Source organism: Sorex araneus, chromosome 6, assembly GCF_027595985.1.
Source record: "Sorex araneus isolate mSorAra2 chromosome 6, mSorAra2.pri, whole genome shotgun sequence".
Classification (NCBI taxonomy): Eukaryota; Metazoa; Chordata; class Mammalia; order Eulipotyphla; family Soricidae; genus Sorex; species Sorex araneus.
In genome coordinates this window covers 95,804,371-95,944,866 of record NC_073307.1, presented here as the reverse complement: position 1 = coordinate 95,944,866, position 140,496 = coordinate 95,804,371, and the positions used below count along the sequence as shown (strand labels likewise).

The 140,496-nt window shown below is 55.1% G+C and overlaps 2 protein-coding genes across 3 annotated transcripts in view; both read right to left on the bottom strand.

Moving 5' to 3' along the window:
* The window catches only part of FAM83F (family with sequence similarity 83 member F), a 25,231-nt gene extending 1,643 nt beyond the window's left edge, over positions 1 to 23,588 (bottom strand). The window contains exons 1-4 of the mRNA XM_004610716.2: positions 23,115 to 23,588; positions 5,777 to 5,944; positions 5,292 to 5,413; positions 3,302 to 3,969 (exon numbers count right to left, since the gene is read on the bottom strand). Of these exons, the coding sequence (XP_004610773.2) occupies positions 3,302 to 3,969; positions 5,292 to 5,413; positions 5,777 to 5,944; positions 23,115 to 23,588 (1,432 nt within the window). The remainder of the gene's footprint in view (positions 1 to 3,301; positions 3,970 to 5,291; positions 5,414 to 5,776; positions 5,945 to 23,114) is intronic.
* Positions 23,589 to 40,613: 17,025 nt separating this feature from the next.
* On the bottom strand, positions 40,614 to 112,847 carry GRAP2 (GRB2 related adaptor protein 2). 2 transcript variants are annotated; one of them, XM_004610523.2, is made up of 8 exons: positions 112,680 to 112,847; positions 66,198 to 66,289; positions 57,627 to 57,718; positions 54,996 to 55,115; positions 47,944 to 48,112; positions 45,744 to 45,932; positions 43,920 to 44,042; positions 40,614 to 43,236 (listed from the first exon to the last, which is right to left on the bottom strand). In XM_004610523.2, exons 2-8 carry the CDS (start codon positions 66,273 to 66,275, stop codon positions 43,057 to 43,059), a joined length of 951 nt encoding a protein of 316 aa, XP_004610580.1. In that variant the 5' UTR covers positions 66,276 to 66,289; positions 112,680 to 112,847; the 3' UTR covers positions 40,614 to 43,056. The 2 variants fall into 2 exon arrangements, with proteins under 2 accessions (XP_004610580.1, XP_054998238.1); XM_055142263.1 differs by lacking the exons at positions 66,198 to 66,289; positions 112,680 to 112,847 and adding an exon at positions 61,502 to 61,516.
* Between the last annotated feature and the right edge of the window lie 27,649 nt (positions 112,848 to 140,496).

The window sequence follows — 140,496 nt, the reverse complement described above, 5'->3', positions numbered from 1 at the left end:
CAAGACATTTTTGATCAAACACATGAGGCAGCTCCTGACTGCCTCACCCTGGAACTGGGGGGCCCTTATCGGAGCCTGGGGCCCAGAAGCACTCGCCCATGGCACCCCCATGGGGGGCACTGCCCCCAGGACCTCACGAGGAAAGGGGGCGGCACGGGAGTCTCGAGCAACCGAAGCAGGGCCCAGCAGCCACAGCACCCAGACCCCACCATGCCCTCGAGGGTGCTGTACACATGCGTGTGCATGTGTATGCTCACATGTATGTGTGTGAGCATGTGTGTATACATGTGCATGCTCGTGTGCATGCCCACATGTATGTGTGTACACGTGCATGCTCATGTGTATATGGGTATGCATGTGCTCACACATATGTACATGTGTGTGCTCACATGTACACGTGTATGTGCATGCATGTGTGCAGGTATGTGTGCACCTATGCATGTGTGTGCTCATGTGTATGTGCGCATGCATATGAGTGAGTGTGCATGTATGTGTGTGCCTGTGCTTAAATGTGTGTGTGCATGTGTGTGCTTAAATGTGTATGTGTGTGCATGTGTGGTTCTTAAATGTGTGCATGTGTGTGCTCAAATGTGTGTGCATGTGTGTGCTTAAATGTGCATGTGTGTGCTCAAATGTGTATGTGTGTGCATGTGTGTGCTTAAATGTGTGTGTGCATGTGTGTGCTTAAATGTGCATGTGTGCATATGTGTGCTTAAATGTGCATGTGTGCATATGTGTGCTCAAATGTGTATGTGTGTGCATGTGTGTGCTTAAATGTGTGTGCATGTGTATGCTTAAATGTGTGAGTGTGCACTTGTGTTTCCTGGAAGCACTCTGAGGCATAAGTGACCCTTTTCCTCTCCCTGGAAGGATGGGGGTGTATCAGATGCCAGGTCGGGGTCCCTAACCTGCAGAGGCCCCCAGAGCACCGCCCTCCTGACACTGGCACAGGTGGCACAGGTGTCACAGGTGGCACAGGTGGCTGGCACCTCTGGGCCTCCACATGACCCACCAGGCAGCGGGTGTGAGGACCCCGGGGCCCTGCGCTGGCCTCTCCTTCTCTCAGCTGCGGCTGTTTCCCACCCATCAACCTGCGGGGGGGGGGGTGTTCAGGTCTCCCGGAACCCGCTCCCCACACACAAGGGGCCACCCCCTGGGACCACAGCCAGCTGCCCTGGGGGAGACGGTCAGGACACTTGTTCCGCTCAGGCTTTTGGCTGCATTTAATTTACCCGGGCTTGGGGGCTACAGCGCTGGCAGAGCTCAGGGGAGCCTTCAGTGCCAGGGTTCGAGCAGGCCTCCTGCTTGCAAGGCTCTCTGAGCTGCCCCGGGCACGCCAGCGCCCTTGTCCTGAGATGGGGGGGTCCCTGCCTCCGGGGTGGGGGTCCAGGAGACCAAATTCCGGGACGCGCAGCCACACAGAGGAAGAGCGGCAGGCGCAGGTGCCCGGTCCCGCCAGTAGGGGGCGCCGCGAGCCTTCAAACCGCCAGGCCGCCCCCGCTGGGCCTGAGAGGGAGGAAGCGATTGCGGGTGCTCTGCTGGGGGCCACACGCAGGAAGGCAGAAATGTGCATGCCCCTTTGACAACCCAACACTCCCGGCGCGGCCCCGCTGTCAGCTGTCTCTCTCCTGCCGCGTGGGCAGCCCCCGCCAGGCCTGAGCTCGGCGGCTCCCCTGGGAGCTGGACCCGAGCTGGACAGGATGTGTTGGGAGCCAAATCCGGGCCACGGGGCTTCACTAAGCCGGACCTGCTGGTCCCCAGCACCACGTGTGGGGAAAGGGTGGGGGGGGGACAGCGAGCCGCCCCCTCCCCACTGGATCCCAGCTCACCTCTTCCACCTGGGGGGCCCTTAGTGATCAGGAGGCCTGACCCCCTAGAACGCAGAGTTCCCCGGGTAGAGCTCCGGGGAGGTGCAGGGGCGGGGGGCACCAGGCCCAACCGTAGCTGGGACAGTGCCCGCCTGAATCATCCCCGCCAGGCGGGCCTGCCTGATGCCCAGGGACAGGGGAAGGGCGCGCTGGGGAGGGACGAGGCTGTGTCCTCTCGTTTCCATGGAAACAGCACCTGGGGTGAGGGGGCCGGCTCCATCTCCCCGTGCCTTCCCTCCCTCTCCCCTCCCTCTCCCCTCCAGGTGTTTGCCATGGCAACCCTTCTCCTAACCAGGGGCACAGAGCAGGCAGCATCCGGCGCTGGGGAGCCAGGAGCAGGGGGGTCGGGCAGGGGGACAGGCAGGGGGACGGGCAGGGGGCAAAACAAATAATCAGGGCCGAGGGGGGGGCCCACCCCGGGGTACAGCAGGCCTGGGAGCAACAGGAGAGATTCAGACAACAAGCCCCTCTGACCCAGCAGCTTCCGGGGACCTCCGGGTGCCCGGAACTTAGGGCACAGCAAACAGGCGTACCGGCACCGCAGGGGGCCGTGAGCACAGTGCAGGGGGGAGCAGGTGGCCCTGAAACAGGGGGCAACACTACGCTCGGCCCTCCGACCCTCAGCTTCCCTGTGCCTCAGTTTCTCCATTTACAGACACTTCCCAGAGTCACTTTACTTACTGGGATGCCTTTTGGGTTTGCTTTTTCTTTTTTTTTTTTTTTTGCTTTTTGGGTCACATCCGGCGATGCTCAGGGGTTCCTCCTGGCTCTGCACTCAGGAATTACTACTGGCGGTGCTCAGGAGACCATATGGGATGCTGGGAATCGAACCCGGGTCAGCCGCGTGCAAGGCAAACGCCCTACCCGCTGTGCTATCGCTCCAGCCCCTGGGTTTGCTTTTTGGGTCACTCCTGGCTCTGCACTCGGGCATCACTCCTGGCGGTGCTCGGGGACCATATGGGACGCTGGGATCGAACTGGGTGGGTCACGTGAAGGCAGACGCCCTCCCCGCTGTGCTAGCGCTCCGGCCCCTGGGGTGCTTTTTTGCATCAGGAGCCAGAATGGCTCCTAGGGGTGCCCAGCCAGCACGGAGCTCAGAGCTGTGTGTGCGTGTGTGTGTGTGTGTCTGCGTGTGTGTGTGTCTGTGTGTGTGTGTATCTGTGTGTGTGTGTGTGTGGGCGCGTGCGCGTGTCTGCGTGTGTGTGTGTGTCTGCGTGTGTGTCTGTGTGTGTGTGTATCTGTGTGTGTGCACAGTCTGGTATGGGGGGGGCATGGCCACCCCCAACCAGGCTCAGGGGCTGCTCCTGGCTCTGTGCTCTGAGGTCAGGGATATGCAGAACCCGACAGTGACCCCGACCTCCCCACTTCCTACCCCTCAAGCCTGGGGGCGGGGGGGCTGGCCCGAGGCCCCGGGCGTGCCCTCGGGGTCTCACCTGAGACGTCGGCGCTGGAGCCCTCGGTGGGCCTCCTCCCCGAGGCGAGCTGCTCGGTGGAGACAGAGCCGGCGCTGCCGTTGGCGGTGGCGGGCCTCTTGGCGCGACGGCTGAAGAGCCGGCTGATGCGCCTGCCCCCCTGGGCCAGCGCAGCCTCGCCGTTGGCTGCCGCCTCGCCCTTGCCGTTGGGGGCCAGCAGCGCCCCCCGGGGCTTGGGCTTCAGGTCCACGTGCAGCTGCGAGACCACCCGGCCGTCCTTCGCGGGGGCCCGCACGGTGCTGGGCAGCGGCTCCACGGGCGGCAGCACCTGCTCCAGCGTCATGAGGTCGTGGAGGAAGTTCTCCAGGCGCTGGGCCGACTCCCCGCCGCCGGCGCCCTCCCCGGGCCCCGGGGCCTCCTCGGCCGCGCGCTGCTGCTGGGCCCAGCGCATCAGCTCCCCGGGGGGTGGCCGGCTGCCGGCCACCAGCGCGTACTTGGGGTTGATGAGCTTTCGGGCCACGGTGGACGAGTAGCTGAGGCCCGGGCGGCCCAGGCCCAGCTGCTGGAACAAGTCCACCTCCTCGGAGATGGCGTAGAGCTCCCGGAACTCCACGTCGAAGGGCTCCACGTTCTGGCCGGTCAGCACAAGCAGGAGGTTCCTGTCCACGTAGGATGAGCTCCAGGTGAACCTGAGGCGGGCGGACACAGGTATCGGGCGGGCCTGTGGCCTCCTCTGCCCGCAGTCCCTGGGAACCCCCCAGGTCCTCTCCATATTTGGGGGTCTTGGCCTCAGACGTAGGCAGCAGGCAGCAGGAGTGGGAACGTGACCAGGGGCCCGGAGGATCAGGCCCGGCTTCACACCTGGGCACTTAGCCGGCGGGCCGTAGTTCACACTGACCACAAGGCCACAGAAGCACAGACCACGGGTGAGATGTTCCACTCCACGGTCTCCTGGCCCATGTACCCGCACACCTGCGCATGCACCCATATATGCACACACATGTGCCCACACACCTGCACACACATACACACATGCCCACACCTGCCCACACGTGCCCATGCATACATGCACACGTGCCCACATATGCATACACGTGCTCACATACCTGCACATGCACACATGTGCCCATACATGCATGCACATGTGCCCACACACTGCACACACGTGCCCACACACGCACACACACATGCCCATATGAACACACATGTCCACACCTACACACATGTGCCCACACATGCATACACACATGTTCATACACCTGCACATGTACACATGTGCCCATAAATGCATGCACACCTGCACACACCCACACATGCATGCACATGTGCCCACACACCTGCACATGCACACACGCAAGCCCATACACCTGCATTTGCACACAGGTGCCCACACACGCATGCACATGTGACCACATACCTGCACACATACCTCCACATGCAGGCACACATGTCATACATGCACACACATGAGCCCACACACCTGCACACTCACACACATGCTTACATGCCCACACATGTATCCACACATATGTATTCGCACACACACCCATACCCACATGTGCGCCCGTCCCACACGCACGCACACGCAGAATGAGAAACACCTGCAGTCCCCCTCCCCCTCCTCCCCAGGCCTCTGAGTGCTCCTCTCTGAGTGCTCACAACCGCCCCGTCTGCAGACACCCCGACCCCAGCTCCACGCCCGAGTCGCTCTCCTGGGTCAGGAATCCCTCTCTCTCGGGGGCTGCTCGGCCCCCATCACTCAGGCACCCAGAGAGTCACTCAGGGTTCGTGTCACACCCTCACCTCCCTCCCAGCTCAGCGCCCCCTGACCAGCCTCAGGGCCCGGCCCTGGCCCCTGCACTTCGGGGGAACCACAGAGCGGCTCTCGGCATTCGGAGCAGAGGGCCCAGGGGGCTGCTGAGCCAGGACGCTCCAGTCCTGTCAGCCCCTGGTCACGGACGTAGCTCTCCCGGGACCCCCCACCCCCACCCCCAGCCCCAGCCCAGCTCACCTGTAAGAGCCCGTGGCCACTTTCTCTCCGTCCACCATCAGAAACCTGGACGACAGGGCGCCCTTGATCTTCCCCATGGGCATGTAGAAGCCCACGCCCGTCACCGAGCGGACGCGGATGTTCTGTGGGGCAGGAAGGGGGCCTGTCACCTGGGGGGGCTGGGGTCTTCCTACCTACAAGCACCCCCACCTGCCCTAGGGGAGACGGGGCAGCTCAGCAAATCTCACTGAGGGTGTGGGCAAGCCCAGGTGGTCTCTGCCTGTGTCCACAGCTCCCCAGCCTCACACGGCCCCCGACTGAGCCAGCACCTAGCACCCAGCACCCAGTACTCAGCACATAGCACCAACTCCTGGTGGAGCACCCTCCGGAGCCTCCCACAATGGGAGGCTTCTGGGGCACGAGGCAGAGGCTGAAGACCTGTCATGGGCCTGCCCCTCCCCCAGCCGGGGAGGAGGTGGTCCCCACTGCCGCCCCTGAGCCCCCACCCGGATCCGGAAGTCAGTGAGCTCCAGGCTCTGGCACATCTCCAGGAAGCACGGCACGCCCGCCTCATCCAGGATGATGTAGACGGGGACCCGGCGCTTGTAGGCAGCGTCCACGATGTCCTGGAAGATGTCGCCGTCGGTGAAGAGGTCCATGACCACGGCAACCACCTGAGTGGGGGACAGGGCAGTCGGGGAGGTGGGCCGGGCGCCCAGAGACGCTCGCAGGGCCGGGGAGGCGCCCCACCCCCACGCCCCTCAGAGCCCCAGAGAGGAGCTCGGCCCTCCGGGAACACCGAGAGGTGGGCGTGAGCCCCCCGCAGCCCCCTCTGCCCCCGGACTCTGGAGAAGCTTCTCCCGAGCAGTGGGGGGGCCCAGGGAGGAACTGGACCCCCTGCAGCCGGGCCTTTCCCGCCAGACTCGGCACCCCTTGTGTGGTCCGAAGCCCGGTGCTGCCCCTGGCCGCTGGGTGGGTCCCACAGGGTCCCCCAGGGTCCGACCCCCAGGCGGCAGCTGGCCAACGACCCTCGGTTCCCAAGGTCAGTGCTGCCGGCCACGCTGCCTGGCTCTGGCCTGTGGGGGCGGCTCCGTCCAGACCCCCACCCCGCACACCGCGACCCCCGCCCAGGGACAGGGCCAGGAAGAGATGCTGCTCCGGGGTGGGGCTGGAGGTGAGGGGCACGGGCCTGGGGGTCCCAAGTCCTCCAGACTTGGTCATGCAAGGTGCAGGAGAAGGTTCGCTGGGGTGTGTGGACCGGCACACGGGTGCCATGCTCCACATGTGTGCGTCCCAGCACGTAGCTGCCATGTTCCATGTGTGTGCATCCTGACATGCGGGTGCCAGGCTCCACGTGTGTGCATCTCGGCATGCGGATTCCATGCTCCATGTGTGTGTGTCCCGGCATGTTGGCACCATGCTCCATGTGTGTGCGTCCCAGCATGCAGGCGCCATGCTCCACATGTGTGTGTCCCGGAATGTGAATGCCACCCACGTTCCACGTGTATGCATCTTGGCGTGTGGGTGTTATGCTCCACATGTGTGTGTCCCGGCCTGTGAATGCTGCCACATTCCACATGTGTGCATCCTGGCATGCGGGCGCCATGCTCACATGTATGCAGCCCAGCACGCGGGCACCATGCTCCACGTGTGTGCATCTTGGCATGCAGACACCATGCTCCACATGTTTGTGTCCTGGCATGAAGGGCACCATGCTCCAAGTGTGTGTATCTCGCATGCAGATACCATGCTCCACATGTGTGCATCCTGGCATGTGCATGCCGCCATGTTCCACGTGTGGTGAGGCACACTGCAGCCACGCCCCACCGCCCACCTCCACACAGCAGCCCCTCCGTGTGTGGTGGTGAATGGTGAGCCCCACACGGGGATGCTTGTCCCCAGCCCTGCCACCTTCCAGCATGTGCCCTGCCAGCAGCCCTCCCTGCAGGCCCTCCCGGATCTACACGCTCCCATGAAGGGATGTTGATATTCCAACATCCAGACAGGGACGGGTTCTGAGGAAGGTGGGCCGAGGGACACATAAGCTGTAGCCCCTGGTCAGTGGTTCCGATTGGCCCAGAGACAGGGCTGGATAGGGGCACGAGGTTCCAAGCTCGAGTTCCCTCCTTCAGTGTTCTCTGGGCACCCCTGGGGGTGGCTCTGGTGGTCCCTGGGCAATGTCAGGCCCGAGATGGACTGGGAGGCGCCCCCAAACCCTTGAGCCCCATTGAAGGTGCCCCTCCCCAAAAATATTTCTTAAAACCTGCAAAATAGGGGCTGGAGCAATAGCACAGCGGGTAGGGCATTAGCCTTGCCAACAGCCGACCCGGGTTCGATTCCCAGCATCCCATATGGTCCCCTGAGCACCACCAGGGGTAATTCCTGAGTGCAGAGACAGGAATAACCCCTGTGCATCGCCAGGTGTGACCCAAAAAGAAAAAAAAAACCTGCAAAATAACTCACAGAGTTGAGGTGGAATGAGCCCCTGAGAGACGTGTAGACAGGGGAGAACTCAAACGGGGACACAGAGAGAAGGGGACGGAGAAGAATCAGTTTCTTCAGCCAGCGGCGAATAAGGGACATTCCAGCAAGGGGGCGAAAACCTGGGGTCGGGCGCATGTGGGTGTGGACACCGTGGCCCTGAGGACCAGTAGGCGTAACTGGTGGCACCTGGCAATACTGGGCCACAGAGCAGAACAGAACCAGCCACGGCCCTGGGCCAGGGCGTGATCAAAAGGAATGTCAGGGCACTGGAGCGACAGCACAGCGGGGAGGGCGTTTGCTTGCACGCGGCCAACCCGGGTTCGATTCCCAGCATCTCATAGGGTCCCCCGAGCATCGCCAGGAGTCATTCCTGAGTGCAGAGCCAGGAGGAACTGCTGAGCATCGCCGGGTGCGACCCAAAAAAACAAAATAATAAATAAATAAAATCAGATAGACAAACTGTTGGCAAGACTGACGGAAAACAGAAGCAACGAAGAGAAAACACTGAATGAGGAAAGCAGCGGACCCCCACGTGGGCCGTGCGTGGCGGGTCCAGCTGCAGAAATCTTGGCACCTGAGGACAACAGTCAGCACACACAGGACATCAAGGCCGGCGACATGCAGGCGAACTTAAGAAGAAAATGGCCTGAACCCATCATGCAAAGTCAATCAGGGTCAGAGAGATGGTGCAGCAGGCACGGCGCTGGCTTTGCATGCAGAAGACCCTGGTTCGATCCCTGGCACCCAATACGGCCCCCCAGGCACTGCCAGGAGTGACCCCTGGGTGCAGAGCCAGGAGTTGGCCCCGAGCACCACCAGGCACGGCCCAAGAGCCAAGAAAGAAAAAAACAAACTGTCAATTAAACATAATACGGCCCAATCAAGAAGAGCTTATCTCGGGACTGGAAGAGCCGTTCGGCCTCCGAATATGTATCGTTTCAAAGATTAAGTTCACGGGGATAAGGAGGGAGAAAATAATATACTACCTAAATCAGCTTTATAAACCTCTCCGATAAGCTGACCCTTCCAGCCGGTGATTAAAATCCCCAAACCACCGGGAACGGAAAGGAACTTTGTGAGCTAACAAGACACACAATGGGTTTCCTTTAATCCCGGGCAAGAATGCGCCAGGCCAGTCGCGGTCACCGTCACCACCGCTCCCCACCGCTCCCCGAGGAGCCAGCGCTGGGACCAACGTAAGAATCAGAGAGGAGAAGAAACACGGGGCAGGGAATCGTCTGAGACGAAACCACCAGCACGTGTAGAGCGCCCAGCAAAACGCCGAGGCGGGCGGGTAGGATGAAGAGAACTCGGCAAGGTCACCAGGGAGAAGGAACCATTCCGCCGCCCCTGACGGTCCTGGGGACTGGAGCAGGGTTAGCCTTTGTTCCCTCTCTCCTGCCCCAAGATTATTTTTTAAAAAGAAAGAACTGTATATAATAGATGTAATAATATACATATATATATATAATTAGCACTTTTTGTATTATAGCAATAGTCAAGTAACAACAAGCCAGGAAATAAGATCCATTCAAATTGTACCTCACAAATACAGCGGCTGGATAAACAGCACAGCAGGGAGGGCGCTGGCCCAACATGCGCTGACCCGGGTTCAATCCCCGGCACCCCGTACAGGGTCCCTGAGCTTCGCCTGGAGTGAGCCCGGCATGCAGAGCCTGGAGTATGGCCTAAATGTACATGGGTGTAGTCCCAAGGCAAAACAAAACAAATACACAGTGTTAAAACTTAATACTACATATATAAAACTTAAATAAATATTTTATTTATTTTATTGTAGGCACACCTGGCAGTGCTCAGGGCCTACCCTCAGGCTCTGCGCTCAGGGATCCCTCAGGAGACCATAGACGGTGCCAGAGATCGAACCCAGGTTGGCCACGTGCAAGGCAATGCCCGGCCCGCTGTACTCTCTCTGGCTTTTCTTGGTAATAATATATATATATATATATATATATATATATATATATATTTTTTTTTTTTTTTAAGGAGAGATTATCTGTAGTAGCTAAGTTGATTTTTGGAAAAGCTGCAACGGATCATTTACCCTTCTAGACAGCAAGACACACTATGGAGTTACAGTAATATGGATTATGACGCCGAGAGGGACAGGCACTGGCAGAGAGATCGATGGGACAGAATGAAGGGCAGAAAGACGCCTGCGCCCACGCAGAGACGGAAAGCTTGGAGCTGAGAGGGCAGAGTCACAATTCAGCGGAGAAAGGAGGCTCGTGAAATTGCGGTTGTTGGGGAAATTGTTTCCCCCAGAGCCTCGTGCGGCCCCCTGCCCTCACGCCATACAGAAGGGTGAGCGTCAGGCTGTGCGTGACACAGCCAACCAACTCATGGGTGTGTGACACAGGAAAATGTCTGCAAAGGATTTCTGAAAATACAAAGCAGAAATCATAAAGCCCATAAAAAAGGTGCACTTGACAAATTAGGGACTTCCTCGGTAGAAAGATGCCAGAGACAAAGGTAACTTTTATCTGCGCTATCTGTAACTAAGAGGAATTAATAACAGACGTGCGGTCCCTGCAAACCAGCAAAAAGGGAAGAAAAAAAAAAAAGACGAAGGACAGAGGACACTAATTAGAAAAAATGGGAAAGAATATGAATCGGCCAATTCCGAGAGGAGATATCTGAGCAGCTAATAAGAATATAAGGAGACACGGGCTTCATTAGTCACCCGGAGGGAAAAAAAAAAAGAAAGAAAAAAAGATTCCAATGAAAGCAGAGAGATAAGAGAAGGGACCTCATTACCACCTCAGGAAAGATTAATGGATGATGCGGGGGGGGGGGGAGGGGGGGGGCTGGGCGTCTGAAGCAGGTCCCCGAGGTCTGGGGCCCCCAGGACCCCTGCGCCTCTGCAGGGCTGTGTCGGGCACAAGGACATAAGGTCACGGAGGGCCGGGATTGGGCACTGGGAGTGGGGACGGCGCGGCCAGGGGCAATGAGCGAGGCCCAACCAACGCGGCAACAGAGACTGGCTCAAGGGCAAACATCAGGATGGGGGGTAGGTGGGTGGGCTGGAGCTGGACCCCCTTTCTTGAAACAGAAACGCACACTGATGGTAGCAAGGGGCCGAGAACCCCCACCCGCCACTGCCCAACCCTATCCCGGCGGCACGTGGCCCAGTTGGGACCCCCGGGGCCACCGCAAAAGGGCTGGGCGCCACAGCCCAGCAAGTGGGCGAGTCCTGGAACCCAGTGTGGGCATAGACGGGGCACAGACGGGGCGGGGGGCCGGGGAGACGGCACGGGGCTTGCACACGCTCGACCCCTGCCCGGTCACGACGGGCTGTGCGTGCTTCCCTGGGCGCCTCCGGGCGCGGCCCTGGAGAGTCCCAAGCCCATTGGGTGATTCTGGGTGCCGCGGGACCCTCACCCTCACCGGCTGGTCAGTGGGCTGAGAACCGACACAGGGGATCCCCGATTCCTCCTGAGATTCCTCTGCCCGCCACCCCCCACCAAAAAAAATAAAAGGGAAGGAAGAAACAGAAGCAAAAATCACAGCATAGCAGGCACGACGGATACGGCCCAGCAGGGTTGGTCAGCCAGGCTGATGCCCGGCCCGGCGGTCAGACTCCAGTGCCCAGGTGTGCCCCCCACAGCGCCCTCAAGTGACCAAGTGTGCAAACCCAGAACACACACACCTTCGTGATGGCAGAGGGGAAGGGAAGAAAGCAAAAAGGAAAAAAGAAACCAAACACCACCAAAAGGCACAGAATAAACACGCTGCTGCGGCCACAAGGGGTCTGGCCACGGGCGCGGGGGCGGGAGGAAGGAGAAGCAGCTCCCCAGGGTGCCCCCCGACGAGCCGGAACCCGGACAGCTATGCTGGGCCCAGAGTGAGCCCGGCCACTGGACGGAACCAGGTCCGAGGGCGAGCCTGACCCCCCCGGCCTGTCTCAGAGAGGGGCCTGGCCTCTGACAGTGTCACTGACAATGACAGTGACCCACTGTCACTGGTCTCCGGCGTGGGTCTGAGGCCACGGGCCTCCGTCTGCCCCTTTCCCGGCCGGCCCCACCCTCGGACTCCAGCTTTGGTGCTCGGGTGGAGAGCACCAAGGGGCGTGAGAGTCGGGGGCCGTGCGAGGGGCTGGCCTGCCGAGACGGAGCAGGGGTCTACCCCCTCCATGCCCAGGGCCCCCTCCCCCATTCTCCAGGGCCGGTCTGCGGCGCGCCGGTGGGCCCAGCCATCTGTGTCACCACCAATTAAGACAATGAAATATCTGGAGTAAGGGCAGAGGAGAGAAATCAATCGAGGACTCCTGCAATCTCGTTGTGGAGGAGAAGCGATAATTACCCTCGGCGCTGGTCTCCGAGGGCATGCCTGGCACTCAGCTCTGCCGAGGGAGGCGGGGAAGCCAGCTCCCGCCCCCGCCCGCGCCCCGGGGACCTGGCGGTCGGGGGCGGGGGTAGGGGGGGCGGTGCGCTGCCAGTTGACCATCCATCAGGGCGCAAAGGAAGGGCCTTGGGCAGAGCTCGTGAGGCCGGGCCACGGCTTAGGGGGGCACAGAGGCCGCCCCCCTCTGTCGCCGGGGCTGGCACCAGCGGCACCTGGGGGGAGGTTAATTTCAGGGTTTTGCCAGACTCGCAGGCGGCAGCATCTCCCGGCGGGTGCCTGGTTAGCTCCTGGCTCCCGCTCTCATTACCACCCTACCCAGGGGCGGGGGGGGGGAGCGCGGGGGGCCTCCGGGGCCCCCCCTTCTCCTCATTCCACTTTAATTAAACCGCTGGCTTCTCCCAGTCCCTGCCCGGCCCCGCGATCACTACTCAGCGGCCGCCACGGCGGCAACCAGAGGTGACATTCCAGCCGCCGTGCCCACAGCCAGGGCAGCCCCGATGGGCGTGGGGAGTGGGCAGCCCCCTCTCACCCCCACCCCCCAGGTGCGGAGTGACCGGCTGGCAGATCTGCACTGAGCCGGGGTTCCCGGCCTCCCCCTCTCGCCCCGGGGCCTGATCCAGAGGGTCCCTCCCCTCCCCCGCTGCTCTGCAGCCCTGGGGCAGCCCCCCCTTTCCCCACTTCATTGGGGGGGGCGGTCTGTGTCCGCCACGCTGCCGGGCCACGTTACACCCCCCCACACACACACACACAGTCCTTCTCCGGGGTCGCCTTTGGGGTGCCGGGGGCTATGCCGCAGCCATACCCCCAATGGTGACGATGCAAACTGCGTGGAGAGGCAAAACTACCTCAGGCCCCGACCCCTCGGTCCTTAACCACCAGTGACGCCAGAGCCCCTTCGCTCCCACCCAGGCAGGGCCCCCGAGGCAGCTCCCTGGGCTGAGCTCTGCAGGCAGGAGGCGAAGTCGCCAGCTCCTGGAGCTGCTCCTGGCCCATGAGTGCTCCCGGGAGTGCTCCCAGGCATGTTCCCGGGAGTGCTCCCAGGAGTGCTCCACATGCTCAGCTCCAGGAAAACGCAGCGTGCCCGGCCACCTTAGCTCTGGCAGCATCTCCACCCTTCCCGGCGCACGCCCCGCAGGGCTAGTTCTCGCCCGTGGGGTCAGCGCCTGAACCAGGAGACTCTCCCAGAACACGGACAGGACCGCCGAGGGCAGCCAGAGCAAAGATTATGTGTGTGTCCCAGCATGCACCGGGGCCAGGTCACGTGATTTCCGGAGCCACCTGTGCCCCCTGCGGGCTGCACACATGTCTCCGCTCCCCGACCCCCCCCCCCCCGGTCTAGACAAGTCGTGTCTGTTATTCTACTGGGTGTGGACGCAACTTTGTCGTTCCCTCCTTTATATTTCTGTTTTCTTTCTTTCTTTTCTCTTTTTTGGGTCACACCCGGCGATGCACAGGGGTCCCTTCTGGCTCTGCACTCAGGAATTACTCCTGGCGGTGCTCGGGGGACCATATGGGATGCTGGGAATCAAACCCGGGTCGGCCACATGCAAGGCAAATGCCCTCCCCGCTGTGCTATCGCTCCAGCCCATTTTCTTTCTTTCTTTTCTTTCTTTTCTTTTCTTTTCTTTTCTTTTCTTTTCTTTTCTTTTCTTTTCTTTTCTCTCTTTCTTTCTTTCTTTCTTTCTTTTCTTTCTTTTCTTCCCTCTCTCTTTCTTCCCTCCCTCCCTCCCCCCTCCCTCCCTCTCTCTCTCTCTCTCTCTCCCTTCCTTCCTTCCTTCCTTCCTTTCTGTTTTGGCTTCCCTCGGCGATGCTCAGGCCTCACTTCTGGCTCTGCGAGTGAGACTCGGGGGGACCAACCCCAGTTGGTGGTGTGCAAGGCAATTGCCTGCCCACTGGACTATCTCTCCGGCCCCTTGTTGGGCTTTGGGGCCACACCTGGTGGTGCGCAGGGCTTAGTGCTGGCTCTGGGCTCAGGGATCATCCCTGGCGGGGCTAGGGACCTTATTGGGCATCGAACCCTGGCCAGCTGCGTGCAAGGCCGGCACCTGCCACTGTGCTATCTCTCTCGCCTCCCGCTGTCGCCTCTTTCATTTCACCAGTGACAGGTGCTGGGGTGGAGGGAAAAAGGGGAAAGAAAGAAAGAAAAAGCCGGGCTGGAGCAGGGGGCTCTGCGGAGGGGACCAAGGTTTGACCCCCCCGCCGGCTGCTCAGGGTCCCCAGCTCCACTGCAAGTGACTCCTGAGCACAGAGCTGGGAGCAGCCCCCAAGCACCAGCAGAGGTGCCCCCCACCCCCGGAATCAAAGAGAGACCGGAAGAAGCATGGGGCAGACAGGGGAGGCCCCGGCTTGGCCGCCCTGGCTGGGAGCCGACCAGGGCCGCTGGCGCGGGGGTCTCTCGCCGCCCTCCACAAACCCAACATCTCGAAGGTGTGGCCGGCGCGACCCTGCCTGGGGTCGGCTCAGCTCTGCTCGAACCCGGGGCGCTGGCAAGGGGAGGAGCCGGCAGCTTCGGCCAGGCACCAGGTGAAACTACCTGCCGGGGCGTCACAGGGGACGAAGGCTCTGGAGTCTGGGCACCCCCCGTCCGGAGTGTGCCCCCTCCCCGCCCCACGCACTCACGGAGGCGGTCACGGCCCGCTCGGAGGGTGGGTTTCCTCCGCCAGGCCCCAGGTCATTCGGAAACCATCACGTCCCCTTCCCCGGGGCCGGGGGCTGGCTGCCCTGGTGGCAGAGAGCCTGGAGGGAAAGAGCCAGGCCCCCCGGGTCAGGGCTGGCGGGGCGTCGCTGTCCCCCTCTCTGTCCCTGGAGAAGCCCAGGGGTTCAGCTTCCCACGCCCCCGACTGCTGGCTCAGAAGCTCTGACCCTGGGCCCCTTCGCTGGGCTGCCCAGAGTGTGCAGCCGGTGGTGGCAGGAACACACGTGCGGGGCCACACAGACAGCGTGGGGTCAAGGCGCTTGTCCTGCAGCTGCCCGGCTCGGGGTCAGTGCACCCCACCTCACTGTCCCCAGGTGCCACCAGCCTGACCCCGAGCTCAGAGCCACGACTGACTACTGGGGGTCTACACCTGCACACGGGCTGGGGGGCCACACACACGGCCTACACCCACACACGGGCCGTCTATACCCGCATACTGTCTACACCCACACACTGTCTATACCCACACACTGACCATCTATACCCGCACACCGGCCGTCTATACCCGCACACTAACCGTCTACACCCACACACTGACTATCTATACCCACACTGGCTGTCTGTACCCCCACACCAGCCGTCTATACCCGCACACTAACCGTCTACACCCACACACGGGCCGTCTACACCTGCACACTGACTGTCTATACCCACACACTGTCTATACCCACACACTGTCTATACCTACACATTGACCATCTATACCCGCACACTAACCGTCCACACTCGCACGCACACTGACTATCTATACCCACATCGGCCGTCTGTACCCGCACACTAACCATCTACACCCACACACTATACCCACACTGGCCGTCTATACCCGCACACTGACCATCTATATCCACACACTGACTATACCCACACCGGCCGTCTACACCTGCACACTGACTGTCTATACCCACACTGGCCGTCTGTATCCACACATTGACCTTCAATACCTGCACACCGGCCGTCTACACCTGCACACTGACTGTCTATACCCACACTGGCCGTCTGTATCCACACATTGACCTTCAATACCTGCACACCGGCCGTCTATACCCGCACACGGACGATCTACACTCACACACTGTCTATACCCACAGTGGCCGTCTGTACCCGCACACTGACCATCTATATCTGCACACCGGCTGTCTATACCCGCACACTGACCATCTATACCTACACATTGACCGTCCATACCCGTACACTGACCATCTGTCCCCACACACTGACCATCTGTCCCCGCACACCGGCCATCTGTCCCGCACTAGAGGCCGGGCGGGCAGCATCAGAGTAGAATTTCTAGGGCGGCCTGGGGCCCGCTGGCGTCTGTTCTGGGGCACAGAGCGGCGAGGCTGGAGGTGAGACCCTTGTGGGGGGGTGCGGCGAGAGCTCAGGGCCCCTGGGAGGCTGGCTCAGCACTCGGGAGCCACTCCTGGCGGGGCCTGGGGGACCTCAGGGGTGTCGAGGGAACCCGGGCTGGCCGCAGGCAAGGCAAATGCCCTCCCCGCTGTCCTAGCACATAGTCCCGCTGTCCTACCACATAGTCCCGTCACCTCCCAGTTCTGCTCTCTGCCTGCCATCCGGGGGACCCCGCTCACGGCCCCTTGGCCTTGAGACCCACCGAGCTGAGCCCCGAGTCCCAGAGCGTCGGCGGTGGTGAGGGGTCTGTCCTGAGGCCACATCAGCTGCCCCCCAGGACCCTCCATCCACCCCCGAGAGAGGCTGCAGCAAGCTGCCGGGACGACGCCGAGTGGGGTCCCAGCAGGGGTCTCGCCTCAGCTGCCCCCTGAGAGGGCCGAGGAAGCAGCTGGACCACAGGCTCGGCGCCCCAAGGGCTAAGTCAGGACCAGCGGGGTCCTGTCCTCCCCCACCCGGCAGACCCCGGCCCCCTCCAGCCCCCCGCAGCCTGCAGCCGAGTTCCCGGGCTCACTAACTGGACATCCTCGAGCAGCAGCCCCCCGGTGTGCTGGCAGCCCCTCGAGACGCGCCTCCGCTCGGGGCTGCAGCCGTGATGCCGGCCTCGTCCGGAGGGTCACAGCTCCCCAGGGACCAGGGCCAGTGGGGCCATGACTCGGACCAGCCAAACCCCAGACGGGGCGGACGGAAGGGATGCGGTCAGCCAGGCTCTGGGGCCAGGAGAGGAGGCGGCGCCCTCGGGGGCCCGGGCCGCGCTCAGCTGGGAGCGGGCTGGCTGGCGGGCGGGCGGGCGGGGAGCGGTTGTGTTGTGATCCTGGCCAGCGTCTCCCTGCCCCACGGCGCGTTTCTGGGCCGACTTCCCCAGCACTAAGTTGGTGTTAATTAGTGAAAATTATCTAATGCAAGCTCATTTTAACATTAGCTTAAAGCTAAACATAATTAGGAAGATAAATCAGCTGCTAAAAAAAAAAACACATTATCCTCCAATGAAGAGACACAAATGACTTTTAGGAGCGTGTGCGGGTTCGGGGTCCTAGCCTGGGGCTCCAGGACCTGGGAGCTATTTCCTCAGCACCCCCGGCTCCGGGCAGGACCAGCCGAGCTGCGTTCCTGGGAGTGGGGATGGGCACAGCAGGAGAACCTGGGGGTCTGGGAGCCTGACACTCCCTGGGTGTGGGGGCGGAGAGCTCCCGGGGGGCCTGGGGGTCTCGGGAAAACCTGCCCTGCCCCCACCCCGCAAGAGGTGACCGCTCTGGAGTGCTCTCAGGGGACATTCGACTCATCCATCTCATATGTTCGGGGTTGGGGGGTGTGATGGGGGGGTCTCAGCCCTCTCTGAACGCCCCCACCCTCATCTGTAGCATGGGGGTCCCCAGGCCGGGGAGAAGGAGACTAAGTCCGTGTGGGAACCACAGACGCACGCCCACCACCATGGCCCCGGCACACCCCCCCCCCCCGAGCACCCACACTTGGCTGCTGCAAAGGGGCTCGGGCACTCAGGATCACGGGCTCTCTGGGGGGTGCCCTGAGAAACAGGAGGGGCCAGAGGTGCAGCTGGGACCAGGGAAGGACGCATACCCCCACCCCTACACTGCCCAGCGGCTGGGGGGCCGGCAGGGTGTGGGTCTGGGCTCCACACGTTGTCCCGGATGCCAATGGGTGACCCGGGGCCTGGGCCAGGAGGGGGGCACCGAGCGGGCTGTCTGTCTCCCAAAGCCCCCCAGGAGGGCCAGGCCCCGCCCCGGCCACCAGCCTGCACCTGCCCGCACCCCAGTTTACAGCCCCGGCTTGTCTGTCCACGTCACTGGTCGGCGAGCTTCCCCGAGACCGGCTGACCACCAAGCAGGGGTGACTCTGGACAGCCTCGAGGGGAGAGGATATACCCTGCAGGGTGGAGCCAAGTCACAGCCTGCCCCCCAGCTCCCGCCGACCCTCGGGGGGCGCTGAGGACGAGCCCCACTTCCGACCGCCTCGGCCCCTCCTAGCAGACACCCCGGGGTGCGTCTCCTTGCAACGCCTCGTCACCCTCTGGCACCAGTGCCGTGACTTAGGCAAGTCGCCTCTCAGACAGAAGACAGCAAAGCCCAACTTCGGCCCGAGGCTCTGCCCGCGGGCCCAGGCTGCTGGCCTCAGGGGGGCCCAGAGAGCCGCTCTCCTCCCCCCACGCCCCCACTTGCTGGGAACACTGAATTCTGGCTAGTCCAGAGGCCAGAGGTTAAGCCCACGGCGGGGAGTGGAGTGGGAGGGGCTGGGAGGGGAGTGGGAGGGGCTGGGCCGCGTCCACACATGTGAGGTCAGCATGGTTCCCTCTGGACACTGGCGGCCACGTCCATGCTCCAGGGCCCGGCGCGGGGTCCACTACAGAGAAGGCCCTGCCCGCTGCGTTCCGCTGAGAGGGTGCAGGGGAGGACCTTGGGGGTGACTCGAGGCCAGGGCTGCCACCTGCGGGGCTGGGCCACACCCGGGCGCACGCACATGCGTGTCCGTCTGCCTCTGGTGGCTGTCCAGGCCACTCACTACTGCTCACAGGGCCAGCCAGGCCCCTGCCGGAGCCTCTCCCCGGGGCCCTCCATGGCCCCCCGAACCCCCCCGATAGTGAACCAGGGGCCCTTCGCACGCTCACTTTTGTCACAGTGGGGCTGGAAGAGTCCCCTGGGATGTGCTCTCAGACGGGGGTCCCCCGGCCTGGACTCCAGCTGCTCAGGGGGCCGGGGGCCAGCCACGGGCAGCCGCCACTGGACAATGGGAGTCTCCAACCTGTGGAGCCTCCCTGTCTCTGAGAAGAGACCCAACAGGCTGGGGGCTGGAGCGATAGCACAGCGGGGAGGGCGTTTGCCTTGCACATGGCTGACCCAGGTTCAAATCCCAGCATCCCATAGGGTCCTCCGAGCACCGCCAGGAGTGATTCGTGAGTGCAGAGCTAGGAGGAACCCCTGAGCATTGCTGGGTGTGACCCCCCCCCAAAAAAAAGAGGCCCAGCGGGCTGTTCCAAAGCCAGCGTGTGCCAGGCCAGGTCAATGACACCCACAGAAGCTCTATCAGACAGAGGCGCCTTGGGGTCCCCACAGCCTCCACACCCAGAGAGGGTTTGCGCCTCAGCCTGGCCCTGGAGGGACGGGGGCGCCCGAGAGGAGGCAGAGGGGCCGGATGCTGACAAACGTCCAGCAGGGAGGGCATTTGCTTTGATCTCCGGCATCCCATAGGGTCCCCCGAACTCGCCAGGAGTAATTCCTGAGTGCAGAGTCAGGAGTGACCCCTGAGCATCACCGGGTGTGACCCCAAAAGCCAAACCAAAACAAAACAAAACAGACCAAGAGGAAGCAGAGGTGGGCGAGGGCCCAGCACCCCCGGAGAAACCGAGGGCGGCGGCTCTGAGCTCCCTGGGCACCCCCAACTCTCCCCGGCCCCGGGTTTAGGGTCTCTCGGGGATGCAGCTCACTGCCCAGGTGGTGGTAGCGGGGCCCCTCCTGGCCGTGGGAGCCCCTCCGTGGCAGGGAGGTGCTAGAGACCCCCTGCAGGGGTGTCTGTGCTCAGGGTGCAGAGCTGGAGCCGGCGTGCTGGGGAGCGGCCCCAGGAACGTGGGAGTCCGGGGAGGAGCCAGTGACTCCCGCCGTTCCCGGAACAGGTCGATGTCACTGGAATCCTGCCTGCCTGGGGCGTCCCGGACAGGTGGGTGCTCAGGGCAGCACCCAAGGGGGCTTCCCCGCACCTGCCTGCTCAGGCGCTGGGTCAGCCCTACCCCGCCCCCACGGCCCCCAGGAGATGTGGGGTTAGGGGGTCTGCCTCCTTCCCCAGTGCCACACACCCAGTAGACTCGGAAATATCTGTCTGACGCCCCAAGGGGCTTCCCCGACCCTCCGCATGGCACCGTGAGGGGCACAGCTCAGGACACCCATGTCTGGGCAGGTCTGGTGGGGGGAATCTCTCCCCATGCGTGGCCGGGGCCAGGATGTCACTGCTGGGTCCCCGAAGGCACCCTTTCCACTGGCCTTTAAGCACATGACTCAGAGACACACAGAAGTAAGCAGATCCGTCAGAGGGAAACAGCTGGGCGGAACCCCGCCCGCAGGTAAACTCCACCGAGGCACGCCGGCCAGGGCGGGCCAGGCCACGGGGCAGTGACCAGGGCCCCGGCAGCCTTCCCAAGCCCGCAGGCCTCAGCCCCTCCCCTGCCACCCACCTCTGGAGTCCCCCCACGGGGCTCCTTTCTCCATGTCCGGAGACCCAAGGTTGGAGCCGGCCGCAACCCCAACTTGTCACTGGGACACGAGTCTCCAGGGTTCGGAGGAGACGAGGGGGTTCACAGCAGGATGCCCTTGGGCCAGGCTCTTTGGTGCCCTTGGGCCAGGCTCTGCCGGAGGCCCCAAACCCAGCCAGTCAGAGGAAAGTGTCCATCCAGCACACAGGGGGGGTGTCGGCCTGCGTGGTGGGCGGGGCAGGGCTGGGGGGCAGGCAGCCTGAGAGCCAAGGTTCGGGACCTGAGTCATCTTTCTCTGTTTCGTTTTCTTTTCGTTGGGGGGTGGGGTAGGAGTCCTCAGCTGTGCCCAGGTTCGGGGGTCTCTCCTGGGCAGTGCTACGGTGGCTGCATGGAAATCTGGGGGCGGAACCCGGCGGGGGGCGGGGGGCCAAGGCAGGCGCCTCTGAACCTGGGTACTTTTCCTTTTGTTTTGTTTTTTGGGTCCACCTGGCAATGCTCAGGGGTTCCTCCTGGCTCTGCACACAGGAATTAGCTCTGGCGGTGCTCAGGGGACCCTATGGGATGCCAGGGATCGAACCCGGGTTGGCCGCATGCAAGGCAAACGCCCTCCCCGCTGTGCTATGGCTCCGGCCCCAGGACCTGGGTTTCTCTATAGCCAACCACGGGGCCTTCAGGCCCACTTCCTTCCTCCTCTCTGCCTCAGGTTCCACTAGGAAACGGGGTCAGCCTTCTTCAAGGGGTCTGTGAGAAGGTGCGGGGCAGACAAGAGAAGGGGGAGCACCACAGCCAGGGTGGGTCTGCGGGCGCCCTGCACCCCGAGGAACTCCACGGCTCTGTGTGTGAGCCCCTCATCTCAACAGCACGGCCAGGGGGGCAGGAAGCAGCAAAGCCAGCACAGCAGAACAAACTCCCCTTGGCCAAGCTCGGATTCCCTCTGGGAGGGCAAAGGCCCCCGTTAAAATCCTCCCAGGAAGGGGGGCAGGTTGGGGCTGGGCGGGAAACGGGGGATACCCAGGGAGGGGACGGTCACCCTGGTGATGCTGGAACAGTCCGTGCTGGAAACAGCGGCGTAACGGACAGCTTTGTAAATCGTGGCATTTTCAATCACACGAGTTAAAAAAAAACAAAGAAAGAAAGAAAAAGAAAGAAAGAAAGAAAGAAAGAAAGAAAGAAAGAAAGAAAGAAAGAAAGAAAGAAAGAAAGAAAGAAAGAAAGAAAGAAAGAAAGGAAGAAAAAAAAATCCTCTCAGGCCTGGCGGCTGGTGACCAGCAGGCAGCCAGGAAATGGCCACTAGCTAAAGAGGGCCTGTGGTCACTCACGTCCATGATGGGCAAAGTTTTTGTCACGAGCGCGGACTACATAATAGGGAAGCGCTGACCCCCTCACTGCACGTCGGGGGGGGAGGGTTCCCACGCTGTCCCCCAGACGGCATTCAGGCTGACCCCGCTCCAGCTCCAGGGTCCGGCGAGCCCGGCCACAGTGCCCCGCAGCCTCGGGGCTGCCCTCTCGGTGCAGAAGAGCCGGGACGCTGGCGTGGGAGCCCAGGCACGGCGGCCGACTTGCTGTGTGGCCTCAGGAAGCGACTTAACTAGTCTGAACCCCCAGCTGGGGGGAGGCGCCCGCACCACCCCTGGCTGTGTCGCAAAGGCGGCGGTGAACATGAAAGCAAGTCAACAGGGAGAAAGGACGTGGCTTCCGTGTCATCCCGACGCTCGGCCCCTGCCCCCTCCGTGTCACCCACGTCCTTTCCCAGATTTTCACCCTTCCTCTTTTGCAGAAGGCAGTACACAGACAAAGAGGTTCGGGTGCAACCAGGAAGACGGCTTAACGGGGAAAAGAACAGCTTCCTCCTGGGCTCCGGTCTAGCCAGCTGCTGGTGCCACCCCTTCCAGGAAGACCAACCCCACGGCTGGCCCTCGGAGGGGAATCTCCCTGCCCCGAGCCCGGTCCAGCCTCCAAGAACAAATGGCGTGGTGGTCACTCTCGGCTCCACAAGTGGCACTGGGCAGCTGGAGCGGCCGGAGCATCTTAACAAGGGTCAGGGGCCCAACAGATGCGGCCAGACAGGAAGAACCGTTCAACTCTGATACCAGAGGCACAACCAGGATGTTCATGTCCATCGGTCAGTACGTCTCAGGGACTACTGGACACGGCAGCGAGAACCTCTCCGTGCGTCTCTGAAACGCAGGCGGCAGGGAAGTGTCGCCCTGGTGGGCAGGGGGGGCCCACCCAGGCTGAGCTCAGACTAACGGGGCAAATCTCTCCCCAGCACCGCCTCAGACACATCCCTCCTTCATTCCCCAAGACGCACAGCAGGGCGGGCACCTGGGGGTGCTCAGAACCCTTTGTCCCGGGACCCTGGAGCAGGCCAGGGTGGGGCGATGAGAGCCAGGGCTGGGCCCAGGCTGGGTCTCGGTGCCTGGTCAGCGGCGGGGGTGGGAGGCAGCCCCTGGACTGAAGGTCCTGGGAGGACACCCGGAAACGTTAGGTCTGATAAAGGGTCAGCAGGGGCCTGGGCCCACACTGCTGTGATGATGCCACCGGGCCGTGTCACTTGCCCGGACACATCCCCCTCCATCTCGTGTGGCCTCATCACCAGCCCCACGGTCCTAAGGGGTCCCGATCGGTGTGTGGGGGAGGGTCTCCCGGTGGCCGGGCGGGGAGGAGGGGGTGCCCTGGCCGGCGGGGGCGGCGGGCCTACCTTCTGGGCCTGCTGGATCATCTGCCTGGCCACCTGCTTGAGGTGGGGCGCCTTCTCCTCCTTGGGGGGGTGCGTGAAGAGCGTGACGCGGCTCACGCCCCGGTAGAAGCCCGCGTCGGTCCAGCCCAGGTCCAGCGGGGGCACCTCGGTGTCGGAGCGGTCGGGCCAGTAGGCCAGGGACTCGGCGGCGGGCCGGGCGCCGGGCGCCGCCTTGCCCTTGGCCTTGGCCTTGGCGGGCGGCGCGGCGTCCTCGTAGGGGCTCCAGGCGGCGCGGAGGGCCTGGCGCTCGGGGCCCGACAGGAAGTCCCGCAGCCGCTCCCGCTGGACCCGCTCGCGGTAGGCCCGCTCGCCGCCGCCCAGCAGCGCCTCCAGCGCGGCCCGCCGCCGCTCGCAGTAGTGGAAGGCGGCCTGCGCCTCGGTCAGCCGCTCGTTCACGTGCGCCTCGTCCAGGCAGCCGAGCTGCGACTCGGCCATGGCGCCCCGCCGCCCGCCCGGCCCGGCCCGGCCCGGCCCGGCGCCGCACCTGAGCGGCCGAGGGGCGGGGCGCTCACCTGGCGGCGGGGCCCAATCCGCGCGGCCCGGCGCGGGCGCGGCCGTCGGGCGGGCGGGCGGGCGGCGCGCGGGACCCGCGCCCGAGCCCCAGCCCCCGCGCGGGGGGCCGGCCCCGCTCCCAGGGCCGGGGGTCGGCGGTCACGGGGGGATCGCGGGTGGGGGGGCCGCGCCGAGCCGAGCCCGCCCGCCAGGGCACGACCTGGATGGGAAAGCAGGAATTAGGGGAGGGGAAAGTGAAAAGCGGCAGGCAGGGACCAGCGCAGGGTGCTGGGATTCCCCCGCGTCAGCTCGGAGCGTGCGCCTGCCTTAGGCGGAAGAGGCTGCCGGGGGCCTGATTCTTATTTTTTTTGGGGGGGTCACACCCAGCGATGCTCAGACGTTCCTCCTGGCTCTGCACTCAGAAATCACCCCTGGTAGTGCTCAGGGGACCCTATGGGATGCTGGGACTCGAACCCGGGTCGGCCGCGTGCAAGGCAAACGCCCTACCCTCTGTGCTCTCGCTCCCGCCCCCAAGGGGCCTGATTCTTATATTGGCTATTCAAATTTCATGTTTGAGCTCGAGGAACACACAGATGCGCACACACACGTGAACACACACGCACACACGCACACTATACACATGCACTTGCGCACACACACATGTATACATGCACATGCACACACGCGCACACATAACATACACACTTGTACACGCACATGTGTATGCACAGACACTTGTACACATGTACACACGCACATGCATGTACATGCACGCACATGCACTCGCCCGCACACACATGTACGCACACATACGTGTATGTACACGCAGACAAACACACCCCAGCAGCGACTTTGCTGTCTCTGGTTTAAACCCCCTGGATTAGACAGTTACTTAGTCATCACCCTATTACTTTGCTCCTGCACCCCTGTACACTTGAATTCACGTGCAAAATATTTTCAGGTCAGAGCAGCCAGCTTGGCTTCAGTCTCTCCGCCAGCACGGCGCCCTGAGGCTCCAGGAGCTCTGACTCGGGTCCACCCCTCTCATTTCACAGAAGGGGAAACGGAGACCCGGAAGCCTGCGAGAGCCGGTTCTCAGCAGTCTCGGCCCTGCACCGCACGGCTCTGACCTTTCCTTCTCCTGTGAGCCAGCAGGGCTGCGGGTTTTAACTCCCGGGGTATTTGAAGACGTTGCCTGTTATTTCTTGCAGCGTCTGCTCAAAGGCGAGCTGGATTTTCAAACACCTGCCCGTTTTGTGACGGCGCTCAAAGTTCCAGCAGGCGGGTCAGCCCTGCGGTGGGGAGATGCTGAGTCCCCTCCACAGTGCTCTCTGCTGCCCTCGGAGTCACACTACACGCCGGGGACCAGCGTGCTCCTGAGATGGGGCCTCATCCCACGTGCTGCCTTTCATGGTGCCAGAACGTGAGTCCCAGGGACGCAGAGCGGCTCAGGCAGTGGTCAGATGGAGAGCAATGAGGGACACGGCGAGTGGGGTGACACATTCGCACCAGCGATGCCGAGAGCAAGCCCGACCAGTACCTCCCGAGTGCCTGTCTCACAGTCCGTGCTCACTCCAGATTTCCTTATTGTTGGGGCCACACCGGGGGAGTGTGGGGTGGGGACATTCCCAGCAGTGCCCGGGGACCTTGAGCTGCCAAACTGACCCAGGGCTCGGGCGGGAAGCCTGCACTCTAGCTCTTTCGAGTCCTATCCCTGATCTGTCTAGAAAAGGAAGGACGGGAGAGATCACCCAAGGGCTGGTGTGCAGACACTGCATACTGTAGCCCAGGTTCCCTCCCCGGGGTCCCTCCGAGCATCACCAGGAGGGACCCCTAAGCCCAGAGCCGGGAGCAGCATGGTTGGGTGTGATACCAAAAAAAACAAAACCAGCAAAGGAATGATGTGAGCCAATAGGAAGGTAGGGGCTGTGGGACTCGGGGGAGAACAAACCCCCCCCACCCCATATGCCTTAGAAGGGCCTCACCAAGATAGCCCAGGGATTGAGGCACTTGCCTTGCACGCAGCAGACCCGGGTTCGATCCCCAGCACCATGTATGGTCCCCTAAGCCTCGCCAGCAGTGATGCCTGAGCACAGAGCCAGGAGGAAGCCCTGAGCACTGCCGAGTGTGGCCCCAAGCCCTCCAAGGAAATTAAAAATGCAAAAATAATAATGGCTTCACTCAGCCCGGATGGAGTTTGGGAGGAAACTAAAAAGGAGAAGAATCCAAGCAGCAGAGAGGGGGTGAGGACGTCCAGGCAGAGGGAGACGAGGCCGGGGAAGGGACAGAGCACCCTGCTGGCACCAGCACCCGCGGGCCCTTTTCAGAATACGGGACAATATGCCTCAGTGTCCTCCACCCGCACAATGGGACACTAATGCTGGCCTCCAGGGCCGCCCCGACTGACGGAAGGATTAAGCAAGAGCCTGCACTTTGCGTAACACGCGCTGGTGTCTCTGACGGGGAGAAAGTGGCTTACGACAGAGCACTCGCCCGGGGCGCCTGGGAGCAAGAAGGCTCCGACTCAGGACGCAGGGCTGCCCTGGAGGAACGGCTCCACACGCCTGGGACTTCAGGGCACTCACTTCTGTGTGCAAGAGGCCCGGAGTGGAGCAGCAGGCTGGAAACAGGTGCCCCCCTCAGCCTGGCCGGGAGCCCACTCTCTGCCACGTGCTCGGTGCTCAGCCCCAAGAAGCGAGCGTGTCCAGAGACGCCGCGGGCTGCGGAGGCATCGCGGTGATCAAAGATGAGCAGGTGAGACGCTACCCAGGACCAGCTGCGAGTGAGAAGAGCAAGACCCGGGCGCCCCTCCCTGTGGATAAACACTCTGGCTTATTAATGAGATCAGAACAAACAATCAGCAACGCCTGGGCTGGAGAGACAGGGCAGGGAGTACGGCACTTATCTTGCATGCATGCACCTGACCAGAGTTGATCCCCCAAACACCACCTGGGGCCCCCAGGACTGCCGGGAGTAGCATTGGGAGTCGGAAGCGATCACTGAGCACAGGCCTAGCGCGCCGCACGTGCGCGCATGCGCACACATGCACGCACGCACGCACACGCGCGCGCACACACACATACATACCTTATCAGCTGGGAGACAGTTCTCAGGCCTTGCTCCCACATCGGGTTAAGAAAGTGGAAGTTGGGGCTGGAGTGACAGCACAGCGGGGAGGGCGTTTGCCTTGCATGTGGCTGATCTGGGTTCGATCCTCGGCGTCTCCTAGGGTCCCCTGAGCACCGGCAGGAGTGATTCCCGAGTGCAGAGCCAGGAGTAACCCCTGAGCATCGCCAGGGATGATCCAAAAAGCCAAAAAAAAAAAAAAAAGTCGGAGTTGGAGGATGCTCTGGGGGTCAGTGGCACCCCCTGGAAGCCCCCCCTCCCTTTCTCTCCCAGTCCTGGGGCGGCAGTTTCCTGGAGCAAGGCGAGGACTTTGCCTGGCTGTTTCCAACCCTGACGCCACTGATCAGAGGTGGGTGAGAAACATGGTTCCTCCCGCGTCCCCTCTTCCCAGCCCCCCTGTCACCCAGCGTGAATGCCAGGCCCTTTCCGGGCAGCCTGGACGCAGGCCCGCGCTGGTAGGTCTGTCCTTCCGCTGCTCTCTGCTCAGGAGGGCACTGACTTCTCCGAACATTGCTCCTCCCCTCCAGGCGTCCCTCCCAGGCCCCCCTGGGCTCCAGCTAGTCAGCATGCAGGGGCCCTGTGCTCCTGGGGGAGCCTCAACCTTCTCGGTCATTATGGGGTTCCCAGATACCACCCCCTCAACGCGGGACTTCCACTTTCGCTCCCCGACCCCGTCACAGTTTGGCTTCCAATAGACTGGTACTATTAAAGCTCAGGGCATCGGAGGGCCCTTGCCATGAGCACAGGGCGCCGGGTAAGCCCTGAGCACAGCCAGGTGTGGCCCCCCAAGCAAGCAAACAAACAAACAACACCCCCCCCCACACACAAATAAAAAAAAAACTCAGGCTATGAGTCATGGCTGGAGGCACTGGATGAGTTAGAGGCAAAATCTCTGGCAAGCAGGGGGCTTAGTGTCCGGCCCCCGACTGCCACCCTCCTCTGCTGAGTGCGGGCCTCGGCCCCCCACCCCCATCAGCAGTGACTCAGCCCCGGGGACCATCTTTGACGCACGTGGCACCTCCCTGCCAGCATGGGTGTTGAACACCCCAAACGTGTGTGACCCCCCCAGCCCTCTCAGCAGTGACAACCACAGTGGCAAAAAGGGGAAAGGAAAAGGGGAATAAAAAAAAGATTGGGGGGATGATGGGAGGGAAATGGGGACCCCTGGTGCTAGGGACCGTACATGGGTGGAGATGGAACGCTGTCTGACCGAAACCTCTGCAGCTCTGAAGGGTCCAACTCACGGTGATTCAATAATAAAATCTTAAAAATCAAAACCCCCAAACTGGGCAGGATTTTCTCCTCTGTGTGTGTGTGTGTGTGTGCGTGAGTGAGTGTGTATATGAGTGTGTGAGTGTGTAAGTGTGAGTGTGAGTGTGTGAATGTGTGAGTATGAGTGTGTGTGCGTGTGTGTATAAGTGTGAGTGTGTGGGTGAGTGTGTGAGCGAATGTGTGAGTGTGTGTGAATGTGTTTGTGTATGTGTGAGCGAGTGTAAGTGTGTGAGTGTGAGAATGTGTGAGAGTGTGTATGTGAGTGTGTAGTGTATGTGTATGTGTGAGTGTGTGAAAATGTTTGTATTAGAGTGTGTATGTGTGTGTGAGTGTGTGAGTGTGTGTGAATGTGTTTGTGTATATGTGAGTGAGTGTAAGTGTGTGTGAGTGAGTGTTTGTGAGTGAGAATGTGTGAGAGTGCGTATGTGAGTGAGTATGTGTATGTGAGTGTGTGAAAATGTGTGTGTATTAGAGTGTGTGTATGTGTGTGTGCGCGTGCGTATAAGTGTGTGTGTGTGTGAGTGTGCGGTTGTTGGAAAGAGTGAGCATGCAGGTGGTAGGGCGCATGCCGGGGTGGGCAGATAAGCGAGCCCTGGGCCCGCGCCCTCCTGGGTGGGGCGGGATGGCCCGGGACAGATGACAGAGTTCACCTGACGCCCTGCCGGGCCCGGGAAGTGCCTCCCAGCCCTGCCTCCCACAAGCTTCTACTCGTGTGTGCTTTGGGGGTGGAGTGGCCTGGAGGCTGCGCTGGCCACCGGGGTCCACCCGCTGCTCCGGGCTGCCCCTTGCTCTGCTTCCGCTCAGGGGAAGGTTCTGGGCGGAGGCAGCAGGAGGGCCCGGCCTGCCTACCCGCCGTCCACCCAGAGCGGCCCCTCTAAGGGCTCCGCGCCCCTCACAGGCCGGGCGGTGCTGTCAGCGTGTTCCCAGGGGTGGGCGCTGCAGCCCACCCAGGGCGCCGGATGAGCCCCTAATCCACCAGTGACTCAGCCCCTCCGTTCCAGGGGATTGAAGAGAAAAGCTCCCCAGGGCCTGGCCCACAGGCAGCTCAGGAAACAAAGGGCATTGCAAAGCCCCGCGCTCTCCCGGAGCTGCTTTGGGGGTCCCCACCCCTCCACTCTCCCCAGAAGCCCGGGGGTGGGGGAGGTCACATTCCTGCACGCGTGTGGCCGACACATCGATCTCTACCTTGGACAATATTGACTTTCAGATTAACAGTCTGGTGGGGTTCGGGTGAACCCGCACATGATTGCTTCATTTCTAGGCGAGTTCTAAGCGGTGCCCACACACACACACACACACACACACACACACACACACACACACACACACACACACACACGGGTCATTCAAAGCTTACAGGATGTGGTAACACCCTGCTCCAGAGGTAACTGGTCATAACCGAGGCTCAGAGAGGTTTAGCGACTGGGCCAAGGCCACTCAGCGAGGTTTGCGTGAGGTTTGCATGCAGATGTGTGTCCGTGCATGTCCGTACGTGTCCATGTGTGTGTTTCAGGAACCGGGGCTTGCCCTCCTGAGAGTCCCTTTCCTGGTTTGTTTGTTGATTTGGGTGACACCCAGCTGTGCTAAGGGCTTCCTCCCGGTTCTGTGCTGAGCGATCAGCTGGGGATGCTGGGGATGGAACCCGGGTCAGCCGTATGGAGGCAAGTGCCCTCCCCACTGTGCTATTGCTCTGGCCCTTCTCCAGAAAGTTCTTGAACCCTCAAATTCATGGTGTCTTGCACTACAGCCAGTGGGCAGCCAGGAGCTGTGGCTGGCGTGACAGCTAGGGAGGGGTGGAGATGAAGGAGCCAGAAGGGGGGAGAACTCAGTGTAGACCCCAGAACTGAGGCTGGGGGGGAAGGGCGGCTTGTTTTCTCTCCCTCCCTCCCAGCAGCAGCTGGGAAGTGAGGGGCAGCAGGAACCCTCTCAGCCATCACCCCGGGCTGCCCCGCCCTCCTTGCCCGTGCCGGGAACTGGGGCATGTGAGAAACATTCTCAGACATGTTCTAAAGCAACTCTGACCTCAATCCAGGGCCCGGGTGGGTGTGATTTAATTTCCTTCACATCTTCTCCTCTTCTCCTTTGAGAGCTGGATCCAGTGTGACTCCGAACCAGGCATGCGGGGCACCCCTCTAGGGCCTAGGCCCAGAGGGAGGGGTGCTCTGGACTGTGGGTGCAATCAAGGAGGACTGAGAGGAGGAGGTGGTGTTTTCCTGATCTTCAAGGTTGGCTCAGGTGTGGACGGGAAGGAGAAAGGAGGAGAAGGAAGGGAATACTTGTCTGAGTCTAGTTGCCAAGGAAGATGCAAGGCAGGGTTGGGACAAAGAGTGGCCGAGAGAGAGAGAGAGAGAGAGAGAGAGAGAGAGAGAGAGAGAGAGAGAGAGAGAGAGATAGAGAGAGAGAGAGAGAGAGAGAGAGAGAGAGAGAGAGAGAACAGAGAGAGGTGTGATTCTCCCCTCCCCCCACCCCCCAAATCTCCATGAGACTGGAGTGTCCAGCTAGGCGAGCAGGGGACCCTTGGAGGTGGAGAAGGGGATGGTTCTGGGTGTGAGTAGGAGAGCGGTGGGGTCAGGGGGAGAGCAGGGGCTGCTGCCTGCCCCCACCCCGTTCTCCCTTCCACATCACCCCCTAGGCCAGCCCCTCTGTCCCTGGCAGGCCGGCCTAAGTCACCAGGGCAGCGGCCACTGGGCCAGACACCAAAACCCGAGCATGGGGCTGGATCCCGGGCTGGCAACTTCCCAAGGGAGCCCCTTTACTGTCTCATCTCTGGGGTGGCATGGGGTGGGGTGAAGAAGGACGCTGATGCTTTTTCTATTTCTATTTAACTTTATTTTGTCACCGTGGATTACAAAGTCACGAGCAGGAGCGCTACTGCGGTGGGGAGGACACTTACCTTGCAGGCGGCTGACCTGGGTTCAATCCCTGGTACCCCATATCCCCCCCCAACACACACACACACTGAGCACTGCGGAAGTAATTCCTGAGTGCATGGTCAGGAGTCAGCCCTGAGCACTGCTGGGTGTGGCCCCCAAACAAAAAACCAAAAAGCAAAACAAAGTCAGCCACGATGGGGTTTTAGGTGTACAAGGAAGGGTCCAGCCCCCGCCCCTCCCCGGGGGTCCACTTCCCCCACCACTCTCCCCGCGTTTCCCTCCCACCTGCCTGCACATTTCGGAGTAAGTTTTTTTAATTTTATTTAATTTTTTTTTTTTTTTTTTGCTTTTTGGGTCACACCTGGCGATGCACAGGGGTTACTCCTGGCTCTGCACTCAGGAATCACCCCTGGCGGTGCTCAGGGGACCATATGGGATGCTGGGACTCGAACCCTGGTCGGCCAAATGCCCTACCCGCTGTACTGTCGCTCCAGCCTCATAAGTTTTTGTTTTGTTTTGTTTTTTCACAACGGATGCGGGTTCTGCTGCTTCCAGGGCTTCCTGCATAAATGAATGACACTCTCCCACCTCTCTGCTCTCCGCGCCCCCTCCTGGGCTGAACGCTTCCTCCCGCCCTGTCGCAGTGTCCTCTGCACTGACCTCTGCCCCTACACCCCCCCCCCCGGAAAGACGCTTCTGTCAAGGAGCGGGGCCGAGGGGCTGCCCGCTGCTGGCCGGGCCCCCCCCCCCCCCGCCCGGGGGTTCCTGTAACTCGGTTAACTGCACGGGCCAGCTCAGGGCTTTGGCCTGGCGCTCGCCCGGGAGACTTGCCCGGGCGCACCTGGGGCTGGCGCGGGCCTGTCTGACTCAGCATGGCCTGCAGGGACAGTGGGGGGGGGGGGGGCTGGCGGCGGGGACTGGATGTGTACCTCAAAGGCAGGGGGGGGCTTCCTCAGCAAGCCCGGGGGAGCACAGCTGGCTGCTCGCCCCGAGCCCCCGAAGGGGTGGGCTTCACACTCTCATTCCCCACCTGCTCCCGAAGAGGCGTCTCAGCTGTCCGGAGGGAGCGGAGGGTGCACCCCGACAGCTCCCGGGCCCTTGCGGGGGGCAGTGGGGGGCAGGATGACTGGAGGCAGCTCAGAACTAGGTCCCGGAGGAGAGGGGCTGGTGGCAGGGGCAGACAGCAGCCGCCGGAAGGACAGAGTCTGGCTTGTTTTTTGGGGGGTCTGGGGACCCCCTAGAGCATCCAGTGATGGGGTTGTGCCCTGCAGTGCCAGGGGCCCCAGGGGGGGTTAGCGCTCACGGGGGAGGGGCTGCAGCCCCCCCCCTCCCAGGCAGGCAGGAAGGGGGTCATTGGGTGCGGAGTTGGCGGAGGGAAGTGGCCAGGCCAGGGGGCGAGGAGCCGGGTACTGCCCAGGCCTCAGTGTGGCGGTGGCCAGGAAGGCTGGGGCAGAGCCCAGAGGCCAGCAGAGAGCCCGCACCGTAGGCATCAGGGCTGGACCTGGGATGTGGCCCCAGCGAGGGCAGGAGGGCAGTCCAGGTCTGGTGGACTCTGATGCTCCCCTTCCTGCCTGCTGGGGTGCTGCTGCCCCTCCCCCATGAGAGCTAACCCCTCCCCCCCTGAGGCCCTTGGCACTGCAGGGCACAACCCCATCACTGGATGCTGCAGGGGGCCCCCGGGGGCGTTGGCAGAGGGGGGGCGCCCTAATGGCCTTCCCCAGGTTTAGAAGGGGGCCTGGGGAGCCTCGGGCACTTCCCTGAGCCAGGGGCTGCGTTTAGGGGTTCTGTTTGGGGACCACACCCGGCAGTGCCCGAGAGTCACTCTCAGCGTAGGACTCTGGGGTCCCTCCCTGGCAGCACTCAAGGGTCCAAGCAGTGCGGGGGCTGGGCCCCGTCTCCCCATGCAAAGCCGGCACCCGGGAGCCCTCCAGCCCCCAGCAGCTCTATTTCCCGCCAGGGAGGTCAGGGTCTTTGTGACTTCTTGGTCCAAACGGGCTTTCTCATCGATCTGCTTTATTCCGAGGACACATAGCTCAGCCTCCTCCTTCCCTGTGTCCACTTTGAGTCACTCTTACCTACGTGGGGTCTGAGGACGCGGCTGACTGAGCGCGTCACCTGCCCACATCAGGGCTGCAGAGCGGGAAGCCCCCTCCTGCATCTGGTTGATAATGGGGCTGGGGGTGGGGGCGGGGAGGAGAAGAAACTACCTTCAGCTCCGGGGGTCCGCGAGAGAGTGGGGACAGGGTCCAGGAAGAGGACCCCAGCCGCTTCCTTCTCCCCCACACACTTGCCTCCCCTGGACTTGCCATGGTAACCAAGCCTGCTCCAGGCTCAAACAGGCATTGGCGTCGTTACCTAGCAACTCCTCCTAACGGGGTCAGGGGGGGAAAAGGAGGGACCACGCGCTGCCCACCGGGGGGGGCCGAATCTGACGCTTCCAAATGGGATTGCCCACGTCAGGAAGGGGCCACAAAACACCCTGGGCCGAGTCTGAACTGGAAACTCCTCGAGGACGGCCCCTCCCCCGAAAGGATGGGTGATGAGCTGGCTCCAGGGCGCAGCTGCGCGCGGAGTTCGCCTGACCTGCAGGGGGCGCTCTGCCTAGCGGAGGGGCCCGGCGTCGTGCACGTGCGTGCATGTGCATGTGCATGTGCATGTGTGCACGTGCGCACGTGTGTGTGCCTCCCGTGAGGGCCTTTGCAAGGTGGGGCATCCTATTCGTTCCTGCTGCTTCCCCCTTCCTTGATTCCTGGGAGACGTGGGCACACACGCACCCGTCTCGGGAGCCCACACCTTGTACGGTGTGGAGGTGGGCGGGGCTCGAACCCTCTACCGCACATGCTTCTGTTGTCCCCGGCCTTGTATGTGTGCTCGTCGGTGGCTTGTCTACCCTCTTCGTTGAGGCTTGCAGCTGCTGCTGCCGTGCTGGAGGGGGGGGGGGCGGGGGGCCTGCTACGCTGTTCACACATGGCTCTGATGCTTCCGCATCTTTTTTTTCAGTCTTGTGCTTGCAGGCGGTTGCACCCGTTTATTTTGCATTTTTTTGGGTTTTTTTTTTTTTTTGGGTGCTCACACACCAAAGCTGAGCTGCAGCCAGTGATTCTGGTGCCAGCAGCAGCCATTGGCTCATGTTCCGTGTCTGTGGACACTGGAGACTCGAACTCATGACCACACGCTCAGAGTCTTGGAGCTGGAGTGGGAGCACAGCGGGAAAGGCGTTTCCCTTGCAAGCCTCCGACCCTGGTTCGATCCTCGGCACCCCATAGGGTCCCCGAGCCCCACCAGAGTAATTTCTGAGCACAGAGCAGGAAGTAAGTCCTGAGCACCGCTGAGGGTGGTCCCAGACAACAACAAGGCAAAACTCATCTGGGGCTGGAGCGATAGTCCAGCGGGGAGGGCGTTTGCCTTGCACGCGGCCGACCTGGGTTCTATCCCTGACATCCCATAGGGTCCCCTGAGCCCCGCCAGGGGTGACTCCTGAGTGCAGAGCCAGAAGGAACCTCTGTGCGTTTGGGTCCAGGTGTGACCCAAAAAGGAAAAAAAAAAGGCTAATGTAAAACTAAGCCACTGCACTGTTCCTTCTGGGCCCAAGTGACAAACATTTTTATGGACTGGCAGGAAATTTCTGCCCAACTGGTTCTTGGAAGCTGCTGGTTTAGATCCGTTCATCTGGGCGGCCCACTCCGTAGATGCCGGAACAGGCTCGGTATTAAGGGAAAGTTCCCAGGAAAAAAAAAAAAAACGTTCCCCTTCTCCCATAGGTCAATGATATGACTCATTGTTCCTTTATGACCTGGATCAGAACTGACATTGGACCTGTAGCTGCAAGCCCGGCCTCATGCAGGTCTCAGCAGACCCTTTCCTGAAGGGCGGGAGCCATCTCTCAGGCTCCCAGTGTCTAGACATTCACTCATTCACTCATTCACTCATTCACTCATTTGCGCAGGCTTGACAACCAGTGAACACCACTCAAGGTGGGTGACAGAGAGACCTGGGCAGTTGGAAATCAGCTTTGATCTTTGGTGGGAGCACTTTTTAAAACAGAGAGAGAGAGAGAGAGAGAGAGAGAGAGAGAGAGAGAGAGAGAGAGAGAGAGAGAGAGAGGGAGGGAGAGAGATAGAGGGAGAGAGATAGGGAGAGAGAGATGGAGAGAGGAGAGGGGGAGAGATAAAGAGAGTGAGGAAGGAGAGAGAGGGAGAGAGAGGAGAAAGAGAGTGAGGAAGGAGAGAGAGGGAGAAAGAGAGTGAGGGAAGGAGAGAAAGAGGGAGAGAGAAAAGGGGAGAGAGGGAGAGAGAGGAAAAGAAGAGGGAGAGAGGTAGAGAGAGAGAGGTAGAGAGAGAGAGAGAGAGAGAGAGAGAGAGAGAGAGAGAGAGAGAGAGAGAGAGAAGGAAAGCACCTGCCACAGAGGCAGGCTGGGGTGGGGGGGTGGCAGAAGGGGAACCGGGGACACTGGTGGTGGGAAATGTGCACTGGTGAAGGACAGGTGTTGGAACACTGTGTAACTGAAATCCAAACAACTTTGTAACTGTGTCTCTCGCGGTGACTCCATTAAAAAAAAAACAAAAACAAGCAACCAACCCGTTAAAAACCCTCACCAACAAAACCCAGGCTCTGTTTTTCTGTTTTGTTTTTTTAAGAGCAATTTTAGGTTCCTAGCAAAATTGCAGAGAAGATTGAAATGCTCCATCTACTTCCTATTCCCGGGGGGGCTTCTCTCCCCCCCACGCCAATCCCCACAGCCGCTGAGGACACACGTCCCTCCCCCCCCCCAGCTCAGCTTAAACAGGAGGGGACCCGAGGGTCACTCAGAGCTGATCCTTCATGCTGTGGGTTTCGAGAAGTGTAGACTGGCCTGAACCCCCCTTCCTGAGTCACCGAGTCACCGCCAAGAGGTTCCCTGCCCTGGAAACCCTGGTTTCTGCTTAATCACCGCCCCCGCCCCCCCCACCCCTACCCCCCTGCCCCCTGCCCGCTTCCCTCTCAACAGCCTTTGATCTTTCCAGTTTCCAGAGTTTGGCCTTATCAGTTGGTTGGAATCATATAGCTCTGGCTTCCTTTTGTTTCGCTTTGGGGCCACACCTGGCTACGCTCAGGGCTTCCTCCTAGCTCTGTGTGCAAGGATCACTTCTGGAGGGGCTCAGGGGGTGGGGGCCGGGGGGTGGGAGAACCCTAGGGGATGCCGGGGGATGGAGCTTGGGCCAGCTGTGTGCTAGGCCAGTGCCTTCCCCGCTGACCTCACACTGGCCCCATCGGACTGTCTTCTTTCACTTGGCAGTTTGCACTAAGGGCTCCTTCCTAGCTACAGAGTTGGGCGACTTCTCAAAGACTTAAAACAAAGGGGCTGGAGCAATAGCACAGTGGGGAGGGCGTTTGCCTTGCATGCGGCCGACCAGGGTTTGATTCCCAGCATCCCATATGGTCCCCCGAGCACCGCCAGAAGTAATTCCTAGGGCATGAGCCAGGACTAACACCCTGTGCATTGCCGGGTGTGACCCAAAAAGCAAAAAAAAAAAAAAAAAAAAAAAAAAATTAAGCTGCCATCTCCATGGACTCAGCAACTCCGCTTCTTGGCATCTCACCCCCAAGCCCCAAAACACCCCCTTGAAAAAAAAAAAAAACCTTTTCATGTCCGTGTTCATGGTAGCTCGAGTCACCATCGCCAACACCTGGAAACAGCCCAAATGCCCCGGAACAGCTGAGTGGCTGAAGAAGAAGCCGCGGTCCAGATACACAACGGAAAACTGCTTGGCTCTAAGGAAAAGACGAAATGGCGTGATTGGCTGCTCAGGGTTGGAACTAGAGGGGAATCATTCAGAGTGATCTCTCCTAGATGTGGAATATGATAAAAAAAAAAAAACAGCAAACAAACATAGTACATGAACAATTAATTGGCCAATGGCAACAGACTCTAAGAGTTCGTTTACAGAGCTGAGCCTGCCAACAGGACGTGGAGGGCAGGAGGTGGGGTGCGGGCGGGGGGGTGGTGGCTTGAGATATCAGGGAGGGATGTTGACACTCTGGTGAAGGGTGTGGAGTTGGGACACCGTGTGCCTGAAATTCTGTCATTAGCAGCATTGTACATTACCGTGCCTCAATGAACACTGGAGGAAAAGGTTTCTCCCTGTGGCCTTCCCCATCTTTGTCGCTCATTTCTTTCGAGCACCAAATAATATTTCCTTTGTCTGGGTGCGTCAGCGTTCACCCACGGACCCAGGGAAAGAGACCTCTTGGATGCTTCTGAGTTTGGGCAAATATTTATGTTCGGGCTTCTGTGTGGCCCTAATTACTCAGCTCTTGCAGGCTTTCTGAACTGTGTGAACCATGTGTTTGGTGTTGCTTCTTTTAAAGCCACCGTACTGCTTTGTGTTCCCTTAATGAATGGCACTTCCTGTTGCTCCGAGTGCCTGCTAGCATTTGGGCTGTGTTTTGGAGCTTGGCTAGAATTTTTTTTTTTTGCTTTTTGGGTCACGCCCGGCGATGCACAGGGGTCACTCCTGGCTCTGCACTCAGGAATTACCCCTGGCGGTGCTCAGCACTCAGGAATTACCCCTGGCGGTGCTCAGCACTCAGGAATTACCCCTGGCGGTGCTCAGAGGACCATATGGGATGCTGGGAATCGAACCCGGGTCGGCCGCGTGCAAGGCAAGCACCCTCCCCTCTGTGCTATTGCCCCAGCCCCCTTGTTCTGCTCATTTTAAAACTGGGTTGTTCTTTTCTTTTCTTGTCTTGTCTTTTCTTTTCTTTTCTTAAAATTAGGGTTGAGTTTAACGAATTCCCTGCATTTTTGGAAAACAATTTTTTTTTTTTACCAGATTGGTCTTTTGCAAACATTTTTTTCCTCCCCGCTCTGTGGCTTGTTTCTTTTGACACAGGTTAAGACTGTTGACACGATGATAAACATCACAAACAGGGCTTTCCCTGGCTGGGTCGGTTTGGGAACATCTTTGCAGCAGCCCCACCCGTTGGTGCAGAAGCCTGGACAGCTGACGACGAGGGACCCAGGGCCTGGGCTGGGAGCGGGTCGAGGAAGCGGCAGGGATCTGGAACGGGGCTGGGACGGCTCTGGCTGACCGTGAGCTCTGAGCTGAGTCTCGAAACGTGCAGTGGCCGAGAAGGCAGCCATGGGGGCTACTGGAATTGCGTTCACTGGCCCCGTGGCAAGTGGTCAAGAGCCACACGGAGCTAGGGGTGAACCACCTGAAGCAGCAGATCTACGACAGCACCATGGGATGTTGAGGACCGCCCAGATTGAGGCCAAGAAGGGGAGAGAGGGGCTGGAGTGATAGCACAGCGGGGAGGGCGTTTGCCTTGCATGCGACTGACCTGGGTTCGATTCCCAGCATCCCATAGGGTCCCCTGAGCTCTGCCAGGAGTAATTCCTGAGTGTAGAGCCAGGAGGTAACATCCTGTGCATCGCCTGGTGTGACCCAAAAAGAAAAAAAAAAGACATGGAGAGAAAGGAACAGAAGGGGTCTCAGCTTAGAGAGGACATGATGCATGTGGGGGCCACAGGTGGGGTGGGGGTGGAGTCGCCCCTGCACAGACGAGCTGTAGTTCTTGGGTGCTAGGATAAGGAGTTTATTTTTTGTTTGCTTTTTTGGGTCACACCTGGTGATGCTCAGGGGTTACTCCTGGCTCTGCACTCGAACTACCCCTGGCTGTGCTCAGGGGACCCTATGGGATGCTGAGAATCGAACCCGGGTCGGCCGAGTGCAAGGCAAAAGCCCTACCGCTGTGCTATTGCCCCAGCCCCCTTTTTCTGCTCATCTTAAAATTGGGTTGTTTTCTTTTTTTAAAATTAGGGTTGAGTTTAACGAATCCCCTACATTTTATTTATTTATTTTTGTTTGCTTTTTGGGTCACACCCAGCGATGCACAGGGGTTCCTCCTGGCTCTGCACTCAGGAATTACCCCTGGTGGTGCTCAGGGGACCCTGTGGGATGCTGGGAGTTGAACTCGGGTCGGCCTCGTGCAAGGCAAACGCCCTCCCCGCTGTGCCACTGCTCTAGCCCCAGGAGAAGGAGTTTAGCCTCTAGCCTGCAAAGCAAACCTGTACAGGAGCCCCTGCAGGATTGGAGCAGACCCCCGCTGGGATCAGCCTGGCATGTGATGAGGCGCAGTCTGGCTCCCCTCGGGGGCTGCCTGTGGGGGCGGGGCAGCGGGGGTGGCAGCCCCCTCCTCGTCTGGAGAAGGAGTGAGGGCAGCGGGAGCTCAGGCAGAGGCAGTGACCCAGTTGCAGGGAGAGGGCAGAACGGGGTGCATGAAGGCCCCGGGGGCTGCCTGTCTGCCCCAGAGGTGCTCTGCAGCCACCGGCGGACGGAATAAATGAGCAATTCCCAAGACCGGAATGCTCAAGTGGCAACCCCAGACTCCCGAGGATGACAGCTGGCGCGCCCACGACGAACAGGCTCAGGGGCATTCCTCTTTCGGGAAGGAGGAAGGGGCGAGACAGAGTCGGGAAAGCCAGGAGGGGGGTGGGTCGGCACCATTGTCCCGAGCGAACGGGAAGTGATTGTGTGTTTGTGGGAGACGCTGAGGGTCTCGCGACTCAATCACGTCTCTCTGGGGGCACGGGCCACGCACGCGCTGCTGAAGTGGGCGCAGTCCACCTGCTGCCCCTCCCCGTCCCTAACCCCCCTACCGCACAGCCAGCCATGCATGCAACTTTGGGCCATCTCCCAGGGGACTCATGCAATGCATCCTCAGACCAGGAGGACAGAAAATTTGGGGTCCACTGACTGTGACCACGCTGGACAAATGCCCAGATCTCTGACATACCCTCCCCCGCCCCCCACCCCCCGCCCCTCCTCCCAGACCCAGAGGAAGTGTAGGCGGCCAGCAGGGCGAGTGACCCGAGGGGCGAGCGTTCTCTGGGGCCATGCCCAGCAGTGCTTAGTGGCCCCTCCTGTTCTATGCTCGAGAGGGTCCCCCTGGCAACTCTCCGGGCCCCTCATGGGGATTGGACCAGGGTCAGCCTCGTGCAGGGGAAGTGCCGCGACCCCAGAGCCCCCTGCAACCCTTGGATTATTACTGAGACCAGGCCTTTATTTCCATAAAAAATTTAATTGAGTTGCCGTGAATGACAAAGTTCTGGACACTTTCCTAGAACCTTTGGCTTGAGCTACATACAGGAGCCCAAAGGGCGCCGCTGGCTGGGTCAACGGGGCCCGCAGGCCCTGCTGATCCCTTTTGCTGTGGGCGAGTTGAGGTCCAATGACGTCACCTGGCCTGTCCCTTCCCCCCGGCAGGACCACCCCTGACAGGCATCAGCTGTGTGGTGCGACTTCCAGAGGATTCCATTGCCTTGCTGGAGGGACAGACGCCCAGCGGACAGAGGTCCTGAGAGTCCGGGGCCAGGCCTGTGCCCGCCAGAGTGACCGGGGGCGAGTATGCCTGCCTGTCCCTAGGGAAGGGATTGATGGCACCCCGGGCCCTGCCTGGAGGTGCTCAGGGCTGACTCCTGGCTCTGTGCTCAGGGATCCGTCCTGGCGGGCTCAGGGGGCCACTTGGGGTGCTGAGGGATCCAACCCTGGCGGCCAGTCGGATTCCTGGAGCGCTGGGCTGGCCCCTCAGACCTCTGCCCTCATGCCCGTGGCCTCGGCCTCACCACTGAGCCTGGCAGGAATGCAGGGCTGAGGGGGACTCCAGGAAGCGCCACCCCCCGCACCCCCCCCCCCCCCCGCCCCGGCCACCTGGAGGTGCCTCCCTCCTGAGAAGCAGCGCCTGGGGCTGGCCCCCGGGTGGGCGGGGCTGGGGCTCAGTCCTGGCCGGGGAAACCCAACTCATCTGACGGGAACTGGCAACCCCCGCCCTGCGGAACATTCCAGGCCAAATCCAGTGGGTTTTCTGACCTGCCACAAGTCCCGGTGCTGAGAGGCCCAGTGCTGGGTGGCACCGGGCTGGCACTGGGAGCCAAGCGGAGTCAGCGTCCCCCGGTGCCCAGCCAGGCTGCGAGGTGACATCCTCCTTGTCCTCTGGGCCCTGACGCTTGGGGCTTCCTTCCGGAACACGGAGGGTGACCCTCTCCTCCCCTCACACAAGATGCCCCCAGTGACCTTCTTGGGGTGAGGCAGAACCCTCGCCCCAAGGCTCAGCCCCTGCCTGGGGCCGTCTCGCCAGGCTGGCCCGCCCCCAGCCCTGTGCTCCCCCCCTCCCCGCCACGGGCCGTGTGACAGACACCAGGCAGAATGAGGACACTCGCTTCCCTTTGTGGCTCTGCACTCAGGAAGCGCTCCGGGTGGTACCCGAGACCATCTGGGATGCTGGGGATTAAGCCCGGGGCGGGCATGTACCAGGCAGTCGCCCTCCCTGCTGTACCGTCTCCATCTCCGGCCCCAAAGGATGCTGGCTTGATTTCTGCTCTTTGGAGGAGAGTGTCAGGGCCAAGAATCCGGGCCAGCACCCCGCCTTTTCCCTCTGCCTGTACGTGGGGCTGGGGCCCTCCCACCCCCTCACGGCTTGGAGCATCTGGTTTGTAAACACGGTGACATCAGACACTGCCTTTATGTACTGGGACGGACGGACGTGTCCACGATCCCGAGCACCAAAATAGCCGCCTCGGCCTCCTCTGCCCGTCCTCTCTCGTCGGGTGCTCTGCCCAGCCCCCACCTCACTTCTCTGCTCAGACCTTCCCCTCCCACCTGCTGTGTGTGTGTGTGTGTGTGTGTGTGTGTGTGTGTGTGTGTGGCGGGGCTCCCTGCCTGGCCCAGATCACTACCTCTGTCCTACAGCCCTCATCCCCCTGCCCCTTCGCCCGCCCCTCGATCTCTGCAGACGTCTGGGCTGGCGTCTCCCGGCCGCGTTTTCCTTCCCCAAGGCTCCAGCCACTCTGTGCTCCCGCTCCCGAGGCCTCTCTCGGGCCATTTCCTCTGCCCCCACAAGGACCCAGCACAGTGGCTCTCCCCCCCACCCCACCCCTTTCTGTCTCCAAAGGCGGCCGGGGGGGGCAGGGAGGCGTGGAACTCAGAGTCAAAGGCTGACAGTTGCTTCGGAGTCAGGAATTCTTTTTCTTCCTCCATCGCCTGCACCCAAGGTGGCCCCCTCCGTCCCCAGGGGAGGAAGAGGACAAAGAACGGAGGCGCCTTCCTCGGGCTCCTCACCGCCGCTGTCCTCGGGTCTCCATGCACACGTGTGCATGCAACCACGTGGATGCACAGGGTATACATGTACATGCATGCAGACATGCGCACACACTCCTGCTTGCTCCCTGGCTCCCCTGAGCCTCCTTGGCCAGTGCTCTGCCTGGGGTGAGCACAGGGCAAACTGCTGGGGGCAGTTGGGGCGGGGGACGAGGGTGGTCGTGGGGCTCCTCGCCCCAGGGGCAGCTGTGGGACCAGGTGGTGGCCGTGGTACAGCAGAGCGGGAAGCCGCTCTCACTGCCCGCTTGCACCCTTGTTCAACCCCTCAGTGCTGCAAACCGCAGGAAGCCAAGAGGGGAGAGAAACCGAGTCTCGGAGGTGCCTGGGCCGGGCCGGACTGGCGGAGGGCGCCCCCTGGCTGTGGCTCCCGAAACCACTCGGGGCGCGTGGGGTGCTGCTTCCCGGAGACTCGGGTTCCCCTGAGGAAGCCCCCCTCTCAGCTCAGCCTCGGCCTCAGCGACAGGAACTAGATGAGGAATGATGGTTTGGGGCGAGGGGGCCAGGGAGTTGGGGGGGCCCTGGGGGGTGGTGGGCGCCCTGTGCAGGCGCCTGGCAGGGCCCGGGGCCTTGGACCCCTGTGAATCCCACCCTCCTTCACCCTCCTTCTGGCCCCAGCTCAGGATTTCAGGGTTGTACCTTTTTTCTCAAGCCAGTGCGGGTCAGGGGGATGGGGTGGGGGTAGGCCGACAGGAGGGAAGGGGGGCAGGACCCCCAGGCCCCCAGCCCCTGCACCTGCGAGGAGGAAGCAGGTCCCGAGTCAAGACAGGGAGGATTCCCGTTTCTTTCCCAGCCCGGCCCCGCCCCCTCCCGTGACTGATTCTCCACCTAGTTCTTCCCCTACCGACCAATCGTCCAACTAAATCGTCAATAAGTTACTGTCCCGACCGCGACGATGACGACGATGACGAAGACTCGGGGCGGCCGGTGTCTGAGGGTCCACCCGGGTCCGTGAGTGTCTAGGCTCTCGAGCCGTCTTCCTCGCCTGGGAGCCCCTCGGGGTCTTCACCGGCTCAGAGGGGCCACGTAGTTGGCGGGGAAGAGGCCCAGCTTGTTGTGCAGGCGGCCGGTCCACCAGGACGGGTTCGAGCTGTCCAGGACCTCGACCACTTCCCCGCAGCGCAGGCTCAGCTCGTCACCCTCCAGCGCCTCGAAGTCGTACAGCGCCCGGGCCCACCGCACGCGCTGCAGGGGACACGCAGCTGCTCAGACGGGGCCTGGCCGGGCCCCTCCCCAGGACAGCTCCTGCCCGCGGAGCCCAGTGGCCAGTCCCACTGCCCAGGGCTTTGGTCCACACACACCCCCTCGCCTGACCTCAGCAGGGGGCCTCTGAGCTCAAAACGCCAGCCCGGGCCCCCCACCCACACACATAAACACACGTGCATGCTCGCACACACATACACATGCACACGTGCACACACATGCACATAAACACACATGCGTGCTTGCACACACATGCACATGCACACGTGCACACATGCACATAAACACATGCACATGCTTGCACACACATGCACATGCACATATGCACACACATGCACATAAACACACGCACGTGCTCGCACACATGCACACACACATGCATACGTGAGCACGCGCACACACACACGGGCACACACACACACCGGGTCAGCATGAAGCTGGCTGAGAAAGCCGCATGTGTGTGTGTGTGTGTGTGTGTGTGTGTGTGTGTGTGTGTCTGTCTGTCTGTCTGTCTGTCTCTGACTCTCTCTGCTAGAGCTGGTGCTGGGGAAGGTGTGACCTGGCCAGGCCTGACCTCCAGCCCCTGGTCTCCCCGGCCTGGTGCCTCGCTCGGCTCCCACCCGTCTCCGGTGCCGGCCCCCTCCCTCCCTCCCCGGCAGCCGTACCCCGACCATCTGCAGCTGCACAGGGTCCGTGTGCCGGCGGTGCATGAGTGCCGCGTTCATCTCGCTGGGCGTGCCCGGGCCCGTGTGGCCGTCGTTGATGTCCAGGCTGCCTCCACGGCGGTCCTGGAACGACAAAGGGAACCGTCGTGACGCAGCGGACGCGTCCTCAGGGCTCCCCTGAGCCTCGGTGTGTGCCCAGACATGGACAGGGAGCCTGGAGCTCTCCCTCGGGGGCACGGCCAGCCCCGGCAGCAAAGAGGGGACGGGGGCAGCGGGCTGGCGAGGGGCCTTCAGCTGGAGGGCAGAGAGGACGCAGGGTTCACTTCTTCAGCCCGGGAACGCTTACCGGGGTATGTGTGTGTGTGTGTGTGTGTGTGTGTGTGTGTGTGTGTGTGTGTGTGTGTGTGTGTGTGTGTGTTGGGGGGGAGCAGACCCATGGGGAGAAGCATAAGCATATCTAAGTCAGCCTGAGCAATCCGGGAAGGCTTCACAGAGGAGGCAGTGCTTAAGCTCGAGAGTAAAGAAGGGGGGTCAGGAAAGGTGAGGGAGAGGCAGCAGGAACAAAGCCACAGAGGCAGGAGGGACAGCACAGTGGCTCCCTGAGGTGCCACGGGCGGAGCGGCCATGCTGGACCGTGTCTGGCTGGGGAGTGTGGGATAGGCGGGCGCCAGCCGGCTCCCGGCGGAGCTTCGGAGGAATCCGGGCGATGTTATCTGGCGGCTTTGTCCATCCCCGTAAGCCGCCTAAATCCCGTCTGGAGCGAGGCAGGGGATAAATAAATAAATAAGCGAGCGAGGCCCCACTGCGCCTGCTGATCTGCTGCCCCCGCGGATCTGACAGCCAGATGGGTCAGGGGGCACGGCTAGATCTGGGGGCTCCTGATGGGAAAAGTAAGCGGACTGTCTGTGCGTGTGTGTGCGTGTGTGTGTGTGTGTGTGTGTGTGCGTGTGTGTGCGTGTGTGTGTGTGTTCCTGTGTCCATTTCACTCACACAGACTTCTTCTTGGCCAGGAGCGGTTTCCATATTTCAGGGGCACGTTGTGGGGGGGAACCAGCATCTTCTGGGGGAACTGCAGCAGGGTTGGGCGGGGGGTTCCCCTTTCTCAGTGCAGTACCCCCGTCATGAACCCCAGGGGGTTTGGGTTTTCGCTTATTGGCTTTTTGGGTCACACCCAGCGATGCTCAGGGGTTCCTCCTGGCTCTGCTCTCAGGAGTTACTCCTGGCGGTGCTCGGGGAACCATACGGGATGCCAAGGATCGAACCCAGGTCAGCCACACACAGAGCAAGTGCCCTCCCTGCTGTACCATCGCTCTGGCCAACCCCCCCCCCTCAATCCATGGTTGTTCTTGGTGTGCAGGGAGTTTTCACTCATGCAGGGTGACCGAGTCATGGGGGAGTGTGTGTGTATGTGTGTGTGTGTGCATGTGTGTGTATATGTATGTATATGTATGTGTATGAGTGTGTATGTGTACATGTGCGTATATGTGTGTATGTGTGTGAGTGTGTATATGTATATGTGTATGTATGTATATGAGTGTGAGCATGCATGTATGTGTATGTGAGTGACTGTATGTGAATGTGTATGTGTGTACATGTGTATGTATGTATGTGTGTGAATGTGTAAATGTGCATGTGTGTATATATATGTGTATATGTATACGTGTGTATGTATGTATATGAGTGAGTGTGCATGTATGTTGTATGTGTGTAGTGTGAGTGTGTGTGTGTGTGCGTGTGTGTGTGTGTGTGTGTGTGTGTGTGTGTAACTCCAGGCCCTCCCGTCCACCAGTCCCTCACGAGCCCCACTTCCTCCTCTACAGGTACCTGGTGAAAGTGGGGGTGCTGGAGGTAGCGCTGGTGTGGGGCCGGCGGTCCCGGGGGGTACTGGGCGGACGCGGGCGCGGGCTGGTCTGACAGCTTCCTGTGCATGGACGGCCGGGCCTCCTCCCCCAGGGCCCCGCTGAGATGGGGGCCTCCCTGCGCGCGCCGGTCCAGGCTGCTGCCCCGAGGGCCCTGGGGAGAACAGGCGTGCGCCTCAGCCTCGGAAACCACGGGCGGGCATGGGTCCTCGGCCCAGACCCGCTCATCTCCCCGGTGGCCCCTGCAGTCCCCCAGGCGGGGCGAGTCGGGAGCCTTCAGCCCCCGCCTGCAGTGGAGCCCGACCTCGACTCGGGCTGATTGGAGTCTCCCGCAGGGGCCGGCGCTCCAGGCGGCAGCAGCCACGCGCCCGCAGCGCCGTGGAGCAGGGCCTGGCACGGGCACGTGGGCGGGGGGAGCCTCCTTCCTCCACGGCCGCCGCCTCTGGGCCCGCCACTTGCTTGTTATTTCCACTGAACAATCGCACGGGGCTGGGGCTTGGCCTGTGCCAGGAAACGCTTTCCAAACCCGAATCACTTAATCCAGCGCCTCGCGTTTTGTTCCTGCTCCGCACGCACATCCTGGCACATGAATGCCCCCGTCCGCTTCCTGCGCGGAATAACTCACGAGGCCTCCGGCAACCTTTGTTTTCCTTCCAGAACGTTTGTGCGCATTGGGCGCTGGGGAGGGGGAGGGGGACTTTCCTCTGTGCACGGCTAATTTCTCCTACTAAAACCAGCTAACTGGGAGGCCGGGGAGGGGCTCTCCCTCCGGAAGCCCACGCTGCTGCCTCGGATGGCTCAGCGCCCGTCCAAATAATCCAGCCTCTGATTTCAACTCTCCCAGCCCTGCTTCGGCCCGGGAGACCCACTTCTCACACCAACTGATTGATTTTGAAAGCCATGATTAATCCTGTGTGTGCACACGCGGATTGTCTCACGGGAAGGCTGGCGAACGTTTCCTTAGTTCCCTGGCTAGCCGGGGGCCGGAGACAAGAACTACTGAATCTCACTGAGTATCAGACGGAGGGTACAGCCTGGACCTCCCTCCTTCCTCCCTCCCTCCCTCCCTCCCTCCTTCCCTCCTTCCTTCCTTCCTTCCCTCCTTCCTTCCCTCCCTCCCTCCCTCCTTCCTTTCTTCCTTCCTTCCCTCCCTCCCTCCCCTTCCTCCCCCTCTCTCCCTCCCCCTTCCTTCCTTCCTTCCTTCCTTCCTTCCTTCCTTCCTTCCTTCCTTCCTTCCTTCCTTCCTTCCTTCCTTCCTTCCTTCCTTCCCTCCTTCCCTCCCTCCTTCCCTCCTTCCTTCCTTCCCTCCTTCCCTCCTTCCCTCTCCCTCCCTCCTTCCCCCTCCCTCCCTCCCTCCCTCCCTCCCTCCTTCCTTCCTTCCTTCCTTCCTTCCTTCCTTCCTTCCTTCCTTCCTTCCTTCCTTCCTTCCTTCCTTCCTTCCTTCCTTTCTTCCTCCCTTCCTTTCTCCGGGCTCTGCGCCCAGGAATCACTCCTGGTGATGCCAGTGGACCATACTGGATGCCAGGGACCGAACCTGGGTCAGCGGCATTCAGGACACTTGCCCTCCCCTCTGCACTACTGCTCTGGGCCCCTGCCCTTCAGTTCTACGTATGAGAAAACTGACCCCCAGAAAGTTTCCACTTGGCTCGGGAAGACAGCGAAGCACCTGGGATTGAAGGTCTGGCCCGCCCGACAAATTCCTGCTAAGACTCTACAGGAGGGTCAGGGCGATGGTGCCAGGGGCTGGGTGCTCGCAGCGCACACGGCGGGCCCACGTGCCGTCTCCGGAAGCATGGGCAGAGCTGGGAGACGCCTGAGCACTGCCCGGTGTGGCCCCCACATCAAAACCCAACCAAGTGAGGGGCTGGAGCGATAGCACAGCAGGGAGGGCATTTGCCTTGCACGTGGCCGACCCGGGTTCGATTCCCAGCATCCCATAGGGTCCCCTGAGCACCGCCAGGAGTAATTCCTGAGTGCAGAGCCAGGAGGAACCCCTGTGCATCCCCGGGTGTGACCCAAAAAGCAAAAAAAAAAACCCCAAAACAGTCAAGCAACCAGGATCCACTCTAGGTTCCAGGCGGGGGAGGGGGGAAGGGGGGACAGGCAGGGGAGGGGCTCGGGGCCTCTGGCCTCTAGACGGGGCGGCCTGGCCCCCGGGCTTGTACCTGGTCATCGTGGGCTCTGTCCCTCAGGAAGATCTGCTTCTGCCGGGAGATGGAGGCCGTCCGGTAATAGTCCACCAGCTTGTTGAGGGACGGGAACTTCTCGGTCCACAGGAAGTAGTGGCCCTTGCTGTCCCTCATGACTTTGAAGTGTTGGACGTCGTCCTCATGCCTAGACATCAAAGACAGCCAAACTGCAGGGGACACGGGGACCCCAGCCGGCCCCCAGGGCCGACGGTGCTGAGATGCAGGCTCTCTGTGAGGGCGGCTAAACGGCCGCGTGTCCCCTGGCTGGTCAGATGGGGAGACTCGGGGGAGGGACCCCCCCCCCCCCCCCGGCCATCCCCAGAGGGCTCGGACACAAAGACTGTGCTAAGTTTTTTTTTTTTCCTTTTTGGGTCACACCCAGCAATGCACAGGGGTTACTCGGCACTCAAGAATTACCCTTGGTGGTGCTCAGAGGACCCTCTGGGATGCTGGGAATTGAACCCGGGTTGGCCACGTGCAAGGCAAAGGCCCTCCCCGCTGTGCTACTGCTCCAGCCCCGAAGTTGTCTTCTGACACGGGAGCAGAAGCTCTCACGAGTGACCGGTGCTTTAGGAGCGGGTCCCAGGTTTTCTATCAGGCTCATTCTGAGGCAGGGCGGCCCTGAGCCTTGCTGAGCGGAGGCCCTGCTGGCACCGAGACGCCTCCCTGGACCACCAGGGGTCCCGCTCTGCTCCTGCCACTTTTCAGCTCCACACAGTGCTCCGAGGCGGCTCCACTCAGGCCCACAGCCCCGGCACGGCCGCCTTGCTCTGCTCTCCACGCTGCCGGGGCCTCTGTGTCCTGGCCTGCGTTTTATTTTATTTTTATTTTTTTTTCTTTTTGGGTCACACCCGGCGATGCACAGGGGTTACTCCTGGCTCTGCACTCAGGAATTACTCCTGGCGGTGCTCAGGGGACCATATGGGATGCTGGGAATCGAACCTGGGTCAGCCTGGGTCGGCTGCGTGCAAGGCAAGCACCCTACCTGCTGTGCTATTGCTCCAGCCCCCATGGGCTGTGTTTTAATGTCCAATTTACATGCTCACAAGTAAGGGAGCCAGGTTTACAGTGGCGGTCATGTTGGATTAGGCATGGAACATTCTAGAGTGTTCTGAGAGAGGCACTCAGGGGTCACTTGGCTGGATGGATCCATGGTTCCAAGGAGGACCTGGACTCAGAGAGGTCCAGGCGCTTGGCTCTGGCATCCGGGAGGGTGAGGCCGAGCTGGAGCCAGAACCCCGAGTCTCTCGGGCAGGAGAGCCGGGCCTGCAGTGTAGACACTTCAGGGCGGCTGAGCTACCTTCAGATCGGCCCTTTCCGATGCCCACCTGGACGCAGAGCCCTGGGATGCTTTTGTACCAGCACTGGAGAAAATGGATTTTACTTGATTCACCCCGAAAGGGAAGGCTTGGCCCTGGGTAACTGTTCCAACGTGACTCTGGGGTGCAGAACACGTGTCGGGCAGACACATGTTTATCATAAACTGGGGTGAGTAACACAGTCGCCGGATCCCGCAGAGGCCCAGAATGTTCTGAGTCTCGGGCAGGGGCGAGAGCGCCAAGGACTAGGGGCATGTCGGACACTAACCCTCAGTTCTTCAGGCTTCATCAGCGAATTGCCCCTTCCCCTCCCCCCCGCCCGCCCCGAGCACCCCTAATCCCCCGAGTTTATCTTTAACCTTTCCTTTCTGCCTTATCTCCCACTGCTATGCTCTTGGTTACTTATAAGTCAAAACTTCTGGTGAAAAAATGTTGGACTTTGTATTTGTAGTGAGTGACTTGCTTTTCTACTTCCCCTAGAGCCTTTTCGTCTTTTCCTATAAAGCAGTGTTCTTTGCTTAAACACAGAAAGACCATTAGTGCTGTGCCCCTAATATTTGGGAGTTGATTGACTCTGAAGTATGTCTACTCCTGGGCATCCATCGTAATTACTTGACTCAGGCTTTGGTTGCCATAGTTCCTAACATCCCCCCCAAAGCGGGGGCGGGGGGTGTCCCACTGTGGGCCTTGGATAGACCAGGGACAAGCAGCTAAGCTACCCTGGTATTGAAATAGAACAGTCTAGAAAGCAAAAAAGCACGGTCTTGATGCAAGCCGTTATGAATTAAGAGACAGGGAACTCCCCCCCCCCCCCCCCCGGGAAGGACAACTTGGATTAGCCTGAGGACTTACTCTGGGGTTTACGGTAAAAGCCTCACCTCAGAACCCAGAGAGCTAGGCTTTGGAATCTATATCTCTAACTGTGTTTATCCAAATAACTGCGAGTATCAATGAGAAGCAAATGTAACTGTTTAAGATGTACGACTAAAGGGAAAGAGAAAAGCAATATAGATGTCCCAGGGAGACAGAGTGCCTCCTTGAGTTAATCTCCCAAGAGACTGCCTCTGTGAAACGCTTTCCCTCTGTAGATGATCAGTCACAACCCACGTGCAGGCCCATACCTCAACCCCCCGCCCACAGGTGTGCCTTAAGGATCCAGTTCTGCACTAGACGGGGCATTTTGCCATCAGTCTGTGACCCCCGTCTCTCTGCTCCCCTGCTGGGGAGGCCTGGGGAGGGGTTTCTTGGCCACTGAACGCAAAGGTTGCACACCCACACCTTGAGCTCTTCTGTTTGGAGCCGGGCAGGGGCACCCGGCCCCCCTGCCTCGCCCCCTGTGCTCAGGGGTGGATGCAGCCACGGGATGACCGCTGCTTGCTGGCCCTTGGCCATCACTGCCGGGCCTTCCCCTTGGGCTGGCCCCTCCAAGACATTTTCTTTATTCCTAGACCATGTGACTCAACCCAGCCGCAGTCAACCCAGTACTACAGGGGTGAGGGCAGACGTGTCCTGGTGACACGATTATTCATCCGCCGCCTGAGTCAGAGAGCCGCCCATCTCTCACCGGGCTCTGAGGGAGGCTGTCCGCTGTGGGGGGGGGGCTCTGCCCCGGTGGTGGTGGGGGATCAGGAAGGGAGGGATAGAGGACTTGGCTTCCAACTCGGGCTTTCGGCCGCCTCACAAACGCCAGGTGATAAAACGGCAATTAGCTCTTCATCTTCCGCGCCCGGGACAGAAAGCAGATGTGTAACAACACTAACAAGAACGATTCTGCTTTTGGAAAATGTGACGCTACATCCCTGCAGAGGGCTTGACAACAATGCCACAACCGATCAGCGGGATACGGGCCACACGGCCCCAGCCGCGGGAGACGGGCTTGGCAAGAGCTGAGTGTGAGAGCTTTGGAGAACTCACGTCAGTGAAGGAACTATAAACCCTCAGCCCGGGCTGAAGACAGCCAGAGGCCACAGCACGCATCCCAAATGGGCCACGAGAGGCCCACAGTGAGCCACGAATGCGGTGCAGCCTGGGATGAAGTCCTGGAGAAAGAGGCTTGACTCGTAGGATTTATTTCAAGGCAGAATTCACGAAGACCGAACGAGTTTAGAATGGGAGATCCATCAACAATAGCCAAAACTGGAATCAACCAGTGGGGGCCAGTGAGATAGTTCAGTGGGCAGGGCACTTGCCTTGCACGCTGCCAACCCAGGTTTGATTCTCAGTACCTCCTATGGTCTCCTGAGCTCCCCCAGGAATGATCCCTGAGCACAAAGCCAGGAGTAAGCCCTGAGCATAGCCGGGTGTGGCCCAAAAACCCCAAAGCAAACCAACAACCAAAAAAAAAAAGGTATAAAAGTTGATCCGTGGGGCCGGAGCGATAGCACAGCGGGTAAGGCATTTGCCTCCTCCACAGCTGACCAGGATTCAATCCCCAGCACCCCATAGGGTCCCCTGAGCACCGCCAGGAGTAATTCCTGAGTGCAGAGTCAGGAGTAAGCCCTGAACATCGCTGGGTGTGGCCCCAAAAGCAAAAAAAAAAAAAAAGATTGAGTGGCCCACCCAGCTGTGAGAAGGGCCGTTCCGGTAAGGAGCTGAGGGTTTTGTGAGATCCCAAGGGCAGTGCTGGCACTCCCGGCACGCCGGCTGCCTGTTCTTTGCAGACCCTTTCAGGTCCTCAAGAGATCCCTTCTTCCAAAACAGCAAAGCGGTCTCGATTCTGGCCAGAGCGCGGGTGTGTGGACTGAGGGCCCTCTCTGCCTCCGCAGACCCGAGGCTGGCGTTCCCTTCCTCGCCCCCTTGCCTGGGAGGGCGTGCAGGCCGGCTGCTGCGCCTTCTCCTCTGCTCTCGTTACTTGCGCTCCAAGATCCCGCCAGGTGCCGTCTGCTCAGACGTGACCTTCTAAGCCTGGACCAAGCCACTCCCTCCGGGGGCTGTGGGGCGGTGCCTCGGGTCCCGCCCAGGCCAAGGCTCCCATCTCCAGTTCTCTCTGCGTGGCCGACTACAATTATCGACTGCTTCTCGCAGCGACCGCTGGAGAGCTTGACTTTTCTCTAACCCACCTTCAGACTTAATTGGTAGTGAAAAAGGCTAATTAAAAAAAATAAATAAATAACAATGCGGAGATCTCTCTGGAACTCCGTACTGAGCCAACTGCACCGGGGCATCTCAGACGAGCAGGCGTGCCCGCCCGCTCCAGATGAAACCCTGGCGGTCACGAGCTTCCAGAAGCAAAACCCAGGTACGCAGGACTGGAGCGATAGCACAGAGGGGAGGGCATTTGCCTTGCACGCGGCTGACCTGGGTTCAATTCCCAGCATCCTATATGGTCCGCTGAGCACCACTAGGAGGAATTCCTGAGTGCAGAGCTAGGAGTGATCCCTGTGCATCGCCGGGTGTGACCCAAAAAGAAAAAAGAAAAAAACCCAGGTATGTGGGTTCCAGGACTAAGACTCCAGGCCACACGGTGGTAGGGGGGGGTGGGGGGGAGGGGGGCTCTCTTTCCATCTCCCTGCTCACTTGGGGTCCTGGCTGTCACCCCCACAATCTGCCTCCAGGTGCCATCTCAGCGCATCAATGGCCCTGATCCAGAGACCCCCCTCCCCAAATGAATCTCAAACTGGATTAGCTCCCCACAGAGATGTCTCTGGACCCCAACCATTTGCAATTTTAGAATTCCAAAAGCGACTTCTTGTGATATTCATAATAAGCAATAGAAAATAATTTATCTAGCATTTGTCCCTGGCAGGCAGGCTTGGATGGTGGTGGAAAATTTCGAGCAAACCATAATGCCCAAAAAGGAGAGAGAGAGTATAGGGGAAATTGTCTGTGACAGAGGCAGGGGGAGGATTGGGATGGGAGGGGGTATATTGGGGACATTGGTGCTGGAGAATGTGCACTGGTGGAGGGGTGGGTGTTTGATCATTGTACGACTGAAACTCAAACATGAAAGCTTTGTAACTGTATCTCACGGTGATTCAATTAAATAAATAAATAAATAAATAAATGAAAACGAAGGAGACAGGGCCGGAGAGAGCTCCCCAGGCCGCATGCTCTGCATGCTGCAGGCCAGGATTCGATCCCCAGCACCGAAGGGACCTACCCCTGAGCACTGACCCAGGTATAGCCGCAACACTTAAAAGAAAATAAAAGGTTAATATATTTTTTTTTTCGGAGGAAGAGGGGAAGTTATGATGCCTGGCGGTGCTCAGGGCTTTTTCTGGCTCTGTGGTGCCAGGACGGAACTTGGGTCAGTGTATGCATGGCAAGTGCCTGACCACCCCTCCCCTCCTGCCCCCCCATATCTCCGGCCAGCAGTTAAGGTGAACAGCCCAGTGGGGGTGTGGCCTGAAGGGGTGGGAGGGAAACTGGGGGGACTGGTGCTGGGAAATTGCACTGGTGGAGGGACGGGTGCGGGATCACTGTATGACTGAAATGGAGTCATAAACAATTCTGTAATGCTCTATCTCACAGTGATTCAATTTAAAAAAAAAAGAATCCTGGACTGTGAACTAAGCTATGGCCCCGTGCAGCCCCAGGAAGGAAAGGGTTATTGTCCCTCGGCCTTTTCCCCTTTCCGGCAGCATGGCAACCACCACCTTTCAGAGCCAATTGGACAGAGAGGTAGGAGCTTGCAGTGATGTGGCATGCGGGGAATCTCGAGATGGGAGGGGGCAGAACTGGTCCTGCTCCTCGCCCAAACGAGACCCCAAGCAGCTGCCCACGTACAGCTCCTCCACTCCCAGAGGCACACAAACCAATCTCAGAACGCAGCAGCTGCTGGCAGGAATACCTCTGGACTTAATTACTAAAATACCAGAATTCCAAAACCACAGCAGCCGCTTTCGTGGCCGTGCGACATCATATGCTCCTCATTCTCAGCAATAGAACACAAATGATCTAATGATGCCTTTTCGGCAGGTCTGATGGTTGGGGGGAAATTCCGAATAATAATAGTGGGTTTTCTGTCGAAAATTGAATATAATCAAAGTAAAGAGAGAGTCAAGTGAAAATCATCTGCCACACAGGCAGGGTGGGGGGTGAGAGGGGAGTTATATTGGGGTTCTTGGTGGTGGAACATGTGCACTGATGAAGGGATGGGTGTTTGATCATTGTATGACTGATCATACATTTCATTTTTACACCTGAAAACTTTGTAACTGCTCTCATGTTGATTCAATTAAAAAAAAAATCCATGGGGTTGGAGTGATAGCACAGCAGGTAGGGCATTTGCCTTGCACTCGTCCAACTCAGGTTCAAATCCCAGCATCCCATATGGTCCCCTGAGCACCGCCAGGGGTGATTCCTGAGTGCAGAGCCAGGAGGAACCCCTGTGCATTGCTGGGTGTGACCCAAAAAATCCAAAGTTTTTTAAAAAAAAAAGATGAACAGCCAGGGGAATGAGGGTAATCAGGAGGGTCACCATCCCACAAATACTCTGAGTATCAAGGTGTAAGGCACGTGAAGGCCCCTCGCTGCAGAGGGTAGCTTCTGTCCTTCCAGAAGCGCCCGGCTGGGAAGGGGAGGCCGAGATGTGGACATGCAACTGCCTCCTGAATTCCACGGCCCCGCAGCGCTGGTCTGTGGCACAGGAAGTGGGTGGCGGGTGGCCCCTGGCTGACTTGCTAAGGTCACGCTCACGGCCCCTGAGGCCCCAGCAGCCCTGGACAGGTGGCAGGGGGTGGGGGGTGGGGGGAGGGGAGGAGGCGGTACCTGACAGAGATGGAGAAGTCCCCAGGGGAACTCTGGCTGGCCCGGATGATGAAGAAGCCAACCTCCTTGTCCATGAGTAAGTTCTCAGCCTGGTGTCGAGAGAGGCCTTCGTGAAACCATCTACAGCGGGAGGAAGCCGGAGAATGCGCGTGAGGTTCTGGGTGATGGTGAAAAGGGCGGTGAAGAGTGTGGCAGAGGGGTGTGTGTGTGTGTGTGTGTTTGTTGCTGGGAAGCAGGTGGCCAGAGCAGAGTCGCCTCTGAGACCAAAGTTTGGACCTTCTCTTCCCTGTCCCCTCGGCCCCTCCCCGTCCTCGGCCCTCCCCGCCAGAGGCCTCTGCGGCTTGCAGGCCTGGATCACGGGAATGAGTAGCTGCACCCAAGGGAGCCATGTGTGAGTGACCGTGTCGGGGAGGGAGGCGGGGACGGGATGGGGACAGAGATCAGGGCCTGAGGTTTGTGACCCGCTGGGACCTGGGAGAGTTTAGGGGCTAGTGCTTCCAGGGTGTGTGTGTGTGTGTGTGTGTGTGTGTGTGTGTGTGTACTGGGAGGCACGTACCAAACTGGGCAGGATTGCCTGCCCCCCCTTGTGAACACTGCCGTCACAGGGAGCCAGCCTTGCAACTGCTGCTGTGTGCTGTCTACACAGCCAGTTCCGGAGCTGCCCCCCAAATGATCTCTACTGTCGGCAAGGTGGCACTCTGGGGAAGCTACTGTTTCTGGGGAGGCCCTGAGCTCTGCTGTCTGGCGTAGAAGGGGCAGGTGATGGCCAGGGGTCCAGACCCTCCTTCAGGTGGGGCGTCCCTGCACGGTGGACTCGGGGCTGCTGGTGGGCTCTGAGGGGCTGAAGTAGAGCCCGCCCCCCCCATCAGGTGCTCCCACAACCCCAGAGGGTTGACGCGGAGGGACCATGGCTCCGGGGTCACTTGAGGAGACGTTCGGGAAAGGGAGAAGGATCCCCGGGGTTTCACATGCCACTTCCTCCTGGAGCTTGTCATCAGCCATTCAGCAGCGTCTGTCACATGAACGCAGCGCGGGGCCTGGGGGTCTAGCCATGGGCAGGACAGACGAGCGCCTCGGCCCTCCCAGAACTTGGGTTCCCGTGGAGAGAGGGAGCGAGGACGGGAGACACCGCGGGAGACACCGCAACCAAACCAGGCTGACAGGGAAGAGAAGGAGACCCAGGGGGAGGGGTGGGGAGTGTGTGTGTGTGTGGGGGGGGAGGTTGTAGTTTCAAATATGGAGCTGGGGGGGGAAGCTGAAGCGATAGCAAGCTGGGAGGGTGTTTGCCTTCCATGTGGCCCACCTGGATTCGATCCCCGGCATCCCATAGTGTCCCCTGAGCACTGCCAGGAGGAATTCCTGAGTGCGGAATCAGGAGGAACCCCTAAGCATCGCCATGTGTGACCCCAAAAGCGATAATAAATAAATAAATAAATAAATCACTGCCACTGTCACTGTCAGCCTGTTGCTCATCGATTTGCTCGAGCGGGCACCAGTCACGTCTCCATGGTGAGACTTGTTACTGCTTTTGGCATATTGAATACGCCATCATAAATAAATAAAATATGAAGCTGGGGGGGGTGTCTTCTGAGCAGGAGGATGTGCTAAGTCTAACGGAGATGGGGTGATGAGATGGGGCCCGCCCTGGGGTGAGGGAGCAGAAGCAGGGGGAGGAGGAGCAGAGGTAAGGGTCCCAGGAACGGGGGAGAAGGAGGTGAGAGGTGGGGGGCGGAGGGGTGTGTGTGTGTGGGGAAGCCGGCTCAGGACAGTCTGAGGTGGGCTGGCTTGCTGGGAGGGATGTGGGGGCAGCAGACGTTTCTGCTGAAGGAAGGCAGCTGCTGCAGTGTGTGTGTGTGGAGGGGGTGGGAAATCCAGACGCACAAGCCCCCCAACTGCAGCAGGGCAGGCTGGCGGGGATGGACCTCTCTCGTGTCCCCCAGAACCCGGCCGTCAGGTCAGGTGCGAGTGGAGGGCAGGGGCTGAGAGGATGCGAGGAGTTTAGGGTTCCTGCCACGGCCTCTGGCCTCTCCCGGGAGAGCGGGGCTGGGGGTAGGCGACCTCCTGGCCGCCGCCTGCCCGTTACCCACTGGATAGCAGAGCTCGGGGTCTCCCCGGAGACAGGAGTTTCCCCAAAGTCCCACCTTTCCAACAGCAGGGATCATGTGGGGGACCAGCCCCAAGCTGGCTGTGTAGACAGCACCGCTCCACCCGGAGCTGCCACCCGGACCCGGGTCCGAGAGCACATTGGGGTGCTCGGCGCAGAAGGAGGAGAGGATGGGAGAAAAGCAGAGAAGGACCTTCAGAGGAGGTAGCAGCTCTGAGGGTGCTGGGGTGGCCAACCGCGCCCCCACTGGAAACGCCGTGATTATAGTGACAGATGATGTGAGTCAGTAAACTTAAAATAGGTGATATGGGCTCATGACGTCAGACTCGAAAGGCAACACCGGGAAGTGCCAATCTCCCTCCCACCCTGGCCTTCAGCGGGAGGTTCCCGCGCGAGAGGCAACCATCTTCCACAGAGCCTTGGGTCTGCTCGGATATTTATCTGCACAGATAAATTTAGCGAGGGCTGGAAAAAGCAAGGGGGGAGTGTGTGTGGGTAGGAGATGGCGGCAGGCTGGAAATACTTACTCAGGAATCTGGATGTCTATAAAATTCTTGGGCACGTAGCCTTCTTGGCTGCCGAGCTCTGCCTTGAACCACTCCTCTTGGTTACTTAGGATCTGCAGGGAGGAGAAGGAAGCGCAGCTCGCAGGGAGGCTCCCGGGAGACGCCGAGGGCAGCAGAGAAGGGCTGGGAGGCAGCGGTTGCCCGGGAGGCAGGCTGCCACTCCGGAGGGGAGGGCGGCTGATCTCTGCAATTTGGCTTCTCTCTCTCTCTCTCTCTACTCTCTCTCTCTTTGGGTCACACCCGGCAATGCACAGGGGTCACTCCTGGCTCATGCACTCAGGAATTACTCCTGGCAGTGCTCAGGGGACCATACGGGATGCTGGGATTCGAACCCGGGTTGGCCACGTGCAAGGCAAATGCCCTACCCGCTGTGCTATTGCTCCAGCCGCCCCCCCCTCTGTTTTGCTTTTTGGGTCACACCCACAAAAGGGGTTCCTCCTGGCTCTGCTCTCAGGAATTATTCCTGGAAGCGCTGGGGGACCCTATGGGATGCCGGGGATCAAACCCGGGTCAGCTGCGTGCAAGGCAAACGCCCTCCCCGCTGTACTGTGGCTCCAATTTGGCTACTCTCGACCCCAAGCTGATTCTCTCCACTTGAGCCACCCCTCACGTGACCCCCTCCCCACCTCGGTCGGGCCCCTGAGACTCAGCCCGGGGGTCTTCTCTGACCCCGTCTCTCCCTCTTTTTTTTTTTTTTTTTGCTTTTTGGGTCACACCTGGCGATGCACAGGGGCTACTCCTGGCTCTGCACTCAGGAATTACCCCTGGCAGTGCTCAGGGGACCATATGGGATGCTGGGAATTGAACCCGGGTCGGCCGCATGTAAGGCAAACGCCCTACCCGCTGTGCTATTGCTCCAGCCCCTGACCCCGTCTCTCTTAATTTTGAATTCATCTTCTCTCAGGTCTCAGAACTTTCAGGAATTTGTCGGAAGCAAGGCCAGCCCCTCATTTTTGCTTCTTGCCCAGGTAACCAGGAATCTTCTTCCGTTTGTTCTCTTATTTCTAAACAAGAGGATGAAAACTTCCACAGGCTCACGGGGCCAGTGCTGGAAACAGTCATTCCGTGTTCACACTTCATGTGTCTCAGAGTTTGGACATATTTCAAAATATTTCAAAATATTTCTAAACTTGCTTTTAAGGGGCCAGGGAGATGGTACAGCAGGTAAGACGCTTGTCTCGCGTGCAGCCAAGGCGAATTCGATCTATTGCATCCCATACGGTCTCCTGGGCCCCGCCAGCAGTCACCTCTAGCACTGATCCAGGAGTAAGCCAGGAGTTCCCCCTAGTGTGGCCCCCAGGCCCCTAAATAAACAAACCTGCTTTTAGAGCAAGTTCATGGGCAAAACCATAAATCCCATCTCCCAACGATATGGTGCTCCCCCAGCCTTGATCTGAATTTTGTCACCTATCTTGATGACCCGAGACGGGCTCTGACTGGTTTCCAGTTGTCTCAGAGAAGGGGCTCCCCCCGCCACCCCTCACCCCGCCTGTCTCGAAGGCACGCGGCCAAGACCAGGGCAGTAAATCCAGAGGAGGCGGGGAGAGCGAACGCATGGGGAGCCCGGGATGAAGTCATGAAGCCGCCCAGGTGGACGCCCAGGAGCCCTCCCACTCCTGGACCCGGGGTGAGAAGCCATCAATCTCCACCACTGCCTAAGGCACTCCGCTTCTTCTTCCTGGGGCTGAAAATGTCCTAATGGACAGGAGGACAGTGATAAAGGGGGAAGGAGAAGCCGGACAGGAAAGATTGCCTGGAGGACGGGCCATCTGGGTGGCCCAGGAAATGAATGGAGCTACTCAGAAAGCCAGGGGCAAGGGGGCAGGGTGGGGGGCAGCGCGGAGCATTCTGGGAAGGAAGCGCAGTGCATTCTGGGACGAGAGCCTGGTGCGTCCTGGGGAGGGGCCCTGGTGCATCCTAGGAAGGGGCCTGGTGTGTACTGGGAAGAGGGCCTGGTGCATCGTGGGAGGGAGCTTGGTGCATCCTAGGGAGGGGGCCCTGGTGCATCCTGGGAAGGGAGCCTGGTGCATCCTGAGAAGGGGCCCGGTGCATTCTGGGAAGGGAGCCTGGTGTGTCCTGGGAAGGGGCCCAGTGCATTCTGGGAAGGGAGCCTGGTGCATCCTGGGAAGGGGCCTGGTGTATCCTGGGAAGGGAGCCTGGTGCATCCTGGGAAGGGAGCCTGGTGATTCCTGGCAAGGGGCCTGGTGTGTCCTGGGAAGGGGCCCTGTGCATCCTGGGAAGGAAGCCTGGTGCATCCTGAGAAGGGGCCTGGTGCATCCTGGGAAGGAAGCCTGGTGCATTCTGGGAACAAGGGACCAGGGAGTTTAGATGGGGGTCCCAGAAGCATGGAGAAAGGAAGTTGAGGCACAGGGCCCCGCAGCCCATGTTGAAATGCCTGGACGTTGATCTTGAAGCCTGGGGGAGCCAGGGAATGGGAATGTTCTGGAGGGAACGGCGGAGAGTCCGGAGGGGGAGGGCGCTGAGCGCGGGGCGGGGTGGGCGAGACGCCGAGCGCGAGCGCGGGTGATGCACGTCACCAGCGGGCACGTGGCGGTGGGCCCCGAGGTGGCGGGTGTTTCGGAGGCACCCAGGAAGCGAGAAGGGAAGGACTTCGTGACTGTTCCGGGAGCCGAGGCAGAGGAAATTCTGGCGTGACTGGCTCTGGCTTGGGAGACTGCGGGGGTGGCTCTGCCTTCACTGGAAGAGAAGATGCAGGGGGAGGGGGAGGAGGAGGGGGAGGGGAAGGAGGGGAAGGAGGGGGAGGGGGAAGGGTGAGGAGGGGGAGGAGGGAGAGAGGAGGGCGAGGGGGAGGAGGGGGAGGGGGAGGAAGGGGAGGGGAGGAGGGGGAACAGGTCTGCGCGGAAGCTTTGGGCTCCCATGGCATGTGGGGGCGCCCAAGTTGCCCCCTGGGATCGCCTGGGAAGAGAAGGTCGGGGAGCAGCAGGGGGCCCATGGCTGGAATCAGGAGAGACTGGGGTGCTGGCTTGGGGTTGGGGGTGTCGGCGCCGTCTGGGTGCAGCTGAAATTGGGGGTTCCTAGAGATGGGAGGAGCCTACTTCTGCTTTGCACCCCAGGGGGATGAGAGGGACGGCGCTCTGGGCTTGAAATGAGCAGACCCGGGGTCTCTGCCGGCCGGGACCACGCGGCGCGCCCTGGGAAGCCCTCTGCCCTCTTGGCAAAGCCCACCAGCCCGCGGGAGGGAGGAGGGGGACGGCGGTGCCAGCTGGCACATCATGGAGCTGCCACACAGCTCCAGGGAACGCGGGGACCCCAGAGTCCCCGGGAACAGGGCTGCTGGGTCTGTCAGTGTCGCTCCGTCAGCTGCCAACCACACCTCCCACCCCCGCCCCTACCCCAAGGAGGAAGGATGCTGTTGCCCGAGGACGTGCCAGGGTTCCCGGGAGCCGCTCGGCCCTGTGCGTGTGTGTTTTGAATGTCATCATTTGTTCGGAGGAAATCAGAGCGTGTCCCATATTCGAGTTCTAGAATTGCTGAGAACGGAAAACGCGACGGTTCCTAACATCAGAGCAACTGCTGGTACCGCGGAGGAGGGCGGGGGGTATGTGTGTGCCGAGGGGGTGGGGAGCGGGAAGCTGGGAATCTAGGTCAGAGGAAGCGCTGGGAAGCCGGGGACAGGAGCTCGGTGCAGAGAGAGAACATCGCGGGGCTCCCTCGGGCCAGCCCCCCTGCCTCCCGGTGCCCGCCTCCCCATCACACAGGGAGCAAATGGGAAGTACCCCAGCGAGCAGGGAATGGGGGGTGGGGGGGTTAAAGAGGCCGCTCGGAAGCAGGGGCTCGTCCCCGTAGGAAGCGCACTTGGTACTCAGTTCTCTGACCTGAAACCGGCTGTAATTGTAATCGTGGTTCCCACTCATCTACCTCCTCTGGAAGCGGCAAGATTATCCCTCGATGCTGGCCATTCCTGCCCGCCACCTGGCGCTCAGTCTGCCTTCGCCCCTGTTCCCAGGGAGGGGGATTGAGAGGCTTTTTATGGCGTGTGAAAAGGAAGGCTTAAAAAAAAATCTCATTTTCTGTAATGAAGAGACTGGGTGGTGTGTGTGTGTGTGTGTGTGTGTGTGTGTGTGTGTGTGTGTGTGTGTGTGTGTCTGGGGTGGGGGGGCTGCTGGCTTCCTCCTGCCGTTGCCAGCCCAGGGGCCCCAAACTTCCTGTTCATCTCATCTCTCCACCTGTTCGGTTTCCCCTTATCTCTCGTACCAATCGAGGCAATCTAAACACCCAGGAAGTTTCGTGCTGAAGTTCACCGTCTCCTGGTCCTTATCGTGTTGCCCGTAACGAGGATCGTTTTCCGGGTTGTCTGGCCTGAGAACAAGTTGAACGAGGGAAGAGGATGAAATGTGCGGCCGGAACAATGGTTTTAAATTGGACAGAATTACAGCTCTCAGGGGCAGGGCAGGAATCTGCAGCACTGAGCAAGTGAATTCCGTAGGACCAGCTCTCAGCTTGGAGGTGGTGCTTCTCTTGGAAGGGCGGGGGTCAAATTCAATGCATTACTGGGGGCTGGAGCAATAGCACAGCGGGTAGGGCGTTTGCCTTGCATGCGGCCAACCCGGGTTTGAATCCCAGCATCCCATAGGGTCCCCTGAGCACCACCAGGGGTAATTCCTGAGTGCAGAGCCAGGAGTGACCCCTGTGCATCGCCGGGTGTGACCCAAAAAGCAAAAATATATATATACACAAATTCAGTGCGTTACCCGAACCCAGAGAAATTCACTGGCTTGAGACCTTTTTTTTTTTTTCTCTTTTAGATGGCGTGTTTGGGAGTTGGAGGTTCGGGGCTGTGTGTGGCCGCCGGGAGGGAGGTTTGTGACCGGAGCACGTGGGCAGTGTCCGACTCCAGACTTGGCCAGTGTCTCACGGGACAAGTGCCTGGCCAGAGCGCCCTGCCGACACTCATCTGGGTCACCCCTCAGTGCAAATCAGGATGGCGGGGTGGGGGTGGGGTGGGGGGGGAGGTATTCACTATTTGTATCCGGTGCAGGGATTTCAGGGGTGACTAGGAGTTGGGGGGGCTTCACCCTGAGAAATTGGGTCTGGAGTGGGTAGCTTGGTGGTGAGTCTATCACATATTTTGGGGACCTTCTCATGAAAATGGGAGCCCCCTGAGCATTGAAGGCCAAAACCATGAGAAGACATCCCGGGAGTGACCTGCGGGGGGCAGTCAGGAGCCAGCGTGGGAAACGCAGGAGGCATCTGGGGTGTCTCCCGCATTTGGGGGTGAGGGGCAGGGACTGAGGTCCTGCCCTGCTGAGGCCACGGCCCGGTCACGGGCCTCTGGGACAGAGATACAGGCGAGCCCAGCCATCCAGCAGCCCTGTCCCTTTCCCTCTCCTGGACAGAATTTGGGGCGGGGGACGCTGGGGAGGTGGTGGCTGGCCTGAGAGAGTTCTAGGCGACCCAGAACACAGCTGCCGATTCGAGAAACCTGTCCCGAGCGCTCCTCTGGGGCTGGGACACTGTCCTCGGTCGAGTTGCTGGCGGTCGGCACTCACAGCCAGGGTAGTGACCGCTCAGTCGTTCACTCACCATACAAGAGAGAACAGCAACCCCCCCCCCCCACACACACACACACACAGACATACACACAACCCGCCTGCGAGACCCCAGGCAGACAGACGGCAGACATGCCTCCTGCCCTCACAGGGCTCCCTGGGGAGGGGTGGTGAGCAGGGAGGGATGAGTGTCGGGAGCACGGCGGATCAGCGCACTCATAAACAGCTGTCAGGCAGGGCAAGATGGTAAGTGCCTCGAGTGAAGTGTTTGTGAAACGCTGTGGAAGTGTAGAAGATGGAGTGGGCCGGGGTGGGGAGACCGTGACGGCCGTGACAGCCGGGCTGATGCCTGGGAGCATGCGCGCTCGGGGCTCAGACAGAGACATCTGGAGCAGGGGCTGGCCAAGAGCTAGCACGGCGCGCCTCGTGCACAGGGTGTGGACGTGTGTGTGTTGTGTATGCGGGTGTGTGTGGGTGCGTGTGTGCGCACATGTGTGCATGTGTGTGCATGCATGTGTGTGCAGGTGTGTGTGATGTGTGTGGGTGGGTGTGCATGCGCATGATGTATGTGTGTGGGTGTGTGTGAGATGTGTGTGGGGGTGTTTGTGCATGCGTGTATGTATGCATGTTCGCGTGTGCATGTGTGTGCAGGTGTGTGTGATGTGTTTGGGTGCGTGTGCATGCGCGTGTGTGCATATGTATGCGTGCATGTGTGCAGGTGTGTGTGATGTGTGTGGGTGTGTGTGCATGCGCATGATGCATGTGTGTGAGTGTGTATGAGATGTGGGGGGGTGTGCATGCATGCATGTGTGCGTGTGTGCATGCGTGCATATGTGTGCAGGTGTGTGATATGCTTGGGTGCATGTGCATGCATATGATATACGTGTGTTGGTGTGTGAGATGTGTGTGGGGAGTGTGCATGCATGCATGTATGCGTGCGTGCATGTGTGCACATGCATGCGTGTGTGCGTGTGTGTGCATGTACGTGAGAGGGCTGGGCAGAGGGTCAGGGCCAGGTGGCTTAGATTTCAGTTAGTCATGGGAAACCTCCAAGTGCTTCGGAGGAAGGAAGAGAGGGATCTGATTTGTCTTCGATAAAGGTCCTGGAGGAGGACGAGATCAGAGTGATGTGGTCAGTCCCGGGCGGGGCGAATCGGAATGGGGAGGGGACCCTGACACTGAGCATCTGCTCGGGGCCGGGCCGTGACTTCTAGTCCTTCCCACAACCCTGAGAGATACGTGTGGGCGGCTCTTATCGATGAAGACACGGAAGCTGGGGGGGGGGCAGTGACCGGCCCCAGGCGCTGATGAGCTAAGATTCACGATTCCTCTCAGCTGTGCGGCTCCACAGCCCAGGCCCTTCCCACCGAGGGCGGCGGTCCCGGAGTCAGAGCTCACCGGGCGCCCAATAGGTCCAGTTCGAGCTGGGGGCGCGTGACCTGACTCCCTTGCGCCCTTTGCACGCTGGCGGCCTGGGAGGATGTGAACGTGCTCCCATGAACGTGCTCCAGAGGTGGGGAGCACCCCCCAGGAGCAGACACTGCTCTCGGACATCCCAAGCTGGGAGCTGGTCACACCCACAGAGTGACGTCTGGTGGGCAGCTTGGAATGTGGGTCTGGAGGGCGAGAGCTGGAGGCTGTGTGGCAGAGGTGGGGAGAGCTGAGGTGAGTGAGATGCAAAGGCCGGGGCCCGGCTCAGACCACAGGGACAGTGGGCAGTGGGGGGGGGGGGGGGCGCTTCCCTGGCATGCAGCTGCCCTGTTCAACCCCTAGCACCACACAGGCAGCCCGAGTCACGCGTGCCCTGCAGGCATCACCCCACCCCGAACCCCGGAACCAGCAGGAGTAACCCCTGGGTCCCCTGGGCTCACCCCTCCAGACCCCCCAATATACATCAGAAGGGAAGTTTTCATTCGGGTCAGAGAGAGCCCTCCTGGAGTGTTCTGGAAAGTCAGGAGAAAGGACCTCCGGGGGAGGGACAGTGAGTGGAGTCCCGTTTCTGTCCCCGGTTAGGCCACATCCAGTGGTGCTCCGAGCGTCCCACCGCGCCCCGGGGACGTTTGATGCCAGGGCTCGTAGCACTTCCGGCCCTTCGGCATCTTAGGGGGACATTTATACTCTGCAGGAGCTCACTAGAGGGTTTGGGGGAGCCTTGGGGGTGAAAGGGCGATTCTAGTATATGGAATAGGAGGTGAGGAGGAGGAGGGGAGAGAACTCACCCCCTTGGTGGCAGCGAAGGAAAGACATCAGCATCTGGACTGAGGAGCAGAGTTGAGGAAAGCGGGTGTTGGTGTCAGAGGGGCCACACCCAGCGGCTCGAAGGGGGCCCCCAGGGCGCGGTCCCGGGCTCCCACCTGAGCCCAGTCCCAGGCCCAGGTGTTCTGGGAGTTGGCTTGTGAGCCCTTCCGTGCTGGTGGGAGCACTCTAGCTGTGAGGGAGCACTCTAGCCATGAGGGAGCACTCTAGCCGTGTGGGAGCACTCTAGCTGTGAGGGAGCACTCTAGCTGGGTGGGAGCACTCTAGCTCGGCGAGTGGACGCTGCAGCCCTGTGTGTGGCGGGCGGGCGGGCATGGCCCTGGGGCCCGTCTCCGTCCTACCACAGCCTCCTGCACCCTCCTCTAGACCTTCCGGCTAGGTTCAAGCTCAGGAGCGCCCTAAACTCATCTCTGAACTTGGGCTTTTGCTCCAGTCACCTCCTTTGCTCTCCCCGGTGCCAGCATAGTCACACATTCCTGCAACCCCCCATCTTCCCAGGTGGGACTGACTGTTGCCTCGCCAGTGACCCCTGAGCACTGGTCTCTGCCCTCTGGATGGGCCGCTTCCTCCTCCAGGCAGCCGCCCCTTGGGACAGGGATGGTGGCATATGCCCCACCTGCTGGCTGGCATCCTTTGAACTGAAGCGAGCTTTTCTTGGGGAAGGGAACAGTGTGTTTTTACTACCCAAAGGCGCGGGTCGGCAGATTTCCCCCCCTCCCCCGGAGCGGAGTCACCCCGGGGGGGCCCCACCCCCCGCTTGGCCTACCTTCAGAACATCCCCAGTGTGGAAGCTCAGTTCATCCTCCCCGGACGCCATGAAATCGAACTTGGCAACAGCCTCCATGTGGTCAGGCGGCGCTGGGAGAGAAAGAACGTGGTCATTGTTCCTTGCTGCAGGGAAGGGCGGGGCGGGCCTGCGGGCCCAGCGCTGGGCCGGGTGCAGGCCCCGGGCTTGGGTTTGCTCGTTTCTGGGCCGGAGCAGTCGGAGCTGTTAGGGATCCAGTTCCAGTATCATATTCTGAGCCCCCGGAGCAGAAACGCAGCCCAGAGATGGTCTGTCCCCCTCTCCTCTCACCCCCACCCCCAATCCCCGGGCCTGGCCAGGGGCCACCACTGAACCGGCTCTGTTTCCGGCTGATAAGGGCAGAAGCCTTGCTATCTTCTTGAGCTGCGACCCGAGGGGCGGGAGGGACTTCTGGAAACGCTGCCCCCGGGCTGTCCCTCGGCAGCTATATTTAACCTGGCAGTGTTAATTAGACAGATGCCATTTTCTCTTGTACATCTGAATCATTTAAGAGCCTTAGACATCCCTGGTCAGCAGGGGGCGGGGGGGGGGGGGGGGGACTTAGCATCCTTCTGCCTGGCCGGAGAGAAGAAAGCTTCCTGCCTCTAGGGCCGGGAGACGCCATGACCAGGTTGCTCATGTCTCTTTATTCCGCAAGCCCAGCATGTTAAACAATTCATTATTTTCATTTATTTATTTATTTATTTAGGTCTTTTTGGGCTGGAGCAATAGCACAGCGGGTGGGGCGTTTGCCTTTCACGTGGCTGACCCATGTTCGATTCCTCCGCCCCTCTCGGAGAGCCCAGCAAGCTACCAAGAGTATCGCACCCGCACGGCAGAGCCTGGCAAGCTACCCGTGGCATATTGGATGTGTCAAATACGGTAACAAATAAGTCTCATAATCGAGAGATGTTACTGGTGCCCGCTCGAACAAATCGATGAGCGACGGGATGACAGTGACAGCGACAGTGACAGTGGTCTTTTTGGGTCACACCTATCAATGCCCAGCGGTTCCTCCTGGCTCTGCACTCGGGAATTACTACGGGCGGTGCTTGGGGGGGACCCTCAGGGATGCCAGGGATGGAACCCCGGTTGGCCATGTGAAAGGCAAATGCTCTCCCTGCTGGATGATTTGATTGCTCTGGCCCACATGAAACATTTTAAAATGTTAATATTGAGTAAAAAAAAAAAAACAACAAAACTTTGAGGGGCCACACTCAGCAGCAGTGCTCAAGGCTACCCTTGGCTCAGTGTTGAGTGCTCACTCCACAGTGCTCAGGGGGCCATGTGTGGTGCTGGGGATGGAGCCTGGGCCTCCTGTGTGCAGAGCACACGTCCAGCTCTCCAGCACCGGGATCCGTCTCCCCAGCCCCAGGTTAAAATCTCTGTCATGCAGTCCTGTAAGAGTCCAGGGCACTGGTCAGCAGGCACTGTGTCCTCCCGCAGGGCTGGAGAGGGGAGAACTGTCTTTCGAGTGGGGAGAAGCCCTGGCCCAGGCGCCTTATTCTCCTGCGACTGTCGGCCCAGCAGTCTTAAACATCTCACATATTAATACTGAGTTAAAAATACTAGCTCGGTCAAGGCCATGGGTAAGTCACCCCACCCCTCGGAGTCTCAAGTGGCTTCTTCTGTAAACGGGGGTGCAGATATTTGACTCACGAGCCCCAGAGATGAAATTCCAGGCTCGTTTCCGAATGTAGCACGGGAACGAGCTAATTGCTGTTTTTTTGTTTTGTTTTGTTTTGTTTTTTTTCTTTTTGGGTCACACCCGGCGATGCACAGGGCTGACTCCTTTCTCATGCACTCAGGAATTACCCCTGGTGGTGCTCGGGGGACCCTATGGGATGCTGGGAATCGAACCCGGGTCGGCCGCGTGCAAGGCAAACGCCCTCCCCGCTGTGCTAACGCTCCAGCCCCGCTAAGTGCTGTTTTGAGGGTAGTTGGGATGAATCGGTCACAGCCAAGAAAGCCACAGTGAAGCGCAGTTTCCGTTCTCCGAGGAACTTCTCTTGGGGACGTGCCGCTTACTCTCCTCTTCCCCTTGGAACGCGGTGCCGCCTCCTGTGACCCTCAGGGGCAGAACCAAAGCGGCTGCAGGGGCCGATGTTAGGGACAACTTGCCTAAGCCTGAGACGCTTTAGAACCCTCGGACCCATTCGACTTTCAGTGGCCAGAGCACTGTGGCTACTCAGTGTGCTCAGTGGGGGTTCTCTCGGTGGGCGTTTCAGTCACGTGACACCGTTTGGGTAAAGAGGAAGGAGGCAGTGGAGAGATGGAGGCATGGAGCTAGCCGGGGGGGCTAATTCCTCCGATTTTCCACAAGGGCCTGGTTTCCCCAAGCTAATCTGTAGAGCGATTATTACCAAGCCTCTAGATGGATTTCCCACTCAGGAGAGCCTGGCATGCTCCCCGTGGCGTATTCATACCCCAAATACATGAACAGATATATACATCCCTCTCGGAGAGCACGGCAAGCTGCCAAGAGTATCCCGCCTGCACGGCAGAGCCTGGCAAGCTCCCCATGGCGTGTTTGATATGCCAAAAACAGTAACGATAGGTCTCATTTCCCGGGCCCTGAAAGAGCCTCCAACCATTGGGAAAGACAAGTAAAGAGAGGTGCTAAAATCTCAGGTCTGAGTGTAATAGAGACGTTACTGGTGCCCGCTCGAGTAAATCGACGAACAACGGGATGACAGTGATACAGTGATAGATGGATTTCAGGCAAAGCGCATTTTAGGAGCCAAAGGAATCATGATGAGGCTGGAGCGGAGCACAGTGGGGAGGGCGTTTGCCTTGCACGCAGCTGACCCGGGTTCGATCCCCGTCATCCCATAGGGTCCCTCAAGCACCGCCAGGAGTAATTCCTGAGTGCAGAATCAGAACTAACCCCTGAGCATCGCTGGGTGTGACCCGAAAAGCAAAAATAAAAAGTAATTTTTAAAAAAATCCTGTGTTTAAAAAAAAAAGAAGAAAAAAAAAAGAAATCATGGTCACACCTCTCTGCCTTCTCAGCTGCCCAAACTTATTTCCAAGCAACAAAATGACATGTCTTTTCAAAAAATGCCTGTTTCTTCGGACAAAAGGCGTGCCTGTTCTTCAAGGTTTGTCCATGGAAGGCAAATTGGAATGCTTTGACCTCAGATGACCCAGTGACGGGGAAGGAGGTGTGCGTCCTGCGTGGGGAGGCTCAGTGCCTCAGTGGATCTGGTGTGGTGCACCCCATTATTTTGGCCCAGGGGGCCTCCCTCATGAAGGCCTGGCCTCTGGTTTGCAGGACATTGAGGCTTCTGTGGGTTACCGCCAGGAAATCGCCACCAGACAGGGTCACCTCTGGAGCTCAAGTGCCCGCTCTGGAAGACAGGGTCCCATTTCCATGCAAATGTGCCTTAATAAGCAGGACGCAGAGCCGAGGGGAGGGCAAACGCTCAGCGTACTAGACAGCCACCCACAGTCGAGACGCCGAGCACACATCCCGGCAGGCGGCGGGCATGACCTTGAGCTTGGGAAAAGCTTTCCCGTGTGACCTGTAACTCAGGTGAAAAGACAGACAGAAGTGAAAGTGTTCTCGGTGACAGCCAGCACCTTGCTCTGTCTCCCCCCCCTGCACACCCCCCCGCCAGGCGGGTGGCGTCACCAAGCCCAGCTGATAACATGAATCCTGACTCAAAAAAAAGAAAAAGAAAAAGGAACCAATTAAACAGACCCGCTCTTCATGAAATCATTTTGGAAAAAAAAAATTGTTTGCATCCCATTTCCATTTGGGAACTAGAATCTGCTCAGCTGCCTGCAGGCGGGCGGGAGCCGCGGTGCAGGGTGGCGTGTGCGTCCTTCCCTGCGGATTCCACCCTCCCGGCTTCCCTAGGGCACTGGGCAGAGGTGAAGGTGCCGCCCCTGGGGGTCGGGCCGCTGTTCTGTGGCAGAAACGCATGCAAATGTGTGTGTGCCCTGTTGCTCCGTATCCTTCAGTTTTCAATTTTGAAAAGTTTTAAATGACCAATGAGATGGGCAGTGGGGGTGGGGAGGAGTTGTGAGAGATAAATGGCACTGACGCATTGTTTCTCATTTATTGTATAGCCTGCTCCTATCTCCGCTCCGAACTGTATCTGGGAAGTTAAAATGATGGAGGGACCGGAGTCATAGTACAGCAGGGAGGGCATTTGCCTTGCATGCGGCCATCCCGGGTTCGCTCCCCAGCATCCCATAGGGTCCCCTGAGTACCACCAGGAGTGATTCCTGAGTGCAGAGCCAGGAGTAACCCCTGAGCATCGCTGGGTGTGACCCAAAAAGCAAAAAAAAAAAAAAAATCACGATGGAGATGGGGGACAACGAGAGAGAGAGAGAGAGAGAGAGAGAGAGAGAGAGAGAGAGAGAGAGAGATGGGGGGAAGAGTGGGGAGCCGCACCCCCTCTTCAGGGGACCTGAAGGGATGGATGAAACCTGTCACCCCTGCCAGCCACCAGCTTCCCAAAGGGCTCCCGTGCTGAGCTGTCAGGGGTGGACGGACCTCTGGGGCCAGGCCCCCGCCAGCATCCTACACCCCAGCCCAGTCTCGCTGACCATGCCCCGGGACCTGGAGTCTCACCTCAGAACCCCCCCTTTGCCTCCCAGGGCTCCTGCCCCCTCTGCACCTCATCCCCCTGGGCCCCTTCCCTGCTGTAAGACAGACACCCCCTCCCCCACCGCAGCCACGCCACCTCCTTCTCTGTCCCCGCATTTCTTACTCGGTTTTCCTTCTGCTGCCCCCCCCCCCCAAGCCGCACCCGGCTGTCTCCCCGGAGTGCTTATCGGCTTCCAAAATAGTCACCGTGGAGGACGAAAACAAACCCCCACAAGACAGTTCTTTAAAATAAGCTCCACTTAAAAGCCGGGGTGGGGGGCTATGTTCAGAAACACATAGTTACCATCAAAATGGTACCAGAGAAGAAACTTCTCGAACGAACGACTTCAGCTCCTCCTCAATTGACTATGAATAGTCAAGGTTTCCGTTTTATGCATCTCTTAAAAAGAGCAATTACATAACCGCCCGGAGCTGGTGCAGGATGCAGGCTCTGGCCCCGTCAAAAGAGGGAGCCGGGTGTGAGATAGAAGGGGACAGTGGCCTTCGCGTGGTAATTCCGTGTTCTAGGAGGCGGGGGAGAAGCTTCGATCCCTAAGTGGTCTTTTTCTTTTTTTCTTTTTTTGGGGGGGTCACACCCAGCGATGCTCAGGGGTTCCTCCTGGCTCTGCACTCAGGAATCACTCCTACTGATGTTTGGGGGACCCTATGGGATGCCAGGGATCCAACCCAGATCAGCTGTATGCCAGGGAAACGCCCTCCCTGCTGGACTATCACTCCAGCCCACCCCCACCCCCACCCCGCCAAGTGTTTTAAGTCTCTAACGGGACAGTGGCAAAAATGAGACTTTGATTATTTTCACTCGTGTTGGCGTGTGTGGACTCGGCCCGAGGCCGCCTCCTGTTCGAGGTCCAAGTGTCACATTGGAGAGGTTATTCCTTCTCTCATGCAAAATTTGAGGTGGGGGGAGGTCCCAGCCTGCCTGACTGGCGCTTTCTCCCCGGTGGCAGCCCCCAAGGTCAGGCCCGGTCCTCTCCAGGAACAGAAACGTTTACGCTGCCAGGCCGAGGTGCTTCCCGGAGCCTCCCGGTACACAATAGACCCCTTCTGGAGTGCTCGTTCTGAATAGAGTGTTTGTAAAGGCATCCTATTAGCATGCATTATGGAGGCTCTTCTCTAAAGAAACCCCGTGGCGAATCCCTTCCCCGAGCAAAAAAGGGAGAATTTGTTATGCAAATAGCTACCTTTAATTTATTTGTTTTAAAGCCCGAGTTTTCCAGCCGTCTTACAAGAGAGCGCACCTGTGGTCCCTCCAGCTCCCCGCACCTTGGGTTAAAAAACTGTTGGTTTCTCTCTCTCTCTCTCTCTCTCTCTCTCTCTCTCTCTCTCTCTGTCTCTCCATCTCTCTCTCTCTCTGTCCTCTCTCTCCCTCTCTGTCTGTCTATCTCTGTCTCTCTCTCTGTCCTCTCTCTTTCTCCCTCTCTCTGTGTATCTCTCTGTCTCTTTGTGTACCTCTCTGCTGTCTCTCTGTCTCTCTCTGTCTCTGTCTCCCTCTGTCTCTTTCTTTGTTCCCTCTCTGTCTCCCTGTCTCGCCCTCTCTCTCTCCCTCTTTCTCTCCCTCTCTCCCTACTTCTCCCATTCCCTCTCTTTCTCTCTCTCCCTCTTTCTATCTCCCTCTCTCTCTCTCCTTCCATCCCTCTCTCTCTTCCCCCTCTCTCTCTGTCTCTCCCCCCAAATGCTCTCAAAAACCTCTCGAACATTCTGCCCAGGCCTGTGGACCACAAGGCCCTCAGTCCTGCCCAGGAAGCACCGAGTGTCTGTCTCCGGCCCCATGGGCCACTGTCTGCTCCCAGGAAGCCGGCTCGAGGCCGAGAGCGATCAGTGGCTGATTTCTGAAGAACTTGAGGACGGATGCCAACCTCTGAGCTGCATGTGATTCTGACAGACCGCGGGGCATCATTATTCTTTGCATTTCCACCCAATCACTTAAAAATGTCAAAACCAGGCCGGAGTGATGATAGCACAGCTGGTAGGGCATTTGCCTTGCACGGGGCCGACCCGGGGTTCAATCCCCGGCATCCCATAGCGTCCCCCGAGCACCACCAGGAGTCGTTCCTGAGTGCAGAGCCAGGAGTAAGCCCTGAGCATCACCAGGTATGACCCAAAAAGCCAAAAAAAAAAAAAAAAAAAAAGTCAAACCTTGGCTGGCGGCTCAGCTTACAGGGCAGGTGGCATTTGACCTACACGCTGTGGCTCAGTCACGAGGATCCTGGACTGGCTCCCCTCACAGTTTCTGGGCTGGCCACGTGCCAGGCAGGCCCCCTCCAGGCCCCAGCCCACAGTGCTCTCTCTCCAGCCCCCACCCCTCGCGGTTTGGGAAGTTTCTGAGGAGGGTTTCTGCCGACGAGTGCACTGGGTCTTTCGAACAGACAGACCTGGGTTCGACTCTCAGACCTGCCATGTGGTGCCTCAATTCTCCAGCCACCAATGGGAGCAACGCTGACCTCCCGGGGCTGTTGGGAGGCTCTCGGGGCCTGGCATGCACTGGGCACGCCCCGGAGGGTTGGGGTTCTTGTTCCTTGTTCTCGGGAGGGGGGCCCCTGTAATGCCTAGCCAGTGCTTCACGGCCCTTTTGCGGTTGATCCTTGTGGCAGGAGTGAAAACAGGAGAGAGGAGTCTCCTGTCAAAGTCACAACTGGAATAATTTCTCCCGGGAGCGCCCTCGGGCAGAAGGACCCAGCGATGCCCACCAGCGGACGTGTCTGCCCGCGGGACCCGCGGGACCCCCGCTTCTCGGACAACTCAGCGAGAGATAATGAACTAACATACCCACTCTGAAGGCTGAGTTCTTTAATCCAATAGAGGGCAATGGTGCACCCCAAACCGTTGCTTCTGTCTGGAAACTTCTCTCCTTGCCTTGGCAGCGCCACCCTCCGCTAGCCAGGACTGGCCCTGAGGTGTATGCTTTTTTTTTTTTTTTTTGCTTTTTGGGTCACACCTGGCGATGCTCAGGGGTCCCTCCTGGCTCTGCACTCAGGAATGACTCCTGGTGGTGCTCGGGGGACCCTATGGGATGCTGAGGATCGAACCCGGGTCAGTCGCACGCCCCGCTGTGCTATGGCTCCAGCCCCTCCCCCTATTCTCTCTCTCTCCTCCCCTCCGCCCTCGCCCCTTCGCCCACCATCAGCTCTCCCCAATAAACCCTGCTCTCTCTATTCCACTTCTTTTTCTTTCTTGACCGGTTCCTTGCAGCATTACTCACTCGCCACGAACCTAGTTAGGAAAAGTGCCTCTAAGTCGCTTTTGGCTTTTCCGTCTCCTGCATTTCGCTCATCAAGGAGACCCCGTGACATCCATCCCAAGGAAGCACGCTGACAGGGGGTAGAGGGGTGGGGGGGAGGGGTGTCTGGGAGAGGGCCGCGCGCCCCGCTCTGCTGTCAGGCTGATGTGTGACTTGCCGTTTCCTCCCTCCCCTGATTGCCGCCTAAAGCGGTCGCAACCGGCCCAGAGGCCCCGTGAATCCTGCTCCTGGCAGAACCCAAGCAGAGAAGAAGCACTAAAAACCCACCCATCCAGAACCAGAAACCCTCTGAGTCCACCGAGGAGGACGGGGGGCGCGGTGGAGGATGGGAGCGAAGGCAAAGAGAGAGAGAGAGATGGACAGACTGAAGGACAGGCAGACGGACAGAGAGACACACGGACTTCTTCCAACTCTGCAGCGTTGCTTGCTTTGTACTTCCTGTTTGCACGGCACGGCATCGTCCCTCCCTCCCCCCCCCCCCCCAGCGCCGGCACCTTCCTCTGTTCCTTTCCCCTCTGCCCTCCTGCTTGCTCCGTTTCCCGTTTGGAATGTCTCACCTCCAAATGGGAATTTTATTCTTGTGCCACACCAGGCAGTGCTCAGGCTGACTCCGGGCGCTGTGCTCAGGGATCACTGGTGGCAGTGCTCAGAGAACTGCATACGGTGCCGGGGGTGGAACCCAGCCGGGTCGGCTGTGTGCAAGGCCAGAACCCGATTCTCTGTCCTCCTGCTCCACGCGGCACCGGAGGCTGTCTGGTCACCCACACTGTCCCCTCTCCCTTTCCCGCCAGCTCCGAGCTCAGTGCCCCCTGACTCGCTGGCCAAGGACAAACGGGGCCTCTTTGGCCCTTGGGGTCGCTTCCCCCCATTTGGGACTGGGATGGGGGCCAATCGCACTGCACCGGCCCCTACGCTCACTGCAGTGGGGCCACGGGGGGTTCTCACTTGCAGGACAGGCTGGCCGTGCTCCGCTCCGGGAGTCCCTCCCTGGAAAGATGCAAGTCCTCACACGTTTATATTTCAGCCCATCAAGGCTCCCCAGAGTGGCCGGCGGACAGGAGGCGGTGGCGAGTGGACCTCCGTGAAAGGCGCAAGGGTAATACCTTGTGTCTGCTTGAAGCGCAGCCTCGACCTTGTTGCAAAATGTTTCTCTTTCTTTTTACTCCCAGTTCTGGCCAGATACGGCCCTGGGCATCAGAGTCTCAGTCAGCAGCGACCCGGAATGTCATTATAAGCAATAGGGCACGACCCGGCACGTGTCAGGAGCTGGGTGCAAGCCCCGCCCAGGTCCCCCCAGTCTACCCTCCAAATCGGAATTTTATTCTTTTTTTTTTTTTTTTGCTTTTTGGGTCACACCCGGCGATGCTCAGGGGTCACTCCTAGCTCTGCACTCAGGAATGACTCCTGGCGGTGCTCAAGGGACCATATGGGATGCTGGGAATCGAACCCGGGTCGGCCCCGTGCAAGGCAAACGCCCTCCCCGCTGTGCTATTGCTCCAGCCCCCTGGAACTTTATTCTTGTGCCACACGCTTACTCCTGGTTCTGTGCTCAGGGCTCACTTGTGGCAAATGCTCAGGGAACCAAATCTGGCGCCAGGGATGGACCCCGGCCGAGCCAGCTGTGTGCAAGGCAAGAGCCCGACCCTCTGTGTTGACTCTTTTTTTTTTTTCTTCGCTTTTTGGGTCACACCCGGCGATGTACAGGGGTCACTCCTGGCTCTGCACTCAGGAATCACTCCTGGCGGTGCTCAGGGGACCCTATGGGATGCTGGGAATCGAACCCGGGTCGGCCGCGTGCAAGGCAAACGCCCTCCCCACTGTGCTGTCGCTCCAGCCCCTCTGTGGGTTGACTCTTTCTTGCCCCATTTTGAAAGGGCTTTGATGGGAGCAAACAGGCTTAGGGAGCGTAACTCTGCAAGGAGGATTAGCAGCTCAGCTCGGTGGTCATCTCTTTTGGTGTGTGTGGGGGGGGTCCCTGGGGATGCTGAGGGGGCGCCTGGGTCCCTTCCAGCAACACTGGGGGCCCTTCTGAGCTGGGGATGGAGCCCGGAACTCCCTTCACGGTATCTCCCCTGCTTCTGTCTTTTTACTAGGCCACTGCCCCGTCACCGACACTGTCCCCCAACGCTGCTCCATCCTCTCCTGCCTGCCCCAGGACACAGGGGCCCGGAGCACTGACCAGGGTGATGACAGTGACACAGAATGGCGGATGGATCTTCCCACACTCTCAGCTGATCCTTCTGGCTGCCTTTCACCTGGGGCTGGGCCCTGAGGTGTGAGACACCGTGAGGGCGGGAACGTCGGTCCGTCCTGCCCCTCGTGTGCTCTTCTCGGCTGCTTCTATCCCAGAGAGGGTCCGAGGCCGTGCTCGGGCCATTCTGCATTCCGGACCCCCGTGCCTTTGCTCAGCGGCCATCCTGGGCCCGAGTCCCTGCTCCGTGTGTGTGACTTTGCTTGCTTCCTACCTCTGTGACCGAGCGGCGGGGGGGGGGGGTTCCCCAGGCCCTCCTCCGGCTCCAGACGGTCGTCTGGAGATGGCGCTGACCCTCGGGTCATTATTCTCCGCTTGCTCTCTGCTCGCTCCTATCTCTGGCTGTTTTTTTCTTTTTTCTTTTTTTCTGCGCTTGGCATTTGCACCACCCTCAGAAGAGGCTCCGGAGCCGCCCCGGGAAGGCGTCTGCAGTCCCCTCACGTCGTCACCGGCTTGGCAGTTTCTTGCATCACCCATGTCTCTAGTCCTGATGACAAGTACGCCCTGACCCGGTGACCGCCCCCTCATCCCTTCTGCTGGGATTTGCACCTTTCCTGAGCTTCTTCCTAGGCCCACTGGGGAGGAAACTACGCAGCCACCAACGGGACCAAACGTGGCTCTGCCCGATGGCCTCCCCCCCCCCCCCCGGGTAATCCTTCACGCAGACCCTTCAGACCGCCTCCTCGCTCAGGCTCTCCTCTCTCCGCTGAGTGGCTTTGGCTGGGAAGTGGCCATTTTCGCTCGCTCTAGTTCTCAGATTCCCTGCTGCTGATGTCCCTGGTCTCCGACTGCCCTGGTCCTCTCTGCTGGCCCAGCTGCCCAGCACCGGCTCCCCGTAGGGGTGCAGAGAAGCCCGGGGAGCCCATTGGAGACGCCAATGGATCTGAGACAATGAGGGGAGACAGGTGCACCCGGTGAAGTTAGTGGGGTACGGAGCCAGGCCATAGGAGAGGGCCGTGACCCAGACTGGGATGACGGAGGTGCAGTGAAAGTTTGCAAATGAGGGATTGGAATGATAGCACAGCGGGGAGGGCGTTCGCCTTGCACGCAGCCGACCCAGGTTCGATTCCCAGCATCGCATAGGGTCCCCTGAGCACCGCCAGGGGTAGTTCCTGAGTGCATGAGCCAGGAGTGACCCCTGTGCATCGCTGGTATGACCCAAAAAGCAAACAAAATTAAGAAAGTTCGCAAATGAGGAAAGACACAGAACTATGTTTACAGGAGACCGGTAGGCTACAGCTAGACAGAACGGTTCGTGCCAGTGGGGCAGAGGGGGCTGGAGAGTCCGGTTGGTTCACTGTGGACTGCGGGGCAGCCAGGACCGGTCATTTGGGTGGAGGCAGGTCATGGAAGGGCCTTGCAGAGCAGGGCAAGGACTTGGACTTCGTTCCAAGGGTGGTGAGAAATCACAGTTCTTAGGACCGAGGAGTTCAGAAAGACTCAGTTCAGTAGCAGTATAAGGGCAGGGGGAGCCAGAGATGGAGAAACGGTTGCGGGAATCTTAGACAGAAATGACGGAGTTCTGAAACAGAAACCGTGCACAGAAATGATGGCGTTCTGATACAGAGAAACCGAAGACAGAAATGATGGCGTTCCGATACAGAGACACCGTGTTTTTGGTGCTGGGCATCGGTAGGTGTCAAGGGCGAGCTTTTTGCACACATCAGTTCATTGACTGCTCCCGAGTACCAAGGAGTCAGAACTGGTAGCGTGCCCATCAGACGGAGGAGACTGATGTCCAAGGGGTGAAATAATTACCCAAGTGCACATGAATTGAAAACTCGGTGGAGAACCAAGAAAGCACGTTCAGAACAAAGGTGACAGAGGAAGCAAAGGGCACTGTGGAGGAGTTTGAGGTGCTCGCGAAACCGTTTAGGAGAGGTTCCCACTCAGAGACTGCATCTGTCGTTGAGGGTCTCGGGGACCGGTGTGGAGAGATCTGTACAGCGGGGTGCCTCTCCCACAGAGGTGGCTGGTGAAAGTAAGAAGAACCCCCACGGAGGCAGGGGGCAGGAGAGCAAGAAGGTTGGGTGCCTGTTCACAATAGCCAGAATCTGGAAACAACCCAAGTGCCCGAGAACAGACGACTGCTTAAAGAAACTTGGGTACATCTGCACAATGGAATACTATGCAGCTGTTAGGGAAGACAAAGTCATGAAATTTGCTTTCATCCATGAAAGTGGATGGTCACGGAGAGTATCATGCAAAGTCAGAAAGAGAAGGACAGATGTAAAATGACTGCACTCATTTGGGGAATATAAACTATCGTAATGAGACTGACACCCTAGGACGGTAGAGACGAGGGCCAGGAGGATTGTCCCATGATTGGGAGCCTGCCTTGTGAACTGGGGGAGAAGGCAGCTGGGATGGAGAAGGGGGTCACTAAGTCAATGATGGTTGGAGGGATCGGTTAGGATGGGGGACGTGTGTTGAAAGTAGATCAAGGACGAAACGTGATGGCCTCTCAGCATCTGCGTTGCAAACCAATAATATCCATAAGCAGAGAGAGAGTAAGAGGGAAATCGTCTACCATAGAGGCAGGGGGAGGGGCGGGCCGGGGGTGGGGGAAGGATACGGGGAGCTTTGCTGATAGAAAATGTGCACTGGTGGAGGGACGGGTGTTTGATCATTGTATGACTGAAACTCAAACATCAAAGTTTTGTAACTGCAGCTCACGGTGATTCAATAAAAAAAAAAAGGGTGGGCGCATTAAACAGGGGGCCCCACCTGAAGCAGCTTCTCCCCCCTGAGAGAGCAGGGTGGGTGTTGGTGAGTGTGGGTACAGAGGGGAATAGAGGCCGGGGCTCTCCTGCCTCCGTCTCCCTCTTTCCTGTCTTCTGCAGGGGAAATGCACCCTGCCTTTATCCAGCTGCTCATGAAATCTAGCTGTGAGGTGGGGAGTCCAGCCGGGGACTGAAACCGAGATAAGCACGCGTTTCTCCTAATTGTCACCCCACTCTCTCTCCTACCACCACCCCCCCCGCTACATTTTAATTTTGAAACACGTGTAGACCGATGAGAGATCCCACAGATAGGACAGGCTCAGAGCGAGGGAGCGTGCGCGCGCGGGGGGGTAAGTCAGAAAGGCCTTGAATGCAAACACCGGATCCTCGTTTGATTCCCCAGTACCACATGGTCCCTTGAGCACATCTGGGTGTGGTTCAACCATCCCCTCCCCCCCAAAAGGAACAGTGCCCTCCCCCCCCCCCGTGTCCTTCACCTGCTCCCCCACGGGTGACACCTTCGTCCCCTTTAGTTTGAAGCCCTGACAGCAGAGCAGAGTGAGAGAAGGAAGTCCGTCTCCTACTGTTTCCTAGTTAGAAGCAGCTGAATGAAATGGATGACAGGGAGGTCGCTAGACTTGAAGCTGGTCAAGAGCTTCGTGTGTGTTTGAGAAATTTTATCCCTAGAATTCCACGCCCGCCGTCACGGACACGCAGAACATTCAGACCAACCGTGCCTTGTTCTTTTTGTTTGTTTGTTTGTTTGTTTTCTGGGTCACACCTGGTGATGCTCAGGGGGGTTGACTCCTGGCTCTGCACTCAGAAATCACTCCTGGCGGTGCTCGGGGGACCCTAGCTGATGCCGGGAACTGAATCTGGGTCAGCTACGTGCCAGGCAAACTAACGTCCTACCCGCTGTGCTATGGCCCCAGCCCCAACCGTGCCTTGTTCTAACCGTGCCGCTCGCACCCGCGTTCTGTGGCCTGGCCAGGCCCTAAGGAGACACTGTCTCATTAGGAGAAGAGCGAAGAAGAACAGGCTCTTCCGTGGCACCCCGCGAGCACCAATGGCGAGAGCCGAGTGGTTCTGAAGGGCAGAGGCCGAGCTCCCCAGACAACGCCACCTCATGACACCTCAGGCTGCACTCTGCCGGGCCTCAATTGTCCCTTGGCCCCGGAGTGGCGCTTCTGTCCCCAGCTGCCCTGCAGGAGGCCAGCGGGGCCAGTGAGTGACTGATGCCAACACCCCGTGGGGAGGCCTTCCGAGCCCCCGGTCCAGGTGGCGCCCCCACGGGTCTAGGGGTCGCATCTAGCCCACCCTCAAGTCACCAGGCTCCACGGGAGACAGGCATTTCCCTCCATAGCAGAACCGAACAAAAGAGCCCAGAACTTTCCGCTGCAGTGAAATCAAGCGAGCCCGTTTATGAACGGAGCGAGAGGCTGCCTCTGTGTTTCATCCCGAGTAGACGGAGAATGACTTGCTGCTTTGGAGATAAATGAGCCCTGGTTTGGTTTTGTTCTTTTCCTTTTCTTTCTTTCTTTCTTTCTTTCTTTCTTTCTTTCTTTCTTTCTTTCTTTCTTTCTTTCTTTCTTTCTTTCTTTCTTTCTTTCTTTCTTTCTTTCTTTCTTTCTTTCTTTCTTTCCTTCCTTCCTTCTTTCCTTCTTTCTTTCTTTCTTTCTTTCTTTCTTTCTTTCTTTCTTTCTTTCTTTCTTTCTTTCTTTCTTTCTTTCTTTCTTTCTTTCTTTCTTTCTTTCTTTCTTTCTTTCTTTCTTTCTTTCTTTCTTTCTTTCTTTCTTTCTTTCTCTTTTTGCTTTTTGGGTCACACCCAGCAATGCTCAGGGGTTACTCCTGGCTCTGCACTCAGGAATTACTCCTGGCAGTGCTCTGGGGACCGTATGGGATGCTGGGAATCAAACCCAGGTTGGCCGCGTGCAAGGCAAACGCCCTACCCGCTGTGCTCCAGCCCCACTTTTTTTTCTTTTTTTCAAAGCCCAAATCTCCGATCTATCTGGCAAAAGCAGATGCCAAGCAAAGCAAAGCATCCCATCCGCTCAGACGTGAAAGGCGAAGGGAGCGCACATTTCCTCGGCCGGGTGGGAAGAGTTCAGCCTTAGAATTTCCGAGCTGCTGGAGAGAGAAGGGGGATCTGGGATCGGCAGGAGCGCGAGCCTCGAGGCCGAGGGATGTTGGAGGGCGACGTTGCTCCTCTCCGGCTCCTGATTTATTCTGAACATCGACACCTTCTCTCCTCCGATTGTCTCGGATGGCATCTGTGCTGCCAGCGATGAAGCCGCTTCTGTCAAATTCAGGAAGACAGGCTGGGAGCCGCTGGCGGCCGGGAAGAGACTCTCGAGGCGGTGGGGGCCCCTATTCCTTCCACTCCTGTGGGTTCTGCAGAGGGGGGCGTCAGCCCCCAGGCAGAGACGGAGCAGCGGCCCCCGGGTGCAAACAGGCTCAGGGACAGAGCTGAAATCAACTGCTCTCTAGAAATGCTGTTAGCAGCAGCCCAGGGGGAGGGGAGAAAATTAAAAAGTCATGTGTCTGCTGGCCTGGCGTGGCGGGCTGCTCAGCACCTCTTCCTAGCGATTCAGCCTGGCCTTGTGTCTCTCCATCCCCCACCCCGGCCCGGCCGGTCCCGGGCCAGGCTGCATTCTGTCCTCTACACAGACGCTTCAACAGACCCTGCTCTCGGCTCAGACAGCAAGAACGCCACCAGATGTGCCTTAAACGCACCTCTTCCCCCCAGCCGTGGGAACGTGAGAAATTCTTCCCCACTGCAGTCCAGCGCTGGGAGCTATTTTTATCCGGGTCTTTCAACCCCAGCTAAGAGGCACGTCACAGCTCTTCCCTCCGAGCCCCCTCAACACCCCCTCCCCGCCACCCTTCCCGGCCCATGGTGAGATCAGACTGGCGGGGGAGAAGACAGGGCCCCCCGAGCACTGTCACGGGCGCCCAGGCCCCACATCGCTCTGAACTGCAGCAAAGCTAAGTGGGGCCAGCGCAGCCAACGGGCTGGAATTAAAATGTGATCAATGTGGCATCTGGTTTCTCTGTTCTGTTTCCACAGAAGTGAACATGAAAAAAAAAAAAAAAAAGGAAAAAAAAAACCCAGAAGAGAGAAGAATAGAGGAGGAGAAATGAGGAGAGACAGGGCCCCTTCTGGGAAAAACCATTCTAGTCCTCAATTTCTAAGTCCCACCCCAGGAAGCCAGCGGCAGCTCTAGCTGGGCCTGGGGAGGGGGGGTAGGGGGGATAGACACTCAAGGCTGGCACCGGGCAAAGGGCACAGCTTCTGCCTCATCTTCATGCTGCCTCCCTTCCCCATTCCAATCACGATAAATATATTTATACTCACTTGATTATGTCAGCCAGACAATGTTCCCCTAATTGGCAGTGATCAGGGTTCCAGAATTACTGGGTGAACCCGCTGTCTCTCTATCAGGCAAAGCGCTAAGGGGCCGCTAATGTAGACTCCATTAACAATTTCCAGTGGAATAAAATAAAAAAAAAAAAAAAACAGTCCCATGACTCGTGCATGGCAATGAATTTCCCTAACAGCTTCTAAAGCCACCCCTGGAGGAACTCAGACTTCTGTGAACCTGCCCAGCATAGAACGAGTTTACAAATCTTCCCCACCCCCAACTCAGTGCATAGAAAAAACACACGCACGCACACAGACACACACACACACACAGACACACACACACACACACACACACACACACACACACAAAACCCCATAGCCACTTCCTTCTGCTCGAAGTCCTTTTGTTCTTTTGCATTTTATCTTTTTTTTTTTTTCCCTTTGATAGGGCGTATGGCACTAACTGTCACTTTTGGTTCTGGGTGCCTTGTGAATTTCGGGGACATCTGGCACCGTTGACTGCACTTGCCGGCTCTGGTGTTTGTAGATAGTCCCAGGTTTGCTGTGCGTGCATGCTAACACACCACATGCATAATTTATGCAGGCCTCGTTTGGAGCTGGAGCGCCTCCTGGGCTTGACATTTAAGTGTGACTGCCACTGTGCTGTTCATAAGTAATTGCTCAATAAATATTGATTAAACGAATGAATGCACCAAGATGGCCAAGGCCCTTCATTCATTCACTGGGTACGTGGGCCTGGTACCGGGCCAGAGAAGGCTTAGTCAGGGACGCCTTCTGGGACATGCAGCCCTCAAGGAGAAGGGCAAGAGGGGGCCCTGGGGACCACAGGATCTGCCAAGGGTGACGAGACAGAGGTCGTCTACCCCGTGGGCAGGGGCTGCGGCTGTAAGTGGGGTGCTCTAAAAGCGGTCAGGCCTGAACAGGGGTGTGGACGGCCAGTTCCGGGCATTCTATATACAGGAGGACTCAGGAAGCCACAGGCTGTGAGCCAAGAAGGAGACACTTGAGCGTGTTGTCGGCTGAAGGGGGGCTTCAGACAAGGACAGGAGCAAGACTGCTTCCCAGGGGGATCACCCCTTCCCGACACCGCCATCCCCAGGGCGCCCAGATCTGTGGGAATCCAGGGACTTTGGCACAAGGAGGGTCCCTGTGGTGGAGACATCCTGCTCTCGTACCTGAACACCCCCAACTCCACTCAGACTACAGACAGCCCTGGCCAGCTTGTGTCTCCAAAGCATGACATGGCTCAATCCTTCCTGCTCAAAAACTTGCTTTTATGACTTGCACGCGGCCGACCCGTGTTCGAATCCCAGCATCCCATATGGTCCCCCTGAGCACCGCCAGGGGTAATTCCTGAGTGCATGAGCCAGGAATGACCCCTGTGCATTGCCGGGTGTGACCCAAAAAGCAAAAAAAAAAAAAAAAAAAAAAAAAACTTGCTTTTACTGGGGCCAGAGCGATAGCACAGCGGGTAGGGCGTTTGCTTTGCACACGGCCCACCCGGTTTTGATTCCCAGCATCCCGTCTGGTCCCCTGAGCACCGTCAGGCGTCATTCCTGAGTGCATGAGCCAGGAGGAACCCTTGTGCATCGCCGGGTGTGACCCAAAAAAGCAGAAACAAACAAACAAACAAATAAACAAACAAAAATAACTTGCTGATACTGCACTGAGAACCCAGCCTGGAGCAGGACACGCAAGGCCCGTCCCCCATTTATGTCCAGTCTGACTGCCACTGCCCCTACCTCACCTCGCCAGGTGGGGACCCCAGCCACCGCGTCTGTGAATGTTCCAGCTACTCTGTCCGGCTCCAGCCCGTGCTGTGCTCGGATTCAAACCCACGTCCTCTGGGATTCCCACCCGGGGGGCCTCGGGTAGCTCACTGGGGACTATTCACTGTACTTTGTGGTTCGTGTCTTCTAAGCCCAGCTCCCGTGTAAGCCCCAGAGACCGACGCCTCACCCGTCTCCCTAGCGGGGGGCTTGGTTTTCCACATTGCCGCCTCTGGGAGACGTTTGAGTCAAACCCAGGGGATGTGTAATGAGCCCGGCTGCTCTCAGCCTGCGGTGACCCCGAATTCCTCTTCCTTCTTGGAAGAGAGAGAGAGAGCTCGGGGCAGAGATTCGGGACTGGTGAGATCATGAGGCATTTCTCGTCCGTTACATAAATGGCTTCTGATGCGTGTGACTTGGACGCTTCAAGTTCACCGAGGAATGAGCCAGTTCGAGGCGCCTCTGAGGTGTCGGGGGGGGGGGGGGGGTGGAGAACAATCGCGCCGCTCAATGGAAGGGGGGAGGGACCAAGCCCCCCTGTCCAAGGGTGAGAAGTGCTCTTGGCACAGGAGACTGGATGCAGCGCGAGGCAGTTCATTTCTGGACTCATGTTTGGTTTTCATGACACACGTTCCACGGAGCAACGCACGGGATTTTTCACCAGAGCGGAACTGGCATAAAATCAATAAAAAAAAAAAAAAAAAGAGAGAGAGAGAGAGAATCTCCATCTCCTCCCTAGTCCAGCAGCCGTCCGGGAAGCCGAGCCCCGGCCAGCATGGGAGAAGGTGGGGTTTGAAACGGGGGGGATGGGAAGCTAGCAGCTGGGGGTCCCCCAGAAGTGGGGCTTTGGGGAGAAGGATGGCCTTTAAACCCGAGTTCCCTTGCTGCAGATTGGATCTGTCCGTGGAAAACTGGTTTCCAGCCCTGGGCTTTTGTCATCTGTCCCCTTCCTTTTCTTTCCTCATTAGCAGAGGACACGATTAGACCTTTCCACGCAGATGGAAATTCATTTTCCCAGCAAATATTTACTGAGCCTCTGGCGAGGCCAGCGCTGATCTCGGAGCCAGGGATGCAGGTGGGGACACAAGAGGCAAAGCCCCAGGACTGGGGGGGGGGCCGGGCTTGATGACAAAAGGCGCCAAGACTCTGGTTCCCAGTGCTCCCGTGAGCATGGAGGCCCCAGCAGCGCTGCTCTTTGGGGTCTTGCGATCTCCAGCTCACGGCCGCTGGGTGTAAGTACCTCAGCTAGAGGGTGTACAGGCCCTGGGGCCAGCACTGGGGCCCCTGATGAGCCCAGGGGCAAGTACCGACACTAATAACGTTTCCCCCCCCCCACACCCAGCGAGCACCATATCACGTGTGTGCATGACCCCTCCCCACACAACACACACACACACACACACACACACACACACACACGACGACGTGGGCAAGGGGGCAGTTTCCCTGCCCCAGTGGGGCTTCCCGGGGAGACAGGTGATAAACAAGGCTGTAGGTAGAGGCAGAGGACGTCAGGTTTTATTAGAGGTGCTAAATAAAATAGGAACAAAGGCCCTGCCGGGGAGAACGCCACAGACGGCTCTCGGCTCATGGCGCTGACCCCTGCCATCGGCTTTCCGGAGGACACACAGCCCTGGGAGAGTGTCTCTAGGGCGAGGAGACGTGCCCAGGTACGGTCACCCTAGTAGGGCACAGTATGTGTGTGCGGCCTCCCTGGGGATGCAGGAACCAGGAAGCCCTCCCGGCTCTCCCCTCTCTCTCCTGCCTCTCCCAGGCCAGTACCTGTCCGGAAGGGGATCCGGACCCTCCCATCTGGGTGAAACAAACCCACCCCCTTCTTCCCGTCTCTCTCCTGGGAAGAAACGCTGGAATCTCCACACCCCCGAGTCCTCCTCTCTGACCCCAGGCCTCTGGGACCTACAGGATTCTCTGTTCGTGCTTCCAGAGGGACCCTCGGCCTGTTGGCAGCATTTGAGCTCCTGGCCTGCTCCCCTGGGTGGCATCAGGATGCCCGAGCCAGGGAAGGTGCCCGAGACTCTGCATCCAAACACCTCCTCTTAATATCACCCCCTCCAGCTCGGTCATCTTTTCTTTTTTGGGGGAGGGTTGGTCACACCCAGCGATGCTCAGGGGTTACTCCTGGCTCTGCACTCAGGAATGACTCCTGGCGGTGCTGGGGGACCCTATGGGATGCTGGGAATCGAACCCGGGTCGGCCTCATGCAAGGCATACACCCTCCCCACTGTACTATCTCTCCAGCCCCCCAGTCATCTTTTAGCGTGGCTGCAAAGGCCCCCCCCCTCTGTGCAGCTGGACCCGCCAAATGGAGCTGCCTGTGGCCCTTCTCTCTCAAGTACAGCATGTAAAAGACGACATTGGCAACGGTGCATTTGTGTCAGTGTTGTCCCCTCTGCAGCTGTGGCCTCAGGCAGGGAGACCCTCTTTGTAGCCTCAGCGCATAGCCCAGGGCCTGCAGCCTAGGAGGCTCAGAGAAGTACTGGAGGAGTGAATGAAAGAACGCGTCAACTGTGTGTGTGTGAGTGTGTGTGAGTGTGAGTGTGTGAATGTGTAAGTGTGTGTGAGTGTGTGTGAGCATGTGGGAGCGCACGCGTGTGCGTGCGTGTGTGTGTGTGAGAGTGTGAGTGTGTGTGAGTATGAATGTGTGTATGTGAGAGTGTGAGTGTGTGTGAGTATGAATGTGTGTATGAGCATGTGTGAGCGCGTGCGTGCGTGTGTGTGAGAGAGAGTGTGTAAGTGTGTGTGAGTATATGAATGTGTGTATGTGTGTGAGCATGTGTGAGCGCGTGCGTGAGTGCGTGTGTGTGTGTGTGAGAGAGTGTGTGAGTGTGAGTGTATGAATGTGTGTATGTGTGTCAGCATGTGTGAGCGCGAGTGCGTGCGTGCATGTGTGTGTGTGTGTGTGTGTGTGTGTGTGTGTTTGTGCGCTCGCGCCTCTGAGAAGGAGGGAGGCTTCACAGGAGGACCCAGGAAAGCCAACTGACCCCTCTGGGAAAAGCATCCTGTGCGTTTTCGACATCGGAGGGCAAGGACCACAGGTGATGATCATGTCAAAGCCCCAGTTTCCTAGGCAGCCTTGGCGTGCGCTAACTCTGGAGGTGGTTAGAACCAGCGAAGTGATCCAAACGGTCGCGTGAGGATGGTGGAGCCACCTCCCGGGCACTGGGCGCGGAGCCCCTCACCCGCTGCTCTGGGGACGGCTTTGCATCCTCCTGCACCAACAACAGAAAGAGAAGCAGGAGCAGGCGCCACCCAGCTCGGGTGCAAGACCAGAAAACAAACACAGGCTCTCCCGGGGGTACATGGTCCCGTTTCAACTTCCTGCGAGCAGCGACCATGGGCGGAGGCTTGTTCTAAGTCCAAGTGGCCCAGGCTTCTCTGGGGGGGCCACTCGCTCTTCAGAAATCATATTTCTCCATGCCCCCCTCCCCCGCCACCTCCCCAAATACTTGGAAATCTATCGTTTTTAAGGGGGGGGCAGAAATCAAGCTCCACTAGCATCGGATGCGACTATTACAGCCCAAGGCCTCCTCCACCAGCCCTTGGCACCCCCCGGCCAGGAAACACTCGCCAGGTCTGTCTCAGGCGGGCACGTCCTAGTTATATCATCCCTGTTTTATAGGAGGCCACGGGGCCCAGGCTGGCAACCTCCCGGCCTCACAGATGGGAGATGGTAGCGCGGAGCTCGCAGCCCGGGGTCAGCTCCCTGGAGCTCACCCACTGGCAGCCCCCCTGACTCCGGCAGCCTGGGATGGGACGGGCACAACAGCTCGCAAAGGCTCCTGAGTCCTGTGGCTCGTGTGAGTGTAAACAAGAACATTCTGGAACACTCTCATTGTTGTTCATTTCCAGGGCAACCAGCTGTCTCTCGGGCAGGCCCGCTCACACAAATGTGTGAGTGTGTGTGAGAGTATGTGAGTGGGGGGGTGTGCATGAGTGCGTGTGTGTATGCCTGTGTGTGAGAGAGTATTGAGTGGGGTACATGAGTGCATGTGTATGTGAGTGTGTGAGTGTGTGTGAGTGAGTGGAAGTGCATGAGTGTGTATATGTGAGTGTGTGTGTGAGAGTATGTGAGTGGAGGGGTGTGCATGAGTGCGTGTGTGTGTGTGCGTGTGTGTGAGAGAGTATGTGAGTGGGGGTACATGAGTGCATGTGTATGTGAGTGTGTGAGTGTGTGTGAGTGAGTGGAAGTGCATGAGTGTGTATATATGTGAGTGTGTGTGTGAGAGTATGTGAGTGGGGAATGCATGAGTGCGTGTGTATGCAAGTGTGTGTGAGTGGAAGTGCATGAGTGTATATGTGAGTGTGTGTGTGTGAGAGAGAGTATGTGAGTGGGAAATGCATGAATGCGTGTGTATGCAAGTGTGTGTGTGTGTGAAAGTATGTGATCGGGGTGCATGTGCTTGTGTATGCATTGTGTGTGTGAGTGTGTGTGAGCATGTGAGTGGAAGTGCATGAGTGAGTGTGTACTCGAGTATATGCGAGTGTGTGTGTGTGTGTGTGTGTGTGTGTAAACAGCCATGAGCGTGTCCGTGTGTTTCCTTTGTTTTGTTTTTGTTTGGGGGCCTCGCAGTCGATGCTCAGGGCTTACTCCTGGCTCAGTGCTCAGAGATCACCACTCGCCATGCTTGGGGGAGCATCTAGGATACCCGGGACCGAACCCGCTCAGCTGTGCCCAGAGCGAGTGCCCTGCTTGCCGGCTGTCTCTCGGGCCCTGGCTTTCCCTGCTCTCTGGAAGGCTTGGCTGACTGTCTTCCTGAGGAGGCAGCCCCCCCCAAGAAAAAAAGCTCCCAGATGCCTGCAGACCTGCAGCCATCCACGGAGTCAGGTTTGGAGATGCTGACGGATGTGCCCAGGGGGCCGGGAAGCCAGTCTCTCCTTCCTCCTTATTTTTACCGGGGCGACCTTGTTTTGCCGGCCTTGGGGACGCCAGGGAGGGAGGCAGAGGGGTCACCGTCAGCACGGAGCCGGGCAGCTGCAGCCAGCAGCTCCTTGAGCGGAGCCGCGGGGGGAGCAGGAGCTGCGGTCAGCCGCACCCGTGCGGCAGGACGCCTCTGACAGGCTCGGGGCAGGCAGGGGGCCCCCCGCAGGAGCACGGAGAGGAGGGTGTGAATGAGTCACTGCTGGCTGCGCCGGCTTCTGCCGATTTTCCTCGAATTTAGATGTGTTATCTGGGAGGGGAAGAGGAGCAAACGCTTTCCTGATAGCTCCTGGCTGCAGCCAGGCGGGTGATAAGAGTTGGGCTGAGAATGTGTCTGGGCGTGGGGAGGCGCTGCTAAGCTGTGCTCCCGCCTTTGGGAGGCTGGGAGCAGAGATTCTGCGCCCTGACGTCCGGTTGGTTCCCCAGGACAGCCAGAGACGTTGTTGGTGTCTTGGCTCATGGGGTGGTGGGGGGCCTTAGAAACTTACTTCACCTCTCTGACCTCAGTGTCCTCATCTTTAAAATGGGTCTAACCCTACTAAGAAAGCATTTGATAATTGGTTTTTCATTAAAAGATTGTATGTTTTCAGTTTTTAGAAAAGGGAATGCTTCCTTAGTAGGGCTGTCTTTCTTGGGGGGAAACTCCAGCAAGAATAGTGAGTTTTGTTTTGCAATATGGAATGTAATCAAGGTAAAAAAAAATGAAGTGAAATTCATCAGTTATACAGTTGGGGTGGGGGGCGGGGGTGGGGGGTATACTGGGGATTTTGGTGGTGGAATATGGGCACTGGTGAAGGGATGGTGTTTGAATATTGTATAACTGAGACATAAACCTGAGAACTTTGTAACTTTCCACATGGTGATAAAATAAAAATTTTTAAAAAAATGGGTCTAACCACGGCGCTTCCCTGCTTGGGGAGAGCAGGACGGGAGTCAGCTCTGCGATGAAGCAGCGCTTGCTCGTGCTTTGTGTCGATATGAACGCAGACGTCCTTGCCTCTCTGCTTGCAGGTGCTCAGTGGATATATTAGACCAAAGTTGAAGGAACCGAACCGAGGGGAATATGGGCGACCTCTTTCAGAACTTTAATTTCGGGGCAAACTGGCATCACCACGGGGCATCCAGTTTTCTCTGCACTGGATAAACATTTCAAGAACAAAGCAAAGTGCTCTGTGGCCTGTGCCTCCGGGGAGAGGGAGCAGTGGTGCCCAGCGAGCCGGCCACTTCCCTCTGGGCGCGTCGTCACGGGGCCCAGGGCTGACGCCGCAGAGAGTGTCAGAGAGCATCACCCCGCCAAGGCGACAGAACCGGCGCTGCTTCTGCGCCTAGGAAAATAAATGCAACAAATACAAAATCCGGGAGCCAGATCTCTGCCCGCACTGACCATCGACTGAGTTTCTAGTAATGAGCAGCTCTGCCTTGCAGGGAATGGCTTGGTACAGAAAGAAGGAACAAGGAAAGTAAGAGTCTGATGTTTCAGGAGCCTCGACCTTGGTATTAGGCTGAATCAGATAAAATTGCTACTGATTTTGATGAAAGAAAAAACAATCCTGTCACACACTGTCATCTCGAGGGTTTCGGCGACAGCAGTTGAGCCGTTTGCGAAAGCCCAAACGCGCGCACGCGTGTGCCTTCACTCTCACCGCCCTTGAACAAGACTGGAACACAGAATTGGCCCATTTTTGTTGTCCTTTACTTCCCAGACTTTGTACACAGTAGGGGCTAAACAAATGTTTTATTAATCGCGTAGCATCTTCTGTCTCTCAAACGCTGGCCTCAATTTTTGCTACACTACCTAATGCTCCGGCAAGCCCTGAAAATATAATTAAGCAAGTGTGAGCTTCATTTCAGGGCTCCTGATTTCAATAAATCCTCTCTGCTTCTTGTTGGGCATCACCGGGAAGCTAATTAATACATTATTAATACATCACGGAGGCAAACAAGACTCTGCTTGCACACGCAGGCCTGACAAAAATAAATTCAGGTCAGAAATGTTTTTGCAATTAAGGAAGAACGTTATTATAATAACGAGAAATTACTGTATCGATGACACATCTCTGCACACTAAATCCACCAGCAGCTTATAAATGAGGTTGAACGGCAAAAAAAGAAAAATCAGACCAACTTTCTTCTGGAAGGTTCCAGCCCTCAGTGGCCTGAGTGGGGGCAATGGAGAATCTCTCTGTCGTGAGCTGGGAGTGCTGACCTTTGGAATGGCAGGCACGAAGCGCCTCCTTTTTATTCATATAAGGTTTCATAAACAGTCGGGATGGGTCCCAGCCGGAGGGAGAACACAACGAGGCAGGCTAGCCGAGCAGTTCGCAGGAAATGGTTTTCGCTGCAGAACCGTCTGGCTTTTGCGGTGGGCGCCCTGGGCGTGGCAGACGGGGAGAGTGAGCAGTCTTCAAGTTCCTGCTCCGACCTCAGTTTACCCCTCTTGGTGATGGACCTGTTGGAGAATGTTCCTTCCCTCCACCCTCTGCTGTTTCAGGCCTCCGTGGAAAGGGGTGGGGGGGAGAGGCAGGGGGGGCGGGGTGGGGGCCTGACCTCGAGGCGTTCCTGGGAGGACACATCCAGGCTTCTCTAGTGTATTCTTTTGGTTTTGGCCGACCCGGGCCTGTGACGGCCACCGCATTGCATAAGCGGAGTTCTGAGAAAAACAGAGTTGCTTTCATTTTTCAAACAGGAGCACCGCCGCCTTCGTGCGTCGGTCCCTGCACAAATCAAATGCGCCCTCCGGAGAGAACTCACACATCACCCGTTTCAGCTCAGCCCTCCCGATGCCAGGGGTTTTTCTTCGAGATAGTTTGGAGCGTGGATCAGGCGGGATTCTGCTGGGCTTGTGCTGTCTAATGGGATCCCCGCCGGAGGTGGGGTGCTCCTCGGGGCTAATTACACTGGAGGACGGTTCTGGCAAGAATCGTTCCAAGGGACTGGAACAGGAGCACAGCGGGGAGGGCCTTTGCCTTGCATGCAGCCAACCCAGGTTCGATCCCTGGCATCCCATAGGGTCCCCTGAGCACGGCCAGGAGTAATTCCTGAGCACATGAGCCAGGAGTGACCCCTGAGCATCACTGGGTGTGACCCAGAAGGAAAACAAACGAACAAAGAATTGTTCCAAACACACCAGAGGTAATACCTAGTCATCTATCCAGAAGGTCACCAGTTCAATCACTGTCACACTGTCACTGTCATCCCGTTGTTCATCGATCTGCTCGAGCAGGCACCAGTAACATCTCCATGGTGAGATTTGTTGTTCCTGTTTTTGGCATATCAAATACGCCACGGGGAGCTTGCCAGGCTCTGCTGTGCGGGTGGGATACTCTGGGTAGCTTGCTGGGCTCTCCAAGAGAGACAGGAATCAAACCCGGGTCGGCCGCGTGCAAGCCAAATGCCCTCCCTGATGTGCTATCGCTCCAGTTCAATCAAAGGGAGAAAAAAAATATTAGCATATCTTAAGAAAGAGTTCAAGTGGGCTTGTACAAGGGCTCTCATCCGAGTGTATAAGAGCTCTTAAAAATACCAACCGGGCCAGGTAATTTTACATTTCCCTTTTGAACTCACTGAACGCTCCCAATTTCAGGGTGCCCTGTCGGAGAACAAGAAGACTCTGCCAGATGAAGTGGGGAGGGGGTGGCGGGGGCGTTGCTTGAGAAATTGGCTGGAGCTGGAGGTTAAGGGTCTGTGCCAGGACCACATTGCATGAGAGTTTGCACAGGCGCAGGGGTGGAGGGAGCAGAGCTGCCGAGAAAAGGGGGAGCAGAGGGAGCCTCGAGAATTTGGCACGAGACATAAAGGCTCCGAGCCAGTCTCCTATTCTAGGAGCAACACAGCTTTGATCCACGATAACAATAGATCCCTCAAATAATCGGGTGTCAGATACTATAAACAAAATCACAATCTGCTCACTTCAGCGGGGTTTCCCGTAACCGAGCCCGGGTGCTCCCCCGAAACGTGCCCCTTCCCCACCACATCTCAGGGACGCAGGAGCAGCTGTGGGGGGAAGCGACACGCTTTGCATGTGCGTCCAGGGACCGACGTCTCTGCTCCCTCAAAAGTGGAGAGAGACTTCGTTTATTTTTTGAAAAATTATTGAGCACCTATTATGCACTTGGCAAGAATGGTATGGTTAATCGTTTTCGAGATGAGTCCTAAAAAGGATGTTCTGCCAAAGCCAGAGTATTAAAATCATAAAACAGTTCAAGGACTATTTTTTTTTTTTTGGAATGTGTTTTTAAAAAAAAAAAACACGTGGTGCTTTGCAGCCTCCGAGAACCCCACACTCGAACTTCCATTCCACTTGGAAGGAACCAGCAATTCCTTCCAAGGGGGGCCACGGAGCCACGAGGCAGCAGCAAGGCACCGTCTGAGGACAGACAGTTTCGAGGGCCGCTGGGCTCAGTGGGTCAGAATCAAGCTAAGCTGGGAAGCCAAGAAGGGCAACTGTGAGGCTGGAGAGCAGTTGGCCTGGGAGATGCCCAACTCAGGGCCAAGGATGGCGTCTTTGTTCGTTTGAAATTGAAAACGTTTCAGATGTAGGAGGAGAGAGAGGAGAAGGACAGAGAAGAGGAGGAGGAGGAGAAGGAAGGAGAAGAAGGAGGAGGAGGAGGAGGAGGAGGAAGAGGAAGAGAAGGAGGAGGAGGAGAAGGAAGGAGAAGAAGGAGGAGGAGGAAGAGGAGGAGGAGGAGGAGGAGGAAGGAGAAGAAGGAGGAGGAGGAGGAGAAGGAGGAGGAGGAGGAATAGGAGGAGGAATAGGAGAAGGAGGAGGAGGAGGAGGAAGAGGAGGAGGAGGAAGAGGAAGAGGAGGAAGAGGAGGAGGAAGAGGAGGAGGAGGAGGAGGAGGAGAAGAAGAAGAAGAAGAAGAAGAAGAAGAAGAAGAAGAAGAAGAAGAAGAAGAAGAGAGAGAGAGAGAGAGAGAGAGAGAGAGAGAGAGAGAGAGAGAGAGAGAGAGAGAGAGAGAGAGAGATATGATAGAGGAGGCTGGTGTCCCTGTGAGTGTGTACAATCATCCCTGTTCTGTTTGGGGGCATCGGGACCCCTATGTTGTTCTAAGGAAGCACATTTCCATCTCCAAGACCCCTTTCTGTGGGGAAAACCTTCCGCAGGACAGTCTGGCCCCTGGACATCTCCCCTGTATCCTCTGGCATCCTCAGCTCGTGAATTGGATGTAGGTGCCGGGAAAAGCCACAGCAGGGGAGGATCCGGGAAGTGGAGGAGGGTGGGGTAGCCCTAGAGGCCCCGGCTGGGGGGGGGTTACACAGTTGGCGGGGCCGGCCACGCACTGGGGCCCACGGCCACTCTGAAGCGGGGAGGGTCCTTCCCGACTTCTCCACTTCTCTTCCCCACTGCGGGGCTGCATCTCACAGAACTTTTATGCATCATTCTGCTGCCTTTTTAAGCCGCCAAAGGCACCGAGTGCAGCGAGAATTTACCTTTGGCGCGCACGTTACCGCTTACAAATGGCCTTTTCTCCCCCTCGCTCTGTCCCGTTGGCTCCCGATAATGGCCCGGCGACACGGCCGGCCGGTGCATCTCCACAAGCGCTTTCCTTTGAAAAGAACGACGGGCCATCGGGCCCGCCAGCGACAGAAACCAGGAGAAATTTCCTCCTGTGGCCTGATTGTGTTGGAAGGCGCCAGCTGGGAGGAAGCTGGCAGTTGTGGGGGGTGAAAAAGGAGGGACCCCGGCAGCAGAGAATGGCTGGAGAGTCTCTGAAGGAAGAAGAGACGGAGTCGGAGGGGACAGGGTGGGGTAGAGAAGAAGGCGGAGCTGAGCAGGGGTGCACCCCCGTGCCCACGGGGGGGGGGCCGTGCCTCACCTTGAATGGTGCCAGGTGAACCACAATTCACCCATGTCAGATAGTGGCACAGTGTGGGCCCCCCACATTCCGGCCCCCGGCCCCCCCGAGAGGTCCAGGACAGACCCCCTCCAGCGGATGCCACCCTGGGCAAGGCTGCCCAAGGGCCTGGCTTTCCTTCCTGGGCCGCCCCCTGTCCTACCCAGGGGCCCCCTAGTCTGGTGCCGAGACCCTCCCTTTATGCGATGGAGCATCCCCGGGGGTCGCTTGGGGTATCCTGGGCACTCACACCAGCACTGTATGACCCTGGGCTGAGAAAGGCTGATCTAGAAGATTCCCCAGACGGAGGAGCGTCCCCAGAGATGAGCTGTTTGCCAGGGCTTCCGGCCGCAGGACGGGGGGATTGTCCCGAGCAGGACTGTCATGCCCGCCTCCTGTCCTGGCCGCCTGAGGCTTTTGTCCCACCGGTTTGCTGGAAAATAACCCTCTCAGCAGCCCCTTTTCTGGAGTGTTTACAGCTACTTCTGCAGCATGATGGTTTTTTAATTTTTTTAAATTAATTTATTAATTTTATTATTAGTTTTTGCTTTTTGGGTCACACCCGGCGGTGTGTAGGGGTTAACTCCTGGCTCTGCACTCAGGAATCACTCCTGGTGGTGCTCGGGGGACCCTGTGGGATGCTGGGAATCGAACCTGGGTCGACCGCGTGCAAGACAAATACCCTACCCGCTGTGCTATCGCTCCAGCCCCTGACTTTTTTTTTTTTTAATGGGGGCCACACCTGGCGACGCTCAGGGCTTCCTCCTGGCTCTGTGCTCAGGGATCACTCCTAGCAGTGCTTGCCGGGGGGGGGGAGGGGTAAGAGGGACATATGGGGTCCCAAGGGTTAAATCCAGGTTAGCCGATGAGTGTCTGCTCCCTGAGCCCCCAGAGTCCTTGCTTGCTCTTTGTCGCCTGCAAATCTGCCTAATGTGAATCTGTTGTCTAGGCCAGCCCACGAACACCTCAGAGGGGCAGGGGACAAGCATCCCTGCTCCTGTCTCAGTGGTGGGGGACAGGAGAAAATGGAATTTCCCCCCTAATGCCGAGGAATGGAAGAGTGGTCTGAGCTGGAGTAGAGCGAAGAATACTCTATTTGATTTTTAGTGAAGGGGCAAGAGAGTTTTTCATTTCATTTCATTTTTGTTTTGCTTTTTGGGTCACACCCGGCGATGCTCAGGGGTTACTCCTGGCTCTGCACTCAGGAATTACTCCTGGAGGTGCTCAGGGGACCCTATGGGATGCTGGGAATCGAACCCAGGTCGGCTGGGTGCAAGGCAAACACCCTACCTGCTGTGCTATTGCTCCAGCCCCATCATTTCATTTTATTTGATTGGTGTTTGGGTCATACCAAGCCAAGCTCAGGGGTTTCTCCTGGCTCTGTGCTCAGGAATTACTCCTAGTGGTGCCCAGGAAAACCTCTGGGACGCCGGGGATCGAACCTGGGTTGGGTGTGTGCAAAGCAAATGCCCTCCCCGCTGCCCTATAGCTCCAGCTCTGCATGATCGGTATTTTTTTTTCTTTTTGGGTCACACCCGGCGATGCACAGGGATTACTCCTGGCTCTGCACTCAGGAATTACTCCTGGCGGTGCTCAGGAGACCCTATGGGATGCTGGGAATCGAACCTGGGTCGGCTGTGTGCAAGGCAAATGCCCTCCCTGCTGTGCTATAGCTCCAGCCCATCTGCATGATAGTTTTTAATGGAATGAAACTCACTTAGAAAGATGCAATGGGCGCCTTGAGGGGTGCAGGGCAGAGAAGGAAAGGAATTCGTGTTTGAGAGGGAATATGAGCTGGAAAGCGAGAGCCAGCAGAGGCAGAGACGAGTGAGATAACGTGTTCAGGAGAGAACACGGGCTTGGAGGATAAGCTTGAGGACTCTCTGCCTTCTCTCACATTCAGCAACACCCCCCGTCTATTAAAACGGCATTATTTATTTATTTATTTATGTATTGCTTTTTGGGTCACACCCAGTGATGCTCAGGGATTACTTCTGGCTCTGCACTCAGGAATTAACTCCTGGAGGTGCTTGGGGGACCACATGGGATGCTGGGAATCGAACATGGGTCGGCTGTGTGCAAGGCAAACGCCCTACCTGCTGTGCTATTGATCCATCCCTATTATTATTATTACTATTATTATTATTATTACTATTATTATTATTATTATTATTACTACTACTACTACTACTTATTGAGAGGCTCCTAAGTCATGCTCGGAGGTTCAGTGATTCTGGCTATTATCGGGCCCACCGCATTAATGCTCAGAGTATAATTTTTACCAGCTGGGGATTGCACCCAGGACACACATGTGCGAAGCACCCGCCCCAGAGGGAGCCTACACCTCTAGCCCTCCTGTACCTCGAATCCGTCATTTTCCAAGCACATGTAACCGCCTTGTCGGCGCCGAAGCAAGCCGGCCGCGATCACTCTAATCTGCTCGGAATAGTTCCCGCTGACACGGGCTACATCAACATCGCCATTTAGCCTGCTGCAAATCGGTTTACTTTCCTACTTAGAGGCAGGATGTGGAATGAAATTAATCTAGTTGCCGCAAAGTGAAGGCACTCAGTCGGATAAATCCCTTTCTGCAGAAAGGAACTTTGTTCTGGAGCCACTCACAACAACAACAAAAAAACCCTCATGAGCGCCTAATGCCCGCCCTGGAGCCGAGCCGGGCTCTCTCAGCATCTCATTCACAGCCAGCTTCCCCGCAGAGCCGCTTGATCGGATTCTGGACTCGGTGGTCTTTAGGGGAGGGTCACGGAGGAAATGCTCGCAGGGCAACCCAAATGCGGTGGGGCTTCCACTCCACTCCGAACATGGCGCCCCCTCGACAGGAACTTCGCAGAGACTGACATCTCCATGGAGACGGGAGAGCGAGACGGATCAAAACCAGCAGACCCTGTGTGTTCTTCTATACCCGCCTTCCTGAGCCCCCCACGGCCAACAAGGGGGGGCCACGCAACGAGAGGGGGGATATATTTAGTAAATACATTTGGGTTGCACCGCCAGGCTAGACTTGGAGCAGATCCAGAGAATAACAAAGGGATTAAAAGGTCAGAGAGAGAGAGAGAGAGAGAGGGAGGGAGGGAGGGAGGGAGAGAGAGAGAGGGAGAGGGAGAGGGAGAGGGAGAGAGGAAGGGAGAGAGGGAGGGAGGGAGAGAGAGAATGAGGGGGGAGAGAGAATGAGGGGGAGAGAGAATGAGAGGTAGAGAGAGGTAGGGAGACAATGAGGGAGGGAGGGAGGGAGAGAGAGGGAGAAAAAGAGAGAGAGGGAGAGGGAGAGAGGGAGGGAGGGAGAGGGAGAAAAAGAGAGAGAGGGAGAGGGAGAGAGGGAGGGAGGGAGAGAGAGTGAGGGGGTAGAAAGAGAATGAGGGGGAGAGAGAATGAGAGGTAGAGAGACAATGAGGGAGGGAGGGAGGGAGGGAGAGAGAGAGGGAGAGGAAGAGAGAGAGGGATAGGGAGAGAGAGAGAGAGAGAGAGAGAGAGAGAGAGAGAGAGAGAGAGAGAGAGAGAGAGAGAGAGCGTGTACCTCAGGGTGACACGCCAATAGAACTGAGATTCTGTTTTGAGAAAGCAGTGTCATTTAATTTGACTTAATTTTTCGGGTTGGTTTGTTTCTTGGCCGCCGAGGTGGTACTCCTGGCTCAGTTCTGGGGTGGGGGGGAGGGGGCAGGGGCAGGTGGTGGCGGGGATGGATGGGCGACTCTGCAGCCCACAGTTCAGATTCTTTAGCCTCTCGCAGGGAGGCGGGTGTGGGTGGCTGTGGAGGCGGTTTATTTCTTTCCTGTTTCTGAAGCGGGTGAGGTGGGCAGGCGGGTGTGTGTGGGGGGGAGTGGGGGGGGGGGAGAAAGTCACCTTGTCCCCAGTCAGGGCTAGGAGTCCAGAAAGGGCAGGGACGTGGACCGAGGGCTTAGAAGGCGCCAACCCTGATCTTTAAGAACATCTCTGCAAATTCCGAAGCGGGAGAGGAAAGGATCTTGGGCAAAGGCGGCTGGTGCCGCTAGCAGGATGAACGCCCCAAAGGGCCTCTCGCCATCTATCCTGGATCTTATCTTGTGAGTTTTCAGAATCCAGGGTCAGGGCCTGGCTTGCTTCTGGCTGGCGGCCTTGCCCCCTCCCGCCAGCCCTCGGAGCTGTGGGCTCAGCGCTAAGCCGGCTCCCCGGGGAGGGCCGGAGCTGGCTGAACGCTCTGCCAACGGCATCGTCTCGGGTGGGTCACCCTCCCGTTGCTGGCCTGGCTCTGAGGCATCCCAGTTCCAGCCACTGGGATCCTGCCTGGTCCCCGAGCCCGAGGCTGACCGGATTTACCTGAAATCAACCCCCGTATCAAATCCCAGAGCTCAGGCCTGGGAGGGCGGCGTTGCTTTTCTGGGGCTCTGACTGGATTTTGAGACCATGCCCTGTCACCCTGGCCGCCCGCCTGGCCCGGCTGTTTCCCCTCACTGCAGCGGGACTCTCTGTCCCTCGAGGGAGCAGCATGGACAGGCCAGTAGCTTTCGGTTACTATTTCGTCCCCCCCAGCCCGGCCTCTCAGCCCTGGTTCTAGCCACATTTGAGGGCCGGCTAAGTCTGTTGCGGGGGGCTTTCCTATACGTCCTTAGGTATCACTAGCACCCCCAGCTCCAAGCTGTGACAACCCCAAAGGTCTCCAGGTATTGCCCGGCAGGGAGGAGGTGTCAAACCCACACCCCCCCTCTCACGACAGCCTTCCCTCTGCCTCCGGTAACAAGTCACCCCAAAGGTAACAAGTCACCCCAAATGCTCCATAAACAGCAAATGCACCTCTGACGTTTTGCACGACAGCACGGTGTGGGGGATGGGTAGGTTGGGGTAGAGCCCCCGATTTGGGGTCGGACCCCACATTCCACTGCGCAGAGGGGTCAGCCTGAATTTTTTTGTTTATTTTTTTTTTAAGCTCCAACTGGGTAGGGCTGAAGCAAGGCCCCAGCTGGGGGGCTCATGTCCCGCAGGCCCGAGAAGATGACGAGGTCACCGGAGCGAAGTCAGATTGACACTAACATGATCGATTCGAGAAATCTAGACGTGATGCCGGCTCGCAGGGAGGGATCTGGGAGAGAGATGAAACTTGTCGCTTGGAATTAAGACCCTCGGGGGGGTCTTGTCACCCTTGGTTGACTAAGGGGAGAGATTGTGGTGAGCGGAGAATCGCCCAAAGGAGCCCAGCAGTGAAACAGAAACGCTTGACGGCGCTTCCTTGACTCGCAAGTAATGGGTGCAGAAATTACACTGACATTACAAGGCGTCACTGCACCCCCAAAGCAGAATACTCTGCTATGACTTTAAAATACGCGCGAAATGAACGTTACGTACTGCAGTCTAGGGTGAAGCGGCTCATCAGGCTTTTTTCAAAACGGCCGTAAGTTGGAAATACAAAAAAGTCCTTCCCTCACACAATCCGGTGCAGATCAACTTTTACCTGGACTTTTGCAAACATCTGACTCACAGTTGCATAACCCGAAAAGGCTGTGGCCTTTGTTCCTAGTTTTACTGAAGAAAACGGAGGCTTCTCAGTTTGTGTCAAGGTGGGTGCAGATTTGTCCTGGGTGGCGGACAATCTGTCTGTAGGGAGGAAAGAGTAAAAGTCCTGGCCACTTTTGAGGTCTCCTTCAGGGCCAGACCGGCTTGCGAATGAATGCCACCGTGCAAGAAGGGACAGCTGAAGCTCTGGCATAGAAACAGAAGCCTCTGCGCCTCGGTTGTTATTTGAAATCAGTCATAATGTAAGTGCAAAATAAGAAAGATTGGGCCTAACAGCAGCACATGAAAACTCGCTGCATTAGGAGGGCACATTTTTTTGTCTGCACCCGCGGGATTGAGTAATGGCATTTGTTCAAGATTTTGCTTTTGGCTTCTTAAAAATACCTTTAATGGTCTGGAAAGCTTTACTTACATGAAGCTACTTGACTCCCCAGTACCGTCTATAGTTCTCCCAAGCCCATCAGGAATTCATCTCCGAGCGAGAGCCAGTAGCAATCGTGACTACCCCCTGGAGATATGGTTTAGGTCACGTGCCAGACCCAGTCTCCTGGTTAAAATAATTGAAGAACTGAATTCTTAATTTTAAATAAATTTGGTTAATGTCATAAACGCAGGGGCTGGAGTGATAGCACAGCAGGTAGGGTGTTTGCCTTGCACGCGGCCGACCCAGGTTGGATTTCTCTGCCCCTCTCTGAGAGCCCAACAAGTTACCGAGATTATCTCGCCCGCATGGCAGAGCCTGGCATGCTCCCCGTGGCGTATTCCATATGCCAAAAACAGTAATAACAAGTCTCACCATGGAGACGTTACTGGTGCCCGCTTGAGCAAATTGATGAGCAACGGGATGACAGTGATAGAGTGATACGGGCGGCGTCCAGAGACTAACTAATGCCCTGCAAGACCCTACAAATAACCAAGGTAGGGGGTTCTGGTGTACACTGTGGCATTCTGCCTTTGTCAGGCCCCTCCCTCGGGGACAGCTCGGCCCTGTCTCAGCCAGATAGAGGGAGGGCCTTACCCCAAAGACCATCAGAGATGGGGTCTGAATCGAATGATGGTGTGGGACCCACACCAGAGACCGTGGCATTGGAAAAACACGAGGACCCCCAGGCCTGACTCAGAGGCCTGAGGGCCACAGGGGTGCGAGAGAAGAGCAGGTTTCTCAGGGCCCACGTGCCTCCTTCCCGGCCCCCCAGAGCGGGTGCTGAGGGGCGGGGGGGGGTGGCAACGCTCTCCAGGGGCCTTCTCTAGTCCCGTCTTTTGCAAAACAGACTTTTGGGGAAGGAGACCCTGGTCCTCCATGGCTGCCTGGGAGTGGTGGACACTCATAGCCCTCGTGGCCAGGCCACCTGCTGCTTCCTGCGGCTGTGCCAGCTTCTAGAAGGATCCTGCACAGAGGCCCCGGGGAGCCACTTCCTGCCAGCTCCTCTTGTTCTACTCTTCATCCTAGTCTTCCTAAGGCCTGTTCAGGGAAGAGGGAACTGTCTCTCTCTCTCTCTCTCTCTCTCTCTCTCTCTCTCTCTCTCTTCCGTCTCTCTCTCTCTCTCTGACTTACCCTGGAGAGGGGCCCGAGGGGGCAGGGTGGGGGGATTGATTATCCTTGGCTGGAGCGATAGCACAGCGGGTAGGGCTTTTGCCTTGCATGCGGCTGACCCGGGTTCGATTCCTCCGCCCCTCTAGGAAAGCCTGGCAAGCTACCGAGAGTATCCCGCCCGCACGGCAGAGCCTGGCAAGCTCCCCATGGCGTATTTGATATGCCAAAAACAGTCACAAGTCTCACCATGGAGACGTTACTGGTGCCCGCTCAAGCAAATCGATGAGCAAAGGGACGACAGTGCTATTGGTTACCGTGAACACACCAGAGTAAACCCCACATTAAGGACTGAGGCATTCTCTGCAGACCGTGGACCAACAACGAGTGAAAGCAACCAGACAGGCAATTCCACTGGTACTGGGACCACGTGGCCCCTTCAGCTCTGTAGAATCACACCTCTCGGACCCCTGGCTGCAGGAGGTAATGCGAGCAGACAAAGCCCGTTGCATCGTAAGCCTCACTTTCTCTCACATTGTAAGCTGCATTTCTCGCATTTTAAAATAAAGTCACGTGTCGGTGCCCGGGGAGAGGGACTTGGCCAGGCGAGGGCCCAGTCTTCCGGGTTCCCGGAAGCAAACTTCAGGGAGCGACTTTCTTGGACTCGTCCCCTACTCTGTCTTCGCTTGAGTGTTTAAATGCCGAGTGTCCAAGGTACCAAATGTCAAGATACAACATCACACAGTATCTGGGTGGAAAATGCACTTGCATTCCATTGAATAATAGTATTGACCCAGGACCAGAAATTCCACACGAAGGGTTTAAATAAAAAAGGGTGAAACAGGGACGGGAGAGATAACACAGGGGTTAAGGCTTTTATCTACAGGTAGCTGACCATGGTTCCATCCCTGGCATCATCTGTGCTCTCCCAAGAACTGCCAGGAATAAGCCCTGAGCACAGAGCCAGGAGTGAGCCCTAAACAGAGTCAGGAGAAAGTGCTGAGCACAGAGCCAGGAGTGAGCCCTGAGCTCAGAGCGAGAAGTAAACCCTAAGCACAGAGCCAGGAGTGAGCCCTGAGCACAGAGCCAGGAGTAAGCCCTGAGCACAGAGTCAGGAGTAAGCTTTGAGCACAGAGCCAGGAGTAAGCCCTGAGCACAGAGTCAGGAGTAAGCCCTGAGCACAGATCAAGAAGTAAGTCCTGAGCACAGAGCCAGGAGTAAGCCCTGAGCACAGAGCCAGGAGCGAGCCCTGAGCATGGAACTAGGAGTCAGCCCTGAGTACCACAGGGTGTGTGCCCTGCACCCCCTCACCCCATGCAACAGAGTGACCAACATGAGCCTTTACTAAATGAGCTCTTGCTTATTTCTATTTCTTCGAAGATGAAAGAACTGCGTCCAGACCGGCTGTGCGCGCCTCCCTCAGCCCCTCCTGGCGCCGAGTGCCGGAGGACACTCTCCATCTCCCTCAAGGTCAGGGAGTGGACGGGGCACTGTGAGTCATCCGCAGGGTGAGAAGCAAACACGGACCTCGACGGTGTTATCTCCCACGGTTCAGTGACCTGACACACCACGGAGCGAGCGACACGCTTCTCTGAGATGCCGGAACACCACTCACCAGCCCGACTGACACTCAGGCACAGAATTCAAAGAGTGACAAGACCCGAGCGAGCGCGGGGCCCCTGATTCCCCGAGCCACTTCCTCTGTCAGCCTCTCCGTGAGTGGCATGCAGGAGCCTTTTCTATGCTTCGTCTGAGCCTTCCTGAGTCCTTGTTCTTCAGGGAAAAGGCAACGGTTCCTTTTTTTTTTTTTTTTTTTTTTTTGAGTTTTTGGGTCACACCTGGTGATGTGCAAGGGTTACTCCTGGCTCTGCACTCAGGAATTACTCCTGGCGGTGCTCAGGGAACCATATGGGAAGCTGGGATTCGAACCCGGGTCGGCCAAGTGCAAGGCAAACACCTTACCCGCTGTGCTATCGCTCCAGCCCCAACGGTTCCTTTTTTGTTTTATGAAAAACAGAAATCAAGACTTTTGGAGCCCTTGCAGGGCTCCCAGCAAGGAGGGCGCTTGCCTTGCTCGTGGCTGACTGTGGTTTAATCCCCTGCACCCCATACGGTCCCCTGAGCTCCACCAGGAGTGATCCTTGAACACAGAGCCAGGAGGAAGAACTGAGCATCACCAGGTATGGCCCATCTCCCGACACACACACACACACACACACACACACACACACACACACACACACACACTCCCCCTTACTATAGACATCAAAATTTCACCTCGCTGGTTGCCGAGGCCACAATCTACCCACACTCAGGTGTTGGCTTAACTTGGCCCAAAGGCCAGGGGGCCCAGGGGTAATGCCCACACTGGGAAGCAAAGCTTTGGCTTGGAGGTTCCACTGCCTGACAGTTGGTGTTGAGGAAACGCTGGTTTACTGCCACATGGAGCATGAGAATTTTGTTTGGCTTGGCTTTCTGGAGAGGCCCAGAATTAATTGGGGAGCAGATCATGGAGTTGGTGTACTTGGCAGCAGATGTCACCCACCCTTGTGATAACTCGGAAGCAAACACTAACATGCAAATCTGTGCCACGCTGGTGATGCAAAAAGCCCCCCAGCCCCCCCAACCCCGCAAAGAAGAGGCCTCAGCCACCTTCTTTCTCACCGCCGGGCGTCCGTGTTGGTGCTGCAGCCCACCCGGAGTCTCCAATTTTCACATTTCAGGGACATTAAAGAAAATAACTAGAAATAATGAAAAATCAGGTGGAGGGCATGGGTCCTTCAAGAGGGATAACCTCATCAAAAGGACACGTTCTCGCAGCCTCAAGGAAGTCCATCCGTGTTATTTATTCCCGTGAGATGCACGGGACGACCCAGGAGGAATAAGAAAGCACCTCGGGGTCTGTCTCCTGCCGTCTGTGGAAGGTTGAGGGCAGTTGAGAGCAAAATCAGGGGGGGCGTCAGTCAGCCCGGCAGGAGGAGCCAAGAACCGGCCCAGAGGTACACAAGCAAGGCGCAAAAGCACTCTAGGATTGGGGTCACCGCGAGGAGCCCATCGTGATCTGTGACGCCAACGCCCGCTCTTAGGGCTACAGAGAATGGGGGAAGGTCTTGAGATGGGGGGGAAAAGGAAATGACAGAAAATGCCATTTCCCTCTGTCTTCAGACCCGGGGACACTGAAGAATTTGCCCCAGACCCCCAAGGACTCTTGGTTTAACCTCACGCGGGCCGAGCACGTGGTCTAACCTCACACTTGGCCAAGAAGGACCCTGAGGCCCAGAGAGGTTTCAATATTTTCATTCCGTGTCAGGTAGGTAGTTCCAGTGGCCCCAGGTACGTCTCTGGGCGCTGTGGCCGGGTAAGCCCGGTGAGAGAGAGACCCTTGGCGCGAATGCCCATTCCGCGACAGGAGGTCAGCCAAACAAGTCACTAAGAGGCGGTGCAACACGAGAGGCAACACATGTGGTCTGTTTGCCTCAGGGATCCTAGCCAGATCCAGTGAGCTCGTGTGTGAGAATTCTTTCCAGCCCCGTAAGGTTGGTGTTTTGACAGCGCTCCACGTACAGCCCGTTCTCCCTGCCGCGGCTGTGTGTGGACAGATGCTGGGAGTTGGACACTGCACATTTTGTATAACGGAGCGTGTGGGTGGGTGCTGAGAACATTTGTTTTTCTGAGGGAGGGTTTCTCGAGCTTTCCTAAGCGTGTCTTTGCTGCTTGCCTCCACCTTCCTAAGAACTCCTGTGGGGTGGGTATCGGTGGATTTATGACGGACTTAAAGGGCTGATACGATATATGGAAACACAATAATTGTCTGAGATTGGATGTATGGTTTAGAGCTTCCGGTTTGTCTTAACAGATTCAATAGCCCTTATTTTATTTTGTCTGGTTTTGAGGCCACACCTGGGGGTGGTCAGGGGCTACTCCCAAGTCAGTGTTGGAGGTTGCTCCTAGAGGTGCTCAGGGGACCATAGTGTGATGGGGGTCAAAGCCAGCCCCCCCCCCCCGCCCGCAGCCAGATCATGTGCATTAGCCCTTGGATTCAGTAATCCATACTGTAGAATAAATCTATTTGAGGGAGGGGACCTACTCTGACCTCATGTTTTACTCCAGATGGTGCCAGAAAAAAAAAAAACACCTACAACTTACAAAACGATGAATAAAAAATTCAAATTACAAATCAACCAGGGCCATGGCTTCCTGCTTGTGTACCTCCTCTGCAATATTTCCTACTTATTTAGGAAGCTTTTTTTTCCCCTTTAAAATCATGTCTAACAAGAGAACCTTCCACTTATTATTTACGGAGTTCCTACCGGTTCTCAGCAGTTTGTTTGCAGTATTTTCCCACGAAGAACCAGACAAAGGGCCCAAATCATAAACCATGTGTAGGCTGCCACAGTAGGCCCAGGGTTCTTTTAGGAGGCTGAGAGGTGTATAGAAAAACAAGTGAAATAGTATTACTTAAGACCAGCTGATCAATTAGGCTGGTTTACACACACACACACACACACACACACACGTGAAAAGGCAGGACCAACTTAACAGAGTGTTGAAATGCATAAGAACAATATTAATATCGGAAGTTTCTTTTCCAATCTATTTTTAGAGTCTCTTGCCCGCACGCCTGGCTGTCTTCCCCAGGGCCCCTCGGAGGGGGTGGGCTCCAGCTTCCCTCCCCACCCCGAGCACAGCTCCTGGTGGCTGAAGACCACCAAAACCTAGCTACAGCCGTGCTTGAAGCCCCTCTCCACACGTTCAACAGGCCTCACACATGAAGATACCAGCAGAGAAACCCAGGTATGTGTAATCCCATCAATGGCCAACATCCAGAGACTTAAAAGCGAGCTCCCAGATGCGCTATCTGCGTTATCGATATCTTGTAGCCTACTTTTCCCTCTGTGAGAAACTGGCAAGCTTCTGAGAGTTTCCTGCCCACACGGGACAGCCTTGCAAGCTTCCCATGGTGTATTCATATGCTAAATCCAGTAACAAGCTGGATCCCATCCCCCAGACCCTGAAAGAGCCTCCAGTGCGACATCATTGGGAGGGCCGAGAGAGACTTCTAAGATCTCAGGGAAAGGATGAATGGAGAGGTTACTGAGCCCGCTCGAGAAATCGATGATTAACGCGATTTCGTGATCGTGATTTTTAGTTCTCTAGAAAATTACACTTGAGGGTTTTCTGTAAGGACAAGAGGAGGAGTGAACGAGGCAGCCCAGGGAATGCTTTTAATCCTAATGAGACAAACCAATGCCCTCGTTTGTCCGAGTTCTCTGCATCCGTTGTATAGAGCAGAAGCCACTGAGTGCCCTAACAGGCCAGTGCTTGAGATTACCAGCCGGGGAAATTTCCTACCACGCGGTTCCATGTGCTCGCCTATAAATCTGCCATTGGCCATACCCTTGAGTTTTTGTAGTAAAATCTGATATGGCACAGGAGAATGAAAAATGGGAGCAATTTCCCTCCCACTCCACCCCCCCATGACTATATCAAAGTGTCATCTTCGGTCCCAAGGCGCTGAAGTCTCATAATTCTCCTCACGTGTTATTCCTTCCACTTTCTTCTTTCCTTCCGGTTGCTCCATTGCTCTCCTACCTTTTTTTTTCAGTTCCCAAGATTATGTTTTCTGAATTTCATCTACAGAGGCTTAAGCTATATAATTGCAATGTTTTGGGAACGCTTCACTTAAATTTCCATTAAATTAAAACCCAAAGGATATTCTTGGTAACCTTTCAGTATCAGTATTGCAAACCACAATGCCCAAAAGGAGAGAGAGAGAAAGAGAGAGAGAGAGAGAGAGAGAGAGAGAGAGAGAGAGAGAGAGAGAGAGAGAGAGAGAGAGAGAGAGAGAGAGAGAGAGAGAGAGAGAGAGGCGTACCTGCTATAGAGAGGCAGAGGCAGGGGGAGTGGGGGGTGGGGGTGGGGGATGGGGGGGTGACGGGAGGGACCCTGGGGACACTGGTGCTGGGAAATGTACACTGGCGGAGGAATGAGTGTTGGAACACTGTATGGCTGAAATCCAATCATGAACAGCTTTGCAAAGGTCTATCTCACAGTGATTCAATAAAAAAAAGTAAAAAAAAAAAAAGGTTTACAAGTAGCTAATAAAATTCATACATGTCTGCATAAAAAATAAACCAAGGGTGGTGGGGAGTGAGCCTAGTTCCTGCTCTCCACACACGTCTTTTCTCATCACATGTGTCAGTCTCTAGAGTGTTCTAGAATCAGACTTTCTCGGTCTATACTCTACCATACTCTACCACACACTACTAAAGTGACCTTGCTCCAAGGACTTAACCGCTCTCTACCTCCGTTTCTACGTTTGCAAAGGAGGGTGATAACCCTTACTTCCTGGTGCTGGTACGGAAAGCCAATGAGGAAGGAATGCGTGCACGGGCACTATCTCAGGAATTGTATGTATAGAGACGATTTGATCTTCAAACCAATCCCTCGAGCTGGGAATCCATCATTACTCTCATTTTATAGTTCCAGACACTAATGCACAAAAGGCCGAGTAATTTACTCCAGTTAATATGGTGGCCGCCCACCAACGAGATGGTCATACTGCTTCGTCAAAATCCTGAATGAACCATTTGAGGCTCTTCCTGTTCCTGGAGCGAGCAGATATCACTGGGCTACACTAGCACGAGACAGGGACAAATGGAGACGTTATTGGCACCCGCTCGAACAAATCGAAGATCAACGGGATGACAAGTGACAATATGGAGAGAATTGGTTCCACGCAGCCTCTAGGCTCCACAGTAAGCACGAAGTGAGTGTTGTCTACTGAATTATTATCGCTACTTTTGCTACCCGGATGGAAGCACTCAACACCTATTTGCTGCTACTGACCAATTTTTTTCTTTGTACGTCTATGTCTTGTTTCATGTGTACACAGAATATATATGAATCTTAACTGGGATACTTGACTTAGCCAAAGATGATCATCTAAAACCACTCATAGGATGGATATTTATCAGGAAATGGGGTATAAACAGAATCCAAAGAGAACACCGGTTTCTTGCTAACTGCAATGGGGGAAAAGGTGCTTCTCCAAGGTGGAGACCCCTGGAGTGAATTCCATGGATCCCATGAGCTCGGATCCAGCTTAAATGCAAGCAGAGCTGCAACCACTAGTTGCCTCTCGAGAAGATGCTAATGGGGATGAAGGGATAAATTTAGTGACACCATGAGACAAAAACAAACTCAGGACTTGGGCCTTTCTACAAGGCCTAACCATCAAACCATCAAACCCAATGTTAATGGAGACACATAATTCAAGCTTTTTTAAAAAAATTGGGGCTGGAGTGATAGCACAGCGGGGAGGGTATTTGCCTTGCAGGAGGCCAACCCAGGTTTGATTTCCAGCATCCCATATGGTCCCCTGAGCACCGCCAGGGGTAATTCCTGAGTGCAGAGCCAGGAGTAACCCTTGTGCATCGCCGGGTGTGACCCAAAAAGAAAAAAAAAAGGGGCTGGAGCAATAGCACAGCAGGTAGGGCGTTTACCTTGCACGCGGCCAACCCGGGTTCGATTCCCAGCATCCCATAGGGTCCCCTGAGCACCGCTAGGAGTAATTCCTGAGTGCAGAGCCAGGAGTAACCCCTGTGCATTGCTGGGTGTGACCCAAGAAGCAAAAAAAAAAAAAAAGTGTGTGTGTACATGTGTGTGTGTGTTTTGTGTGTGTGAAGCCATGGAAGATAATTGGGGAACTAATAAAGGTAGCATTTGGGCAAGTTGTTAATTTGAAATGAAAGATGAAATGAAAGAATTAGTTCTTTTCAGGTACAATAATGATATTGTGGTTATTCAGGAGATGGTCTCATTCTTAGATCCATGCTGAATTATTTATACTCAAAGTCTTATTTTTGCCTGCACCTTATAGGTATTTCAAAATAAATGCATAGAAAGGCATGGATATGATAATTAAAAAACAACTGTTGTACCTAGAATGTGAGGATTGAGGGAGTAATCATGCCAGTGTTTCAATTTTTCTTCATGCTTGGATGTTTTCTTTGCTTTTAAAAATAAGATGCATCTTACATAATTGAAGATACAAAAAAATACTTATTGAATTCCTATTAGCACAAGCTTAATCTAACCTATTATTAATATTAGTGTAGAGAAATTGGTTCTCAAGATCTACCATAGGGCGTGATATATAATAAAAGCCCAGTAATGTTTGTAAGTGTTGTTTAAGTTAAATGAAGTTATGCCGGGCTGAGGAGATAGCACAGCGGGGAGGGCACTTGCCTTCCATGCGGCTGACCCAGGTTCGATCCCCAGCATCCCATATGGTTCCCCAAGCACCGCCAGGAGTAATTCCTGAGTACAGAGCCAGGAGTAACCCCTGAGCATCACCAGGTGTGACCCAACCTTCCCGCTCCCAAGAGTCTATGCTACTGAGAATTATAAAGTGGCAAAAAAAAAGGGAATAAAAAAGAAAATAAGACACAACTGTCTTTGTTGTCTCCTTATAGATTAAGATATTGTTGGGCAAGTATTTGAGACAAAGAGGGCCCAAATGACTCTCTCTTTTGATTTAAATGACCCAGGTCCTGAATATTCTTGACCAAATTTTGAGATTGTTCTTATGAGTATGAAAAAAAAGATGGTCTCTATGACTAATACAGCAGCAACTGTTACTTGTTTAAGAAATCCCCAAGGAATCACACTTAATGACCCATTTCTGTAGAATTGTGGACTTTTCTTGATGTAGGAAAGAAAAGGCAAGTTCTGTTCAAGTTTAGACATGCAAACCTATCGGCGGGTCACCAACACCAGCAGGTATTAACCTCCGGGAATCAAAAAATAAGTGGGAACTAGGATCATTTTCAGCTCTTCCAGAAGAAAGGGCTCTAAAATAAATAGTTTCTGGCAGTCTCTGGGATCTATTTTGTACAAGAGGAGGTAAGAAAATGATTAAGGTTCAAAGAAATAATTACTAATGATGCCCTCTTGCCTTCACACTGCCTTTTCCCTAAGCCACATCATATCTATGTTAATTCATTTATTCTTGCACTATCCCTGGGAGGTAGGCAAAGTACAATGGAAATAAAATAATAAAAGGGATTTTCAGCAGGTCCTAAGATGTGGAGGGTATTCAAAAGGATATTAGAATAGCAATAGTGATAGTTCTTCATATTGAACAAATTGGTCATCTCCTTCCCCTTTGCCTCAGTGAAGAAATTTTAAAAAAGAGAAAAATCCATCACAATTTGGGGGAGAATAAGATTACAGTTTACTACATGGGAGTCACTCAAAGTTCATTCTAAGAAGGTAGTTTTGTTTAATGACAGAGTGCTGTCCCTCCTAACAAAAAAAAAAAAAAGAAAAAAGAAAAGGGTATGAGCCAGAATATTAAAACCTGAAAATGTAAATGTACTCCAATGGATCTCTATTTACAGCACGTTCCTTACATAATAGTGTATCCTTTTGTAAAGACGCTCACTCCAAATTTACTTTATCCAGACATAGGTTGTGAAGAAATATTGGGTTATATAAAGCAAAATGGACTTATAAAGCAAAATGTTTGTTCTGAAATCAAAAATAGCACTGCACTGTAGCACTGTTGTCCTGTTGTTCATCGATTTGCTCGAGTGGGTACCAGTAACGTCTCCATGGTGAGACTCATTGTTACTGTTCTTGGCATATCGAATATGCCACTGGGAGCTTGCCAGGCTCTGCCATGCGGGCGGGATACTCTCAGTAGCTTGCCGGGCTCTCCGAGAGGGATGGAGGAATCGAACCTGGGTCGGCCGTGTGCAAGGCAAATGCCCTATCAAAAGTAAGAAAACCAAAAATGTAGCCTCTCAGGAGCTGAGCAGTGTATGAAAGTACAGTTAGGGGGAAGAAAAGATTCTTCACCCCGAGCTTTCCTATCCTCAGTTGACCCAGAAGGACGGGCAGCCTGTTGCCCTGGCGTTTCAGCTCCTAAACATTTTCCTTCTCTTTCATTCATCTGGGAATGTATATTTTTAGCCAGGTGCAAATGAACACATGTATATGTTATTAACGGCGCCTAATTCGAGGTATGTAAATCCCATCTTTTTCAGTGGGTGTATTCGGTCCTCGTGTTCAGAAGCAGGTGTGCGGGGGAGCCTTAGAGATGTTATGTGCAGCCTCCAAGCCCGAGCTGGAGTCAATCTTAAGGGGACGGCACGGGCTACCGGTGAAGACAAACACAATGCCCTCCTCAAAATGATTTCTCCTCTCTTGCGCTTTGTCAACGGAACACACAAACTCCCAAAAGAAAGCAGAGCCGTGAGCTAGCAGAGCAATCCCGACCTTCAGGCACGAGTGTCTGTCGCTGCGTTGCCCTCCAGCCCGACCCTCCACTCCACTCTGCACGCAATGTTGACCGTGCGGCAGTGGAATCACCCCATCTCTCACCCCATCCTTCCCCGAGAGGGCTCAGCAGCCAGTGAGTTGGCTGTGTGCGGGGCGAGGCCAGGAACCAACCTCCTCGTTCATTTCTAAGGAGCCCGAATTCATCCACACAGAGCGCCATGGCGTTAGGATTCAGCGACCCTCGCTGGTGGACCCAAATATTAAAAATCATATGTAGCACGCCCGGGGGCTTCTTTTTAATTAAATCTGACTTACAGAGAACATTCTGCAAATGATAAAACTGCTCAAGATCTCTCGAGTGTGTGCAGAAGGACAAGCGTACCTTTCAGAAGAGCTGCTGAATCTCGCCTTGGACACCGAGTTATTAGAATCCTGTCTTGCAAGCAGGAAGATGAATTCAAACATCAAAATGACGGCATTTCAGAGCCCGGATCCACCTTCCGCTGTCTTCCAGCCACCACACTAAGACAGGACTGGCTCACGGATCAATTAATTGTACCACCTCCTTGCTACCTTTCACTCCCTCCTCCAAACTACCCCCCAATCAGCCCGGCAGTCTCTAGTAGACAAACCACACAGGAACTAGCAGATACAGGGTTTCAGAGAGTTGGGCGTGAGCCTTAGATTATGCGGTTTTGTTTTCTTGCTGCCAGAGTTGAAGTGAAATGCTGGAGGCTCACCCAGACACTTGTGCTTCTTTGTGCTTGGTTTCGGTTTTAACAATTTGGGCCCCCTGAATGGTTCTGTTCACATAAGAAAAATGTTAATCCTAGAGATGTTCCATCAGCCAGCTATTGAGGATTGAGAAGGAAACTCTCATTTTTCTCTTAGTGTATCCGTATTTCTCACAGAGATAGGAGGACTTCTCAGGGGAACGAATGTAATGCTACCCCGAATCATTCAGAATGTTAAATTCCCAGAGAAAATGCATTTTGAGTGCATTTCAGCCCATAATATGATTCCTAGCCAGTTCATAATAGTACCTTTAATAGGAGAGAGGAGAGAGAGAGAGAGAGAGAGAGAGAGAGAGAGAGAGAGAGAGAGAGAGAGAGAGAGAGAGAGCTGGAAGACTTCTAACCTCGTTAGTTACAGGCTTGGCAGGGACCAAGGGTTGTTACTTAGATTGTTGGGATTTTGCTGCTTCTCAACTAGGTTGGGCTAAAAGGATTTCTGGGATTTTCACACTTTTCACTGACCTGAAGTTTTTAGCAGCTCCAACTGCCTTCGTTGGTACTTTCAAACTGAAACATTTGTCCTCTCTCGAATCGCCTCCTCCCACGAGACGCACAGCTTGCAAAGGCTCTTCCTTTCTCGTCCTGTCGCTCTTGCTAGAAAATGAATTGCTGACCTAGCATCTTTTGCACAAAATTAGAGACATCACCACTTGCTCAGTAACACTGTTCCGGGTTTGGGGACTTAGACCCAAGATAAGGGGTGGGGTGGGGACCCAATTAGGGCTCTCAGGATAGCACCGGTGTTAATTAGCTGAAAGCCAAGAGGGAGGGTGTTGCCTAAGATTCTCTTTGGAGGTTCTTAAACTTCTTGCAGATAGCACAGTAGGGAGGGCGTTTGCCTTGCATATGGCCAACCTGGGTTCGATTCCCAGCATCCCATAGGGTCCCCCAAGCACCGCCAGGGGTAATTCTTGAATGCAGAGCCAGGAGTAACCCCTGTGCATTGCCGGGTGTGAGTGACCCCAAAGCAAAAACAAACAAAACTTCTTGCACACCGTCCAAGTGCTGTCTTTTCTCTTTCCTCCTTTATACTATACCTTGCTCAAGACTTGGCTGTGCAGGGAACCCCACACCACTCTTAATTAAAAAATAACTTGGCCTTGGATTCTGATTGCTTAATGTTTTCATTGAAATGGAGGAATCTGGCAGGAACTCAGCGGCATACCCTCCTAAGTCACAGTAGTTGCTCAGTAAATATAATTAGTTGAGTGAGTTAAAGCAAGTAATTTAACTCAACAATCAAGGGCCTAAAAAAATAAAATAAATAAATTAAGGCAAATCTGTCCAATTTCCGTAAACCCAAGCTGCACTCATTCCTCATGCTACAAAGACAGAAATTTCCAGATAACAGCAGGTTGCCGATTAAAAAACAATAACGTCTCAATGCTGGCCTCGGCTTTCTTCAGCCTTGATTGGCTGAGGACCTTCTGGGATTGCCGTTAAGGCACAACTGTTCCATCGGCAGTTTTCAAACACCCAAATTCTCTGGCCACCAGCCGGGTCTCAAGCGGGTGGTTCTGAAGTCCCTAAACGTTTATGGCTGGGAGTGGGAAGAAAGCAAGGCGAAAGTGATGCTTCAGAGAAAGTGTTGTGGGCTTTTCAGCTTGGACCCGATGAGGAAGCTACTCAGCCACAGGGCACTGCTCCCTGGGGAGAAGAATAAAACCTCCTCCTTACCCATACGGGGCAGAGTGGAAGAACAGGGACATCTCTGTCACTGTCACTGTCATACCATTGCTCATCGATTTGCTCGAGCAGGCACCAGTAACATCTCCATGGTGAGATTTCTTGTTCCTGTTTTAGCATATCGAATACGCCACGCGGAGCTTGCCAGGCTCTGCCATGTGGGCGGGATCCTCTCGGTAGCTTGCCGGGCTCTCCGAGAGGGATGGAGGAATCGAACCTGGGTCGGTCACGTGCAAGGCAAACACCCTACCCGCTGTGCTATCGCTCCAGCCCAGGGACATCTCAGAGAAGTTATTTTGGGGATCATGAGGGCTGATGTGAAGAAGAGCGGATTGGTGGGGTTCCTCTCCCCTCCCCTCCCCTCCCCTCCCCTCCCCTCCCCTCCCCTCCTCTCCTCTCCTCCCCTCCCCTCCCCTCCCCTCCCCTCCCCTCCCCTCCCCTCCCCTCCCCTCCCCTCCCCTCCTCTCCTCTCCTCTCCTCTCCTCTCCTCTCCTCCTTAATGGCTTCCTTCTCGGCAGCTCTACAGTTGAACACGTCGAAAGGCACAACAGCAGAATCTAATAATAAAGGGCCCAGAGTGAGAGCGGCAGCCTTTCGGGCTCTGCCGTCCTGGAACACTCAGGAAAACCAGTCCCAGGGGCATGTCAATCTGGGCCTAACCCCAGTGGACATTTTATTCAAAAACCTTGCAGTACAAACTTAAAAACTTTTCAGCATGTTTTTTTTTTCTTTTTGGGTCACACCTATCAATGCTCTGGGGTTCCTCCTGGCTCTGCACTCAGGAATTATTCCTGGTGCTGCTCGGGGGACCCTATGGGATGCTGGGGATTGAACCCGGGGCTGCCGTGTGCAAGGCAAATGCCCTCCCCACTGTACTATCTCTCTGGCCCCTTTTCAGCACTTCTTGAGAAGTTGGTCAGTGTCAGACATATGTACCTAATCCGGTTTCATTTTGGTTGCAGAGTGTGGTGACCAGGGTGGCCAACCTCCCCTTGGTCAGCTCCACGTATGACCTAGTCTCTTCGGCGTACAACACTACCAAGGATCAGCACCAATACCTAAAATCTGTGTACAAGATGGCAGAGAAGGCCATGAAGACCATCACCTCCGTGGCTGTGACAAGAACTCTGCCCGTTATCAAGAACGTTGAGCCATAGATTGCAGTTGCCAATTCTTATGCCTGTAAGGGGCTGGACAGGACTGAGGAAAAACTCCCTATTCTGAACCAACCAACAGATCAAGCAAACATGGAATAATAGTGCTGAGGCTAGCCACCTCACATTTTTTTTTTTGCTTATTTTTTTTTATAAAAAGCTACCAGCAAGCTACCGAGAGTATCGTACCCTCATGGCAGAGCCTGGCAAGCTCCCTGTGGTGTATTCGATGTGCCAAAATTAGTAACAATGAGGGGTCTCATTCCCCTGACCCTGAAAGAGCCTACAATGCAGCACCGTTGGGAAGGACGAGTAAAGAGAGGCTATTAAAATCTCAGGGCTAGGACGAATGGAGACGTTACTGGTGCCTGCTCGAGCAAATCGATGAGCAATGGGATGACAGTGATATAGTGATAGTTTAATTTTACCTTGGCGGTAACTGTATACGCTCATATTATAATGCAGCTCAGAGATTCTCTTTCTGTCTGTTTGGTAAATAACCTTTGAACACCTGCCCTGTGTTAGGCCTGTTCTTCTTGTTCACTTGGGGAAGGTTTCAGAGAACAGAACCTCGTTCCTGCCCTCTGGGTCTTACCTGGCAGTGGAGGGAGAAACGAGACACGTGTCAGATGGTTGCACACAAAAAGTGGGACTAGTGTGTCTGAGGTGGGGAGGGGAGGTGTTGTGGGGAAGTCGGTGGCTGTTGGAGCCGAGTCCAGCCTGAGGACCGGGTAGGGACAGAGTTTGTAAACGTAGCTGGTACAAAGCTTTAAGGCGGGAGTGAGTGAGATGTCTGGGGTGAAGAGGAGCCGGGTTGGAGGTCAGAGAAGGAGGCAGTGGAGGCCGGAACTCACAGGGCCTTGCTGCTCCTGGAAGTCTTTAGAGTTTTACTCCAAGATGGAAACCAACAGAAGACTCTCATCTTGAAAGTGATATGATCTAAGCCTATTTTTTTTTTCAGGCTTAAAGGGATTCCTCTTGATGTACTGAGATTAGATCTAAGGGAACAAGAGGAAAAAAGAAGGGAGATCAGTTGCGAGGCTGGAACAATAGTCCTGGCCAGAAATGATGGCACAGGTGGTGGGCAGTGGTTGGATTCTGGATAAGAAGGAGGACGATCATCAAATCTGGAAACATCGATGATGTTTTACAGTACATGGGATAAAGCATCGGTGTAGCATTTCTTGGCCTCCTGACCACCTATTGCCAAGCCATTTTCAGAGGCGAGCTGACAGACGACAGGTGCTATGTGCGAGACGAGGAGAGAGGGAGCGATGGTGACTTTGGGGTTCCTGCCCTGCGAAACTAAAATCAAGGCCATGTCATGTACTGAGACAGGGGAGAGTGCTGGAAGCAGGGGGAGGTGCCAGGGAGGGCAGGATCAGGAGGTCTGGTTTGGACAGATTAAATTCGAGGTGCCCATGAACCAGACGTACCAGTGGGGGAATGTCAGGATAGTTGCATAAGTGAATCTGGAGGTTGGGAGAGGTCAGGGCTGAAGATAATTCTGGAGGGACAGAGAGAGAACGGGAGGTGGAGAGAAAGGGGGAGGCAGAGAGGGAGAGACACAACTATATTTACAGTTCTCTGATTGCATGCAGCCACCTAAGGATTGACTAAAGATAGAAAACAACACCCTCCCCCCCACCCCATCCTGCTGAAGTTGAGAGGTCAGAGAAATGAGAAGAGTCAGCTGCGGCATGAGACAGAGAAGTGAGAGCCTGGAGACCAAGGGGAAATGGCGGTTTCCACTTTTCCAAAACCTTCTGTTCAGGAAAAGTAAAGAAACACAGCCTCTAATGGAAACAGCACCCTGTGTTTGGTGAATACTACAGGGTAGCAACTAAATAACGGTGTCCCCAAATGGAGGAAAGCAGGTAAGGGGTACCTCATGCATAAAGTCACTTTGGAGTTTCACAATAATAATTTTATTATTGTTATTCACTGTATCACTGTCATCCCATTGTTCATCGATTTGCTCGAGCAGGCACCAGTAACGTCTCCACTCGTCCTAGCCCTGAGATTTTAGCAGCCTCTCTTTACTCGTCCTTCCCAATGGTGCCACATTGGAGGCTCTTTCAGGGTCAGGGAATGAGACCCATCATTGTTACTGTTTTTGGCACATCAAATACTCCACAGGGAGCTTGCCAGGCTCTGCCGTGTGGGCAGGATACTCTAGAGAGCTTGCCAGGCTCTCCAAGAAGGAGAACTAGACAATAAGAGGTATTCGTATTATTATTATTATTATTATTATTATTATTATTATTATTATCATATCACCTTGAGCTACAGTTACAAAGCTTTCATGTTTGCGTTTCAGTCATACAATAATTGAACACCCATTCCTCCACCAGTGTACATTTTCCAATACAATGTCCCCAGTATCCCTCCCCCCACCCCCATCCCAACCTCCCCCTGCCTCTATGGCAGACAATTTCCCTCTTACTCTCTCTCTCTCTACTTGTGGGTATTATGGTTTGCAATACAGATACTTAGAGGCCATCATGTTTGATCCTCTATCTACTTTCAGTACACATCTCCCATCCTGATTGATCCCTCCAACCATCCTTGACTTAGTGATCCTTCCTCTATCCCAGCTGCCAACTGGTTCAAGAAACTTGGGTACCTCTACACAACGGAATACTATGTAGCTGTTAGGAAAGATTGAAGTCATGAAATTTGCTTATAAGCGGACGTCACTGAGAGAGAGCATCATGCTAAGGGAGATTGAGTCAGGAAGAGAGGGACAGACATAGAATGACTGTACTCACTTGTGAAATAGAAAATACCATAATATGAGACTAACACCCAAGGATAGTAGAGACAAGGGCCAGGAAGATTGCTCCAGGGTTGGAAGCCTGCCTCAGGAGCTGAGGGAGCAGGCTGGTGACATTTCACCCGTGTTCAATTCCTATCAGTTCTCTTGCTGCTTCTGGCCCCGTCATCACTCCTGCAACCCTGGATGTGAGCCCGTTCCTGCCTCCTCCCATCCATCCCTTCAGCCGTCTGCAAGTCTGTGAACTAGGCCCGAATCCTCTCTCTGTTCCAGCTGACAGCGTCACCTCGTTGCCCTTCGGGCCTCTCCTGTTCAACATGCCCCAAACAGAATTCAACACTTTCCCCTCCACACCTGCCTCCTCAGAACATATTTCTCTGCCTGGTAAACTGGCAACAACCGTTTACACAAAGGAAGAAATTCCAGCATCACTGTAGTCCTGCACTTTTCCCTCACTTTCACACTAATTTGGAGCCAAGTCCGGTACCTCCTATGCATGAACATTCATGAAAGATTTATAGAGTGAAAGGAGCAGGTGGAGTGTATGATTCTCCATTATTTTTTTTGCCTCGGTTATGGCCTCCTGCATCTCTTCTTGTCAGAACTATCGCGACACTCTGTTCTTCCAAGCCCTGTTTTGCTGCCACTCTTGTTTTTTTTTTTTTCAAGTGCACCCAGTGATTCATGCTCAAAGAAGAAAATTGAACGGGTTTAAGAAGAAATGGGATATTTTGAGCTGCTTAAAATACAACAGGTAGACTTGTGACTAAGACAGGGAGTGGAGTTCATCGGCAAGATTCAACAGCTGGTCCCCGGCGCAGAAGGAAGGAACAGAGAACTGCACACAGGATATTGGGTTCAAGTTCCAGGTAAATCTTTTGCTCGCTGATAATTTCTTGGTAAATTCATGTCACCTATTTATTTCTGCAAAGTCAGTTAAACGTCACGAAGCTTTCCCAAACCATGTAAGCTTCAACAAACCCAGCACCTCTTACTTTTTTTTTTTTGAATCACCGTGAGATAGTTACAAAGCTTTCATGATGGAGTTTCAGTCATACAATGATCAAACACCCATCCCTCCACCAGTGTACATTTTCTACCACCAATGTCCCCAGTATCCTCCTTGTCCTATCCCACCCTTCCCCCACCTCAGTGGCAGACAATTTCCTTCTTACTCTCTCTCTCTCTACTTTGAGGCAATAGAGTTTGCAATACAGATACTGAGAGGCCATCATGTTTGGGCCTTAGTCTACTTTCAGCACACATCTCCCATCCCGAGCGATCCCTCCAACCATCATTGACTTAGTGGCCCCTTCTCTACCCCCACTGCCTTCTCCCCCAGCTCAATGAGGAAAGCTTCCAATTGTGGAGCAATCATCCTGGCCCTTGTCTCTACTTTCCTTGGGACCCACACCCCCTCATGCTTGCCTTTACCACAGAAACTACACGGATTTCCTCTGGTCACCCGTAGGAGACTTTAACTTCCTCATATTTGGGGGACAGTTTAGTGCCATCGCTGTAGAGCAGCTTGCTCAATAACAGAGGGGAAAAAAAGTGTAGTTCCCTAAACTAAACTTCCTCTTTTGCAAAATGAAACCATCCCACTTTCCAGAGTTTTTTTGCGTTTTACCCAAGATATGTATGTCGGAGCACTTTATAAGCTCCAACAATGCTCTGAGTGCTTGTGGTCGGCCCCCGTTATTTAATGAAGCCCAAACACCTTGGACCATGAGTTTCACAGTCCTGAGTCATCTAGTCTGTCTGCTAAATCAATTTACGGCCTATCCCCTCTCATTTTATTATCCTTAGCGATGTGTGTTAGCAGCACTAGTCTATAATAACCTTATTGTAATGATCATATTGACTTAGCAGTAAAAACAAAAAGTTCCTTCTATCTACCAAACGTTTTTCGACTTTGTCTTCTCCATCCTCGAATATTCTCTCAGCCGCTGTGTGTCTTGAAATATGGAGTTGATTAGATTTTCAATGCCGGTGGGAGAAAATCGCCTGATCTTAGAGACAAGACTCCCCCTGATCCAACTTTCCTTTGCCTCTTCATCTCCTTCTCTTGTCCTGCTAATAGCCTTTGCCAAAGGCAGAATGATGACCCGATGTGCCGTTTTATCAGGATAATAGGCCCGCTCAGCTTACAGGCCTTGACCCGTGATTGCTTCCTTTGCCTCCGACTCTCTGCTCACTTTTTTTCTATCCCGTGAACTCGCTGTCATCCTTTAAGATTCAATCCCGATGTCAACTCCGGGGTGAGACCTGCCCTTCAATAGCCCTTGATGGAATGAGAGACTCTCCAGGGCCTGTCACAGGCAGGTCGGATGCTGCTCCAGCCACAGACTCGTGTTTCGGGATGTCCCGGCTGGGCCGGGCAGGACATGTGCCACCTGTCCCGCACACAGTGGGTGCTCTCGGGAGATTGGGGGTTGGTACCTGTTGGGGACTGTTTAGGAACAAAAGGGAGCCCCTCAACCGGAAAATTCCATTACCAGTGTTTGTATAACCTGAGGCACAGGTGCCCTTGTGACAAAGGAAATAGCTAACTTCAAGAAGTAAAAGTAGCCCAGGGCAGTTAACTATGAGACCCTAAGGGCCCGTAGAGAAGAATACCTTCCTTTACACTAAAAGCCATACCCTAGCTTACGAAACCTTGTACGTTCCTCCTGACAGATGTTCCTGCCAGATGAACCCTTGTCTCCCCCTCCCCACTATTTCTCAGCCGACTCTTAGAGAATATTGTAGCCCACCAAAGAACACCCTGAACTTTTCCTTATTTGGTCTGAGAAGACACTTCCCTGATGATTGACAACTCATGTACCAACCCCCTGCTAAGAAATGTATAAAACCAGCATGACTGGTAATAAAGATGCTCTTGATCAGCATATGTTGTCTTGAGCCTCCTTCTTTCTAACCTCACCAGTTTTGTTCTCAGGTCGGGACCGCTCAATTAGGAGCGCTTTCCACTGTTGTCTCTCTGGGGGCCGGAGAGATTTCGGGGAACGCGCAGGTACCAACCATACCCCTCGGTCTATCCCATCACACAGACCAAGGTGGCAACAGCCGTGGTGTGGGGGTGAGGGGAACACTGCCTGTCTGTTCAAACGAGGCCAGTAACATGCAACTACGGAACTGTAAAGAGCCCCGTGAAAGGACTGCATAGGCCTCCATGCCCTTCCTGCGCCAGCTGGGAAGAGCAACAGCTGCTGGCCGGAGCCTGAAGAAACAAGAAGCCACCTCAGAGAGCAGCCGGAAGTGGGTAGCTGGATGCTGGCACCTTGGGTGGCACAGGCAGATGGACCCGGGAGCAGGACCTTGTGTTTCAGAGGGAAAAGGTGCCCCCATACCCGGTTCTTCCACTTAGGTCCTAGACGTTAGTTTGGGGGTAGGAGGCTCTGAGATGGGGGTGCGTTTGGGGCGGGGGCTACACCTCTCCTCCTGGCCTCACAATGGGGCGTGGGGGGGGGCTGTGATTGACAAGCCTTCACTGCCTGTGAGCCTGAGGGGAAGGTCCTGCTGTGGAATGCTGCCCCACACCTGCCTTCTAGAAGTTTCTCTGAGGACCCCATCTCCTGGTTTTGAGCACACGGTGAGCTCGCTGAGGGCAGCCTTAGGTCACCTGAGTCATCCTTCATTTCAGTGACGTGGCCAGAAGTGCCCCTGGTGGAAGCAGGTGTTTGGGGAGCGGTGGTTGAAGGAAAGGAGATGCAAGACTGTTTGCAGGCCGTTTATTCCCTTTATTTCTGAGACCCTTTCTCCAGCCTCTTGTGTCTTCGCCGCCACCGCCCCCCCCTTTGATTTTTCCTTCGGCAGCGGGGGAGGGAATTGCAGCCCAAAGACGGTGAGAGAGGACTTAATCAGGAAATGACAACTCAGGCCCTCCCAGCCGGCCGTGCTGTGGAATTGTAATGAACAGCCCAGATCAGCCGCTGTCTGGTTGGTACGAGGTAAACAACAGCCCTTAGCCTGAGAACGGGGCCTGGGGAGCCAGGTGTGCCCGTTTCTCCACAGCCTGGGGTCCCTCCTGCTGGGCATTCACTCAGCACCGTTTCATGAGCACCTACTGTGTGCTAGGAAGGAGGATTATTCTGGTCAGTGAGACAGACAAGGCTCCCGCTTTCTCTTAGTCTGGTGGGAGAAAAAGCCAAGGAGTAACTGACTGGTCGGTGTGCATGAGTCAGGGGCAGAGCCGGGAAGGAAACAATCCAGGTGCTAAAGGGAGAACTGAAATCCTTGGTGAGGTGGTCACTCATATTTCTGAAGTGAAAGACCTCATTTTCCATTTCTAAGTCACTGTCACTGTCATCCCATTGCTCATCAATTTGCTCGAGCAGGCACCAGTAATGTCTCCAGGGTGAGACTTGTTGTGACTGTTTTTGGCATATCAAATATGCCATGGGGAGCTTGCCAGGCTCTGCTGTGCGGGCGGGATACTCTGGGTAGCTTGCTGGGCTCTCCGAGAGGGATGGAGGAATTAAACCCAGGTCGGCCACATGTAAGGCAAACGCCCTACCCACTGTGCTACCACTCTAGCCATTTCTAAGTATCTCAGGGATTTAAGTGACAACCAAGACTCAGATATAAAAACTTTGCATTTGGCTGCGCATGTTCACAGATGTCGAACCATTTTAATAACCATCTGAGGGGCTGGAGCGATAGCACAGTGGGTAGGGCGTTTGCCTTGCATGCGGTCAACCCAGGTTCAAATCCCAGCATCCCATATGGTCCCCTGAGCACCTCCAGGAGTAATTCCTGAGTGCAGAGCCAGGAGTAACCCCTGTGCATTGCTGGGTGTGACCCCCCCAAAAAAGAAAAAAATTAATAACCATCTGAATTTTTTGATACCGTACATTGGCCAAACATCTGCTTTTCATGCAGCCAGCTCTTGAAACATCTAAAACAATGAAGCAACATAAAACATATAACTGCAATGAATTGAACTCCTTGTTACTGTGCAAAGAAACTGGTCTTAGAGTCATATCTTACCTGTTCTGTATTCATGACACAAAACACCAAAAGTTGGTAGATAATGTTCATTTTTACTTCTTCAGACTGTTTTTGATGAGGTTTTTCTAATAATTAGGACTGTATTTAACTTCGGTATGAGTCTGGCACATCCATTTTAAAGTACTCTAATGGACTGAAGGCCATTACTCAGATACTTTACTAAAACAGAAAATTCATTTAGGAGAACACTTCTTAGAATTTAAACAATGTAGGGAAGAGAACATAGACTTAAGAATCAGAATTTTGTCCCTCTCCAATATGGATATCTCAAAAAGAAAAAAATATCTTAATGGTTTGTTCAACTTCAGTAGCAGGTTATGATTCTAACCGGGTTTTTTTTTTTTTAAATAGATTTGTGAGGAGACAGATCAGTATTTGTTGCTCTTAGGCAATGTCACGGTGCATCTCTGCATTAAGTGAGTTGGTAGAGGAGGAAAAGGACAATAAGAAGAACTTCAACAATTCAAAATTTGAATAGTTTATTGAGAGATGTTATACATTGGGTATAACTCACCGCAAGAGTGAGTTCAATAAAAGTGTCTGGGATTGGAAATGCAAAAGGGGAAACTGGAAAATGGAAAAACACAACTTTTCTTTTTCTAGGGTTGATGATACTCTCCTTTGCAGAAATGTTTTTGTTGCTGTTTTTGTGCCACACGTGGTGGTGCTCAGGGCTTGCTCTGGCTCTGCCCCCAGGGATCACGTCTGACAGTGCTCAGGGGACCATATGGGGTGCCAGGGATCAAACCCTAGTCTACCACATCCAAGGCAAGCACCCTACCCATGGTACTATCTCTCTGACCCAAAATTATTATTTTAAACTTAATTTTATTGGGGCTGGAATGATAGCACAGAGGGTAGGGCATTTGCCTTGCACGCAGCCGACCCGGGTTCAAATCCCAGCATCCCATATGGTCCCCTGAGCACCACCAGGGGTGATTCCTGAGTGCATGAACCAGGAGTGACTCCTATGCATTGCTAGGTGTTACCCAGAAAGCAAAAAATAAATAAAAATAAAAATAAACTTAATTTTATTTATTTTGTATTGTTTTGATTTTGTGCCACACCCAGCGGTGTTCAGGGATTTTACTCCTGGCTGGAAACTCAGGGGCCCCTGCTGGTGATGCTCAAGGGACCACATTGGGGTTGCCGGGGATGGAACCCGGGTTGGTCCCGTGCAAAGCAAGCACCCTGCTCTCCCTCTCTTTCAGAAATCTTAATTAAACCAAATGCATTTTTATCTTGCTTAGTGTGAGGACGTGTTGTACTTAAAATTAAAAAAAAAGAAAATTAATTATCCCCTTCTCTTATTTTTTTAAAAGGAAGTGATAGTTAATTTAGGATGTTTCTGAAAATTTATGTGTTCCTTAAATACACAGAAATTTATCAAGCCTGACCAAGGACTTGAGAAGGTCAAGGAAGAGAAACAAAACTAAAAATAACAAAACACATTTGTTATGGATTTTAGCGTTCTATTTTCTTGTGTGTGTGCAGTTTCTCTAGTAAAATCTGATTATAAATAATTGAGGTTTCATTGGGTCTGAATGCTCATCAGGGCTTAAAATCAATTTACCACACTATCTTGGTGGTCATCAGTGGTGGGTCACTAGGGAAATTGCAAACTAACGGATGGACCTTAATGCAAAGTAATGAGGAAAGGGAATTGTCTCATAGAAATGGAATTGATCATTCATAGCATCATTTAAAGTTTTGGGACAATGTGCCCCATTTAATTGTACTTTTCTATAAGCATATCTCTTTTGATGTGCTTATTTTGAGATCTGATGATACATATTGATCCTTTTAGGCCTCAGCAAAGTCCTTACATTATTTGAATATTATTGACATTTGTTAATCCTAAACTTCAACTTGTTTCTAAACTTGAGTAAAGGAAAGTAATTTGACCCTTTTCAGGACTAAAATATTATTTAGGTTAGATGAATTAGATTTGCAGTACACTGAGGCTTAATAGTTGATGATGCTCCCTCTTTTTAGATTAATAAGGAAATAAACCATATTTAGATATGATTCTAGAGACCTAGAGTTTGTTAAAGAATATAGCCATGATGATGTCATATGGTGCCTCTCCAAGACTCCATTTATATATCATAATTGCTTTCACAACATATTTTAACGTACAAAAAACAAATATCAGATTCATAGTACAAAGCTCTGTTTTCTTATGCAACCTTGTTCACTGTCCATTAAATTCTTCATTATTACTTTATATCTCACCAAAAAGGTTGAATTTTATTTCTCACAGAAGTAGAAACTGGAAGGTTTCAGGTTTAGAAAGATCAGCCATCGTTTTCTTTAAATAACGTGGGTCAATCTGTTATGAGAGATTTTCCCATAAGGATCCAGGGAACATTTATATTTATAAGTAAAAAGATTTACATTTACATAGTATTCAATTCTAACCATTTATATTTATATAGTATTATTCAATTCTGGCTGATGGAAGGGCGGTTTAGAAGCTAAACCTGTATTTTTCAGACTGAGTTGGTCTTTTATGAATATTGGAAAAATAACACTCTTGCTGCCTTCTTTTGTAGGATATTGGTGCCTTCTTAAAATGGACAGTTTTCATATGCTCTTGGAAGCAGGAGAGAGGGGACCAGTGACCTCTCAGGAGTTTTATAAACCAAACACATAAACTTTTACTCTATTACTCCCATATCCCAACGTCCCTTTTTTTCAACTCTTTTTTGGTCACACCCGGCGATGCACAGGGGCTACTCAGGTTTTGCACTCAGGAATTACTCCTGGCGGTGCTTAGGGGACAACATGGGATGCTGGGAATCGAACCTGGGTTGGCCGCGTGCAAGGCAAATGCCCTCCCCGCTGTGCTATTGTTCCAGTCCCCCAACTTCCCTTCAAACTTGTTTTACCTATGGCATTTAGGAGGCAAGTGAAAAACGTCATGAAAAATTGCTCAGATGTTGAAATGAAAGTTAGGGAAGTAACTTCTAATGACTCTTAGGGTCCTTTTAATTCTCTGACAGTATCAATTGCCTGACTGTCCCCAGGAGTTTCTCTCAGGTTATGAGTATGCAATGGCAGGACTTGTTGCCATGGAAGAACTATGCCGTGTATCCATACACTAATGGATTGTCTCACCAAAAGTGGGTCACCTAAAGTCAGTTATCACTGCAGATGGAGAGTCTGTAACATTAAAATGCAAAGAGACTTTCAACACAGATGAAGCTGACAAGGACCAAGGTAACAAATGGTTAAAGGTGTTTGTACAATATGCCAAGGAAAATGAGGAATTTGAGAGGGGACATTTAAAATCGTGAGTCTGGGGGCTGGAGCGATAGCACAGCGGGTAGGGCATTTGCCTTGCACGCGGCCGACCCGGGTTCGATTCCCAGCATCCCATATGGTCCCCTGAGCACCGCCAGGAGTAATTCCTGAGTGCACAGCCAAGAGTAACCCCTGTGCATTGCTGGGTGTGACCCAAAAAGCAAATAAAATAAAATAAAATAAAATCGGGAGTCTGGGGAAAAGGCAGCTCCGATAGAGAAGGGACCACTAAGTAAAGGGTGCTAGGAGGGCCCATTCAGGATGAGAGAAGCGGGCTGAAAGTAGACTATAGACCGAACATGAACATGATGGCCACTTAACACCTCTACTGTAAACCACAACACCCAAAAGGAGAGAGAGAGAAAAACGGAATGCCCTGCCACAGAGGTGGGGGGTGGGGGGTGCGGGGAGGACAGGGTGGGGATGGTAGGAGGGATTCTGGGACCATTGGTGGTGGAGAATGGGCACTGATGGAGGGATGGGCAAGCACGAAAGTTTATAAGTCTGTAACTGTACCTCACGGTGATTCACTAATAAAAAATTTTAAAAAATAAAAATAAAAAATAAAATTGGGAGCCGGCGAAGTTGCTTTTAAGTATCCAAGCTACTGCTCTGGGGGCAATTAATGCTTTCCAGTTTAGTCCTTCATATTGATGCTAGAATAGTTATAGAACTATATATAAAAATATATAAAGGGTATGTAGAACGAACATAGGCTTCTACTAAAATGATACCTTATAGAAACTGAAGGAAGTGAATAAAACAGGAAGTATGGCAATTTGGTATAATAATATCACTGTAATTCATAATTATAATTAGACCGGCATTTAGTCATAAGTGCAAGAAAGTATTTCTAAAGACTAAAGTCTTCTTCAAAGAAGACTCTCTAGATGGGAGTAGATGAACACAAAAATTTAGGTCATAAAATAATTTCTTGGGGGTGGCGGGGGAAGCGAAGCGAAGAAAGAGTACCGGGATCCCGAACGACGCTGACTCAGTAGTGCCTGCAAGGCTCCAGCGAAAAACAGCAGCGCTTTGTCTGGTGCCAAATTATAAGCTGTGTTGAAGAGTCTTTCTGCATCATGAGAAGAGGAGAAAGAGCCGTGCCTCTCTGTGCCTTCTTAAGTGTGCCTTTTCAAAGTAGACTTTTTCGGAGCAGTTTTAAGTGTACAGAAAAATTATGCAGCAAGTCCTGAGCTTCCACATCCCTTCCCCGCCCACGCAGTTTCTCCTGTTAACATCTCCCACTGGTGTGCACTGCATTTGTTAGAATTGAGGAGCCAATATTAGGAACACTGGTTTACATGGGAGTTTACTCTTTGGGTGCTAGAGTCCTGTAGGTTTCGGACAAAGGCCTAGTGCTGTCTATCAACCATTCTGACGTCATAAAGAACCTAGAAGGTAAAAATGCTCTGCCCTACCTATCCATTATAATAAATAATCTCTTTATTATTTCTATCCTTTTCCAAAATTTTGTTATGTTGTTGGAAGTTTGTTGTATGTAGCTTTTTTTTTGCTTTTGCTTTTTGGGTCACACCCGGTGATGCACAGGGGTTACTCCTGGCTCATGCACTCAGGAATTACTCCTGGCCATGCTCGGGGTACCTTATGGGATGCTGGGAATTGAACCTAGGTCAGGGGAGTGCAAGGCAAAGGCCCTACCCGCTGTGCTATCGCTCCAGCCCTGTAGCTTTTTTTTTTTCTTCAGGCTGGTTTCTTTCACTTAGCCATATGCATTTAAGATTCTTCCTTGCCTTGTTATAACTTGAAACCTCTTTCTTCCTTAACTGAGAAAATAAAGAAGAAATTGCGTTATGATTCATAAACCATACCGTTTACCATTTAGAGAATAATACAATCTTCTGGGTTTTGAATCTTAGTAATTTTTAAACATCACGGTAAAATACATCACTGTCACTGTCACTGTCATCCTGTTGTTCATCGATTTGCTCGAGCGGGCGCTAGTAACATCTCCATTCATCCCTGTCGCGTTCTAGTATAGCCCAGTGGCGTACTGGGGGCTCTTTCAGGGTCAGGGGAATGAGGACCATCATTGTTACTATTTTTGGCATATCGAGTATGCCATGGGTAGCTTGCCAGGCTCTGCCGTGTGGGCGGGATACTCTCAGTAGCTTGCCGGCCTCTCCGAGAGGGATGAAGTTCTTTTGGGGTGGCCTTTACAGATGTTCCCAGTCAGGTATATATATATATATATATATAATATAAAATATATATATTATATATTTCTCTCTATGATTAGTTGCCTACTGTCGCATAAAATACATTCTTTCCTTAGTGTGCATGTGGGGAGGCAGCTCCCATACAGTGCTCAGGGGGGGCCTGGGGTCTCTCCCAGACGCTTGCCAGCTGGGCCAGATGGTCCAAAGCTAGGTCTCTAGGATGTGGGGCTGCGTAGGCCTGAGGTCCTGCAGGTCACGGGGGCCACCTCAGCAGTGCACAGGGGACAACATATGCCATTGGAAATGTAAAATTCAATGGCATTAATTATGTTCACAGTGTTACGTAACCATCATTCCTGTCTATTTTTAAAACAGTTTCATTAGCTCAAACAGAAACTCATAACGATTAAGCAATAACTCTCTTGCTACTCCCTAAATTACTTCCTGTATCTGTAATTTGCTTATTCTGGGTTGCTCGGATAAGCGGAATAATACAGTACTTTGTTCTTTCGCGTCTTCTTTCCTTATGCCATCCTGAATATTCCCTCACTTTATAGGCGATAGAAAAGCTTCGTGTTTACTGTAGCTGAATAATACGCCATTGTATATGCAGGCTGCACTTGGGTTCTCTATTAATGGATTCTTGCTTCCCTATTAACAGATCCTTGGCTTTTTCACGCCTTGTGGCTATTGTGAATAGCACTCCAGAGAAGTTTAATGTACAAATGTGCTCTCGTAGCCACTTTGAATACTTTTGGGCATAAATTTAGGACTGGAATTACGGGATCATGTCATATGTTTAGCTTCCAAGGGCCCATTAAACATAGTTGCTTTACCATTTAATACCAGCAACATAAATAGGATTTCTATTTTCTCTTGCCAACATTTGTTATTGTCCATCTTTGGGTTATAGTTGGACTGGAGCGATAGCACAGCAGGTAGGGTGTTTGCCTTGCATGAGGCTGACCTGGGTTCGATTCCTACATTCCTCTTGGAGAGACTGGCAAGCTCCCTGTGGCGTATTCGATATGCCAAAAACAGTATCAACAAGTCTCACAATGGAGATGTTACTGGTGCCGCTCGAGCAAATCAATGAACAACGGGGCTATTATATATATTATATATCAAATATATATACTATATAACTGTCACTGTCATCACATTGCTCATTGATTTGTTCAAGCGGGCACCAGTAACATCTCTCATTGTGAGACTTATTGTTACTGTTCTTGGCATATCAAATACGCCACGGATAGCTTGCCAGGCTCTGTCGTGCGGGCGTGATACTCTCAGTAGCTTGTATAACATGTATAAATTTATGTGTGTATCTTCTTCAAAGACATGTATATAATATATATGTTATTTATTATAAATTATATTTATATAAATATGATATATAACATATATTTATATGTGTATATGTATCTTCTTCAGAGAAATGTCTGTTAAACCCTTTCTTCATTTTAAATTTGGTTATCTTTTTTCCTCCCAGATTGGTTTATATTGAGATAACATAATTTGCTAGAGTTTTGCTCTTCCTGTGATATAGTCTGCCATCATGCCCAGCAGCCGTCAAGATCCCATGGTCTCTACCTCCTTGGTTGTTATTATCATTTTTATTGAGTTTTAAGAGTTTTTTCTTTAATATAGCCTTAATGCAAGATTCTTATTAGAGAGGGAATTTGCAAATATCTTCTCATTCTATAGGTTGTCTTTTTTTACTTTTGGGATTAAATTTGATGAAATCCATTTTATTTTTGTTTTGGTTGATTGTGCTTTTAAGTACTATCTGTAAGAAATATTATTGAATCTAAGCTCACAAAGATTTATACCTCAATTTTTTTCTAAGTGTTTTATAGTTTTAGCTCTTTTATATTTAGGTCTTGAGTACAGTTTGAACAATAATTTGTGTTTTGTTTTGATTGGGGACCACTCCTTGCTGTGCTCAGGCTTGCTCCTGGCTCTGCATTCAGGGATCACAGCTGGTGGTGCTTGGGGGACCATATGGGATGCTGGGGATCGAACCACAGTTGACTGTGTGCCTTACCCACTGTGCTATTGCTCTGGACCTTGAATTAATTTTTTTAAATGAATTTTAAAATTGTTTTTATTTTAAATTGTTTTCTTAAATTAATTTTGTATAGAGTGTGAGCTTAGAGTTCAATATCATTTTTTTTAAAATTTTTATTTTATTAAATCACCATGTGGAAGATTACAATGCTTTCAGGCTTAGGTCTCAGTTATACAATGCTGAAACAACCATCCCTTCACCAGTGCCCATATACCACCACCAAAAAAAAAAAAAAAGCCACACAGTACACCTCCCATCCCACAACCCCACCCCCCTTTGTAACTGATAAGTTTCATTTTATTTTCTGTTTGCTTTGGTTACATTCAATATTTCAACACAAACCTCACTATTGTTGTTAGGAGTAACCCACTAGAGTCAGACCTACTGTGAAGACAAATGAGGTCGCTTTGAATTTCTGTACATTAACAACTAAGTCCAGGGAGATTTCTTCCAGATATTGGATCATTGCAGGCTTCAAAACCCAATCTGTGGTCATCATAATATGGCAGACACCACGCCCTTCATCCCTGGAGAGAGAGAGAGAGAGAGAGAGAGAGAGAGAGAGAGAGAGAGAGAGAGAGAGAGAGAGAGAGAGAGAGAGAAATACCTTTCCTCTCCTGGGCGGGCACAGGGCCGAGGCTTAGTTCTCAGGCTGGAGACATTCTGAGAGGAGTTGCCCATGCCGAAAGAGGTTTTGCTGGGTCTGGATTCACGCTCGAGCAGCTGCAGAGAGGCCACACACACGTGTGGCCCCCGGGATCACATCTCGGTGGTGGCCAATATCATTTTTTAAAAAAAATTCTCAATAACTATTTATTGAAGAAAAAACTATTCTTTTTTTTAAATAATCCCCCTTATATTGACACTTGTAGGAAAATTAGTTTGCCATGTATATGGATTTATTTCTCTATTTTTAATTATGTTTAGTTTATATTGCTAGTCTTATGACAGAAACTATTTTGATTATAGTAGCTTTTAAAAAGCTTTTATTGAGGGGCTGGAACGATAGCACAGCGGGTAGGGTGTTTGCCTTGCACGTGGCTGACCCAGGTTCGATTCCCAGTATCCCATATGGTCCCCTGAGCACTGCCAGTAGTAATTCCTGAGTGCAGAACCAGGAATAACCCCTGTGCATTACCAGGTGTGTCCCAAAAAGCAAAACAAACAATAATTTTATTGAATATTCGTGAGATAGACGATTACAAAGCTGCTCACCGTTGGGTGTTAGTCATACAGTGATAATGACCCAACAGCCATCCCTCCACTAGTGTACATTTCCCAGCACCAGTGTCCCCCATTTCCCTCCCACCATTCCCAACCACCCCCAGCCTACCTCTATGGCAGGCTCTCTCTCTCTCTCCCTCTCTCTGTCTCTGTCTTTGTCTCTGTCTCTCTGTCTTTCTGTCTCTCCCTCTTTCTCTCCCTCCCTCTCTCCCTCCCTCTCTCTCTCCCCTTCTCTCTCTCTCTCCCCCCACCCCTGCCTCTCTCCCTCTCTCTCTCTCCTGTTGTGCATTATGGTTTGCAGTACAGGTACTAAGAGGTCATCGTGTTTGTTCAGGGTGTTCAGTATTTTTATCAGGAAGGTAAGGCTGGAGCAGCTTTTTGAACCAGATGGCAGTTTTGGGGTGTGGATGTGACTGCCGAGGCTTCCAGATGTCCAGGGAGGTGGGAGAGGTATCCCAACCCGACCCTGAGAAAGCCCAGAGATTTCAATCACAAAACCCACATACCCAAATTTTCAGTAGATTATGTGGAGTGATTGATAGCGCAGCGGGTAGGGCGTTTGCCTTGCACGTGGCGGACCCGGGTTTGATTCTTCCATCCCTCTCAGAGAGGCTGGCAAGCTACCATGAGTCTCCCACCCACGCGGCAGAGCCTGGCAAGCTACCCGTGGTGTATTCGATAAGCCAAAAACAGTAACAACAAGTCTTACCATGGAGATGTCACTGGTGCCCGCTCAAGCAAATCAATGAACAACGGGATGACAGTGCTACTGTGCTATGTCTCGGTGAGGTCTGTCCTGAGACAGTGGAGTCTGGCCAGGGGCATGATGGCGATTTTGACTTGTGGAAGCGAGCAGCTGCCGGGGGGACTCTGCTTGGGTGGGCTCCAGGCTGAATTACCCTGGTCTGTTCAGCTTCGGGTCACACCTGGCAATGCTACAAGAAAGCGGGGGATTGAACCCCAGGTACCCCAGTCTTTTGAGGATCTGTCCTCAGCACCTCCTCCAATTCCCTCTTTTTTACTATCCCTTACTTTGAAAATATAGTTAATGCTAATAGTGCTTTCTGGGGCTGGAGCGATAGCCCAGCGGGTAGGGCGTTTGCCTTGTACGCGGCCGACCCGGGTTCAATTCCTCCACCCCTCTCGGAAAGCCTGGCAGGCTAACGACAGTATCCAGCCTGCATGGCAGAGCCTGGTAAGCTCCCCATGGCATATTTGATATGCCAAAAACAGTAACAAGTCTCACCATGGAGATGTTACTGGTGCCCGCTCGAGCAAATCGATGAGCAACAGATGACAGTGATACAGTGATACAGTGCTTTCTGAAGATAGTTTATTTGCTGTAAAATGCACCAGTCTTAAGTATCCAGTTTGATGGAATTTGATAGGTCTAAACATTATGACTGAAATAAAAGAACATTTCTACCATTCTTGAATGCTCCTCTTTTTCCTGTCAGTCTCCTCTGTCAGAGGCGGCTATTAGGATTCTTTCACCATGTAAATTAGCTGTGTTTGTTCTTGAAAGCTATGAAAGTGGAAATGTTTGTTCTCTGCTGTTTCTCAGTCCTTTCTCGCAAATGCTGGTGAGTGTCATTCATATTGTTGCCCGTATTAGCAGCTTCATTCCTGCTTATTGTTGAGTCATGTGCTAGGAAATGAATGTAATAGCTTGTTGGCCCATCTTCTCTTGCTACATATTTCAGTTGTGCATAGTTTTTTAGCTATTATGAATAGCGTTGCCATTTGAACAACTCACCTAATGTTCTTTTTTCTATTTTTTGGCTTTTTGGGTCACACCCGGTGATGCTCAGGGGTTCCTCCTGGCTCTGCACTCAGGAATTATTACTCCTGGTGGTGCTGGGGGGACCCTATGGGATGCCGGGGATCAAACCTGGGTCAGCTGCATGCAAGGCAAATGCCCTCCCCGCTGTGCTATTGCTCTGGCCCTCACTTGATGTTCTTGTGAAAAAATTTTGTGGTCACATATATTTAATCCTTTGGGCTTATACTTAGTGGCACTTTGGGGATATAGAAAAAGTATACATTTAAATGAAGTATTCTAATGGGGCTTTAATATATTCCCAGCATCAATCAGCATTGGAAACTTCATTGTTCCACATACATTTTAAAACTTGAATATTGGTATTATTATTTTAACAAAGCTTAATTTTAGCCATCCTAGTGATAAGTCAAATATGGATTTCCCTGAAAAATTGTTGAGCATCATTTCATATAATTTTTCCCACCTGCATCTTTTGGGTGTTCAAATGTTTTGTCTATTTTTTTTTCCTTTTTGGGTCATACCCGGCAATGCTCAGGGGTGACTCCTGGCTCTGCACTCAGGAATTACTCCTGGCAGTGCTCGGGGGACCCTATGGGATGCCAGGGATCAAACCCAGGTCAGCGGTGCACCAGGCAAATGCCCTCCCCGCTGAACTATCACTCCAGCCCCGTTTTGTCTGTTTTTAATTTTGATCTTTTTGTACTTTCAGAGTTGATTTCTAGTTCTTTACAGGCTGGTTATAAACTCTTTGCCAGATACAGAGATTTAAACTATTTCCGCCGAGATGGTGGCTGGATCCACTCGCTTCCTGTTGGCCTCTGATGACACGGAAGCGTCTGAGCCCTGTCCCGGGTGCGAGCTCCTCACAGGGATTCCTTGCTGTTTGAGCCTTGCCTACTTCGGGATTGATTTGGAACCTTAACTTTTTTGTATGTTGTGAAATAAAAGAGCTTTTTATATTTTTTCTATACAGTATCCAGTTTGTATGAACATTATTAGATCTTTCTTTCTTTCTTTCTTTCTTTCTTTCTTTCTTTCTTTCTTTCTTTCTTTCTTTCTTTCTTTCTTTCTTTCTTTCTTTCTTTCTTCCTTCCTTCCTTCCTTCCTTTCTTTCTTTCTTTCCTTTTTTCTTCCTTTCTTTCTTCACTTCCCTTTCCTTCCCTTCCCTTCCCCTCCCTCCCTTCTTTCCCTTCCCCTCCTTCCCTTCCTTCCTTCCTTCCTTCCTTCCTTCCTTCCTTCCTTCCTTCCTTCCTTCCTTCCTTCCTTCCTTCCTTCCTTCCTTCCCTTATATTCCACTTTCTCCCTTCTCTTTCCTTTCCTTTCCCTTCTTTCCCTTCCCCTCCCTCCCTCCCTCCCTCCCTTCCTTCCTTCCTTCCTTCCTTCCTTCCTTCCTTCCTTCCTTCCTTCCTTCCTTCCTTCCTTCCTTCCTTCCTTCCTTCCTTCCTTCCCTTTCCTTATATTCCACTTTCTTCCTTCTCTTTCCTTTCCTTTCCCTTCTTTCCTTGCTTCCTTCCTTTCTTGCTTGTTTTCTTGACTGTTTCCTTCCTTCCTTCCTTCCTTCCTTCCTTCCTTCCCTTCTTTCTTCCTTCCTTCCTATCTTCTTTCCTTCCCTTTCCTTCTCTTCCCCTTCCTTCCTTCTCTTTCCTTTCCTTTTTCTTCCTTCCCTGATTCCGTCCTTCCTTCCTTGCTTGCTTGCCTGTTTCCTTCCTTCCTTCCTTCCTTCCTTCCTTCCTTCCTTCCTTCCTTCCTTCCTTCCTTCCTTCCTTCCTTCCTTCCTTCCTTCCTTCCTTCCTTCCTTCCTTCCTTCCTTCCTTATTTGATTTTGAGTCACACCTGGGGTCCTACTCCTGCTACTCCTGGTTCTGTCCTCAGGCATCATTTATAGTGGTGCTCAGGAGACCTTCTATGGTGCGGGGATCAAACCTGGCTCGGCTCTGTGTGAGGTACGTGCCTCACTGCCTTGTACTATCTCTCTGGCAGGGAATTATTAGATTTTCTTCCCTTTCTTGGCAGGGAGGGGCTGCAGCTTCCCGTGTTCAGGGTTCACTTCTGGAGTGCTTGGGGAACTACAAGCAGTGCTGGGAACCAAATTAGGGCTGGCCATGTCCAAGGCGAGTATCGAAACCCCTGTATTACCTTTTTAGCCTTTTTTCCCCTTGAGTAGTGGTGCTAGAGATTGAACCCAGGGCCTCATACATGTAAAGCAAATGTTCTGCCACGGGCCACATCCCTGGTCCCATTGGATTTTAGTGGTGGACATTTTTGTGTATGCTATTTATCATCATATTTTATGAACATTTATATGATCCTCATAAAAGGATGTACATGATATCTCTTAGGTGAGAAACTAATGATCAGATTGGTTAAGTTATTTAGGTAAGATTACACAGCTAATTAATAGATGAACATGACAAACTCACATATGCTAATACTATTCAGTGTATAATGCTACACAGTCTAGGATAATGAGTGCTTTAAAATATTCTAACAAAGTTTTACTGAGTTACTAGAACGAACTTAATTAAAATTTTCTGAAAAATGCCCAATTGAGTGCTTCATACCCTCAAATTATTTGTTATACAGCTTATAGTATTCTTTTTATGCAACCAATTCAAGTTCTATGAAATGCGTGTATTATGGGTTTATGTGCTATTTTATTTGCAATTAGATTAGTCATAAAATTGCTGTTAATTTTATTTAAATGGGTGATTTTTATGTGTAGACACCTACAGTTAAGTTACAGGTAAGTTGTTTAAAAAAGAAACCTTTTATAGGGCTGGGCGACGTGGCCGCAGGGCAGGGCACATGTTCTCTTGTGTGAGGTCCTGAGTTTGATCCCCGGCCCCTCAATGAATGTCCCTGTATGGGCAGCAGCCCCCCCCACCTCTGCTAGCTTTGACACATACATAATTTTGTACTCAAATTTTCTGTGCTTTTAAGAATTTATGGGGGCTGGAGCAATAGCACAGCGGGTAGGGCGTTTGCCTTGCACGCTGCCGACCCGGGTTCGATTCCCAGCATCCCATATGGTCCCCTGAGCACCACCAGGAGTGGTTTCTGAGTGCAGAGCCAGGAGTAACCCCTGTGCATTGCCAGGTGTGACCCAAAATAAATAAATAAATAAATAAATAAAATAAGAATTTATGGTGGGCCACTTTATTAGAAGTAGCATGCATTTGGTGACTTTGTTGGCATTTTAATTTTTTACTGTTGGACTAAAGCGATAGCACAGTGGGTAGGGCGTTTGCCTTGCATCCGGCCAACCCAGGTTCGATTCCTCCATCCCTCTCAGAGAGCCCAGCAAGCTACCGATAGTATCCCGCCTGCACAGCAGAGCCTGGCAAGCTCCCAGTGGCATATTCAATATGCCAAAAACAATAACAAGTCTCACGATGGAGACGTTACTGTGCCCGCTTGAGCAACTTGATGAACTACGGGACAACAGTGCTACAGTGCTACACTTTAGGAAAAACTGCCACTTTAGGGGGAGGTTGTTTTGAGTTCAGGTTATGGTAGAAGGAGAAAAAAAAATCACCTAGGATTCGAACCCTGAAAATATTTTGAGAAAGAGGGAGTTTGGGTAATTAGAAAAAATAAAAAAACACAAAGGGCTGGAACTTGCCATGTCGAAGTCACTAGAATGAATCAAATAGTACCGTGACAGCTGGGGGTGGGGGGTGGAGGGAATCTGGTTAAAGAAAATATGAAATAATGTGAATTATTAATTTAGATGTTGGGCTCTAAACATTGAATAGAATTTGAGGGCATTGCTGTTGGAGAAGGGGCAGGATGTGGATGGTGTGAGACAGCTGCGGAAACTTAGCTCCCTGGAGGGAAAGCCAAGCTTCAGAGCGAATCTGACTCCTTTTTATCTTTCTTAAACATCTGTCAGCTCTAGTCAAAAATTGTTCGTCGGTAACCCAACCTGATAGAATGCAGTGTATGGGTGACGAATGCAGTGAGGGTTTGCTCATCTTCAGAGAGGTGCGTCCGCCCGGGTCACTTTGTTCCTTTATAGTTTATATGAGCAAATGAGATTTGCTCTAGCAAAATGTCCTTCTCGTCTTGACGAGAGAATGAATTTTCTTTAATAAACATGCATCATATATCAGGGGCGGGGGTAATAGCTCAGGGCACTGGCTTGGCCTGTATGTGTCAGGGCACTGGGTTCCAGCCCTAGCATTGCTGAGATAAGTAAATAAATGAACAAACATACAGACTTCAGGCCATCAGAAGCCTGCTCTGTTGTCACAGTTAGGTCATGGTGGGTTCGAGTAAAACCTTTGGGGTAGAAAGTTGAATATTTGGGGTCACCTTTTGTTGTGTCACTTCATGGGGTGACAGCGTGCCGCAAACAGAGGGAGAATAAGCAGGAGAGCACTGTAGGAATGTGTCAACAAGGCGATTCTCCTCAAATGAAAATATTTGTATTTAAAGACCAGTTTAAAAAAAATTGTAGTTTGTATGTTTGTATGCTTTTTTTCCCCAGAGCACTAATCTCTGCTTCCTAGCTGATTGACTTTTTAATTTTCTTTTTTTTTCTCCTTTTTAATTAATTAATTAATTATTTTTTTTAATTTTTATTTTTTTTTTGCTTTTTGGGTCACATCTGGCAATGCACAGGGGTCACTCTTGGCTCTGCACTCAGGAATTACCCCTGGCTGTGCTCAGGGGACCATACGGGATGCTGGGAATCAAACCCGGGTCGGCAAACACCCTACCTGCTGTGCTATCTCTCCAGCCCCCCCCCCTTTTTTTTGAGTCATATCCATCTGTGCTCAGGGCTTACTCTTGACTTTGTGCTCAGGGATCATTCCTGGTAGTGTTCAGGGGACTATGTGTGGTACAGGGGATCTTAACTCCAATACTATGGGAGACGTGTGCTGAAAGTAGACAAAGGACCAAACACAATGGCCTCTCAGTATCTGTATTGCAAACCAGAATGCCCCAAAGTAGAGAGAGAGAGTAAGAGGGAAATTGTCTGCCATAGGGGTAGGGGGAAGGGTGGGATGGGACAGAGTGGGGGGTTATTCCTGGGGACATTGGTGGCGGAGAATGTGCACTGGTGGAGGGATGGGTGTTCGATCATTGTATAACTGACACTCAAACATGAAAGCTTTGCCACTGTAGCTCACGGTGATTCAATTAAAACCAAAACAAAAACAAAACTCCAATACCATTTCTCTGGCCCTGGAAAGGTTTCTTATCCTGAGTTTACTTTTTCTTTTTAAACTGGTGAAAGGAACATCATGAGTCCGAGAATTCTGGTGAGGATTAGAGATGAAGACTGGGAGTGAGTCCGGGAGCCGAGCGATTGTCCGGTGGACAGGGTACCTGCCTGGCGCCAGCTGACGTGAGTTTGATGCCCATTCTCACTTCCCTGGTGTTTATTTCTTGGAATGTAGATTCATCAGTGCCGATACTCATTTGCAAGGACTTTTCCTTTGCTCTGGGCAGTTGAGCCCTTTCCGCCCGGCCGCAGCCCCTTCCCGCATCAGTGTAATGACGGCTCTTGTGTTGGGGCCTCTTCCCTGCACCGGGCGAGACGGACTCTGCGCTGACCCTCTGTGCTCCTCTTGTTTTGGTGGCGAGGTCTCATCGTGGCTGCTGGCTGCATGCCTTCGGGCTGGTGTGGGTTTGGGATCAAGCTTGGCAGTGCTCGGGGCTTAGTTTTGGCTCAGGAGTAAAGCTAAACTCTCAGGGCTTCCTCCGTGCTCAGGGATCACTCCTGGTGGGGGTCAGGGGGTGTCGCTGGGATCCCACACGGGCTGGCTGCACGCCAAGCAAGTGCCTTGCCCTGCTGTACTAGATTTCTTTTTTATCCGGCGTGGTCTTGGGGGGAGAAGAACTGAATTTTTAAATTTGACGCCTGGGGGCTGGAGCGATAGCACAGCGGGTAGGGCGTTTGCCTTGCATGTAGCCGACCCGGTTCCATCCCCAGCATCCTATATGGTCCCCTGAGCACTGCCAGGAGTAACTCCTGAGTGCAAAGCCAGGAGTAACCCTGAGCATCACCAGGTGAGATCCAAAAAGCAAAAAAAAAATTAAATTTGCCGCCGGGAATGGAGCTCAGAGTCTTAACATCCAAGGCGAGGACTTGACCAGCGAGCTACATCTCCCGTCCTGGAGATCTTGTTTGCTGTGAAGATTCGTGTCTGTTCTATAACATACCCAGCTCTGGTCTTCGAACAACTCCACCCCCCACCCCGCCC

What these genes read in the sequence shown, in the direction of transcription:
- GRAP2 (XM_004610523.2), bottom strand. Translation starts at nt 66,275, where the DNA reads ATGGAGGCTGTTGCCAAGTTCGATTTCATGGCGTCCGGGGAGGATGAA. An exon ending in ATAGACATCCAGATTCCTGA is followed by an intron (nt 55,116 to 57,626) that starts GTAAGTATTTCC and finishes CTCCCGCTGTAG; the next exon opens with ATGGTTTCACGAAGGCCTCT. An exon ending in GACTTCTCCATCTCTGTCAG is followed by an intron (nt 48,113 to 54,995) that starts GTACCGCCTCCT and finishes TTTGATGTCTAG; the next exon opens with GCATGAGGACGACGTCCAAC.